Source organism: Centroberyx gerrardi, chromosome 11, assembly GCF_048128805.1.
Source record: "Centroberyx gerrardi isolate f3 chromosome 11, fCenGer3.hap1.cur.20231027, whole genome shotgun sequence".
Classification (NCBI taxonomy): Eukaryota; Metazoa; Chordata; class Actinopteri; order Beryciformes; family Berycidae; genus Centroberyx; species Centroberyx gerrardi.
Window position 1 is genome coordinate 27,147,773 of NC_136007.1, and position 123,852 is coordinate 27,271,624.

At 41.3% G+C, this 123,852-nt stretch overlaps 7 protein-coding genes across 9 annotated transcripts; 5 read left to right on the plus strand and 2 right to left on the minus strand.

Annotated features, from left to right (window-relative positions):
* Positions 1 to 1,049: 1,049 nt before the first annotated feature.
* Positions 1,050 to 54,614, minus strand: cblb (Cbl proto-oncogene B, E3 ubiquitin protein ligase). 3 transcript variants are annotated; one of them, XM_071924852.2, is made up of 19 exons: positions 54,408 to 54,614; positions 52,492 to 52,669; positions 51,776 to 52,026; positions 34,774 to 34,920; positions 29,331 to 29,487; positions 25,234 to 25,355; positions 21,198 to 21,335; positions 19,738 to 19,825; positions 19,068 to 19,199; positions 14,852 to 15,052; positions 12,439 to 12,633; positions 11,853 to 12,242; positions 7,582 to 7,673; positions 5,285 to 5,419; positions 5,087 to 5,151; positions 4,501 to 4,602; positions 3,493 to 3,672; positions 2,236 to 2,358; positions 1,050 to 1,309 (listed from the first exon to the last, which is right to left on the minus strand). In XM_071924852.2, the coding sequence occupies exons 2-19, from the start codon at positions 52,657 to 52,659 to the stop codon at positions 1,050 to 1,052; spliced, it is 2,946 nt and encodes a 981-aa protein (XP_071780953.2). In that variant the 5' UTR covers positions 52,660 to 52,669; positions 54,408 to 54,614. The 3 variants fall into 3 exon arrangements, with proteins under 3 accessions (XP_071780953.2, XP_071780954.2, XP_078142703.1); XM_071924853.2 differs by lacking the exon at positions 54,408 to 54,614 and adding an exon at positions 53,613 to 53,708; XM_078286577.1 differs by lacking the exon at positions 2,236 to 2,358.
* A 5,316-nt stretch (positions 54,615 to 59,930) lies between these two features.
* Positions 59,931 to 70,268, plus strand: LOC144541719 (uncharacterized). Its single transcript, XM_078286421.1, has 5 exons — positions 59,931 to 60,006; positions 61,900 to 62,148; positions 62,991 to 65,050; positions 66,040 to 70,114; positions 70,261 to 70,268. Exons 1-5 carry the CDS (start codon positions 59,985 to 59,987, stop codon positions 70,266 to 70,268), a joined length of 6,414 nt encoding a protein of 2,137 aa, XP_078142547.1. The 5' UTR covers positions 59,931 to 59,984.
* An 11,620-nt stretch (positions 70,269 to 81,888) lies between these two features.
* LOC144541720 (uncharacterized) lies at positions 81,889 to 83,393 on the plus strand. Its single transcript, XM_078286422.1, has 2 exons — positions 81,889 to 83,248; positions 83,386 to 83,393. Exons 1-2 carry the CDS (start codon positions 81,889 to 81,891, stop codon positions 83,391 to 83,393), a joined length of 1,368 nt encoding a protein of 455 aa, XP_078142548.1.
* A 271-nt stretch (positions 83,394 to 83,664) lies between these two features.
* Positions 83,665 to 86,120, plus strand: LOC144541721 (uncharacterized). The gene is made up of 4 exons (XM_078286423.1): positions 83,665 to 84,378; positions 84,664 to 84,858; positions 84,931 to 85,975; positions 86,113 to 86,120. Exons 1-4 carry the CDS (start codon positions 83,665 to 83,667, stop codon positions 86,118 to 86,120), a joined length of 1,962 nt encoding a protein of 653 aa, XP_078142549.1.
* Positions 86,121 to 88,638: 2,518 nt separating this feature from the next.
* LOC144541722 (uncharacterized) lies at positions 88,639 to 95,291 on the plus strand. Its single transcript, XM_078286424.1, has 6 exons — positions 88,639 to 89,310; positions 93,490 to 93,840; positions 93,883 to 93,975; positions 94,315 to 94,836; positions 95,083 to 95,158; positions 95,272 to 95,291. The coding sequence occupies exons 1-6, from the start codon at positions 88,639 to 88,641 to the stop codon at positions 95,289 to 95,291; spliced, it is 1,734 nt and encodes a 577-aa protein (XP_078142550.1).
* A 97-nt stretch (positions 95,292 to 95,388) lies between these two features.
* On the plus strand, positions 95,389 to 99,295 carry LOC139931356 (uncharacterized). Its single transcript, XM_071924836.2, has one exon. The coding sequence runs from the start codon at positions 95,389 to 95,391 to the stop codon at positions 98,278 to 98,280; it is 2,892 nt and encodes a 963-aa protein (XP_071780937.2). The 3' UTR covers positions 98,281 to 99,295.
* Positions 99,296 to 112,176: 12,881 nt separating this feature from the next.
* On the minus strand, positions 112,177 to 120,684 carry LOC139931381 (CLOCK-interacting pacemaker-like). Its single transcript, XM_071924871.2, has 5 exons — positions 120,621 to 120,684; positions 120,365 to 120,537; positions 116,953 to 117,160; positions 116,353 to 116,519; positions 112,177 to 115,410 (listed from the first exon to the last, which is right to left on the minus strand). The coding sequence occupies exons 3-5, from the start codon at positions 117,149 to 117,151 to the stop codon at positions 114,022 to 114,024; spliced, it is 1,755 nt and encodes a 584-aa protein (XP_071780972.2). The 5' UTR covers positions 117,152 to 117,160; positions 120,365 to 120,537; positions 120,621 to 120,684; the 3' UTR covers positions 112,177 to 114,021.
* Between the last annotated feature and the right edge of the window lie 3,168 nt (positions 120,685 to 123,852).

Here is a 123,852-nt window from a genome sequence, read left to right on the forward strand (position 1 = left end):
TCATAGGCTTGCTGTCCTCAGATGAAGAAAGTAATTAAACCTACAAAAAAAAAAGGCCCCAACCGCTTAATCCTCTGGTCTAGGAGCAGAAACAAAGACTGAGCCTGCAATACCCGCCCAGCACACACACACTCACACACGCACGCACGCACACGCCTCTCTCTCTCGCTCTTCCTCCGTCGCTCTTCTTGTCCAAATAAGATACCTAGTGTAACGAGAGTGCTCCTCTGGAGTGGTGGTATAGTTTCCTCCTGGTCTGGGGGAGACCAGTGAATCAATAAGGCTTCCTCTGGCTCCGTCTCCACGCTCCCAGCTCACCAGACCTTGTTAAGACCAACAAGTCAACCAGACTCTGGGCAAACAGTCGGGTATTCTCTAATGGGGGGGATATATACGAGGCTCAGAGGAGGAGGACGGGGGATGAAACAACAGACAGTAAATAGGACAGGAGGAAGGAGAGAGAGAGGAAAGAGAGAGGAAAGCAGGAGGACCGAGTTGAGGAAGGGAAACGGCGGAGTCTGGCTCCCCCCGCTGGCTGTAAATGAATATTACCGCGCATGTTTGCATCACTGGACATTGCTGTCGAGTCGTTTTTTTAAGAGCTGCAAATGTCTTGTTCCTGTTGAAAGAGGCTTCAAACCAAAGTGTACAGGAGGGCGGCGGGACGTGAGAGGGAACAGTAGCAGCAGTAGCAGGGTCGGGACTTCAAACACACACACACACACCGGGCACAGGAGCGTTTTGGAAACCAGGGGCCAGCACCGGCAAAGCTCACTGTAAACAACAAGCTAGTTTTCACAGGTTTCGCCATCGTTCACAGAAAGCCGTCTCTCCCTTGTTGTGTTTCTCTGTGTTCTGCCGCGGTTTGGTTTGGTTTTAGTCACATTGTTGTGCGTCGTCATCTCTGCTCAGTGACGAAAGGCAAGTCCTCCCTTCCGTCATTGTTCTCTCAGCAGTCCAAGGCCAAGCAGATTGAAGAAGCCCTTTTGTGTTTTTTTTTTTTCAGTTCGTTCAGAGGCACAGCTTCGTCGTTCGCCGCCTCGATGGGACTAGAGGTGGAGCCTCGGGGCCACCAAGGCGAACTCGCGCAGGATGTTCCGGGCCACGTCCACTTTGTTCTGGGCGATCATCAGCGCCCGCTTGACGTCCTCGAAGGAGTAGCCCTCGCCCATCAGCTTGGCGATCTTGGCGTCCACGCTCTCGCTGGCCGCGTCCGGGCCGTGGGGCTTCCCCGCCTGGATGTCCGGCGGGATCTTCCTGGGCAGCGGCTTGGGCGGCCTGGCGGGGGCCTGCAGGCAGTCCATCGACACTGGAAAAGAGTATCAAAATACCTTAGGACAGTTTAGCCTGTATTATCAACAGTGTCCCCATCAATGTCTGGGGGGTCAGTTTTCATTATTTTGCTTTCGAATCTACTATGGCTCAGGATAAGAATAATGTTCTTCATGATGTTCTGCAAATAAATGCAGTTTAGTTAAAAGGGTATTTATTGAATGAGTATGAAGATTTCACAATACTGGACTCTGATTGGCCCGACAGCAGCAGCTCCTCTAATTCAAATGAGCTTTCCAGTTCAAATGCTGCGAACTGGCCTGATTGGAAGAATTTTAGTGATTCTTTAGTGAGGGAGCCAATCAGGATCAAGTCCAGTCGTGATGCGTTTACTGGAGTTCATAACAGCCTGTTAAAAAGGACGGATTTTTGAAAATGCAATAACTTAGAACTATAATATGGGATCTTTAAGCCTTTGATGTACTGCTGCATAGAGAATGGATTGCAAGTCCTTACTGATAGAGCAGCTCAAGACTTCATGTTCATGTTCACACACACTGATGAGACCGTCTGAGACCATGAGAGCACACATGAGTTCTCTCTGAGTGGTATTTTCCTTTGAGGGTATCTTTTAGCCAAAAACCCCTTTTGCCCTGGCCTGGATGCAGGGTTCCTGCACAGTCTCAGTTACAAAATTCCACACTTTTTCCAGACCTCAAGTCTTGGATTTGATGATTTTGGTGTTCAGTATGACAAACTCTGCCCTACAACAACACATTACATTACAACAATATTTTCCCATACTTGAACGTTTTTTTTTGTGCAATTTCGAAACGTGTCAAGACCTGGAAATGATCAAATTCTCTTCCATACAGTTCCAGACCTTCCAGACCAGTGTAGGAACCCTGTGCCTGTCTGTGTGTTTGCTCAGTCAGGCATGTGGTGCGCAGGGTGCTGCTCTACCTTGGCTGGCTGGTAAGTGGTCGTACTCCAGGCAGCCTCTGGACAGGCCTTTAACGTTTTCTCCTGCCTGTCTTCTGACCGGAGGCAGCGGAGCAGCGCTGTTCAGCATGTCAAACACCGTGTCTGCAGCGCACACACACACACACACACACACACACACACCAAGTGAGTCAGGAAAAACAAATCGCTGCAGGCTGACAGCTAGTCCGCAACCTCACCCGACAAATGATATGCAGTGCATCACAGTTTCCACAATTATCTGATCATAATAGTATAATATAAGTACAGCAATCTACCGAGAGGAAAAATATTAGATTAGCATAAAACCCCGTAGGAGAAATAGGGGATTTTTTGTCATGTATGATGTGTAACTGACCTGTTATTACAATTACAATACAACACACGTATAAATGCGATACATTCACATATTTGTTTTCCTTGTATTCTTCTCACTTGCATATACTGTATCTTGATATTTTTTATTTTTTTGTCACTAATTTCCCGCTGCATACATATCACATTTTTGTTTTATTATTATTGTTGGATTAGTGTTGTGTTAGTGTTGGATTTATTATTATTATTTATATCGTATTAGTACACTCTACCACTGTTATTTTGCACACCCTGCATACATGCTGTAATCAATATTTTTAAAATAATTTTCAGTCATATGTAATTTACATAATTTGTTTGACTGTGGCAATTGTTGGCTATGTTATCTTATAATACCTCTCATTATTGATATTTGTAGTCTAATTTTCTGGATCCAGGGTTATTATAGTTTTTATTTGTATTTAGTTTTCAAGTTTTATTTCAATTTCAGTTTAGTTTGTTTTCAGTGTGGTTTTGATAATTTTAGTTTAGTTTTTACTGATTTACTGATTTATTTTAGAAATTTTAGTATTTTTGGTGGGAGTGGTATTTTTTAAAAGGTATAATGACAGAAGTTCAAAACAGGTTGTTAATGTTTGCAATGGATATTATAGCATTCAGTAAAACTAACATTATTAATATCATTATCATTATTTTTTTTTTTTTTTACCATAAACAAATAAACAAAAAGGCGAAAACTAAAAACATTTCACCTATATTTTTTATTTTATTTTAGCTAGTTTCACAAATAGACAAGATAGGTCAGTTCAGTTTTAGGTTACGATAATAACCATGGCTGTATCCTATCACTATTTGCTGCTACCACAACCTAATATCCATTAAACTTGATCTAATCTGAACGTGATGTCCTGAGTTGCAGCTCACCGGGGGTTAACAGCAGGTGCTCGTGTCCGGAGGAGGGCCTGTGGGGTCGGGAAATGACGGAGGAAGTGGAGGAGTTGGAGGACGAGGAGGAGGAGAGGTCCGTGAAGCTGTGGCGCACCGGCGGAGGAGGAGGAGGAGGAGGCTGGGACGGGGGGCGGCTGTTGAAGGGGTCTTCTACCGCTACAACACAACGAAAAACGCAGAAAACAAAGACTCAAGACAAAGACCGTGTGCTGGTTTACAGTGTGTGATTATTCCACGAGGAGGAGACAGACACTGGTAGAAAATGTGAGCCATCTGCAGTCTCTGCAGTGGGATTACATGACAGAGAGCAGTTGGCATGCCGGCCTACAGAGAAAAGGCAGGAGAGGACATCACTAACAAGGAGGACTGGAGGAGGAGACTGCAGTTTGTTGGAGGTAAAAATTATTGACCACTGAATTGAATTTATTCTTTTAAATACCCAAGTACATCACACACATTTGTGACTCTATTAGGGTGTGACCTACACACAAAATCAGTAATACTTTACCTCATAAGCACAATTATAAGCACATAATGAGTGATGATTATACTCAGCAGTGCAAAAAATTAAAGGAGGTTGGATGTGGCACCTGTATTATTAATGACATCTATTGTTCTAATGGGTTTATAATCTGCTTGCAATGCATCACAATGAATCATCTTCATGTAAAGTGTTACAAAAAAAGTCAAATATAGCTCGGTTGTGATGTGCAGGACAGAGGAGAAGAGCAGGACATCCTTCCTCACACCTGTCGACACATCGTGCCGTAACACCTCATCACATCTTCCCTTGCTTCCAATGACAACTGAAAGTAACTCCAGTTCCTCTTCGGACGCAGATACTTTGAGAACTGATAGACAGGTGGGGTCAGGACAGCAGAGAGAGAGAGAGAGGGAGGCTGAGAAAGACAAAGAAGGTGGGGTTGGGTGAGGTGGGGGTGGGGGCTGGTTGTTGGGAGAGGTGGGTGGAGGCGGGCGGGCTACCTTGAGGGGGCAGCAGAATGTCGTAGTCGGAGGGCGTCTTGTTGGTGCTGAAGGGGCAGAGGGCGGTATGCGCCAACGCCCTGACCGACTCAAAATGGCCACCTGAGGAACACAAGGAGAGTTCAATGTAAAGTAGCCTGTGGTTTAAAGCACGGTAAAAACCCACTCTAAAAAAAACACCCATCTTAAGGAGTCATTTAGTCTCATATTCATCTTAAAATCTAGTTTTTTTCAATAAACAAGGGTCAACATCTTGAAATGAGGCAGAATAAGGCAGATCACTCCACTAGTATCAAGAAAATGGCACTTGATTCAAGAAAATTCATGTGAAATTATGTGAAATTATCTCATTTTACAACTCAGTACTAGAAAAACAAGATTTTTAGCCTCAATACCAGATAAAATGACATGTTCAGATAGATATTTTTTTACAGTGCAGTCACAGAAATATTTAGGCCATCATATCCCCTCCACACTCCCTCATGGATCAGATGAAGATGTCAGTGAACTCATGCCAGTAGGGCTGTGCTTGAGATATTTATATGTTATGATTTGCATTTTCATCTGTACTGGTTTGGTGACTCACCGTGCTCAAGAGGCTTGGGCTTCCTCTCCTCCAAGGAAGGCTCTGGAGAGCCGTTCTCCAGATGCCTAAAGGAGAAGAAGAAGAAGGAAATCTCAGTGGTTAACAGGCGTCTAATGAAACTGAAATCCACATTATCACCAAAGTGTTTTACAAGCAGAAGGTACAGTTCATGGAGACTCAGGTGCATGACTGCAGTACCTGCTGGGAACAGAGATGCAGATGGGAGCTTGACTCAGGCAGAGGTTGGATGAGGGGATCTGATACTCGTCCTCCACCCTCTCCATCATTCCCCTCTGTCTTTCTACCACGGGGCTGCTGAAAGGGTTCAGGGATCTGGGAGGACAAACATACAAGACTGTCAACCTATAAGAATGTCACTCATACAGTTATCAGGTACATTGAAAGACCAATCACTGATATTTTCACTTTTACACTGGTGGCAAGAACTAGTGGATTCAGTTGGGTGGCGGTAGCCTAAAGGTTACAGAAGCAGGCTTGTGGATGTGTTTATCTACGTGTTACAATGTTATTCTGCTGCAAAGGGTCAAAGTACGCTCAAACCCTCGGCCAGGAGGCCAGCTGAATCACAAGACAAACACCACACTGTAATTCTCATGCCTCTCCTAGTTAATGATAAGACAAGGTAACAGTAAACATGTCGTCCCCTGCGGATGATGCAGGCGCCCCGTGGGCCAATCAGTAACTAAATGCATCTTCCCTCCAAGTTTTATCAAAATTGGACCGGTGGCGTAGCAGTTATGGCGTTTCAAAGTTTGAAATTTTGACCTTTGAGTATAGTGCCCCCATCAGGCCAATTGGTGTAAGTGTTTTTAAAATCCATCACCTCAGATATTAGGTTTGAGTTAAAAATGTTGACATTTAAAGTGATAATTCGACATCTTTGGTGATAAGCGGTCGTTGCTTCGGTGTTTTGCGTTGAATCTAGGCACTGGCCCAACATCCTGGAATAATAAAGACACTCATTGTAGACTGAGGCTTCTTATATTTCTTCCACTTTCTTCTATTTATTCCACACAAACTGCTGTTGTTGCTTCTGTAAACATGAAACGCATCACTTCCTGTGCAGCAGAGGGAAAGAGGAACCTCTTCATAAGTGTTTAGAACAGCAAATGTAAAGGCTTTCATGAACCTGGTATGAATTGAATCAGTATTGTATGGTATCAGTTGGCAATAGAGAGTAGTAAAACTGACATTTATTTTATATTATGTTGGGGATTATTACTTTAATTATAACACCCCCATTAGGTCGATAATTTATTAGGTTAGAAGGATTTGTGTAGCAAGTTTCGTGTCAATCGGACTTATGGTGTAAGAGTTAGGACCTAATAGAAATGTGAGTGTGTGTGTGTGTGTGTGAGAATGTGTGTGTGCACATTACCTACAGTATGTGTGCAGAACGTATGCCTGCGAGTCAGCTGGCTTGCGCAGGGGAAGTGTATCTACATCGCTCTAACACAAGCCGACCATATTTTACAAGACCGAATAGTTTCCTGTAAAAGCAGAGCTTCCCCCTGGCGGCTCAGGCTTCATCAGAAGTGACAGCTCTATCCCCACCCTGCACTACGGCCCGATACAGACAAATACCTAATCTAATTTTGGCTGCAGCTAAAAGGCTATTAGACGTGCAGCCGTCATTTTTCAAAGCCGTTTCCAACCAGGACTTTCCCCTAAGGCCACTAGATCTTGCCGGTGGAAGGCCCATGTGTCCAAAAAACGGCGAGGAAAGAAAGGAGGAGATTGAGGAGGGGAAACTTGAGACCGGACTGGGAGGAAGTATCGAATAGTGGAACAAGACTGTGGCAAAATACTACAGCTGATTCCTTCTAGAACTGAGCAGTGTTGGATTCAATGTCACCGTTCCAATCTCACATCTAAGCATTAGGTTAATGCATGTGTAAGGAAAACATTCTTAACATGCAATGAAATACATTTTAGCTGCAAATAAGATGAAATACTAGATAGTGCGGTCAATTTTGTTCTGTTTCCATTTTGGTCGATGCAGTTCTGCAAGCAAGTAACTTCTCAAAATCTAATGCTGGAAATGAGATATGACCGAGTCTTAAAAAGATTTTTTGCATCCATGTTTCATTGATTAAACAGGCTTCAACAGTCCAGAATTTCAGCATCTTATAATGAGTTACACATACTTTAATATTGATACGTGAGACTCAGAGCTGGCGTGTTTTTGCGTGAAGCCTAGTCAGACGAACCATAAAGTAATTCATTGGAAATTTGCTGGAAAGTGTTAATGGACTACTGCATGGGTGCAGAGGACAGAAACGAAAATTTTCAATCTGAGATCTGATTTCTGAATATTGATAAATGGCAAAAAGATTGTCCGAACTGTTTTCCAGGTGATTTCTGAACACATTCGCTCATGTTTTGCTGGATAAATGAGTGTCATTGTGTGTTTGAGAGTATCGTCTTGTACTTCTGTGTGTGTGTGTGTGTGTGTGTGTGTGTGCGGTACTCACTTGTGGCTACCGGTGAGGGTGGATTGAGGTGGCGAGTGCCGCGAAGGAAGGATGTCATAGTCATCGCTGACTTGCAGGCCATTAGAGAAGGGCTGCACACACACACACACACACACACACACATACAGGGGAGAGAGAGACAGAGAGAGACAGAGAGAGAGAGATAGAAGACGAGAGAAATAGGTGAGAAGGTCAAAGTCAGTTTCACTTCCAATTGCATTCGACAAATTGAAAAAAACAACAACACTAATGCATCCAATATCTGTGTTGTGTTCCCTGATGATTCCCATCTATCAGGAAGGCAGCGAAGCCCGTGTGAGTGAGCATGCATTCCTAAAGAGGCTCGGATCACTTTACAGGGTATCAAACGCAGCCGGGACAGCGAACCACAGGCAGACAACTCTCCGTTTGACTGTATCACTGCTGCGTCGAGCATATTTATTTCTCTTTCCTTTCATTCGGTTCTATTCTGAGCACTCTAGAAGTCGCATTAACATGTTGTACCTTTACATCTACAGCACAGTAGAGTATTTACATCATATTTTAGTCATTTAGCTGATGCTCTTATCCGGTGGAACTTACAAGGAGGCAGCTTAGGGGTTCAAAGATGCACAAACTGCACAGAATTAGCTGTAAACTGCGACCTTTCAATTATGGGACGGTCTCTCTAACCACTAGGCCACCCTGCAGCCCGGAAGATACTGACTTATCAGTAATAACAAAGACTCCCTGATAATGTGCTACCAAAAACAAGCGCACGCATGCAGCATTATTTTTGGCAGGTAAAAGCGGCCCCGAGAGGGATTGCCGCAGAGTGTGATAGGCAGACATTTTCTGTGACTGAGATTAGCATTAATCCCATGCCAAAAATAATCCCTATTCACAGGGCAGACACAGGCGCTGGATCTGCTGCCAGATTAGCCAGCATGCAGCAAATCTGGGTGAGGTCAAATTTCAGCTGCCTGTGTGGAGTTGCTCTCCAGATCTGGGTAGAGAGAGACATTTCTGCTTTCCCAACTGTGTTTCAGGTGACACAGTTACTGTAGGAGGCACATTTTAGCTCAAAACACGGGCTCTGCAGACATCATGGAAAACGACACTGCATAATATATAGTAATAGTAAAAATGAATTCACTTGTTGAAGCAAAATCGTTGGGAAATGTATCCCATATGTAAAGCATCCCTTAGTAAGGATGGGACGATATATCAAAATTCAATATATTGCGATACAAAAATGTGAGAATGCGTATCGTGGGGCAGAAAAATGAATCATGATATTAGTTACATTTTATTCTGCTGTAGTAATCACAAATGAGATGATTTGACCATCACAATTTCACAAGCACTCCATCCAAATTATATTAATTGTGCTTTGTAATGACATTTTAAAATTGTTGTTTACATTCTAGCGAGCGAATGCCATCGCTAGAAAGATCTGTGGCTTAGAAAGAAACATAATTCTGCACAGTCAGACTTTGTTGTCATTCAACTTTTATTTACTACATCGTATCATGAAGCCCATATCGCGTATCGAATCGTATCGTGAGATAAGCACATCGTCCCATCCCTATCTTTTAGGTATCCTTTTTGGTAAGAGCGGCTCCACCTTGTCTTTGAAGTGAATGCTGCTCCATAAGGAAGACAATGGCGAATATGCAAATGCGCACCATAGCTTAATGGATATTAGCAAAAGTGACAACGCTCTCCACTGGCAACTCGAGGCTTTTCCTTATCTGAATATATAATCAAAGAGATTCCCTGGAGAGAAACAGTGTGTTTGGCTGTGTATGTGTGTGTGTGAGTGTGTGTGAGTGTGCACGCTAGGCTTTTAAATGATAAAGTAGAGCGAGTGCACAAAATATGCAGACACTCAGCGTTATCCTCCGTTCAGCACATGTAAAATTGGGGCCGTCCCTGAAGGGTTTGTTTGGCTGAATTTGAATGGTGCGGTCAAACCAAACATCGAGTTGTAAGTCACATCAGTTATGGGGGATTTCTTTATGCAGCAAAGATTATCATTCTAATATGCTGTGCGATAGACTTCAACAAAATAATGAGCATTTAAGTATCTATTTACTCATTAGGAGGATGGCGGAGCAGCATATTCGATTAGGCCTGAGCCTGCAGCATGCTTGATCGACAACACGACTGTCAGACGAGGCTTTTATTCTTCCTTTTTATTTCATCTCTCTGACAGTCTGACTTGTAAACCATATGCACGAGTGATTAAATCAGCCTTCACTTGGGGAATAAAAATCGCCCCATTGAATGTCTATGAGCGAGAAAGAATAAAAACATGCATATATCTGCCATACTGTCTCTGCTCTCGCATAAATAGAGCATATCTCACTCTGTTTTAGGACTATGGCCAGAAGATTATAATACCCATGACCAGAAGCTCATAAAGAATTTGACAAAGCATAAATAAGCATGATGAAGCATCAGTGATTGCATCCAAGGCACACTGGCCTATAGGGCCTTGCACTGCAGTGGGGAGTGCAGTTTTGTTTAACCTTTATTTATCCAGGAAAAGTTGGCAGTTTTTTAACCTTTATTTATCCAGGGAAGGTTTGCTGAGCGTGCATGCCCTTTTTCAGCAACACCCTCATACAGCTACACTTCCTCATACCTGGGAGCTGCCTAGTACAACTATTGTCTGCAACTACTGGCCACTGAGACGCTATAATGGTGCAATTGGGGCTTCAGTGCCTTGAGTTTATTTACTGTATTTTCTGCACTATTTTATTAGCCTTTTTTGTAAAGTTGCACTTGAGGTTCATAGTCGTTTATAAAACATTTATAAATGGCCTTTCTTGTAGCCATGCTTTGTGAAACCTTGCATTAAGATTCTTATCGTGACCTTTCAAGTGTTAAAACACTTTTGACCGTCGTCAGAAGTTTCAAAAGCGGCGGCCGGAACTTGAGATTCCTTGGAGGGATAGAAAAGGCTTCAGGTCACTGGTACACTAGAATTAAATGTCTCCAATTCAATTCATAGCACATTACAGACACTCTCTGCATCTATGAAGAGGAAAGTTCCAAGAGGAAATATGGGCAACAAGCTGAATCCCACATGATGGGAAAAACAAGAATATCCGAGTGGAAAATCTGTGGAAGTTGAGAGAAATGCTGCATTCCTCACACCACTGTCCAATGCTGAAAAACACATTCAAGCTGAAACCACAGACTAATCTATTTTTCCATTGGCTATAAGGCATCTAAATCTGTCTAAAAGACCATTCCAAAATAAACATAGGTAGGAAACTTGAAGCCTCTCTGAAAAGACTGATAAGAGATGTGAACTACAGTACTGGACTTGCTTTGTGTTGTTTGTATGCAATTACCGTTGCTTGCCAAAAGGAGTAATTCAAGATTGTTTCCAATCCTGTCGTCTGTGTTTGCTCTGTTCACGTCCAGAGAGATTGCTACAATGTGTAAAAAAAATGCATTGCCTTACATATGGAAATGTGCTACTATTAAAAAGTGAAACTTCTGCAAAATGGGCTCGTACACCTTGACTTGGCCTGCTTCTGATGGTAGATGCGACCATCAGGGCAATGGTTTCTGTTGAGTAGGGTGGAAAATGTATCAATTCGCCTATATTTAAGTAAAGTGGCCATACACTGAACAATGTTAACACGAGTTCCACTTTGAAAGAAATTGGATTTCTGAAGAAAGTATATAGCTGTAGCATATAAAAGAGAAATATTTTTTTCTCTCATTTAAATAAGATAGATTATACTGTGCAATGCAAAATTATTAGTTCAGTGGGAATGGAGCAAAATTGCCCATACAAATCCCTCCATCTTTTGTGTTATGCATTCATTGCTCTGGTGTTTCTGCACTGCACTTCCCACAGATCACCTGTCAATCAAACAGTGTGTCCAGTACTGTGACTTTGTCTTTTTCCTTGGATTTTCTGTTGATGAGGTTTGAGTTTCTGTAGGTGGCGCTCTTTTCTTTGTCTGTTCAGCCATGGTGGCTATCACTGTTCATGCTAACTACCCAGTTCTTCTTCTATTTATTCCCAAAAAAAACAAAAAAAAAAACATAAAGCACATCACTTCCTGTGCGCCACAGGCTTTTTCCCAGGAAAGAGCTACCAGACACCGGGTGTTTAGAACAGAAAATGTAAAAGCTTTCATGAACTGGATATAGATTGAATCACTATTGTGTTATATCACTCAGCGATGGAGAGTAGCAAAACGGACATTTACTTATATGAAAATGTTGTGAATTATTACTTTAAATGTGTAAAATCTGAATCATACCTTGGAGCTGTCCGAGTTGCCTGTGCCCTCCAGTCTGTGATGCAACCTCCCAAAACCCCCAGACGGACAACTGAGGGGTCTCCCGTTCAGGTGAGAAGGGCCGGTGGGTCCCAGCTGGGACGGGTGCTCGGCCCCAGTCCTGTGGGCGTCAAGTGCCAAGTGGCTGTCTTTGGGACACCGTGTTTCGGGGGGCATCTGGGAGTCCGACGGCACGCTGGTAGAGGACGAGATGGAGGAGGACGAGGAAGAGGAGTTGGGGAGCCAGGAGTGGCGTGTCTCTGGGGGAATCGGGGGAGGACGTTCGGGGGGAGGCGGTGGGGGCGGGTCCCTCTGGGGGGGTGGAGGGGCTGGGAGGGGCTTGTCCTGCTTCCTGGACATGCCCGGTGAAGACTGGGGGTGGAAGGGAAAAGGACAAATAAGAAATCTAGATTATGATTACAGGAATCCGTAACACTGCCTGAGGAAACTTAACCTAAATAATTCTGTATCATCATTTAACACATTTTTATAGACTTATGACTCATTCAGTAAAATGCAAACACTCCTCACTACAGTCCATGTGCTGAGGGAGTCTGCTACGACTGACCTTCGGGGAGCCGGTGGGGCTGGCGGACGGGGAGCGGATGGCGCCCTTCTGGATGAGGTCGAGTCGCGGCGGGACGGGGGGAAGGCTGAGGTGCTGGACGCAGAGGCCGGGGTCTCCTCCGTGGGCTTTCCTGCGCTGGCTGACTGGGGACGAGCTGGGAGACACCATGGGCGAGTTCTGGCGCTCGGCACAGTGCTGAGGGAAGGGAAAAGCACGATGTCTCTTAAAGGGGCATTAAAGTAATCTATGACCTCAATCAACCCTCCCCTCCCCTTGAGCTACGGTGGCCTGAAATTGACACAAACAATAAAGTCACATTTTCAATACAGAGACCAGTAAGCCAGCTAATTAGAGCAGAGCTCCAACAGAAACGTCTAGTATAGAGGTAATATATCATGCACAATACTGGAATAATATTACCACTTTGTCATTTCCCTTTCTGGCTTGTTATTCATTATTGATCAACAACCCTATCCACACCCTGCAGATATATTATGGTCATTTTGTACTATTTGACAGAAATAATTGTACTTATTCCCTTTATGATAGAAACAAGTACAGATTCCACACACTCCCATGGTGCGTTCATGGCAATGACGTACAGACCTGATTATCAGTTTATTTGAATGTGATCTCAGCTGTCTGGCTCCCTAGTTAATCAGCTGTATATGCTGTCTTGTGATCATCAAAACATTTAGCTACACATATTGCCATAACAACTGTATGGCAGCAGTCCATGCAAACTAACAGATGAAGAACCCAGAAGTATGTTCTCCTGTCCTGTGATGTCACGTGAATTCATTTGCATATGAGAAGAAGATTATGAGATTTGTGTGAAAAATCACAGCTAAGATATGAAGATTATAGTTATAGTTGCACTTCAATTTTCACAATACGTCCTTTACTTCTTTTTGTTAATTAGATACTGATCAATAAAGACATGATCTCTAGAAAATGACGAAATTTGATAGCGCACAGGTATAGAGGAGAAATGCCTCTTCTTGACGTGACTTTGTTTCTTGAGGAACACAACCCCATGGTAAATAAGATATAGGATATAGGTATAGGTATCATCTTGTCCTGCATGCCTATAGATCTCTCCTCTCCAACCCTTTGAAGTGACACAAAGAGAGAAATGTTTTGACATTTTGGGTGAGGAAATTTTCAAAGAGTCAAAAAGCACAGCATTATTGATTTAAACTATGTAGTCTGCATAAAAAGACTACATCTGTGAAAAAGAAGTGGAAGGCGTTTTCAGTCCACATCTCCTGCAGCTAAACCGTCATCTTGTAATGCTTTGAAATGACATTTTCAATAAATACTTCTTAAATCAAGAAGTTGAATGACAATAGGGCTGAAAGGTTTAGAGCAACAGCCTGTAACAGCTTGCCATTTCCTCTGATAAGAACGGCTTCCTGAGAGCTCCTCATAAGCTGGAAGTGGCTAAGAAGAAGTTCTTTAAAGTCATTTTTAATGAAACTGGATCATGCAGGGACCATTGCTGGAAAATAACAACGTAAGAAGGACAGAATAACTGATTTACGATTTTGGGTGAAGGATATGGGTGGTATACATGGTGGCAAAATAAATAATAGTTATTGGGGCATTTAACAGTGCTGGTCCATGTAGCATGAGCTCTAGTCTACAAATATGGCAAATTGCAAAGCAGTGCTGATGGAAATTAGTCTTTTCTTTAATTTTATTAAAGTTATTAAAGTGCACTGTGCAGCATGATGATGTTTCAGATCTCAAAGGTGGCCTAGTGGTAACCTCATACCCCATCAATGGTCTATCTACCATCAATAATCCTAACTCCAACTCCAAACATAAGCATCCAAAGCAAATTGGATTTCAAAGGCGCCTTTTACACAATAAAAAATACCCATTATAGGTCCCATATTCTCCACTTTCCAGTGTTTTATTTTCTGTCTTGAGGTCCATTCAAAGCTGTGTGTGTGGTGTCATGTACCAAAAACACTCTCAATCCATTTTTACACGTTCATTTTCCAGCATCTCTCTGAGCCTTACCAAGAACAGGCTGTTTCTGTTGCTGTCTTTAAGGCTCATTAATATTAACGACCCCTCTGTTCTGATTGGCTAACCATTTCAAGAATGAAACGTGAGACACCGCGGCCCGGCAGCTACAGGTAGGGAAAACTCTCCAGTAAATAAACAATGACAACCGCTCAACCGCTTTGAAAAAAATACTTTGTTAGTCTATTATTTCTTACAAAAATGATAATGAGCAAACCTTTGTGACGCCACAAAGTTACAGAAGTGCGTTTTGAAACTTTCACGATATTTAGATAGCACATCCAACTCCTTTATAATCAAAGAGGCAAGGGAAATCCTGTTTTACACCATATAGGACCTTTAATGCATCTAACTACCAGCCGCCGCTATAGGGAGTTACCTTCCTGATGTTAGCCAGGCCATTCATGACCAGGCAGTCCTCTCTGTCTTCGTCCTCGTCCAGCTCCAGCATGGGGCAGCTGAGCTGGTCCAGGAAGAAGCACTTGGCGCCCTCATTTCGTGGGTCAAAGGGGTCCACGATGATGGGCTCCGTGCCTTTGATCTCGCAACGACAGAACGGACAACCCTGGCCGTCCGACTCCTGGAACAGATGAGGAAAAGAGCTTGCATGAAATCTCCTATTTCATGCACATACACACACACACATGCACAGACACAGATGGGGCGCCAGTGACATTTATAACCCATAGACATTTCTAAACGTAATGATCTGGTGAACATGGTTTCGTTGCTGCAACGTTTTAGGAGCATGAGGAATCACTTTGACCGTAGAGTTTGAACTGGAGCAGGATGGCCTGTTGCTGCAGACAGCTGGGATACACATGGTTTCATTCAGGCCAACTCAACTCTATGCACTTCTCTACTACCTTATACCCCCCCCCCCCCCCCCCCCCCGTCCCATTCATGAAAGGACTCTGGCAAAGTCAATTGGACACATGCATGCATAGATACTCTCCAGGGGAAGCTGTTTTGTAACTTTACAACGTTCAATGGGCCCGTGTACATATTCCACATGGCAGCCCCTGTCAAGTGGGGGTCATAAATAAGAGAATAAAAGGGGTTTTGGTTTTCAGTCCATCTCCCTCCGTTGACTTGGGGGCTACAATCAAAGGCAGACAATATTTACAGAGAACAAAGCTGCAATTGTGGCCGCCATATGGTTGGGGACTTGGCGCGGGCCGCACCAAAGGCATGTTTGAAACCTAATCCTAATTGGAGTGGGTGGAGAAGGGAAGGAGTAGGAGGTTAAAAGGAAGGAGGTGGAGAAGGGTTGGTTGGAGGGGGGTGAGGAGATGGTGCGGCGGTCATGGACGCTGCGGAAACCCTAACGTTCAGCGGAAGGCGTGACTGAGCTGACGAACTAACACTAAAGACTCCCGAACTTTTGTCATGTCAAAGGAGAGAAAACCTTTGCTTCACTTCCACTTCGGAAACTCTCGGGATGGGCAGCTGGCACTTGAGTTCACTGACCGACAGTTAATATAATCAATGTTGCCAAGCTTTGTAAGAACATACAAACATTGGGAGGTTCACAGCTGAGCATTTTTTCCCCTCAGAAATACTGTTTTCTGTCTGCCTCACCCTTCACCCTGGACGGTGTTGACTTTCTAGAATGACGGTAGCTTATGGAAAGAGCTAGATACTAAGTGCCAACACTGTTGATACAGTCATCAACATGCTGCGTGAACCTCAGGTATACTTCCATCTTACTGTACTTATCGCTACGATCTTAGAAAAACAAGACGCAGAGAAGCCACCGTGAACCTTTACGAGACCTACCTGATTTGACTCAGAGTAAAACCCCTATGTAGAACAAGGGAACCCTCTCATGTGCCCCCATACTCTCTGCTGAGATCAAATACGGCCATTACAGAGAACAGGATGTGGAATTACACAGATCACAAGCCAGCTGTTTTCCTTTCTGTGAGCGAGGAGTGCATGTCTGATCTACCCCATGGCTGACTAATATACAGAGAGAGAGAGAGGAAAATAAGGGAACCACCGCTGATTCAAGTGAACTTGAACAAACCAGCGCCGGGTTAGTCACTGTCACAGGGTAGGAGGGTTCCCTCTCTCTCTGACTCACACATTAACGAGTACAGAGGAAAATACTTTGTTGCTGAAACACACACACACACACACACACACACACACACACACACCCCGCATACGTCACTGACTCACTAACTCCACTAGGTTGTGGAGGAGGTGGGGTCACGTCGTCTTGTCATAACAGGAAGTATGACAAACAAACACTGCTAATGTGGCTGCTGCCTCCGACTCCTGCACTCATACACTGTTTACAAAGTGGGGGACCAGGGCCTGGAAAGAGTGCACTCATTAGCTAAACCTACAGCTCTGTTCAGAGTAAAGCCACCCAAGAAAACGGATTCCAAGTTTGTAGCCATGAAATTGAGCCTCTTGAGAACCAAGCGGATTTGTGTGCTCCTCAAAGCTGCTCAAATGCTTTAAATCAGGGGTTCTCGAGTCTTTTCATGTCAAGGACCCCCAAATGTATATGCTTCAGACCCCCATTTGATAAAGGTTTTGCAGTCCCTCTATGATTTCTGAGCATTTCTGTGCCCAAAAAAAAAGTTTGATGTGGTTTTTTTTTCAGTAAAATTGCAGAAAGTGGTAAAATTGGAGACATGCTTGTGATAAAGGGCTACATAAACTTGACTTGATTTATGTTTAAGGTAGACTTTGTGTTCTTCTGACTAATAATAGGCAAACCAAAGGCTCATGATAAATGGAAACTGTTATAGTGCAGGTTAAATGAAAAAACAATTTCTTAAACTCGCACATGAAACTACAACTCATTGTTGTCTGAATCATCTTCCATCTCCTCCCTCTCAAAAGCTCCACTGCAGAGTCGGTTGTAGTGCAATAGTTTTTGATGTATGGTTTGCTTGGACCATTTTATATGAAAAAGTCAAAATTATACAAATACACTGTGCATTTGACGATTTCATGCAGAAAAACTGTCGGCCTCTACTGAGATAATAGGAGAGAGAGTGAAACCTCTGATCTGAAAAGTCATCATCTTTATACAAGTGTTAACTGAATGAATGCAACAGTATCAGTGAAATTATCTAGCTAAGTTATACCTCATTTTGCTCAGGACCATCTGGAACCCCTTCAAGGACGCCTGGGGGTCCCCGGACACCAGTTACAGAACCGCTGCTTTAAGTTCCAATGAAGATTGAACTCAGTGTCATTTGGTTTCCCGTCTCTATCCACTCTTACTCATCTTGCAGCATATTTCATCTTATCACGACTGTTTGTTCACGCGACACACAACATTTTATTTTACTAGTTTCATTTCTTTCATGGCTAGTCTTAGCTTTAGCTAGTTTTAGTCAGTGGTTCTCAAAGTGGGGTCCAGGATCCCCAGGGGTCCCTGATGGGTTGCCAGGGGGTCCTCAGCAAAATGAGGAATAGTTTAATTTCAGTATAATTTAATTCACTAGAAATTAACCCAATTAGAAAATGTATACGAATGACTATTGTAGCCATAGGTTTCACTTGCACCACTATTATCTCCCCACATACAGTGTAGCCAGTTAGACGATTCAATACTAAACCAGCAACAATCTTCCCATATGGTGGTTCCTGGGGACAAAATCTCATCAAATGGGGATTGTGTGTCTATCTGGGAGTCTGTGACATGACAATGTTTGAGAGTTAGTAACAAATTTTGTTTGGGCTAACTCAAAATAACCTTGATACAGACCTATGATTGCGAGACATGTTTCTGGGCCGGCTTCCAGGCCTGCAGACTGAATGTGCGTGTCCCTGCCAGAGATCAATACGCTGTCAGTGGGGTCAGTGCAGAACGCCTCTATCTCTAGAGAGCCATCGCTGTGTGATTGCAACACAGATGTCCCACCCAGAGGAGGAAAGGAGAGCAGGGAGGGATGAAAGGAAGAGATGGAGAGGGAGGAGAGAGGAGGGAGTCTCTGGACCTGATGCTAATGATTCATTAGGGAGGGTAATTACAAACATACTTCGCTGGCGCAGCTTCTGACACACAAACACAATATGAACACACAAGCGCAGGTTGATGTACTGTATACACACATAAGGACACACGCACACAGCAGGATGCAGAAACACACACACACACACACACAGAAACACTGAAATACATGCACACACTCTCAGTTTTCACTTCCGCTACTGACTGATATGTGGAAATTTGATTAGGACAGATGCAAGGACACGGGGAGGAAGAGGAGGAGGGAGGTTTTCAACCAGCGTCTATCGCACTGGAGGCTGAAAGCTGCTTCTATTATTCAATAGTCCTTTCCCGCTTATATGCAGATGCTTGTTAATCTTCAAACCGCACTCGTTCTCACACGAAAATCTAAAAATAATGTTACTAGCGGTGCAGGAAAAAGTCGACTTTGAAAATGTTAAGTTTTTCCATGTGAGGTTTTGGGGTTTTTTCTGCTCGACCGGACAGAATATTGCAAGAAAGATGGGAGGAAAGGGATTGTAGAACATATATAGATCACGATTCTGGCTTAAACCCACAACGCATGGCTTACGGCCCGAGTCCGACAAAGTATATTCCGTGTTGTTCATCACAGTACCTGCCAGGCCGTGAGACAGGAAGTGCACATGAGGTGACCGCAGGGCTCGATCTTCACGTCTTTGTCGTTCTCGGCGCAGATCTTACAGAGCTGGAAGGTGGAGCCCATCTCGCAGTACAGCTCATACTGCTCCTGCTCAGGCACAGAAAGCTTGTGTTAGTCATCAGGTGATGCACATATGCAAATATTCATAAACACACACACACACACACAGACACACACATCTATACAGGGCCCCTGATGTAAGACTCCATGACTTTTTCTGGAATTTCCGTACCTAAGTCAGATCTTTTTCATGACCTAAAAATGTTCTTCCTGCCTAGTTTGTTAATGTTGTGAAAACGGGTAAACAGTCTGGTTTCCACTACAGTTGGGCTTGCTGTGGAGAAATACAGCTGAAAACCATCATCTAATGCAATAAATGTGTAAAATACATTCTGCTATATTCCTGTTAAGTGACCCATTTGTAAAATTCCCTAAAATGTCCTGACTACCCCAGAGAACTCATCAAATTCCCTGACTTTCCCAGTCTGGTGTACACCTCTCAAACTTCCACGATACTCCAGAAATTCCATTACCGGCAGGAACCCTGTTCACGCAGATGGAGCATGACCTCATACACAAACACACACACACACACTGGCATACGTACAAGTCAACACAAACCCACCTGTGTGACTTTGATGTGATCGTGAGGCGTCGGTTCACACAAGCCGGTGAGGTCGGGGTTGTAGCTGCGGCCATCGGGAAACAAGTAGCTGCAGATGAGAAAAAGTAAACTTTTAACCGTGTACCCATAGTTGCAAACAGGGCACTTTATGAGATTTTGTCAAAATTTCTGTATAAGGACTTTCTGCTCTACATTATTATGTGCTATCAATTCTTCTTTCTTCATTTCCTACACTCAGAGCCTCTTGATTAGATCAAGTGTGATTTGATTTTTTAATTTTTTTAATCTTACAACATTCTACACCTGCAGTACTGCAAGTACACAATAGATTATTATGATTAAGATTATGATTATTATTATTAATTGTAGTAGCAGTAGTAGTAATAGTAGTACAGGTAGTAGTAGTGGTAGTAGTATCGACTATAGTACTTTTTACTTATACACTTGTACTTTATAGAAACACTTATCTTGTTTTCATGTAAACATACTTAAGTATGCATTGTCTTTTTGAGCGTTCATGCCTGACAGCACAACAATTTTCTCTCTGTGAGGTAATTAAGATTATACTGGGTTTCAATGGAGAGTTTTAATGTCCCATGGTCTAAGGTGGCTTTTCCACTCACAGAGAAACACAGAACACTTCTAATTTTTGAGAATTTTTTGGCATGAAAAAGACCAAATTCAGAGATATTGAATATCAGCACAAAATGTTACTTTTCAATCCAAAATCCAATCCAAAATCCAATCCAAACTCTAGTGGCAATATCTTATAGGCGAGTAGAGTATAAAACTTGAAATTTGGCCAATAATCATCATCACAAAACTGAAAAGTGTCGCTTTTCTGCTTTCAGTCCCACTTTAAAAGTAACTCAGGATTTGCAAGCTTGGGTATAATTGGAAAGATTGATATTTGAAAGAGGGGCTGGATGGGGAATGGACCTTCCCCAGAGGTGCTGGGGCCTCCCTGCTTGATGAAAAACAGAGGTGCTTCAAACAGCGCGGCGGTGGACTTGTAAGGCGACGCACCGGTCCTTGAACAACCTCAGCCAGGCAGAGATTGACGGCTGAGGGAAGCGTGATGCTGTGCACTAAATGGAAGGAAGCATGTTTGATCTGTCTGGGAGCCTGTCAAATTGTCAGGTATGATAGAAACAGATGGCCCCGCAAAGGAGCTAAGGCTCAAAGACACCCTCTTGTCGGGCCGAGACAGAAACATGACGTTTCATCTAGGAACTGTGCACAACATAGGGCTACATGTTCAACAAGCGCAGCGCTTTGGACTGCCAAAAAACATTTAAAGACTCTAGGCAAATCAGATGTGACTGATCCCACCACGGTTGATCGTTTCTCATTTGTCTACAGCTTGCACACAGTAGAGAGTTTAGCACAACTGATCAATACGCAAAGAGAGAAAGAGTGTGTGTGTGTGTGTGTGTGTGTGTGTGTGGTAGTTTACGTACAAGCCCTCCCTGCAGCCATCGATGAGGGCCTGGAACAGGGGCTTGTTGTGGGGGATGGTCTGCAATATGTTGCCGTCATTGGTCACATAGCCGATGGCCCACTGGCCCAGCCGTGTGCAGCTCAGTCGGAAGATGTAGCTTTTGGTGGGGAGGAAGAAACAGAAACACACGGGTCACACATACAAGTCGCAAAATAAAACATGTTTAACAAAATCAAAATCAGCAATGTCAAAGGAATACGCCAATTTTTGGGGGGGATTGTCCCGTTGGCATTCATGTGTCCCTATTCACTGCATGCTAACACTTTAACATACACTATGTTGAGTGATAGTAGGCCACTAGCATTATCCAAAACAAGAAGACTAACGTTTTAGTAATTCAAAGTTGTTAGTGGTTTTTATAATATATTTTTAAAATTAAATATTAATTAAATATAGCTGATGTAGCCAGGTTTATTTTTGGAACAATTTCAGGTGAGCAACCATGTATTCATCCACTGCGCAGTGATTTTTTAGCTGTAAACAGACTCTCATCGCACCACCTTCACTTCCTATGGAAACAGGGAAAGTAGTCCCTGCTAGTTCAAAACAGAAAATTATTTTTGTGCCAATTTTACCACTCTCCTACACAAAACTGCCAGACTTAGCCACATATAATTTAAGACTACTTACCATTTAGCTTTAGAGCTGCTACAACTTCTCATTTTCTGACTTTTGAGATGATGCTAGTGACCTACTATCACTCAACATAGAGTATGCTAAAGTGTTAGCATGTTAGCAATGGGACAATATCCCTGAAACTTTGTATATTCCTTTAAGTTTTTCAACATTCCAGTTTTAGCGCGCTGTGCTCTCTTCTCAAAGATCTCAAAAATAAGTACAAATGGAGCCTTCATCAACTCATCATGACACTCAAGAGAGTTAATAATCATAAGCAGTGGCGCCAGTGAACTGCCCCCTCTGTTTGACTGAAGACATCTAGGCGGCAATCAGCAGGCCTCACGATGACTGCATCGACACCCACGTGTTCAATTCCCTCGCACACACTGGACAGACCTCAGTAACTACTGCTGTGTGTGTGTGTGTGTGTGTGTGTGTTGTGCGCGTGTCCGTTTGTTGTGGGCTTTGGAGACATTACATCAAAAGACGCCAGATGCAAACAATACACCCTTGATTAAAAAGAGGATTTTTGTGGTTTGAGAAGAAAAAGATGCATCGAGCGATTTGTAGGGAACACTGATCAGTAGATGAGTCCATGTAAGGACGTGAGGTGACTGTATTTCTGAACCTCAAAGTTGTCTACTAGTCTTTGAGCAAAACAAAGAGTAAAATGTCCTTCATATTTGCCTTATGACAGGAGAGGCATTTTATTTTGTCTTATCTGGCTCTTTTTTGGGGTCATTTTCATGAACAGCAGCGCCTGTGCCATGCCTGGAATTAGTGCTAATAGATTTTTCAAATAGCCTCATGATTCAATTGCACAGACCTGCTGTGATCAATAACACCTGAATGAGCACTGGAGGGGCAGAATGGATGAGATAATCACAGCTCATCTCACTTCGGGCATTAAGAAACGAGCCAATACCATGAGCAGCATTGTTTTCTCTACGGCGAACTGTGAACTTTCTACCTTGACCTTTGATATAAAACTATACGGCAACAAACGATGGTCGCTTCTGCGGCTTCTTTCAAGCCTTCCTCTTTATCGCAGAGGGATTTCCTAGTTCGAATCGCAGCTGAATACAAAGGAAGCGGCTCAGCGCAAGGTGGAACAATTTGAATGTGAAAAAGATGTGGAGAAAAACAGAGAGAAAGAGAAATGCATTATAAATGCAGTCCAGCGCGAGTATTGGGCTTAGAGAGAGACTTGACCACGGTATGATCCCACCTCCACCAGCAACAAAGGCACCAGGCTAAATCCACCGGGGGCTTTGACTGCGGAGAGACGTGGGAAGACAGAAACAGAGAGTTCCAGACGATAAGCAGTGTTTTGCCTCTGACTGGGAGAGTTTTCCCGAAGACAGAAAGCCTCCCTGTGTACATAACAATGAAAAGCTTCAGCGGTCGCATGTGCAGCCCATATGCTATTGATTTACTGATCACTGTCGCGGCCTATTCACTGCATCCACAATGCATGTCGTTCTTTAATACAGTGACATGAGTACAACATCCTCTCTGGTTCCCTTTTCATCATTCTATAGGATCAATCTTTCTATTCTGAGCAGATTCATGTGGATGCCTGGTAGTTGCTGGTGTGTGTGTATGTGTGTGTTTGTCTGTGTATGTGATGAAATGGGAACACGTAGCGGCTCATCCCAAATGATTGCCCTGTCCCACACACAGCTGTGTATGTGTATGTGTGTGCTTGTGTGTGTGTTTGCTGGTTCATGACTATGGTATTTGCATGATTCACTAGGGGATCAGCACCCTATGTATTTGCATACCCAGACACACTCTCCCCCCTCCCCTCTCTCTCTCGCTCTCTCTCTCTCACACACACACACACACACACACACACACGTTTCAGAGTCCTGTCATTATCCTTTCTGCTCTACCATACTGCTATGCTAGGCCCCGACTAATCACAGGGCACGGCTCTCCTCAAGGCTACACTAGTCGCTCTCAATAAATTAGCACTGTTGTTAAAGGTATTTTCAATTCAATTTTGTTTTTTTTTTTCCACCGGGAGCTTGCCACGAAGAGGGGGAAAACCCTCTTAGTGGATTGGCACTCCACCAAACACGGCTTGTCAGCGTTCGTTTTCTGAAACCAGTGTGTACTGCTCGATATACTATACTAGCTGGTTCTTTTGCAGCCAACGGTACCCACTGCTTTCAGTGAAGACACAGAAACGCTGATTTCGACCCACTTCTGATGTGTATCCATTATGCATTACACTACTTATTTCAACAATATTAATTCTAACAACCACCAATAAAATAAAAACAATAAAAACAATTATATCTTCAGAAAAGCATACATTTATGCTTTTTTTGTGAAAACAACCTATGATCATGTAACTTACATTAGTTTGATGCTACTTAGTATGATGTGTACTATGAATTTACATCATAGAGATTTCTGTTGGCCTAAAAAAAGTGGGTAAAAAGTGGTCTATTTTGCAAATAAATGGCACACTGTTTCCCCTCTTTGCACATGGGGGTTTGTTTCCCTTCTTTGCACATGGGGGTTTGTTTCCCTTCTTTGCACATGGGGGTTTGTTTCCCTTCTTTGCACATGGGGGTTTGTTTCCCTTCTTTGCACATGGGGGTTTGTTTCCCTTCTTTGCACATGGGGGTTTATTTCCCTTCTTTGCACATGGGGGTCGTTTAAAGACTAGTTTCACTTCAGTTTTTTGCTACTGAACTGGTTGTTTCAACTGCTCCAGGCCTTTGGACTTTGTTCAAGGTTCCCCTTAAGCTGCAGCAATTGAAAACTGAAACTGATTCTTTCTCCGTGATGAGGGATCATTTACTCCCAACTGCTATCATGAGGCTTGAGAGAGGAGAGAGGACATGCTTTATGAATATATACGACAGCAATTAGGGAGCAATTGGGTGTGTTTGTTGTTCAGGCTGCAGCTCAGAGGTCCAAGAGCAGATCATGCCACATTTACGACGTGTAATACCGAATGAAGATGCCTTGACAATCTACATTTCTGATTGATATTCATTGTGTTTGAGCGTGTGCTATTAGGCTGTTTGCTACGTCGACGTTGAGGTTTGCCAACAAGTCATAAATATTCATGAGGATGTGTGCAGACCAAGGAGACCCATTATAATATCCAGAAGACTTAGATCACAACCACCTTGGTGGCTTTTAGATCAAGATCTGGCTGCGCTTAAGATAACAACAAGGAAGCAGCAGTTGACCAATGGGAGGGGTTCGTACAAGGCAAGGGTAAACAAACCCTGAATTATGGCCTTAGCATAGAGGCAACAGAAGCATAGAAGTAGGTTATGACAGTCCAACACTCATGTGAAGTCAAATATACACAACCACCCACCCACACACACACACACACACAGATACCGTACCTGCCAGGCTTGTTGATGTACTTGTGCAGCCGAGCCTTGACTTCGTCGTAGGTGAGGAAGGCCATGTAGCCGGGGTGAGTTACCGCCAGGAAATTCCAGTTCCTCAGAATCGATCCCCACGGCTGGAGGACAGAGACCGGGGGATGGGGTTTAGGATACAGACACACATGGACAGACACACACTCTAAGGCAGGGGGTCTCAAACATTTTGATGTCACCCACTCCCTGATTTTTGTTGTTGTTCATTTAGTATTGAAATGAAGAACGTGGGGAGATACTAGTGGTGAGAGTGAAACCTATGATTAGAACAGTCACTCTGTAACACATAATACATTCTGTAATTGGGATAGATGAATAAAATAGGTCATCAGTGAGGTTGACAATGTCAAGTACTTAGGAATCATCTTAGACTCACATCTAAGATTTGATAAACAAGTGAATAATATTTGCAAAAAAGTTAAATCAAATCTCAACTGCTTCAGACTCATCAGAAAGTATCTGCCATTCAGCACAGCCCAGCTCTACATGCATGCCATGATATTCTCACACTTATCATACTGCATCACTACCTGGTCACAAGCCTCACAAACAACTATAAAACCCATCATGTCACTATATAACCAGACAATAAAAATCATGGACAAAAAACCAATGAGGTGGCACCATTGTCACATCTTGGAGAAACACAATATGTTCAGCTTCGAAAGCTTCATAAGCTATTCCACCTTAAAGCTTACTTTTAAATGCCTACATGGTCATGCTCCTTCCTTGCTTAATGAATTCGTTACAAGACACCAGCACACCAGTAGAGTCAGCACACGGGCCTCAATAAACGGTAACTGTCGCATTGCAATACGCAAAACCTCATTTGGACAATCAGTCTTCTCTGTTAAAGGAGCAAAACTATGGAACTGTCTGCCCACTGAGCTGAAAATGCAACACAATCTTAATGTTTTTAACAGAGGTATTAAAACATGGCTAAAAGAGAAACAACATTGTTCTCACACCTAATACTCCTGTAGACACACCTGTATTTTGTATTTTGTGTATTTGTGGATGTATTTTTGTGTATGTATTTGTGGGTGTATTTTATGCCCTTTTTTTTTTTTTCTTCTGTTTCTTATCTTTTTTTTCCTCTTTTCTTTCTTTTCTTTTCTTTTTTCTATTTTAACTTTTTTTTAAAAAAAAAAAGCCTCCTGTGGACAGGTGTTGTAAATTAGCGTTTCGCTACAAACACTAAACACAGTGCATCTGGTCCTTGTGCATAAATGTATGTTACAATTCTAATGCTACTGTGATGTCCATGCCAAAATAAATAAATAAATAAATAAATAAAAATAAAAAATAAAAAAATAAATAATAATAATGATTCTTGATTTTGCTTGGGGACGGGAAGACCCCAAGCAAAGGGAAGACTTAATGAATGTATATATGAAAGCAGCAAAGTTATATTTGTAACATCAGATGTAAACACAGAATAATTTGACACCTGACTACAAAGCACAAACTCGAAGAGAGAAGAGAGAACGTAGCAATTTTGGCAACATCTGCATCTTTTCTTGCCATAGCCAGCTCAGTGTGAGTGGGTGCGATTCTGTACAACAACCCCGCTTAATATCCTCCCACATTCTGAATAAAGCAGAAAAAACATAAATCTGGTATATGATCAAATACAACAGGCACTAAAGCAACCATCCAGAAATTCTGCACAAATCCTCCCACAACACCATCATGGGCATTGACAGAGACGCTGTTTTCATCAGATCCCTACATTAAGAGCATAAAACTGTTGTTATGGGCTGAGGGGCATTGTGCTGGAGGGCTGCAGTGATTCTGCCAGTTGGCTCCGTGCGATGCCAACTGCCACTACATTCACCTCCATCCTGCCTGTTAGCCAGAGCTCACCGGGGACAATGATCCACTGCCCTTGCTGCGTAGCCGGCTTTGGCAGGAGAGAAAGCCTCATGGATACTGGAATTACTGGCTTTTGGACTGAATTGGCGCTCGAGCAAGCCGCTCTCTGTGAGTTTGTTGATTTGACCAGTAAACTGGATTGCGGCCCGGCCCAAAGAGGCAGGAGGCGGCCAAATGGAAAAAAAAATACTGATTATTGAGTAGGACACAGAATGGGAAGCAAGGAAAGCAACCATTCTTATTTGTTTCCTTCAAGGTCAGATCAGACATATCTGTTAAATGGGTTTTATTATTTTATATTATTATTTTTTATGGGAATAACGCTGGTCAGATTTCCTACGTCAGACTCTATATCTACATGCACAAATCCAAGTCAGACTCATAACAATTCTTAAACTCGGGGTTAAAGCAAACCATAGGGTTGAATGAAAAGTGATTTATGTCTTCTTCTGACTTCTTGACTTGTATATTAGCACAGTAAACTAGAGCTGAGAGAATTTGAGCCTCTGCAAAAAGAATGAACGCACCCTACAAGATTTTGCCCTAAGAGAATAATACCTCCACCATGCTTCGTCACTGGGTTTGGCACACTTCCTCCTTTGTTCACCCAGTCGTGTTCACCTTCATGTGGGCCCTCTGATCCCCCCAGCCCGCCTCCCACCAGGATTCCCAACCAGTGAATCAGCCAAGCCAGGGGCATGAGGTTGACCACAGGGGGCCGTCTTGACCGACACACAGGCTAGACTGCTCCGGGAATGACTTCCTAGGAATCAGTCGATCCATGGCAACTCCTATCGGCGAGGATCGTTTGAGCAATATTTCGCTTTGGTAGAATATTTGCACTTTTTAACATTCTTGAATAGTCAACAGTGAAAATAGCTGCTCTGAAAATCAAAATTGAGGTTTGTTTTTTTTCAGAATTTCTATTCACTTATATATATGTTTTGAGAACCGAGTCTGAAAAATACACTGATCCTCACCAAATTATTTTTTTGTGTTCACAGTCACATTTTTCATTTTGGAAGTGAGCATGCTTAGTGCAAAAGTTCTGCCAAAGTAAAACATCGCTGTAAGGCCTCTCCGCCCACACACCATCTTGAAGCCACATGGGCCAGTAATCTGTCAACAGGAGAGAGCTGGAGCCACACACACCCAACAACCTCAAACGAGCGCAAAAATAGAACAAAAAAACTTGAACATTAAAAAAACTCCTCTCTACGCACTTGATTGCTCCTGTGTTGTTAACTTATCAAACCCACAAGTAACGTTTTCATCGTGTGCGTCTCGCTATGACACACTATTCCAGTCATTGTGCAAGTCGGTGTGACGTCACTGGTGAGCACAGGCAGGGGAGAAACGAAAGAAGACCTCCGGAGTGAGTCAGTCTGCATACATTCAAACAGGACTTCTGCTGCATAAACCAAACAAGGACGATATGGCCAAGAACCATCTCAGGCCAAATAAGGAGAAGAGCGGGCTCAGTATCTTTTCTTTTATGCAAGCATCTGATAGATACTAAGAGATACTGTGTCATGAAATTTAGATTGACTGCTACTTCTGACACTACCTCTCTCCTTAAAACTGCCTCTTTGGCACTTATTTCAAATGGCAAATTTGCCAAACAAAATTTCATATGTATCTTTTGTTTATGACAAACTAGTTCTATGTCCTACACCCATTTAAAAGCATGTTATGATAAATCTTCAATGGCCCTACATTTGTTGCTCTGATTGAGTTAAAGCATGTTAAAGCAGTTAAAGCATTATAATGAATAACACCGTAACTTGAAAGCATCCTCCTGTTCTGAAAACGTTTGATGGTGTGCCCTTTGAGTTCTCAGCAAAGGTCATTATGATGAGCTACTGTACATGTTTTGCTGTTTTCTTGACATATTACAATTACAATGTCATGGCAATTATTTTTTATGTTGGGGGATGACATTTCTGACAGGAACTTTAACAGTATACAGTATGTCTGGCTTGCAGGAGACTGAAAAATACAATCCACAGTGGAATGGATCCTGATAAAATGACTTTTCTCTGAAGAAGAATTCAACATAAATGAGCTGGAAACATCGTATGCATGTTTTAAAACCTATCGAAACCTATATACGTATGTCAAAAGCACTTGGTGTGGCAGCTCCAACTTGGTTTGATTTTGATTGCTGAGCGCTATTGACCAACCTGGAAGAGCCGCGTGAAGATGTCAAACTCGAAAACAGAAATGTAGTCGTTGCAGGTGAGGTCAATGGTGGACTTGAGGGCCATGGCCTCCAGGCCCGAGCTGATGAGATGCACTTCGTGAAGGCACTGTCGGAAGACTTTCCACGGCACTATTGTCCTGCAGGAGAGAAAAAAATCTATCGTAAGACTTTTACATGCTTTTTTTGATTAGATACTGCTCACTAAATCCTGCAGAAAATGATTTTCTCAAGGGCTGTAAACCGTGATGATGAAGTTTGACAGCATGCAACGAGAGGAGTAAAGTGTCTCACCCAATTTGCCTGTTGATTTGATAGCAACATGGGAAACTGACTGAAACTGAACTTTTGGTTATATCTGATTCTTTCAAAGGTCATGTTACTTAATTTATGCGAAGAGTATGATCAGCATGATTGCAGTTTCAGAACCCATTACACTTTGCTCATGTTGTCAAACATGACAAGTCAGGCTAACATTATGTCACTTCCTCACATACTTCAAAGCTTTTATTGTAACAACACTGCTAAACTGAAATACATTATTGCTGTCACCAAAATAAGGCTAGGCAGGAATGTGGGACATCAGAAAAAGGCAAGTGCATAGGGATTGTGTTATGGCACCAACACATGAAGCCTTATTGGAATGAGCAAAACACACACTTTTCTTTAAGACGGCAACATAGGCAAGAAACAAGATAGTCAGAGGACTGCAACATCTTGTGCCCACCAACTGCTAAGCCTTCTTGGTCAGGGTTATTTCATTTTTTTCCTACTGAGGATTTTTTTTGAGAGGTTGCTTCACATCATGGTGGAGGCAACTCTGAAGGAGGATAAAATGCTCTTATACCAAAGATATTTTAATTCACTGCACCCAGATTGAAAGGTCTCACACTACCTGTCAGTGGAAGAGACACACATTGTCGTTTTTTAAATTACAGCACTTTGAACCATGAGAACTCTTTGTAAATAAGGTAGGCTTGCATATATCGTCAATAAAATAAATGAAATACTAAAAATAGATTTTGTTGACGATGCTTAACAACGCTGGTATGGGCCACATAGCTGTGTTTATTGCACTGCCATGGTGACAAATGTCGCTCTGCAGCAAAAGTAGAAAATTTGCAATGTTGGCGCAACACCGAAACTCTGCAATGAGCAACAAAATGAGGAGTGGCAGCTCCGTTATGAGGACATTTTCAGAGGGTCAAGAGAGACAGCTGTCACTGCACATTTCCTGCTTGTCCCAACAACCATGATCACTGGAGTGTGCAGTTTTGTAAGGATATTCCCATTCCCAATCACTATTAATACAGAACCAGCCCTCCTGAAAGCTACCAACCACTTCATTTGGCTGCCTCAATATTCTTCAAATTGATTATAATATCAATGTTGTTATGTTTTCCCTCGCAACACACCATGAGCGTTCGAGTTATCTCTGGGAAAAACAAAGTACTGTATGAACTGTATGTACCAGACTGAGAAATGGAAAAAAAAGAATAACTTGTGTAAGTAGTTAATTCTTTACTCTGGCGCGATGATAGCAGTACGGGAGAATCAAACTGTGAAAACAAGAAGTCAACACAAGCTGGCGAGGTCACGCCAGATCCCGAGCTACCAACTGGAGCACTGTGACAGCACATCGTCACGTGGCTTACTACAAGCACAGGGTGAGTTTCAGGGGAAGGGAAAACGAGCGAGGATGGCAGGCGGAGAGAACGAGGCCGGAGAGAGAGGCGAGAAAGAAAGAGCGGAAACACACTTTAATGCCTCATGACTGCATGAGTTGAGCAGAATCCCTTTATTTTGTTGCTTCATCTCATTGGGTGATACTAATCAAGGCTGTAAAAAAACAACAAAAAAACAACCCACTGCTGACGGGAACATCACTCTCTGGTCCAACGCATGGCTGACCACAACTTTAATATGCACTTGCCTATATACATTAGCCTCACATGCCCACTGTATCTGGCCACCACCTTACTGGAAGCCACACGCAGAATCACAGTTATTATGGCGCTGTGTTTGGCATATCACAGACACAAATAATCCAAATAGTACTTTAAACACAGCAAATCAAGAGATGCTGTAGCTGAGTTTATGTGTAACACCATTCTGAAGAGCACAATATGCCACATCATGATATTTAACACAAACATAGAGTTCATTGATTTGAAAAGAGATCATGTAACAGCTCATTTTCCGAAGCGGACTGCGCCAAATCTGGGACAATTGTGATTGAACGATTCAATATGACCTTGACTGGGCTTTCACTTACGGGGAGAGAAAGTGTTTTATGGAGATCTAACATGCGACACCGGCGAGTTCACGAGGGTGCGGGTCTCTCTCGACAGTCCTCTCTCAGGATTGATGACATGCACACATCCTCCTCCCGCCCCCCACCCCCCGACCGCGGGAAGCTGAGGTTTGTATCAATCTATAATAGATTAGTCTTTGGAGTGGTTGTGAACAAAGTGGAGCGCGAGCAGAGGGAAGGAGCGGCACTTAAACCCGGAGCGAGGAGCGCGCCGCCTGAGGTCGGAGTGTCTGAGGTTGGAGCGTTTGCTTTAATTCGCTCTGGTGCAACTCTGTACCAGTGCAGAACCAGTGGCCACGTTTACATGCACACAGTATTCTGGATACTGGCTCGTACCCAAGTTGAGGCCTTGTTCAAGATGGGCTCTATATATGCACTTTTAATAACCCGCTCTCCAATATCCAGGCTTTCCCCTACCATTGTCCAACCCAGAACAGAATTCTAAAAAACTATGTCTACTCTCTCGTCACATCGGTCTCTAAGCATGACAACTGGAGTCAAAATCATTTGCACTTAGTATCCTCTAGGGAGCTCTGTTTTGAAATTTCATTCAACCAAGCGGCCTAATTTTGCGCCACTGCTTCCCACAATTTGTTCATGATTTTTCAGCAGTAGTGCCGAAAGATGTCCACAACTCCCTGGCACTTGAATTTCATCCATTTTGATGTAATACTTTCTATTTCATGTTTTAAAAGTCTTAATGTGTAATTGTGCCATCCTCTCATGTCAGTGCTGTTTTTATGCAACATGGTTTTGTGCAGTAAATCTAGCTACAAATCCAGAATATCAAGTCTTCTCTTGGAGATCACTTTGTTTGAAGCCTTGTTCTTGAATCTCTGCCTATGTGTTCTCCCGCCAATGATTTGTCTAGCAACGTAATCTAGTTACAACTAAACAGAAAGATGCATGCAACCAATTGTGCGACTGTGACTCTCGGCTGTGTCATATGATCTTTTCAGAACTTTCCACTGCGACCTGACTTCATGAAAGCTTTTACATTTGCTGTTCTAAACAACCGCCGTCTGGTATGGCTTTCCCTGGAAAAATGACTGGGCTTTCATTTCTTTTCAAATCTGGCGCACAGGAAGTGATGCGTTTTACATTTCTAGCAGCAGCAACAGAGATTTGTTTGGAAGAAAACAGAAGAACTTGGTAGAGTTAGCATGAGCAGCGACAGCCACCATGACTGAACAGAGAAAAGGCCAACACTTACAGAAACTCAAACTTTATCAACAGAAAATCCAAGGAAAAAGAAAGAAGCTGCTAAAGAAGGAAAGCGACCGTCTCTGATCTTTCATGATAGACACAATTCAGTTTTATCTTCGCCCCAGAAGTGAGAGGAACCTGGAGTTACCAGCGCTTGCTGCCATGTTTGGTGCCAACATTCTCCATGACAAAATAATGTGAGCTTGCGCAGACCATGAAAACCAACAGTAAACAGGATAACATGTTTACCTGCGTCAGTATCCTAGATAATACAGGAATATCCCAGCTACCTTATCCAGCTTTTTCATAGCCAGGATAAGAGTTTATCCAAGTTATTGTAAACAGGATACGGCATTTACATGCACCAGTTCATAAACAGAATACTTGAGTATCCTAATATTAAGGGAATATTAATGTGCATGTAAGCATAGCCAGTGTTCATCACAGCTGGGCTACTTTCCCTACACCTCTACTTGAAACTACATGACATACATTATTGTATTTAAGTTACTGGAAAGCTCTCACTGTTGTTTTTGCACATTTCATTCATTGCATTTGGGCTTATTGGCCTTATTTGGTTTCTTTTAGATAACAGAGACACACAAGTTCAAAGAAAAGTGAATCATTTATCAGTTATCTAAGTTTAAAATGTTTTCTGTGTATCCTATTATCTCAAATCCATTTAGACAATGTGGAAAGTGTTTCCCTACTTCGGGGACTCAGCAAATTAATATGGGACTTCTCCTTCACAAAATCGGCTCAGGCCGCTCTCTTACACACTATAAAAAATATGGTTCTTTAGAGGTTCTCGGTGGGCTAAATACTGTTTTACAGAGCCACTCAAACCTTTAAATGGCTCTTTACTTCTATTTAAAGAACGATTAGTGGCTCCTTACAGCATCTAGGGGTTCCATACAGAACAAAGTGGTTCTTCAGTGTTTTGACTTTGAGAGTAAAATGCAACAGAGTGTATAACCTATCACGGTTTGCTGGTGATGCAGTCCAAACATGCTAGGCTGCCTAAACTCACACCAGTTAGTGTCCACTATACAGTCTACATAGAAAATAAAAACAGACAAATCTGAATAAAGAGCCTTGGGCACGGCTTAAAGCTGTATTAGGCAAGATTTGTATAGAGTTGCAACAGAGAAGAGCGTAACATCCCCCCTAATTGAGAACTTGCACATTCACATTTGGGTCTGAGGAGTGTGCAGAGTACTGACATCATGTTACACGATTTCTGGGTAATGAAGTCCTTCAAACTTGCAAAAATTCAAGCCCTTTTGTCTCCCTGCCACTTGGGGCCGCCAAAGTGCAAAGTTGCCTAGTGCAGCTTTAAAAAGGTTCTTTTAATAAAACCAATTTTTAAATATTCTTCTAGGACCCACATGGGTTTGTAACATCGGAAGGGGTTCTATTGTTGTACGAGCCAAAAGACTCAATACACTCTGATACACACATATAGACAATATAGCTAGCGCAGGCATGTAGGCACATGTGCACACACAACCAGACTGATGTCACGACCTTGTCTCAGCTGTGCATGTTGGTGAGACAAAGAAAGGCCAAGCCCAGCATCTGCTCTCAGCTGGGTGTGGCCTGTGTGTGTGTGTGTGTGTGGGTGTGTGGGTGTGTGTGTAAGTAGTGCTCAGCGTGACAGTCTGTCACACTGACTTGGAGCCGCACCAACATCCGAGCTTCTCTCCCTCAGGTCATTATATTGAGAAACAGCGTGAGCACATGTGAACCGTCGGAGATTGATAGTATCCTAGAGATACAAAAAACCCCGAAACATCCGCACACCCTGACATCAAAAGATCCCGACGCCAGCCTCGCGTTTACAGAGAATGAAATCACGATCCGCCAGAAACGCGAGCGTCTATTTGACACTCTGTCTGAACCGTACTTTTCTCCAAAGAATCTCCTCCAGAAGTCGGCGGCGTCAGCTTTGGTGATCCTGAAGGTGTCTCCCTGGAACTGTCCTCCGGGGAAGATGGCTTTGATTTCGGCCAGCATGTGGCTGAAGATCAGAGACAGCTTGGTCAGGTTCCTCCTGCGGACACACACAGAGGAGGGAAAAGAGAAGTGAGCAAACAGTTGGTACGCCGCTGTTGCTTCAAATGCTTCACAGAGACAATATGGAATTTATTATTTGGAATTTATATTCTGGACATGGCTTTAGTTTGACTCTTACTCTACATGGAAAATAAGCTTTTTGGCACTTTGTTAACCCAAAATACAGGACTGAATTACTCCAGTATTTACAAAAATAAATCTAAACAGAATGTGTATAGCCTACAAATAGCCTAACTTACAGTTGCTTCTTTCATCAAAAGGTCAGAAAACAAATCTTAAAGAGCAAAAGTGTTAAATATAAAAAAAACACTATGTAAAAAAGCCAGTAGTGGGCTGCCAGTGATATATCACACATGATATATCATATGTGTCACATGATAATAAAGGAATTTAACATGAAATATGATCACTGTAGGGTTACGTCTTTAAAAATGTGTATTAACACCAACAGAATGTGAGGATGTTCACACTTATCGAATTCAGAGATAATTAAGTGTTGAATTCAAATCCAAAGCCAATTTCCAGCTCTGCACAGAACATTTCCAGAAACAGTTTTTTTTTTTTTTTTTTTAAATCTACTGCCACTTCAAACAGTATGTGTTCAACTCTAAGCAGTTTGTTTCAAACCATCTCTCAATATCATTACTGAACATTATTTACACCTTGTTAACTTTCTAGACTAAGCCAGAAAGTTAGATAATGTCAATATCAAGTTAAAACCGAGATCATTTTTTCATAGATTTTTTTTAAATGACTGCTAATAACATGTTGCGAGAGCGGGATCATCTCAAAAGGAAATACAGCTAATAAGTAAGCATGAAGATTCACATTAACCCAGCAATAGTACAGTATATTAGATATTAATGCTGTTCAATGTTTCGCTGAGTCAAAAGTTTTCTCAAATTCAATCACTGAAAGTTTGAATTTGTAGCACTTATTTAGTCATAGGCTATTTATCCCCTATACAATTATAAAGTTGCATTTAATCTGTATGAACAAAACAGAAACTTAAACACTGCTATATAAAGAGATATTGTGAAATAATAGTTTAATAGAGTTAGAGAATAGAAAAGTTTAATTTTAGAAAGTCGGACTTTGATGAGGTATTAGGAATCGACTTGTGAAATGGCTGAGATACGGACAGCAGAGTTTTTAGCTTACAGCCCAGCTATATTGTCATCGTATAATTTAGCAAAAATTCTTAAATCTTGAAGGAACTGGGGAAGGACATGCCGGGATGTTTTTTTTTCTCAGTGAAGTGTCGGTGTTTCTGCTATCCCTCTCCTCTGGGACGGGGATTTGTCTCCGGCTCCCTGTGAGATTAGACCGTGGGCTGGTAAACACTCCGGGGAAACACACATGCACACACTCGACGGGGTGACTTTGCCCAAGGTGTGTGTGTGGGGGACAAAGAGAGCGCGCAGGCTGTGGGGTGCTGATAACAAGCTTTGTGAGGGCAGTGTACGTGTGTGTGTGTGTGTGTGTGTGTGTGTGTGTGCGTGTTTTGTACCCTGAGCACATCATCCCAACTTTTAATTCTTCTTTCAAACCCGCACAAAACAGGCTAAGCTTGTTTATCACACCTTGGTGATTCACCAGCATGCACAGAACTTTTATGCAGCTGTATTTTTTTAATTATATGTACATCCGGGTTTGTTTGGGGCATCACGGGTGCACAAGATGTCACTTTTTTCAATATAATTTCTCCCAAAATATTAGTATGTCCAGTTACTCTATATTCACCACTGTAGGGAGCAGCAAAGTTAAACTTGATTTGCAGGTTGCATTGTGGTTTGAGCGCAGCAAACCATAAGGCAGCTTTAAAAAGCTTCTTTCCATACAACTCATTTTCAAATTTTCCACACTTATTGCAGCACACTCAGCACTGATGAATCAAGCTAATAATCACACCGTTTCAACACAGGGAGAGCGTTTTTCACACAAATATTACATTACACATCAGATTCGAGAAGGCCAGAGAAGGTCATAAATCTTATGACGAACATGAACAGGCAAGTTCATTTGCTCATATAGACACTCCATCCAAATCCAAATAAACGGACTAAGATCATAATAATGTTGATAACACTGATACAGTTGTATTTGACTGGGATCTACTCATAAGGCCTTGTTGCAGAAATATTGGATTTTTCAGGCACACTAAGTGATGAGCCAGCTGCAGCGGACCACAACAGTTGAATACACACATATCGAGTTCCATGCAGTGGTACAGAGCTGAAAAGTTGTATGTCTATTTGTCCAAAAATCAGCATTTAAGACAAAAACTTAGCTCAGAAAAGGTTACAGGATGCAATCTAGAATTTATTTGACCATCTTAAATTGGGGTATATTCACACGTGTTCTTGAAGAGTTTGATTTGTAAATGGGAAAATTCACATACTGTCACTTCCTGTAACAAAAATTAAGTTAAAATAAATATCTTCAATCTAATAATCACTATACAGTCAGTAGTGCAGAAACTGTTTCAACAGTGTTAACCATATTGTATGTGATGGTTGGGCCTTTAACAAAGTGCTGCTGTAGCTTCATCTCCCTGGGAACGCTTGCTTTAAATTCAACTATTTCAACACCATGACAGCTAGCAGGCAAAACTCATTGCCAACTGATTTTAGCGCATGAAAAATTTGCAACTGATGATGGCTGATGTATAATCTCTAAGCCTGTGTGTCTGAGTGTGTGACAGTTGTTTGATGTTGTTTTGTTTTGTTTTTTTTAATACTGAAGTGCCAATTGATGCAGTGCAATCATGTAAAATGTCCCTGACAACCACAATCACTGTAGCTGAGCTCTTGTCCTTCTGGATTGAGAACATTTCCACTGTGATAATTTATTAAAATGATAGTTAATTATCAATGCGTTCTGGGAGAAGTCCAAAGTTTCAGTGGGATTGCTGTGACTCCCTGTGTTTCACATAGGGAGCCCAATTGTAAGATATTGCAGTGTCCCACAGAACATGCACAGAAGGCAGACATTAAAACAGAAAGTAATCGCAGGTTAAGTGTTAGATCAAACCGTAGTCTAATCATACCTTGTCACAACTTCGTCTAAGTTTAGTAACCAAGTTACAGGCAAAAATGCTGCACTGATGATTCAATAGTCAAAGTAAAAAGAAGAAGAGGCAGAGAGACCAATTTCTCCACTGACAGTAGCCTCAAACAAGTAAAATCACATTTATGCATATATTTGTGATTACTGGAAGTAGAAGTAGATGAGGTAGGCTGAGGTTCGGAAAGTGGGTGCAACAAAAGTGAAATTACAACACTCCGGGAATGCATTGAACATCACAGATCGATTGATACATAACCGTGTAAGAATATACCAAGGGTGGAATTTTCCTTTAAGACAGTTACCGCTGACAACCCCACTTCTGAAACCGGATCAAGGATTGTAAAACCGGAGTTCAAGGGTTTCGGAGCTCAGTCAGACTCAAAGTCTCAGACGACAATCAATTCTGACTCGGGAACAGCAGAGTTCAGACGCGGCGGAGCGGCGGAGGCAGACAGCGGGTCAATATTGGAGTTTATTCAGCAAAATGTGCAACATGGGGTACATCAGAATGCACTAATTCTACAAGACAAACCTGGGTCTTTACATGGGGGACTGCTGAGTCATGCTGAAGGTCTTGAATGACAATAATGGATAGTTCTCAGTTTTATATATTTACAGTTACACAGTGAAGCAGGTATGATTTCTGTAAGATTACAATGTGTGCTTCTACTGACAGCTGACCACAGTCAAAGGATAATTTATGACATAGCAGATGCTGCATTCTTCATGTCCTTGATCATACCAGCACAGCTTTTGCATGTGGTGTGCAACACATAGCTGACAGTGGTTTGATTCAAATCACTGACGTAGAGTGTGTTTGTGTAGATTGTATCTTTCGAGTGGGGTAAAAGAGAATGACTGTTCTGTGCCTTGGTGGTAGCAGGCACTCCAGTCTGTCTGTGTGTGTGTGTGCCTGCACTCACAAAGCGCAGCCCGTCTCAGTAATTTCATGCTCTTCCAGTCACCATTAGGCCTTTAATCAACCGAGGGCCAGCCTAAAACTCTCCATTGGGATGCAGGGGGAGCGGGTGCAGATGCTTACATAATGGCTGCGATGTGAACTCAATTTCAAGCCTCGTCGTGGAAGAGCGCTCGGCTTTTTCGGGACGCCCGCAAAACAAAAACAAAAGCGGGATGTATTCGGGATGTTTTGAGCGCTTTCCTTCGCTCGACGCGCTGCGAGACGCATGACAGGGAGACGGATCAATTTGCCGCCATGTTATCGGACGCCGAGCGAGACAAGTGGCAAGTTTGTGAGTTCAGGGCCTCCTCAAAAACATCGTATGCGGTTTGGTAGGCTAGTCTTCCTCGTCTGTCCTTCGTCCTTCCCATGCCCTACGCCGTTAGACTGGTTGTGTAATATGCCTAGTGTGACAGCGCCCCAGGAAAGCCAGCACATTCATTAGGGATAATGTACTGTAGAGGAGGGTGGGCACAAACTGTTCGGCTCACTATTGGCTAGCTGTTTTCAAAGCAATAGATGTCCCTCGATGGCTCTGTTATGACCTCATCAATGTGTAGCTGTCATTGAATCCAGTGACAGCCACAAATGACTTCAACACATCCAAACACCACATGGAGCTAAATTAGGTTTCCAGCTTTAAGACATTACAAAAGTCAAGTTTCAGCCTTCAATAGATAAATAAAAATGAAATTAATTAGAAAAAACAGTCTAATGCTGTTACAACAAAGACACAACTTGCAGCGAGTGACACTGGCCTACATGGTGTCACACCGTTGTTGTGGTGACACCTGCACTGGTGCAGCTCAACTGCCTACTGTATGTATACTCCTCCTGGCTTCCTGTCACCTGAAAGACATCACTGTCCTCAGTCACTGTTGTTGCTCTTTGACACCATGCATTTGCCTCCAAAACTCCCAAAAAAGACTGCTTAAAAAAAAAAAAAAAAATCAGCCTTATGTAATGTGGCAAGGGTTTCAAGACGGTTAATTAACAGTAATACACCGTGAAATGAAACAGAAGATCGTTAATGATTTGCACCACAGCGTCAAAAGCCACATGCAGACTAGAGCGGCGGTACTCAAACTGGGGTCTGGGGCCCTTGGGGGGTCATTGAGGCGGGGGTGTTCCAGGTGGTCCCCAGCAAAATGAGTAATAGTTCAATTTCGCTGCAATTTATTTCGCCAAAATTAGAGAATGCATAAGAATGACTACTGGAATCAGAGGTTTTACTCTCACCACCATTATCTCATACAAATAACTTATCTCATATCTTATACAATTCAATACTAAATCAACAACAACAAAAATTCTCCTATATGGGGGTCCTTGGGACAATGTGTGTCAATTTGGACACTGGGCCTAAAGAGGGGGAGGGGAGGGCGGTGAATCAACACCATACACCTGCCTGAGATTTGGGGGTTAGCTGGGACTGGAGATAGCTGTGATCCTCAGGCCTGGAGGTTAGAGGTTAAGGCTGGAGGATGGGAGGTGGGGCTTAAGTGTGACTCTATGCCAGGGGGGGGTCTGGACCTTCGGCATAAAGCTACATGCTTTGATCCAGGAGGCCGGGAGCAGAGAATGCAAACTGGAGGCTATAAGGAGCTTAGAAACCGTAGGTATAACTGGATGCTTTGCGCTGGAGGGGCTGGAGCCTGCATGTGGTGCTTGTGTTTGTATGTGTGTGTGGGTGTGTGTGTGTTTGTGCAGCTGACGGCAAAGATAGGGCGAGAGCAGAGTGGCCATGGGGGATAGTAATGGCTTCACGTTGGGACTATCGTGCAGATGAGATACCTATCAGATCGCCTACAAGCTGCTACTGCCACCACACTCAATAACCCACCGCCTATGATGGAGGGATGGGGTGGACGGAGTGTGGGAGGTGTGTGTGTGTGTGAGGGGGCAACAGCTGGGAGGGGGTGGAAGAGGAGAATAGAGGGTGAAGAGAGATGCTGGAAGGGAAAGGTGGGGGGAAAACACACCGGGGGGCAAAGTGGACAGAGATGGATGGCGGATGAAAAAAGGGAGGAGGACGGCACTCAGTCAACGGAGTCGCTTGATTTAATTGTGTCTATGGATTGTTATTAGCATCAATTATTCAGTCGATTGCGAATCATTTGCCGCGGAAAAGAGCTACGGCACATCGTCCATTAAGACAGAGAGAGGGAGAAAAGGGAAAATAGCTCTTAAAAGCTATTCATTTGAAACAAAGAGAAAAAACAGCTGAGGCCATCAATCAACAGTAATAAAAAGCAAGAAAGGCGGAGACAATGGGGAATGGGGGGGGAAAAACGTATGACCAGAAGAGGAGGTCATGTTCACGATTGTCATTCTTACCCCATCCATCTTTTCTCAGGAACACTGACTGTATAATGGATGGGTGGATTGCTGGGAAACAGAGACATTGGAAACAGACAGTGGTAGTCGAAAATGCTGGCTAATGCTGAGAGAGTCTGATAGAAAACCCTCCCAGAGAGGCTTAGCTCCGATAAAATTCTCATGTCGTTTTGGTCTTAAAACTGAATATAGTAGCCTTTTTGTGCTACTAAAACATATTTTAATGCCCGTGGTCACACATGGGAATTTTTCATCATGTTATTCACACAGGAAGACAGTATTTGCTTTGATTCAAGGTTGAGCGCTGTTGCAGAACCTATTTTGATTACAGAGAATCTAACGACCAACTGGCAACTGTTCTATAAAAATGTGTTAGAAATTAAACTCCCAACTACACTGAGTATCACTGGACTTTAAACACATCAGATGCAGTGTGTGTGTTTTAGGTTTAGACCAATATGGGGTTTTTTGAAACTGCGTAGCAACATTTTTCAAGGTGCCGAAAGCTGATATTCAGTAATTTTTTATTTTGAACATTTTCATGCCAAGAAAGAAATCAAATTCCCCCTGAATTTGATTCTTGCCAGGGTGGAAAAGCCTCTGAAAAAGCATTTAGACCACAATAGGACTAATTAAATTCTTTTAGGAGGGTTAGCCTACTGCCTGTGTGTGTGTGTGTGTGTGTGTGTGTGTGTGTGTGTGTGTGTGTGTGTGCCAGGATTCAGGTTGTGGTTCTAATCCTTGGCTTGATCATGACAGTTCATGTCAGCGGTGTGAGTGGGTTTGGGGGAACATTCGGTTTTAAGTTCCCCCAAGTCATGGTGGGAATCCTCCTCCGTGCCCATTCCATCGGCCGTGTGTCAGTAGATCGGGAGAAAACCTTAGTCAGAGAGCGGTGAGTAAGCCTAGCAACGACCCTCACCACGCACGCCCACACACACACGCACACACACACTCATACACCCCCCCCCTCCACCCCCACGTGTTCTGAGCCTCCTGGTTCCTGACTGAAGCTCTTTGGCTTCCTTCTCTGGTGCTCCACTTCCTCCCCAGATGGCTCCACTTTCTGGAAGCTTACTCATCTCGGCTGGGCTCAGGTCGTTAGGGCTTTTCATGGGAACGTGTGACATCACCACTTCAAAGCATGCTTGGTTGCTGTGACGTACAGTATGCCGACGTGTAAGGGCGAGTAGGAGATCGCGTGCTACAGAACTGATGAAATTGTACACCCTTTGTTAAAAAAATTTGCACCTTTGCCTCTTTATATCAGGGAAAGTCAGAACATTGGGTCTATACAGTATTGAAATGTGTGCCTACTAGAATCAGATCCATTTAAAGAAGCTAGGGAGTCAGCATGTTTATGTGATGCTTTCAGGATTACAACTACAAGCGAATGAGAACGATGCATCACGGAAGAGCAGCAGACAAACTCGCTTTCCACTATCAGTGATAGTGCAACGTTATCCTGGTTTGAGATGTTGAGTAACTTGGCATAACGTCGAGACACTTCCTGTGGTGTTACCTCACTTATCCTCAGTAATTTCAACCGCATCGCTTCCAAATCCACCCGCCTACAGCCGGCATTGTTAACTGGAATCGGGCCATCAAAAAAATAAACATTTATCTGGAAGACGGTGGTTTCATTAACACTTGAAAGGCCAATGGATTTGGGGAGTCTAAGAGCAGGCCAAAAAGCTGTCAGCGGAAGAGGGTAAATAGAATTATAACTTTGTCCTTGCGTGACTTTGGAAATCCAGCAACGCAAGTACAGAAAGTGGAGGGGCATTCTAAAAGCTGAAACATTTCAATCCTCAAATTCAACTGATGCCGCTTGACTCGTGGTAGAATGAGTGGTTTGAATATAAATCTATCCAAGAGCCGACTGAGTGGGATAAAAATTCGCAAATGTCCTCTGTCCAGCAAAACTCTTCCTTTTGTTGATACTGAGACTCGGCACCAATTAGGAATAAAAGAATATGCCGCTACATCCACACACTTAAATTATGAAGCACAACGGAGTCTGGCACTTCCATCACAGAAATGAAAAGCAAAGCAAAAACACTTCTGTCCATTTGAAAATGAGAAAACAATGCGCAGATGTGTACCTTTTCTCGCTGGGGCTGCACCATTCTGACAAAAAGGTACAGCCCCGGTGGCAAAAAGGTACAACCTCGTTTCCTCACAGCGTGGCTGAACAGAAGAAGCAAATGATATAGTATAGGCGTTACTGACTGTAGGCAACATAGAGTATAATGTGGCAGTGTGAATTAACTGCCAGGGGGGTCTGCCTGAATATGCTGCACCACAGGTTGTCTGCCATGCAACAAGGCGTCACTCAAACCTCAACTCGCTGAAAAATTAATCATCATTTAGCAGCATGAGGTAAATGACTTGAATGCCACCACGGTTACAGACAGTGAGATGCGACTGATTTTCCTTTGCGATGACACGCCACACCAAAAATGAAACTGAACAAAAAGTTCTTTTTTTCCCTGTATGAACTGGAGGCTTTGGTCAGCTCTTCCTGCCAGCATTAAGTGCAGCACGTCTGACTTCACAGTGTGGTTTCAGCACGTAGCGCAGAGCCAGAGAGGAAATCAACCTTGAAAAAGAGAATTACGGTAAGTGCTGCTAACCAGAGACCACAACAGAGGAAAACCCGACACCCACAATAGAGCAGGTAACGACTTCTGCAGTTTTCATGGAACATCTATTCATTTTGGGAATGCAAGGCGCTAACTTACTCAGCTGCACAGGTGTCTCACCCTATACCAGATATAGCTGAAGCCATGAACAGCAATCTTGCTTTACAACTTGCAGTTTTAAAATCAGCCCTTCGCTCCTATCAAAATATGTGGTTCTCCCTGAACTGTACAGCAAACCTTCCAGACTTCCATTTGGCTCAAACGCGTTTGGCTATTGATTTCTACGTTTTCTGATGAGTAATTCCACATGATGATTGAGATGAGGTGTACAGTACCTCCACATTGCTGTCAAGCCGGCAGTAGCTCAGAAGCAACTTCGCGTCAGGAAGATTTAAAAGAAAATAATTTGCCTCTAAATTAAAAAATGATAAATTGGCAATTAGACTAAGCACTGGGCTGTATCCGACCTTGGCCTTCCCAGAGTCAGCAAATCACAAATTACTTATTTGTTAGAAGAAATACAATATTCACTCTGGTTCTGTATATAGCTCATTTTCCTATACAACTTAATTCCTTTGGGGACGGAGCAATAGCCCGGTCATCTAGCAAGCCTGCAGTGCAAAGGTGCTACTCTGTGAATTGATTCCACTGTAGGGAAATGAATAATGGGCTCATTAGTTGACAGACAAGAGGAGATCCAAAAGATGCTTCATGCATTAATTCTTTCACCTTTAAAAGCAAAATACTGCCATAGAGGTTACCTATCGGAAACGCTGGCAACACAACGGACAGTCAGAAAATACCAAGTGGGCTCCTCAAACACGACTCCGTGCCGTGACCAAGGGGTAATTCATAATCACACCAGGCGAGTTGATAGATTTGGGTGTGGGGTGTGTGGGGTGGGGGGGGGTTGGGTGAAGGGGGTGTCAGACTGTCTTTTATCCGCAACACTCTGCTTCCTGGCAAAAGCAGTGCACTTTTAATCCAGCTGATTTAGAGACAATCACTTTAGGAAGCGGCTAAAGCTGTGCTTGTCAGGCCGGCTATAAAACGCTCTACTGTGCAAATCACTTCAGATGTGCTCTGTGGCTACATATTGGAAGAGCAGGAGACAGTTTGCACATGCTAAAAATGTATACACTTATGATACTGCAATGTGCTTTGGATGAAAGTGTCCACCGAATTGGATATGTTATATATACACGACAGGATTCATAATCATCTTCACAGCCAGTAACAGGCATGAAACACAATATCCGATCACAAAATGAAAACAAAAAAAAAGTCAAAATATGCACCGTTTAGAGCTGGATCTACACTAAAGATACAGTTTGTGGCAGTGCAGCACCATTTTGCTTAGTTTCAACTAGTAGCAGGCACATAGCAACAAGCTTGATTTCAAACAGGAGAATGAGCAATTCAGTAACAGTCTGCAATTATATATTTACCAAACACTAACCAATATACACTGAATGTGAACACGAAGTACACTGATGAGGTGAATCCAGGTAAAAGCCATAATCCCCTATTGATTTTCCCATTAAATCTATACCAATCACAAAGGAGGAGATGCAAGAGCAGCAGAAAGAAGAGAAGCAGTTAGAGGATTTTTAAGCTTCTTTGAGACAACCGAGATGTGGATTGTGCAAAAGGGGCTGCAACTCAATATCAGGAAGATGCCAGTAATATTTTGTACATTCAGTGTACTTGAAGCGAACTGATTCATTCTAATAGTGTTTCTTTTCATGAGACCACTCTGGAAAAAAAAAAAAGGCATGCTAATCCAACCTTCAGTGAAGTCATGGAGACTTCTGGTGCCGACCTATTCAGGAGAGCTCATTTAAAGAGCAACTGTATGTTTTACAGCTCGGTCTAGGCAAATGACGTCGCATGCAGCGAATTGATCCCTTGCAGCTCAGTGAGTTATGAAAGCCACAGCTCTCATGTTTGTCAATGTCATTTTATGCTGTGGCTGCAGCTCTCTCCCCGGAGAAGAGTTTTCATCTCACAAAGACAAACCTGGCTAAGTAAAGAATTATACTGCCAACGTGTATGACAGATTGAACAGACTGCATTTGATCCGAAGTAGGGAAGTGAAGAGTTTTTCCTAGGCTCAGCAAAAAACTCTTCTTCGAGTGAGGGACCAGCCTTATGCTGAGCCCTCTTTGCTAGTGCAGAGAGTGAGAGCGAAGTCACTGCCAAGGTGCTCCGGTGCCAAAGGTTTGTTCTAGAAAATAAAGGCTCTTAATTAAAAAAGGCTCTCGAAAAAAAAAAAGTCAAAGAAACTGATTTGCCTAATTAAATAAAACCTCTTGAAGACATCGCATGAGGGAATCTCAAGCATTCCGATTCAAAGGAGGCTACAAAGGCAAATTGTTCTTTGGTCTTAAGTGGCAAATATAACCCCAGGGTCAAAGACAATTAACTCAAAGACAGACCGGCATTTGGAGAGGGAGCAGCAAGTTCCTGTGCAATCTCAAACTCTTTTTACAGGAACATCTGTTTCCTATTTTCTTCCATCCTTTAATTTCCTCATTAATATTCCTATCACATCAATTTCTTGCCCAGCATGTGGACAAGAAAGATGCAGCAGGAGAGGGGATCAGGTGGTCAGATGTGGGGACTGGGACAATGAAGATAGGGTACAGGGATGGGGGATGGGATGCGTGGACATCAGATGGCTTAATATGGGGTGCGGGCCTCTGGTAGGGATTGGGGGGGTGACCACGCAGCAGTTAATCAAGCGTGTAAGACAGGCTTGTGCTAGACAGGCTGCCACAAAGACACAGCAGGCCACATATGGGTAGCTGTGTCCCTGGAGGCAGACGTGATACCAGATGTGAGATCACTCAGCTGGCTCTTCAAAGGCAGAATTTGTTCCTTTTAGTACGTCTTTGTCAAAGGATACTGTGTGTTGTGTAATACAGTATTATTACATTTACAGAGTCCCTGGTGAAAAGGCGGGGAGAGCTTTTCTCCCACTTCCTTGAGAACAAGACTTCCCTGGACCAAGCATCGATGAGTATTGATGTTGACTTCGACGCGGGACTTTTCATCCCCCAAATGCCTGACTATGAGTCCACCTTGGCTCAAAAGAGCCGTTAAATCAAGCACCTTGCAACTCATGCCATGCGGATCAAATCCTGCATCTGCTATGATTTCCTGTTTTGGCGTCCCCCTGCATTTGACTGATTACACATTAACAAGGAATAATACAGTGGTAAAATATTCAGTATTTGAGCAAATGATGAAAAATGAAGAAAGGATGAAAAAATGAACAAACAGCAACACGTAACGGGAGTGGGAGTGTCTGTGGGGGAAACTGTCTTAAACTGGAAACTGTACGTGCGCACAAGTGCATGCCTGGGCCTGTTCATTTGACACTTCACTTTTAAAGTGAAGGCTCCTTTTGATGTCTGAAAGGTTTTGGCCTAGGTCTACATTAAAAAAAGGCAAAATTCAAGCCTTCTACTTACCTCGTACTTCTGACAAATTTTTTAGCCTGCCCTTATTTGGTTTGGCTAGATGCGCAATGTGTTTTACGTGGGCTTTGCTTGCCTAGAGAATAAGATTAAAGGATTGATTTGTATGGAGGGTGGGGGAGAGACACGACATTCATTGTGATTACTGTGTCATTTGTTGACATGTCAGTAGGTTGCATAATTGTGAGGGAGCGAATACAGCATTCATATTACATTATTTGTAGCTTTTATTGTAGTGTTCTGTTGTGTTGTTTACTGTATGTCACATTTGTTGCAGCTATGACACTTGAATTAACCTCCAGGACGAATATGAATGTCTACCTATTTAAAGAGTGATTTCACTAAAATGAATTTCAAGCACTATAAGCAACAGGATCACTGCTAATAATTCCCACTAAGTATGATTAATATCAAAGTATCAAATAAAATACGTGTGATTTTTAAATATAAACATGCTGTATGCAAATTGGAAGCATAAAGCAAAGACACTGTGATAACAGAGATTATTTCAGTATAAAAACAGTATTAAAACCTATAAAGCTTAACTGTGAAAAAAAAATGGAACTGAGAAATCCAGCAGTGAAAAAAGAACAGAAGTTGAGGAAAATTTAAAAAAGGGTTAGGGTTAGGGTTAGATACTAAAGATACTTATATTATTGTGGAACTTTAAAGGTCAGAGGTCAGGTTCAGCTACAGAACAGCAGCCAGTAAGCTGGATGGGATTCAGTGTCTTGCTCAAGGACACTTCAGCAAGGCAGATGCTTGCTGACAAAAGGGCTTGAACCTGGGTCGTCTGGTTGAAGGACGTTTTTTTTGAACCACTGGGCCACCCTGCTGCCTCCAACATCAGCCACACCATAGGCTTCGTTAGGAAAAGCAACAATATCTGTAACTGCAACGCCTACTGTCAAAGTAGTGGAGGAGATGAGAGAAGCTGCTAAAAACATTTCAGTCTCCTTTAGCAGAGGATGCGTGTAGCATCCAATAACACCTGCCCATAATGTAATAACTCACCCTAATGTAATGAAACTAAATGTAATCAAGTCAATAACACAAGTCAATAATGAAATAAAATCCTGAAACAGTAATGTCATATCATTTCTGCCAATAATGTCATAACGTGTTAATGTAATGCAGCATTGACTGGTTATTACATTATTGATTTTGTAACAATTTTTGGCTGAATAATGGGATCTCTCATCTTGTTTTATACTTCATTTCGGGAGGGGGGCTCGACAGGGATATACCTTAAGCCATTTTCCTTTTGTCAACTGAATGTTTCTCTCACAGCTCATCAAAGACAATTTAATCCATCTTTTGGGAGGACTGCAGCATCCTGTATGCCCATCAACACCAATGAGCTCTCTCTTAATGCATGCATGAATTTTGGTATGTTAAAAGTAGAGGCCCTAACATGTATACCTAGTTTTAGTAATGACTGAGCAAACCTGCCTAAAGCTGTAAACCAGTATGTAACAGGCAGTGGGCTGTAATGCGTTACTCAGTAGGGAGGGAAGGAAATGAGTAGTAGTTTTGGGAATGAATCCTGAGGTAGCATGTGACTAGGAAAATCAAAAATTGCAAAATTAGAATGTACTGGAAATCTGATCACCATTGCTAGACTTTGACATTCAATTAAAAATATCTAAAAACTATTTGGTTTTTTCCCCCCTCGTTTTAAGGCAGCGATGTGTTTTGTTCAAATGCTGTTGGGTGTTTCCTGGGGCAATTCCTCATTTCCTGCATTCCCTTACTGTTTTACGTCACTGTAGATTGTTTTCCAGTGCTGTTATCACATTATGAGATATTTGCTTAAGTAATTATTTCGAAATAAACACTGTCTAAATATTGCAAGGTACTCCTAGTACAGAAGAAGGTGCCAATTTGAAGCCGTAATTGTGTAAAATCAAGCTTTATTTTCTGTTTAATTTGACGGACTATAGCTGGCGGAAGCGTCTTGCTTTGATTTGTCTGTTGGCTTCAATGGGTTGTGATGACAGAAGGCAGGTCCTAATGTAACAACAGAGAACGTTAGCTATTGGTTGAAAGTTTTATTTTATCATTATATATTTATCGCATTATTTTATTTTATATTTCCTGTCTCGTCTGGTCTCTCGCAGTGTTTCCGAATGGTCACATTAATATGAAATGGTAAATGGAACTTCTTTCATGTAAACGTTTATAGCTTGATATTAGCGTTAAGATTGGCTGCTTTTCCTTCACAGTGATGGATTACCTTTATGGACTGAATTATAAGTCTCCAGTTGTTTTCTATGTCATTTGGAATTGAATGGGAGTGAAGGAACCCGAGATGTATGGCAAAACTGATTTAAAAATATATTTATTTGTGGCGCACGCATGTAAAAACTGTCACAATAACTGTCATGTTAAAGGGATGGAAATGAGCAAAAACTCAAATCACGCTGGAATTGTTCTTTAATTATGTTGTTTGATATGCTATGACAGAGTAAGCCATCAAAAGCATAGCCCTTTTGGAGGATTGTGGAGAGGCAGATAGTGGCTGAGAGAAAAAAGAGAGAACAAAAGTTTGAGAAAGAGAAAGAATCAGAGACAAACAGTTCAGACAGGGAGATCAAAAACTCAGCTAGGTGACAATTTCAGAGCTCAACCAGAGAGGAAATATATGAACAGGAAGTAAAGCGCATGGGGATTTTCCCTCTCTGCACATGGCAATCAGAGAAAGCTCCTAAAAATCACTGGAGCCTTTCACAATCTAAAGCAGTTCCTCTCTTGCAGGATCTGTTAAATAAATGACAAAGATGAGGGACAAAAATCACCCTCTTTCTTCTGCCTCCCTTCAGAAGACAGAATCAGGAAAGGATTCTTCCCGGCATCCAACACATGAGCGTAAAAAACAAAAGTTGAAAAAGTGTGTGTTTTGGTGGGTGTTGTTTCTGCAGAGTACTTTTCTATCTTCAAATGCAATATCACTACTTAGTAGCTCCTATTCATCCTGTCTCATTCTCCTTACATCCGCTGTTCCAGTCAATACTAAGTGATCGTAATGCATTTAGGTCATTGTTAAAGAGGAAATTGTGCAGGCTCAAAGCGAAATTTTGTTGTGGTAATCTAAAACAAAAGGATGAAAAAACGCTGTTTTTACTCAGCTTGTCTTAAGAAAGGCAAAGCTTCCTCTTTCACCCGTGTCAGCAACTTGGCAATCTTAGAATTGGATTCTTGTCACGATACGACTGCAATGTGACATTTGTGCATGAATGCAAATTTAAGTATAATGCACTCTAAGATAAATCAAACAGCAACAGCAAGGACAGCAGCACTAGCTGCTTTACATATGCCTTAAAATGACTGCACCCAACCTCTTCTTTCCACTGAATATGCCCATGCTTTCTCCTCTCCCTCCCCTCTCTTCTCTTTTTCCTCTCTCTACCTTCACTCCCCCCCTGCTTTTATAATCTGAGTCAGTCAGCCTTGTGTCCTCTAACACATCATGATCACAGTGGGCTGATTTAAGTAAAGATGACAAGCCAGACGGTTGCAGGCCACAAACTGAAAACCTCTGTTCGATATGTCACAGCCTGCAGATTGGGCCGTGGAGAGGACAGAGCTGCTGTGTGTCCTTTCTGTAACCCTGTCTTAGTGGGCAAGCCTCTCACTTACAATCATCATCATCATCACTGTCATCAGATTACCTCCGCTGTCACCCCATGTTGAGATATTCATATTTATCATAGTGGTTAAGTGGCTGAGATAAATCAAGACTATACATTCTTGATTCAATGTAATTTCACAATAAAAACATATGCTCAAAATGACAGAAGATGTGTAGTATTGATATTTTAGTATTAGGTAGTATTTTGACACTTGAACTAGGCTTTGTTTTTAGCTTTTTTGACATAATGCTTTAAAAATCTCCTTTCTGGTGATATTACCACATATTACTACATTAGAACAGCAATACAAGGTGACATATAAAGGTGAATTGTATCTATTTTGATGCTGTGGAAGGTCTGGATCTAAAACAGAAATGTAGTCTAATTTTAGTGATGGTGGAATGAAATATTTGCAATACCATTTCAATATCAAAAATGACTGAAACTGTTGAGTGAAACTCCAGATTTAAGTGTAAAAACTACGAAGCTCCAGTCATTCCCTGCCATGCCTCTGCGGCCATGTTTTGCAGTAAGTAACGAAATGAGTCCAGTGACGCCGGCAACAACTCACATCCTGTCTGTTACATTATTCTAAAAGGGCAGTGACTGCCAAATGGAGGGCACCCTGCAGCATCCATCCCACATAATCCTGCACACAGCCTTGCAAGTGGGTGACCTGGACAGGGCTTTCCCCTCATTCTCTCACCTGTCCTGTGACTGCTCCTCGTACATCCTCTCCTTCCCCTCTTTGAAGAGCCGGATGGCCCGTTTGGATTTCTTCATAAGGCTATCGATGTAGATTTTAAAGTATTCGTTCTCACTGAGCTGTGTGAGTCTCTGGTTCTCCTCATATTTGCCCAATATAAGCCGTAGGTGCTGGTAGGCGTCAGGTAAGATATCCAAGATGTATGGCGGGCTGTTTTTCAGCTGGAGTCGGGGGTTTTGGCAGAGGCGAACCTGTGGCAAAGGAAACCATGAATAGAAGTTTTGTTTTGTTACATGGCAGCAACTGACTGCAGCCGATCTGACATTTGACACAACATCAAGCAGGTACCAACCAACAGTATGCAAATTCCTTTTATTGCAGCGATACACAAGGGGCTTCCAGGGACTAGCGATGCTGCCGGTGTCTTTATATCTGGTAGAATTACATTTGATGAATACATCTGATGCTGTTGGACACATCATCAATGATGCAACCTGGAGTTTTACAGATATGTCAAAACCAACATGGCTAACATGAGAGGCTATCAAACACTGAGAACAGATGCTTGAATTAGGTTCACAGACCATCTGGAAATACGAGGGACCAATGTGCACCCCATTAGCATTAGCCCCACCTCTCCATGTGTATCTACAACAAAGACTGAGCCTATTACCGTGTGGCAGAAAGGCCTAATGGGTTTACCAATCCAAACTTACAACTTTATCCATGAGTTTCCATGTTTTCTCCACGGTCCGCCGGTCGGCAGCAGCTTGTTTCGGTGGCCCCACTGCATCCTGAATGGCATCAATGATGCCTAAAATCCGACCCTTGCTTCGGTTTGGTCCTCGTCCACCTGGGTTTCGGCCACTGAGAGCAGTTGCCATTTCCTATACACTGAGACAAAGGATAGGAGCCTAGTTATAGTCAGCGTTGAGCACATTAGCTGTCAGTAAAAAGTATCAGAAAAGTGTTACAATCAGTTACCCCATGTGGAAAAATAAATACATTTCACATATACCTGAAAATTTAGAGATATGTCTAAAAATGTACAAAAAAGGCCAAAAATGTATTCGCGCATATAGATGCCATTCATTCAAAATACATTTTGAGTGGTCAAAATATATTTTCCATATACTTGCAGATATATGCTGTCAACAGCTCATAGTAAAAATATTCCAAAATATATTTCAAATGAAAATACACTTTTGGACACATTCTGAAATATATTTCTTCATGTATTCTCAAGTTTATGTGAAAAGTATTTTAGCAGCATGGGACTTATTACTTAATTGTACAAGTTATCAGTTACCAGCTGCTTTCATTTCATTTATATGAGCAGAGTGGTTTTTGAAGAATGCTATCTACATGCTGAATGTTTATGCGTTGAAAATTTAGTTTGGTAGTGTTTACTGTCAATGGTTTGGCTTCTAACAGCAAAATCCTCAACCTACACCGGAAATACTTTCTGGTTTGTTAAAGAATGTAGGTTCCAAGGAATTATTATGGGGTCATAAATGCTGGTGTTAATAACGTTGTTCTTCCCTGTTCAATAGATGCCTGTGAGGCCTGTTTTGATGCCTAACAGGCCTGTATGTGAAAAGGATCGTAATAGGTAGTGCATTGCAGTGGCTCTCAAAGTGGGGTCCAGGGACCTCCAGGGGGTCCCCAGCCAAATGACAAATAGTTCACTGTTATTTCACTCCCTAGAGGTTAGCACAATGATAGAATGCATAAGGATGACTATTATGATCAGAAATGTAATTCTCCCCACTGCTTTCATCAGAACAGACAGTTATGCAAGTCTAGACTAAATCATAACTAACTCCAAAAATCTTACCAAATGGGGGTCCATGGTCAAATGCACATCTATTTATTTGGTCCTTGATGTGAAAAAGTTTGGAAACCCCTGCTCTACTGCATGCTGTTTTCAGTTATTCTCTTCCTTCAATAGTGCTGATGTCCATTTATAATCATGTAACTTCCAAAACGTGTATTAATAATTTATGACTCCATGAATTGCAAAATGTAACTGTAATCAGATAACACATTTTTAAAACTGTGCTGATTACAGTCAGCCAGTTTTTACTTTCGTAATTTGACTCAGTATTGCAGTTACTACCCAATACTGATTATGCTGTGGTAAGTCACTGTAATAGGCCTATTCCTATATGGACTAATAGTTTGTTAGTGTTACTCAACTGACCTTATTGTAGGCCTACTTTATGTCATTTTATCTCTTATGGTATCACTATAACATTCCTATAATATTCCTATTAAAGGGACTTATAGTGTGTCCATGGTACAAGTGAGTTTATAGTGACCTTATCTTACTTTATATATTTTTTAATCTCCTATGGCATCACTATGATAATCCTATCATAGGGATTTAGGACTTTTGTTTTGCTTTATTTGCATAGTATCCTTCTATAATTCATAATAGGATATAGTTATTTTTTTCCTATGGGTTGATTTGGTGTCAAGCGACTCTGATTGAGCTGCCAATTGACTCATCGGTGTAAACACGAGCAAATGAAGGCCAGAACAACACATCACTGTACAGTCAGAGTGGGTTTTTCAATACTAACTTACATGAACTGATAGTTGTAATTAAAAACAAAAAGTCCTAACTTACCAGACCACCAGGGAATGTCTACTGGGATCCCTGCTGAACTCGGTCCACATCCAGTGCAAAAAAAACAAAAAAACAAGGAGTGTCCAGAGGAAAACAGTCGTAGGAAAAGTATCCACTTTATGTATTCCTGTTGATTCAGTCTAAATCATCCATGTTTTAGAGCCGTCTTATAAATGCTGTTCCACAATAAGTGTCGGAGGAGTTGGATAAACGCGAAGCTCCGAGGTCTGTACAGTCTATGTATGTTTTGTACAGCGACACCAGTATCAAGCTAGCTAGTACAAAAGATAACATATCCGGTTATGACTTTCAAAATAAAAACATCGTTAACGAACATTATTTTTCATATAAAGTAAACGTTTTAGTATTTATTTTACAGCAACAATTTCACTCCTTATTCAATCTAATAATTCAACTGAGTGCTTTGAATAAATTTTGCTGTCCTCTACTACCCAGTGCTTAATTATTATTTTTTAGCAAAAGTGGTACATTGTATACTTTTATTTTGAATGCCATGTCGTCTTACTTCCTGTCTGAATCCCGGCCAGCTTGATGCAGCTGTTCCAGCGGTAGGAGGGACAATGGGAGTATGAAGCAATATTTTCCAGGAACCGACCAACGCATTGACAGAGTCGACCAGGCACCCATTGGTGCTCTGTGGGATGTGTCACCGTGTCAAGGTTGACAGAATCAATAACGCACAGGACTTCCGGTCACAACTTTCAAAATAAAAGGCTTCTTGATGAACATGCTGCCTTGATGTGATTTTGTTTATATGGCTTCCAAATAGATTTCTGTCAACTTTTTCTTGATGTTTGCTCTCCATTACAATGATGAAAACTACAAGATCAAATTTGGACTTTGACTAAGGTATGGCAAGTGCCACATCTTACGATACTGAGTTGAGGCCCATGGTTGCAATGCATTTGCATTGTGTTTACTTTTGTTATTTTATTTAACCTTTATTTAACCAGGAAAAAAGCCTCACTGAAATTAATGATCTCTTTGTCAAGAGTGTCCTGGCCAAGAAAAGGAGGAAGGAGGAATCTTAAGGAGGAATCTAAAAATGAAAATACAATTGCAATATAACAGCATATATATATATATGTATACAGTGTATATATATGGTATATAATACAGTGTATACAGAATAGGAGCTCCTAAATAAATGATGTGCCATAGGTTAAAATCAAATAGATTTTTAAAAATTAGTAGCTGTCCATAAGGCATGCTTTCATGAGGAAATACCATTCACCATGATATAACCTAATTTGTTGCATGTATTTTAATAAGTGCTATTTAATGTAACAATTCCATTGAGGATTTCATATGTTTTTTGTTGTTTTGTACACTCTGATAACCCTCAAATGTTAAGAAAACCACAAAATGTTATGCTTTTATTTTGAAGGTGAAATGGCCTCACTTCCAGCATTGTTCTGGTTTTATCTGGCTGGCTTGACTCAGCCTGAGAAGAGTGACAGGAGAAAGGGGCCGCTCCCAAATAAATCCATACAACTCCTCTCACTCTGAACAAACCAGCAATGGTCTGCCGGAAATGACACAAGAAGAAGAGTGGGTGTTAGAAATATGCACAGTGCCATAATTGGACATACAGTTTATGCAACAATTATTATCAATATTATTTACTAGTATTTGTCGAACACACACACACACACACACACACACACACACACACACACACACACACACACACACACAAAGCAAACCAATAATACATTTTAGAAGGATACAGTACAAATATAACAGCAAAATTATAAGGCCCTAGGAATATTATAGTGATACTAGGGGATGAAAAATAGCATGAAATACAATGAGGTCACTATCAGCTCACATACTGTACACACCATAAGTCCCATTGGAATATTACAGGAACAAAAAACTAATAAGTCAGTTTATTGTGATATAACATTAATGTATAGACATCATCTTTGGACTTTAATTACTTAAACTAAACAGAATGTTCCACAAATACGCACCACAATCCACGCAAAAGATTATGACAACAAAATATTTCATTACACACAAACCTGTATGAGTTTACTTATATCACCATTGTCCAAGTATTCAGTTAGATAAAGACACCAAGAAGAATAATTTCTGTTGAGTAAAGAACTAATGACTAACTAGTGACTAACTTGAGGTTTCTACTTTTCATTACTACTTTCACATGTATGAACTCAGTGACAAATTGTATCACACACCAAGCTCATATACTCTACATATACACCTATATATGCATGTACATGTCCAAATATGTGTGAATGATTGCGTGTCAATCAGTCAATCAGTAATGTCCCATGGGGCCCCATTTAGTATTGAGGTTGTTGAACAGCCAAAGGGGCCCTTCCCAAAGAAACTACTGAATTTAGACCAAGAGAAGATTGGTTGCTGCTGTATGCTTGTTTTTACACAACATTTGCAGCCAGGGAGCATCCTGATTGCAGATCAGCATGACATGTCTATGGTAACAAACAGCATGTATTAACAGTAATCTGAGAGGCTTCATTGATCTGTTGCTTGTAAAACAAATGCATGTATTTCTTAAAGTAATAATCTGCAACTATAAATACATGTCTTTTTTCTTACTCTGTATTGCTAATTGATACCACACAATAGTGATTCAATAGCCAGTTCATGAAAGCTTTTACATTTGCACGGCTGCACGGGAAGTGATGCATTTTATGTTTAGAGAAGCAGCAGCAGCGGTTTGTTTGGAATAAATTTAAGAAGGTAGAAGAAATGCTGCAGTCTAAATTGAGTGTCTTTATTATTACAGTATGTTGGGCCAGTGCGGGCCAGTGCCTACACTGAAGCAATGAACCCAAAGGTGTCGCCAAAATCAAGAAAACAAGAATCTTGCAGATTATCACTTTAAATATTTTAGCAGCTGTTGAGAAGAAAAGCAAATGCTGTTCAATCATTAATAGAAATGTTTTGTTCTTGATTAGATTTAGTTACTGTGAATTTGAAAGACTTCGCTACCATCATGAAGCACTCCCACGTTCAAGACAGCACCTGAAGGCAGCACAGCTGGAAACATTCTCAAGTACTTTATAACAACATGCAAATAGTTGAGGGGGAATATCTAAGACTGGACTCATACATTAAGAATTGGCATGTTGTGCTGATGACCCAGAAATTCCTGGAGGTCACACTTACAGTAGAGGTGTAAATAATGAAATAAGGGGAATAAGGGAAGTCTTACATAAGATTAGATGAAACTTTAATGATCCCCGGGAGAAAATTATGTTGTTGAAGCAGCAAATAGTGACTCAATAGGACACAATCAAGCAAAATAGTAATATAAATATGAATAAAGCAAATGGGGGGTTATTAAAAGTAGTGCAACAGTTACAAAATTAGAATGTATTACTGTAAGCAGAAGTATAAGAATGAAAAGTATGAAATATATGAATTACAGCATGTATGCAGCATGTGCAAAATTACAGCAGTAGAACATACTGAGAAAAAGAAATGAATGAAACGTATGTATGATATGAAAATATACAAAAACAAAATACATTCAGTACGAAAATAAATGAAATATTTAAAATTGAACCTTGACACTAAACAGTGCCACAACCATCAGCCTGTTGCTGCCCAGTAGAGGGCGCTGTACTCCCAGGGAAAGGGCAACTGTAAAAGTTACAGGTTTAATAGCTCTATTGTATTCAATATTTTTTGTACTATTGAAATTATTTATTGTGCACAAGAACTGACTATGTAAGTATTGTTAAGGAGTAAATTGATGATTTATGTTTGTATTGTTGAGCATTGGAGTAAAATGGACCTGGAGTGGGTCGTGGTTTTTGAGTTATGATGGGATGTTGATTGATTGATTGAATTCATTATGGGCAAAAATAATCAAACCTGTTAAAAGACTTACATTGAACCCAGAGGATGGCACATGAAAGTGTTACACAACACACTTATTTCCAAAGTGGTCCTGTTAAGGGTGCAAAGCGAACATTTCTAGTGCATCTCTTAAAAAAACAGTATGTGTATATGTACTAATTCACAAATAAAACTGGAATGGACTTTTTTTTGCTGTTCTTTGGATCAAGGTTCAAATTTAGCTCAGCTCTTTTGGCCTGTCTATATAAAGATACAGCAGAAGAAAAAAGATTTTTCTGTAATCTAAATGAGAGCCAGGCACAAACAGGATAAAATGATAAAACACAAACAAGTTAGAAATAGTATGAGAAAATTCTGTGCAATGCTAAAGGGGTTCATCTGTGGCCAATGGTAAAACTGTATCGTTTCAGTGACGAAGAAAACTACAGCAAAGACATGTGGCTATTTACCTCTTTATGTTCTCCATGTGATTAAAAATTCAGTAAACAAATTTTAAGTAGACGCTTTAACTGGCCAACAGTGGAAATTTGCTTTGTAAGTCCAGGGAATAGTAGACTTAGAGGTTATTAAAGGGGAAGAAATTAATAAAACAAGACCTGGACTTAGTGGTTACATATTAACTGTAGCTCAAGCATTGAAATGCAGAAAAATGAATAGACAGGAGTACAAGGACAACTGAAGACGTGGGAAGACTGTGACTGCACCACCCACAGTTGTATTTTATCAAAGGGAATTACGCAGTTAGGCAAGCATGCTTAGTGTCACTACAGAAAGGCAACCTGACAATATTTATTTGACTGTATCTGCTCAACTGAATGTGTAAATTTGATACACGAACACATTGAAAACCAAGAATGTCAATGATTCTTATTAGTACTCAGTCAAATTTATTACTTTTTTACTATAGTGTAATTTTCTATCAGGGTATTTATATTATACTCTGACTTAAGAAAATGATGTATGTACTTCTTATACCACAGGAAGTATAAAAAGACATTATGGAGTACAACTCTCTCTCTCTCTGTATGTGTGTGTGTGTGTGTGTGTGTGTGTGCGTGTGTGTGTAATGTAAGTATGGGTGCCACTGCCTGTTAATGCGTGATTAGTCTTATCAGAGGAGTCCATGCTCCCAGCAGAACAAGTGGCAAGATATTTTACCACCCAAATGTAAACTACCGTCCAATCATACTGGTGCTCACTGGGTGTCACATCTATCCGACAACCAAATAAGGTGGGCACCAAAAATGTGGAGGGAGGAGATATACAGCGTTTCTAGGATGATAGTGCCAACTTGCCCCATCTCAGCTGATCTGAGTGTTACACCTAAGCAGACCAGCAAAGCGCTCTCTGACACGACTTGCTAAAATTTACCTTGATTATTGGACTTTTCATCTAAAGTGCAGGAGGCTGAGGTGAGAGAACTCATACTTATGTTATAAATTTGAGATTTGCATACATTTTGTGAATTTTGCGTTAAGTTGATATGGAATTTTATGCACAGAAACAAACACACATATAAACACAAACACTAACATGAACAAAAAAATTGGGGATTTTTTTTTTACTGATATACCTGTATACATTTTGTGAAATGTAGTCAATGTACCTTGTACCAATTTTATGTTGTTTTCAATTTTATCATTCCTGCTCAGGTGTATGATCTCATGGGAAACAACAACTTTGAACTTATGATGCAGAAACATGGCCGAATCAAGAGACAACGGTAAATATTTTTTTCTCAACATTATCAAATAATGAATACATATTATAATTGCCTGTGAATGATCCATTTATGGCAAACTTTCTATCATCACAAATGTTGCCACAAATTGCGACTACACTCAAATTTACTGCACTCAAAGTTACCCAGAAGTTTCAAACAGAATTAATTTTCATCAGTGTGACTGCAAAACTTGTGTTAACAGGCTTGCTTGAATGTTTCCAGCAATGTTTGAAAGACGCTCATTTTTATATCTTAAGGTTAGGGTTAGGCTTTAATATCTGATAATAAAAAAAAAATTCTTATCAGAATCAGAATCAGAAATACTTTATTGATCCCCGAGGGGAAATTGGGTTTCGTTGCAGTTGCTCACAGAAATATATATAGGCATAGAGAAATTATAAGAAAAATAGAAATAAGAAAATAAATATAAAAATATGTAGAATATGTGCATTATACTACAATAAAATAAAAATATGTAAAGTACCGTATGTGCATTATAAAAATATGTGCAAATAAAAATATGTAAAGTATGTGCATTATACATTATTATTATACTACAATATATAACAACAATAATATAGAAATAAGAAAAATAAGAAATTTGTAGGTGGGTGTGGGGGAGGGGGAGGGGGAGGAGGAGTAGGAGGAAATCCCTGACCTGGGCCTTTCACTCCTGCTTTTTTCCTTCCCCTTTGTTTTAAATTATTGCACAAAATTATTACCGTAATCAGTATTGCACAGTTTAAAATATAAGTTATAAATTATGGGGTTATTAAGCTGCTGACAGGGGTGAAATAAGTCCAAGGTCCAGTCTATTGACTCAGAGTGTCTGACACTCTGAGGGAGGAGTTGAAAAGTTTGATGGCCACAGGCAGGAATGACTTCCTGTGGCGCTCTGTGGTGCATCTCGGTGGAATGAGTCTTGCACTGAATGTGCTCCTGTGCTTGACCAGCACGTCATGGAGTGGGTGGGAGACATTGTCCAAGATGACACGTAACTTGGACAGCATCCTCCTCTCTGACACTGCCGCCAGAGAGTCCAGCTCCACCCCCACAACGTCACTGGCCTTGCGGATCAGTTTGTTGAGTCTGTTGGCGTCCGCTACCCTCAACCTGCTGCCCCAGCACACAACAGCAAACAGGAGAGCACTGGCCACCACAGACTCATAAAACATCCTTAGCATTGTCCGGCAGATGTTGAAGGACCTCAGCCTCCTCAGAAAGTAGAGACGTCTCTGGCCCTTCTTGTAGAGGGCATCAGTGTTCTTAGCCCAGTCCAGTTTATTGTCAATGTACACTCCCAGGTACTTGTAGTCCTCCACAATGTCCACACTGACCCCCTGGATGGAAACAGGGTTCACCGGTGCCTTGGCCCTCCTCAGATCCACAACCAGCTCCTTTGTCTTTGCCACGTTGAGCTGCATATGGTTCTGCTCACACCATGTGACAAAGTTTCCCACCACAGCCCTATACTCAGCCTCCTCACCCTTGCTGATACATCCAACTATAGCATAGAGTCATCAGAGAACTTCTGAAGATGGCAAGACTCTGTGTGGTAGTTGTAATGTATGGTGAAAGTATTGTATGATTTTGAATGATGTATGATTTTGTTCATAGGCTTGTCTGACTCAAATGATGAACTCTTTGGCAATTTATCTGGTAATCATAACCACATTTAGTCATTTATATGCACGATTCATTGAAAACTAAGAGACTTTTGGAAGGTAAACTGCTACAGTGTTAAGTACCACAATTGTCAAAGTTAAAATTAGAAAACTATAATTATTAATATAATCATGAATCTCTGCCTGTTGCCTTCTGTAATAGGTAGTAAGTGTTAAGAGAATAATAAGAAATTCATTCATGAAAAATAATAACCGAATTCATTTCTAGTGGGAACCTTCCTGGAGGAGTTCCGGGAGCAAATCATTGCTGGGGTGAGATCGTCTGGAGCCGTCGCAGAGGCCTGGATCTCACAACAGCTGAGTCCACAAGATGAAATGGCCGCTATTACTGAAGCTCAGACACCACAGGATCAAATGAGGGCGCTGTTTCAAGCTGTGGAGAAAGGGACGACACAAACCAAAGTTGCCTTCTACCTGATACTAACACTGAAAGAACCTGAACTTATTGCTGATTTAGGTAAGACAAACGTCTCAAATGTGATACATGTAGCACTTCTAAATATCTATATATCATTGTCAAATCAATTGTCATTCCTTGATATAATTACTGTAAACAAATGATACCATGGTTAAGACGACCGGTAGCCTCCATCTCAAAACAGCGGTATTGTTAGTGCTAGCGTTTTTTCAAAATTAAGACCCCATTTCCAATAAATTTTGTTGCTTTGTCCCCTCTCCCCTTCACTGGCATCGCTCTGTGTGTTATTGTTTTCTCTTTGGTTTTACTAAAGTGGATAAACATGTTGGAAGTGATTTTTCCATTTTGCCCCCATTGCTTCCACCATCTGCCATTGCCAGAAACTCTGAACGTTTTGCTTCGGTTTGTGCTGGAACAACAGTGGCCCTCTTCTTGCTTTGTGCCAAAAACGCAATCTCCCTTTTTGCCGTAAAGCAATCCAGCAGACAAGACAGAGAGCAGTGGGCTATTACACTGCCAAATCCAACCCCGTGGCACACAATGTAAAATGCAGTGTGGAGGCTGCCAGTCTTCTCGGTGATGCTCTCATTTGTTTACAATAATTAGTCAATGTGTCCAAATGAATGTGTAATCATTTATTAATGTTAAAATGCTACATATAGCACCCTTCATTTAAGGGATATTTCATTATTGATATGATAATCATAGTATTATGAGAATAGTAGGCCTAATTCTAAAATGAAGTTTAACTAAAAGACAGTAATGACTGCCCACCTAAAAGAGTTATAAATTTGAAGCCCTACTCTAGAAATAAAATAAATGGTCAAAGTAAATGGTCAACTTGTGTCAACTGATATTTTGCCCATTTCTTCCACCAAAAGAGCAAAGACAACGAAACAGCAAGATGACACAAACAGAGCAGGATCAGGCATTGGGAGATACTGAACCATCAGAAGACAGAGGACCAAAAGTTGACATAAAAACCAAGAGAGAGAGTATTAAAAGACGAAGACAAGCAACAATGCAAGCAATAGAGGAGATTGAACGACTTTGGGAGGAGACACAAAGAGAGAGAAAGGAAACTGACCACATGAAGGCACAGATAGAACAACAAAAGGAAGACATTAAGAGATTGACCTCTGAAAAACATGAGCAGTGCTTACTGATAGAAGGACTGAGATCACAGATGAAGAATGTTACTAAAAAGCTTGAAAAGAATAAAGAAGAGATCAATCAAGAAAAAGACCAAATTCAACACATGTGGGCTGATATACAGAAAGAGAGAGACACTCTGGAACGGCAACGTAATGAGATCATCAATGAGCGACACAATTTAGAAGTAATCAAGTATGACAAGCTTAAAGCACAAGAAAATAAGGAACCCAACAAGCAGATAAAACAAGAGCAAGAGAGAATAGCAAAGATGAGAGCTGATATTGAAAGCCAAATTCAAGAATATAAGAAAAGAATGAGTGACACGAAGCAGGCAAAAGAACAAATGGAAAAAATTATGGCAGACATGAAGCGGGAGTTGGAGAGGGAAAGAGAGGAAATTACACAACAGAAAGAGCAAATTAAGCAGATTAAACACAATATAAATACAAATATCAAAATTATGGAGCAAAGGTGGACTGAAATTGACAGAGAAGATCAAATGCAGGAAGTCAGGGTCCAAGATGAGAGAGAAGAAGTTATCAGCTTGCAAGTTGAGATGCAAAGAACCAAAGACAGTGCTAACCTTAGCAGGCTGGAGCTAATACAAGAAAAGGAAGGAACAAAGGAAAAGATGGAAAGTAAAGCGAGAGAGCAACAAGAAAGAGAAAACCTTCATATGATGAAAGATAAAGATCCTTATGAAAAGGTGAAGAATGAACTAAGTAGAGTGAAGGAAGAGATGGAGAGACTTTGGGGTGTGTTGGAAGAGTGTGAACAAGAACAACAGATGAAGGCTGATGTGCAGAGACAAAAAGAAGACACTGAGGACAAGATGGCAAAGGCAAAATCTGAGAGACACAAGATAGAAAGAATGAAAGCTGAAATACAGACACAGAGAGAAGAAATAGAAAGAGACAGGCAACTAGCAAAAGTAGAGATGGATGAAATGAATTGTATGAAGGAGAGTATTGAAAGGCAAAAACAGGAGCTTGATGACAAGTTACATAAGACAAAGAGAGAGATAAGAGAGATGGAGGTGTTGAATGCTGAGATTGAAATCAAGAAAAAGGACCTGGAAAAGACAAAAAGAATGAGCATGAGAAAAAAGGAAGGGATCAACAAGATGAAGGAAGAGATAGAAGATGCTAAATTAGAGATGGAAGAAAGAGAAGAATCACAGCAAAAAGCTGATGCACAGATGGTGTTGGAGATTAACACAGAAGATAAGTTTGGTGAGGATGATGAGAGCGAAGATATAAGTTCTGAGATTCAGAGAAGACTTCAAGAGCTTGACAGATCCAGAGAAATGATGCAACATACAGAAGTAGGCATGGAAAATCAAATGGAAGATGGCAGCATGGAGATGAGCGACAGAAACAGAGTGAATGCTGAAATTCAGAGGTTGGTTCTTGAGGTGGAAGAAATCAGAAACGTGCTGCAGATGGTGAAAGAAGATACAGAGCAACGCAAGAGGGACTTTAAAGAGGAAAAGAGCCAAATCAAATGGATGAACTTTCAGGCAGAGAAAAAGAAAAGGGAGATTGACCAAAGGATGGAGAGGATCATGCAAGAGAGGGATAAATTAGAAATTATGAAGATAAAGATGCAGCGACAAAGGCAGGAGTTTGAACAAAAAATGGAAGAGACAAGGACTAAACTTCAGAATATGGAAGAGATGAAAGCTGACATAGAAAAAGTTGCCGCAGAGGTAGACAACACCAAAGAAGAGATGCAAAGGGCCCAAAGGAAGATAGAGGAGAACAAGGAGAAAGTAAGAAAAGACATGGTAAGTAAAGCATTTCTTCATTTTCAGCCCATAAATAGCCCAAATGGCCTCAGGATGTTGCTGCAGTTCATTTGCATTTACTTGCATCTTCAGTCTGAATATTACCCATTCAAAAGTTTGGAGGAAATCTTGACCACATACCGTGTGGCAAGAAGCGGCTGGCCGACGACAGGATCTGATGTGATAGCTTCCTCCTTGCGCATATAGAAAACAGATATACTGTATATGAAAAATAGACACTCAAAAGTTCTATTTTGTTAAAATCCACTTCAAATGAATGCCTCAGAAATGGAAAACTCCACCGTCCACTCTACTACACAAGCGCTGTTCTCTGCGTCCATATGGCAACCAGTACTGTCTCTAGCACATGCAGATCAAACTTCAAAACAAACTAGAGGTAGCACTGCCGGCCACATGGACATGGCAAACGAGTTTTCTGTTTCTGACATATTCAGAGATATACTGATTCTAACAACAAAATTGAAAAAATGTGAGTCCCTATTTTTGCACATATGTTTTGAATATACTCAAGGAGAAAGCCATCAGATTCTGTCATCTACCTGCTGCTTCTTGCCGCACATTATGTGGTCAAGATTTCCTCCAAGGTTTTGAATGGGCCGTGTTCGGACTCAATGAATTGGGGTGGCATCTTGAGGCCATCTGGGCTAGTCAATGAGGTGCCTACTATCGTATTAGACTGACCAGGAGAACTGACAAGGCAAGCAGACAATGGGTAGTTGAAATGTCACTGAAAGGACTGTATTATACAAATACTTAACGCATTGTTAGGAAAATTAAACTGTAATGCTAAATAAATGATGAAAACATTTACATAATTAATACTGTATAGCTGTGTGAGACACTCTTTTGGATGGTAACAAAAGGATACATGGTGGGTTTGATGATTTCAAACTCCTCAGAATCAAAAGCCTGATTAAATGCTATTGTTGTTCAATGTCTCATTGTTGTGCATTTTCTTATTTGAAAAGGATAAGCTGAATTCCATGAAAGCTGAGGTCAGCGGATGGATATTGGTTGAAAGTGCAACCAAAAAGGCTATTTCAGTGAATAAAGCCATACCTCAAGAACCACAGAATGAGACAGATAAACACTTCCTCAAAGATGAAACACCTGAAACTCTAGACAGACAAAAAACAGACAAAGAGCAAGCAGAAGATGAAATTACAAAAGACTCAATTTCTTTAATCGTCACATCAAAAATGAACATAGAGGAAAATACAACAAAAAATGCATTGGATGTCCAGCATCAAAGTGAAGAGATCAAAAAACAACAGGAGAGAGAGGAACAGAAAACTTTTACGGTGGACATAAAGGAAGAGCAAAATCTTTTGTTACAACTGCAGACAGAAATTTGTGAAGAAACATTAATGGATGATGATCAGAATGAAATGGAGATAAATGTAAGAGAAAAGAAAAAAATAGAAAATCAGATCTCCGTACTCAAGGAGAAAGGTGAGAGAATAAAGGAGCAAATAAGAATGGCTATGGAGAACATGGAACAAAAAAATCAAGAGATCAAAAGATTAAGAGATCAAGAGATCAAGCTGATTATGGAAATAAATGACCTACAGAGCCAGAGACAAGAGGTTGAAATTTGGTTAAAGATTACAAATATGGACATGGGAAATCTGGAAGAGAGAAAGATTAGGCTGTTGAAAGAAACTAAGCTAATTAAATATGAATTACAAGTGGAGAAAGAAGAGAATGACAACAACTTTCAACAAGCAGGAATAGATGAGATTAACTTTATGAGATTCGATATTGAGAAGCAAAAACAGGAGCCTGAGGTGAAACTGCTTATATCTGAGACTCCAAAGACAACAAAAGAAAATGAGCAGACAGGGAAAAGGAGGATGACAAGCACTGAAGAAACAAAGGCAATATGGGTGGAGACTGAAATTGCTATGGAGGAGATGGAACAAATAAGGAAGGAGCCAGAGAGGGAGAAGCATACAGAAAAGTTTGAAAGAGAAAAAACAAGGGAAGAAATACAGAAGGCAAGAGAAGATGTACAGATAAATATCGAGGAGACGCTTGGAGGTGCTGATCAAAGGGACATGAAAAATGAGATACAAAGACTTATTGAAGAGATTTATAGAACCCGAGGAATTGTAAGACTAATAAAATTAGAACATGAAAACCAAACTGAAGAAAGTAATATCGACAAAGATCATAAAGATGCAGTGAGTACTGAAATTCAAAGACTGTTGCTAGAGGTGGAACAAATCAGAGAGGATTTAAAGAGGGTAAAAATTGAAATGAAGCAAAGTGAAATGCATGTGAAAGAAGAAATAAGCAACATAAAATGGATGAAAACTATGATGAAAAAACAGAAAAGAGAACTGGACCAGAGGTTAGAAAAAACTTTGAGAGAGAGAGATGAATTAGACATTTTAAAAATGAAAATTCAGAGACAAAGGGAAGTGATAAGGCAGAAGTTGGAGGACATAGCAAAAGTGAAAAGCAACATAGAGAAAATGGCTGCTAACACTCAAAAGAAAAGTGAAGAAATAGAGATTGTAATAAAAGAAAGCAAACTAAATCAGACACACCTAGACGACCTCAATAACAAGATTGAGGCAGAAAAACAAAACATAAAAAACAGCCATGATTTAATATCTCAGGAAAGAGCTGAACTTGAAAAATTAAAGGGTGAAATCAAGCAACAAACGAGGGACATGGAATCTGCCTTAGAAAATATCAAGAGAGAAAAGGAGCATCTGCTACTATTGAAGATAGACATAGAGAAAAACAAAATAGCTGAAAAGGATAGAATAGAAAGGGATAGTGGTGGTCAGAAAATGGTCAGAGAAAAAGAGGAAATGGAAAATGAAATCTTCAAACTCAAATCAGAAAATGAGAAAATCAAGGGGGATATAAAGATGCTAATGAACAATTTGGATCAGAAACACAATGAAATTAGAAAACTGGGTAAGGAAATAAGTGACCAACAGAAACAAAAGCAAGAGATTGAGGCAGAGCTGGAAAAGACAAGGGACATGAGACACCTACAACAAACTCAGGCTGATCTGCAAAGACAAAGAGAGGACATTGAAACATTGAGGACACACAACAAGACTGAGAGAGAAGAGATTGAGAAATTGAACCATCAGATTCAGGTGGATAAGGAGAATATGAGATTAGCAGGACGACAAGCAGAGGAAAAAATAAATGAGATGAACCATATAAGGGAAAGTATCAGGACACAAAAACAGGAGCTTGATGACAAAATGCAAAAGACCAAAAGAGAAATAAGGGAGATGGGGCTATGGAAGTCAGAGTTGGAAATAGAAAGGAAAGAAAACAAACAGACATTTAGAAAAGGCATGAGAAAAAAGGAAGAAATTGAAATGATGCGGGCTGAAATACAAAGAGAAAAGCAATTACTGAGGACAGAGACAAAAAAGAGAAGAAGGGAATTGGACCAAAGATTGGAGAAGACCATGAGAGAGAGGGATGAGTTAGAGGTTATGAAGATAAAAATGCAACGGCAAAAGGAAGAGCTGGTAGAGGAGATGGAGGTGATAAAGAGAGAGAGGAAAAGTATAGAGGACCAGACTGCTCTTGTACAAAAACAGGAGGAATTTAAAACAATTGTGAAAGAAAAAGAAGATTTTCAACAAGAAGAGAGAGAGAGTTTTAAAAGCGAAACACGATATTGGGATCAATGGAAAATAGATATGGACAAAGAGAAGGCAATGATGAATGATGGAGGATGTAGGGATCTTGGTGAGCAAAAACTTAGAGAAAGAGAGGTGGACATTGTCAGAGAGAAAGTGGAAATGGAAAACCAAATCTCAAAATTCACTGTAGAACAGAATATAATCAAAACGGAAACCCGAGAGATTGAAAGCCTCAATAATGTCATTAGTGACCTTCAAAAGATGACACAAAAAATTCATGATGGCTTGGAAAAAACTAAGACGGACATGGGAAATATGGAAAATCTAAAGGCTGATCTAGAGAAGCAAAGAGAAGGGATTGAAGCACTGACAGCTGAGAACAAGACCGACAGATATAACATGGACAGAGTAAAATCCCAGTTAGAGATAAAAAAGATGGAATTAGAAAAATGTATGAAACAAATGAAAGAAAAAATGGATGAGATGAACAATGTGAGGGACAATATCCAAAGACAAAAACAAGAGCTTGATGACAGATTGGAGAAGACTAAAAGAGAAATAAGAGAAATGGAAATTTTGAAGTCTGAATTGGCTGTGAAGAAAAAAGAAAATGAACAGACATTGCGGAAGGCCATTCGAAAAGAGCAAGAGGTTAAAAGGATGTGGGCTGAGATACAAGGAGAAAAGGATGCCCTCAAGAGGGAGACAACAAGGAGGAAGAGAGAGATGGATCAAAGGCTAGAGAGGATCATCAGAGAGAGGGATGGATTAGAAATAATGAAGCTGAAACTGCAAAGAGAAAACGATGAAAGTAAAATGAGTGATATGAAAAGCAAGGCCATGGCGATGCAGAAAGAAGAAATGGAAAGTGAATGGAAACAAGAGCTTTTGGTTGAAAAACAAGGTCTTGAAAAACTCAAGACAGAGATGGAGAGAGAGAGGGAGGATCTTGGTAGAGCGAATGAGATGATGAATAAAGAGAAACAGGACTTGGACTTGATGAAGTCTGACACCCAGAAAGAAATTGACATGTTACAACGAGAGAAACAAGACCTGAAGGAAGAAAAAGAGAGGCTGGAGATCACAAAAACTGAGCTACAAAACAACAAAGAAAACTTTGACAGTGTCCTGGATGACATAAACAGAGAGAAAAGCAGCATGTCAGATTTGGCTGTTCAGCTTCAAAAAGAAAGGGAAGAACTTGAGAATGTCATGAACATTATTGCCTTGAAACAAAAAGAACAAGAACTCAAGGATGACGACATCAAAAGACAAACACAAGACCTTCAAAACAGTCGTGGCATTGCACTAGCAGAAAGAGAAGAACTGGAAATTTTGAGGAAGGATCTAATCCAGAGGAAAGATGAGGTTGAATCTGCCATGGACAGTATCATTGGAGAGAAAGAACAGCTCAAACAAAGTAAGACTGTTATTGACAGGGAGAGAGACATGCTTGTGGATGAAAGGGACAAAATGGAAGGAGATTTGTCTGAACTGAAAATGAAAGAGGATCAGCTCATGAGAAAAATGACAACCATTGAAAATCTGAGTGCAAAACTCAAACAGCTGAATGACAGGACACGTGAAGACATCAGAAAGAAAATGGACATGTTAGAGCAGAAAAATGATGACATACAAAGACTAAACATTGTACTGGAGCAAAAGCATGATGAACTTGACAAAGAGAAAGAAAAGATGGATGGTTGTATTGAAATGATACAGAGAGAAAAGGACAGTCTGATGAGAATGAAGTCGGCCATGGCGATGCAGAAAGAAGAAATGGAAAGTGAATGGAAACAAGAGCTATTGGTGGAAAAACAACATCTTGAAAAATCCAAGAAACAAATGGAAAGAGAGAGGGATGATCTGCTGACAATGAAGTCAGCCATGGCGATGCAGAAAGAAGAAATGGAAAGTGAATGGAAACAAGAGCTTTTGCTGGAAAAACAAGATCTTGAAAAACTCAAGACAGAGATGGAGAGAGAGAGGGAGGATTTTGGTAGAGCGAATGAGATGATGAATAAAGAGAAACAGGACTTGGACTTGATGAAGTCTGACACCCAGAAAGAAATTGACATGTTACAACGAGAGAAACAAGACCTGAAGGAAGAAAAAGAGAGGCTGGAGATCACAAAAACTGAGCTACAGAACAACAAAGAAAACTTTGACAGTGTCCTGGATGACATAAACAGAGAGAAAAGCAACATGTCAGATTTGGCTGTTCAGCTTCAAAAAGAAAGGGAAGAACTTGAGAACGTCATGAACATTATTGCCTTGAAACAAAAAGAACAAGAACTCAAGGATGACGACATCAAAAGACAAACACAAGACCTTGAAAACAGTCGTGGCATTGCACTAGCAGAAAGAGAAGAACTGGAACTTTTGAGGAAGGATCTAATCCAGAGGAAAGATGAGGTTGAATCTGCCATGGACAGTATCATTGGAGAGAAAGAACAGCTCAAACAAAGTAAGACTGTTATTGACAGGGAGAGAGACATGCTTGTGGATGAAAGGGACAAAATGGAAGGAGATTTGAAAATGAAAGAGGATCAGCTCATGAGAAAAATGACAACCATTGAAAATCTGAGTGCAAAACTCAAACAGCTGAATGACAGGACACGTGAAGACATCAGAAAGAAAATGGACATGTTAGAGCAGAAAAATGATGACATACAAAGACTAAACATTGTACTGGAGCAAAAGCATGATGAACTTGACAAAGAGAAAGAAAAGATGGATGGTTGTATTGAAATGATACAGAGAGAAAAGGACAGTCTGATGAGAATGAAGTCGGCCATGGCGATGCAGAAAGAAGAAATGGAAAGTGAATGGAAACAAGAGCTATTGGTGGAAAAACAACATCTTGAAAAATCCAAGAAACAAATGGAAAGAGAGAGGGATGATCTGCTGACAATGAAGTCAGCCATGGCGATGCAGAAAGAAGAAATGGAAAGTGAATGGAAACAAGAGCTTTTGCTGGAAAAACAAGATCTTGAAAAACTCAAGACAGAGATGGAGAGAGAGAGGGAGGATTTTGGTAGAGCGAATGAGATGATGAATAAAGAGAAACAGGACTTGGACTTGATGAAGTCTGACACCCAGAAAGAAATTGACATGTTACAACGAGAGAAACAAGACCTGAAGGAAGAAAAAGAGAGGCTGGAGATCACAAAAACTGAGCTACAGAACAACAAAGAAAACTTTGACAGTGTCCTGGATGACATAAACAGAGAGAAAAGCAACATGTCAGATTTGGCTGTTCAGCTTCAAAAAGAAAGGGAAGAACTTGAGAATGTCATGAACATTATTGCCTTGAAACAAAAAGAACAAGAACTCAAGGATGACGACATCAAAAGACAAACACAAGACCTTGAAAACAGTCGTGGCATTGCACTAGCAGAAAGAGAAGAACTGGAACTTTTGAGGAAGGATCTAATCCAGAGGAAAGATGAGGTTGAAGCTGCCATGGACAGTATCATTGGAGAGAAAGAACAGCTCAAACAAAGTAAGACTGTTATTGACAGGGAGAGAGACATGCTTGTGGATGAAAGGGACAAAATGGAAGGAGATTTGTCTGAACTGAAAATGAAAGAGGATCAGCTCATGAGAAAAATGACAACCATTGAAAATCTGAGTGCAAAACTCAAACAGCTGAATGACAGGACACGTGAAGACATCAGAAAGAAAATGGACATGTTAGAGCAGAAAAATGATGACATACAAAGACTAAACATTGTACTGGAGCAAAAGCATGATGAACTTGACAAAGAGAAAGAAAAGATGGATGGTTGTATTGAAATGATACAGAGAGAAAAGGACAGTCTGATGAGAATGAAGTCGGCCATGGCGATGCAGAAAGAAGAAATGGAAAGTGAATGGAAACAAGAGCTATTGGTGGAAAAACAACATCTTGAAAAATCCAAGAAACAAATGGAAAGAGAGAGGGATGATCTGCTGACAATGAAGTCAGCCATGGCGATGCAGAAAGAAGAAATGGAAAGTGAATGGAAACAAGAGCTTTTGCTGGAAAAACAAGATCTTGAAAAACTCAAGACAGAGATGGAGAGAGAGAGGGAGGATTTTGGTAGAGCGAATGAGATGATGAATAAAGAGAAACAGGACTTGGACTTGATGAAGTCTGACACCCAGAAAGAAATTGACATGTTACAACGAGAGAAACAAGACCTGAAGGAAGAAAAAGAGAGGCTGGAGATCACAAAAACTGAGCTACAGAACAACAAAGAAAACTTTGACAGTGTCCTGGATGACATAAACAGAGAGAAAAGCAACATGTCAGATTTGGCTGTTCAGCTTCAAAAAGAAAGGGAAGAACTTGAGAACGTCATGAACATTATTGCCTTGAAACAAAAAGAACAAGAACTCAAGGATGACGACATCAAAAGACAAACACAAGACCTTGAAAACAGTCGTGGCATTGCACTAGCAGAAAGAGAAGAACTGGAACTTTTGAGGAAGGATCTAATCCAGAGGAAAGATGAGGTTGAATCTGCCATGGACAGTATCATTGGAGAGAAAGAACAGCTCAAACAAAGTAAGACTGTTATTGACAGGGAGAGAGACATGCTTGTGGATGAAAGGGACAAAATGGAAGGAGATTTGAAAATGAAAGAGGATCAGCTCATGAGAAAAATGACAACCATTGAAAATCTGAGTGCAAAACTCAAACAGCTGAATGACAGGACACGTGAAGACATCAGAAAGAAAATGGACATGTTAGAGCAGAAAAATGATGACATACAAAGACTAAACATTGTACTGGAGCAAAAGCATGATGAACTTGACAAAGAGAAAGAAAAGATGGATGGTTGTATTGAAATGATACAGAGAGAAAAGGACAGTCTGATGAGAATGAAGTCGGCCATGGCGATGCAGAAAGAAGAAATGGAAAGTGAATGGAAACAAGAGCTATTGGTGGAAAAACAACATCTTGAAAAATCCAAGAAACAAATGGAAAGAGAGAGGGATGATCTGCTGACAATGAAGTCAGCCATGGCGATGCAGAAAGAAGAAATGGAAAGTGAATGGAAACAAGAGCTTTTGCTGGAAAAACAAGATCTTGAAAAACTCAAGACAGAGATGGAGAGAGAGAGGGAGGATTTTGGTAGAGCGAATGAGATGATGAATAAAGAGAAACAGGACTTGGACTTGATGAAGTCTGACACCCAGAAAGAAATTGACATGTTACAACGAGAGAAACAAGACCTGAAGGAAGAAAAAGAGAGGCTGGAGATCACAAAAACTGAGCTACAGAACAACAAAGAAAACTTTGACAGTGTCCTGGATGACATAAACAGAGAGAAAAGCAACATGTCAGATTTGGCTGTTCAGCTTCAAAAAGAAAGGGAAGAACTTGAGAATGTCATGAACATTATTGCCTTGAAACAAAAAGAACAAGAACTCAAGGATGACGACATCAAAAGACAAACACAAGACCTTGAAAACAGTCGTGGCATTGCACTAGCAGAAAGAGAAGAACTGGAACTTTTGAGGAAGGATCTAATCCAGAGGAAAGATGAGGTTGAAGCTGCCATGGACAGTATCATTGGAGAGAAAGAACAGCTCAAACAAAGTAAGACTGTTATTGACAGGGAGAGAGACATGCTTGTGGATGAAAGGGACAAAATGGAAGGAGATTTGTCTGAACTGAAAATGAAAGAGGATCAGCTCATGAGAAAAATGACAACCATTGAAAATCTGAGTGCAAAACTCAAACAGCTGAATGACAGGACACGTGAAGACATCAGAAAGAAAATGGACATGTTAGAGCAGAAAAATGATGACATACAAAGACTAAACATTGTACTGGAGCAAAAGCATGATGAACTTGACAAAGAGAAAGAAAAGATGGATGGTTGTATTGAAATGATACAGAGAGAAAAGGACAGTCTGATGAGAATGAAGTCGGCCATGGCGATGCAGAAAGAAGAAATGGAAAGTGAATGGAAACAAGAGCTATTGGTGGAAAAACAACATCTTGAAAAATCCAAGAAACAAATGGAAAGAGAGAGGGATGATCTGCTGACAATGAAGTCAGCCATGGCGATGCAGAAAGAAGAAATGGAAAGTGAATGGAAACAAGAGCTTTTGGTGGAAAAACAAGATCTTGAAAAAGTCAAGGCAGATATGGAGAGAGAGAGGGAGGATCTTGGTAGAGCGAATGAGATGATGAATAAAGAGAAACAGGACTTGGACTTGATGAAGTCTGACACCCAGAAAGAAATTGACATGTTACAACGAGAGAAACAAGACCTGAAGGAAGAAAAAGAGAGGCTGGAGATCACAAAAACTGAGCTACAGAACAACAAAGAAAACCTTGACAGTGTCCTGGATGACATAAACAGAGAGAAAAGCAACATGTCAGATTTGGCTGTTCAGCTTCAAAAAGAAAGGGAAGAACTTGAGAATGTCATGAACATTATTGCCTTGAAACAAAAAGAACAAGAACTCAAGGATGACGACATCAAAAGACAAACACAAGACCTTGAAAACAGTCGTGGCATTGCACTAGCAGAAAGAGAAGAACTGGAACTTTTGAGGAAGGATCTAATCCAGAGGAAAGATGAAGTTGAAGCTGCCATGGACAGTATCATTGGAGAGAAAGAACAGCTCAAACAAAGTAAGACTGTTATTGACAGGGACAGAGACATGCTTGTGGATGAAAGGGACAAAATGGAAGGAGATTTGAAAATGAAAGAGGATCAGCTCATGAGAAAAATGACAACCATTGAAAATCTGAGTGCAAAACTCAAACAGCTGAATGACAGGACACGTGAAGACATCAGAAAGAAAATGGACAGATTAGAGCAGAAAAATGATGACATACAAAGACTCAGCATTGTATTGGAGCAAAAGCATGATGAACTTGACAAAGAGAAAGAAAAGATGGATGGTTGTATTGAAATGATACAGAGAGAAAAGGACAGTCTGATGAGAATGAAGTCGGCCATGGCGATGCAGAAAGAAGAAATGGAAAGTGAATGGAAACAAGAGCTTTTGCTGGAAAAACAACATCTTGAAAAAGTCAAGGCAGATATGGAGAGAGAGAGGGATGATCTGCTGACAATGAAGTCAGCCATGGCGATGCAGAAAGAAGAAATGGAAAGTGAATGGAAACAAGAGCTTTTGGTGGAAAAACAAGATCTTGAAAAAGTCAAGGCAGATATGGAGAGAGAGAGGGAGGATCTTGGTAGAGCGAATGAGATGATGAATAAAGAGAAACAGGACTTGGACTTGATGAAGTCTGACACCCAGAAAGAAATTGACATGTTACAACGAGAGAAACAAGACCTGAAGGAAGAAAAAGAGAGGCTGGAGATCACAAAAACTGAGCTACAGAACAACAAAGAAAACTTTGACAGTGTCCTGGATGACATAAACAGAGAGAAAAGCAACATGTCAGATTTGGCTGTTCAGCTTCAAAAAGAAAGGGAAGAACTTGAGAATGTCATGAACATTATTGCCTTGAAACAAAAAGAACAAGAACTCAAGGATGACGACATCAAAAGACAAACACAAGACCTTGAAAACAGTCGTGGCATTGCACTAGCAGAAAGAGAAGAACTGGAACTTTTGAGGAAGGATCTAATCCAGAGGAAAGATGAGGTTGAAGCTGCCATGGACAGTATCATTGGAGAGAACGAACAGCTCAAACAAAGTAAGACTGTTATTGACAGGGACAGAGACATGCTTGTGGATGAAAGGGACAAAATGGAAGGAGATTTGAAAATGAAAGAGGATCAGCTCATGAGAAAAATGACAACCATTGAAAATCTGAGTGCAAAACTCAAACAGCTGAATGACAGGACACGTGAAGACATCAGAAAGAAAATGGACAGATTAGAGCAGAAAAATGATGACATACAAAGACTCAGCATTGTATTGGAGCAAAAGCATGATGAACTTGACAAAGAGAAAGAAAAGATGGATGGTTGTATTGAAATGATACAGAGAGAAAAGGACAGTCTGATGAGAATGAAGTCGGCCATGGCGATGCAGAAAGAAGAAATGGAAAGTGAATGGAAACAAGAGCTTTTGGTGGAAAAACAACATCTTGAAAAAGTCAAGGCAGATATGGAGAGAGAGAGGGATGATCTGCTGACAATGAAGTCAGCCATGGCGATGCAGAAAGAAGAAATGGAAAGTGAATGGAAACAAGAGCTTTTGCTGGAAAAACAAGATCTTGAAAAAGTCAAGGCAGATATGGAGAGAGAGAGGGAGGATCTTGGTAGAGCGAATGAGATGATGAATAAAGAGAAACAGGACTTGGACTTGATGAAGTCTGACACCCAGAAAGAAATTGACATGTTACAACGAGAGAAACAAGACCTGAAGGAAGAAAAAGAGAGGCTGGAGATCACAAAAACTGAGCTACAGAACAACAAAGAAAACTTTGACAGTGTCCTGGATGACATAAACAGAGAGAAAAGCAACATGTCAGATTTGGCTGTTCAGCTTCAAAAAGAAAGGGAAGAACTTGAGAATGTCATGAACATTATTGCCTTGAAACAAAAAGAACAAGAACTCAAGGATGACGACATCAAAAGACAAACACAAGACCTTGAAAACAGTCGTGGCATTGCACTAGCAGAAAGAGAAGAACTGGAACTTTTGAGGAAGGATCTAATCCAGAGGAAAGATGAGGTTGAAGCTGCCATGGACAGTATCATTGGAGAGAACGAACAGCTCAAACAAAGTAAGACTGTTATTGACAGGGACAGAGACATGCTTGTGGATGAAAGGGACAAAATGGAAGGAGATTTGAAAATGAAAGAGGATCAGCTCATGAGAAAAATGACAACCATTGAAAATCTGAGTGCAAAACTCAAACAGCTGAATGACAGGACACGTGAAGACATCAGAAAGAAAATGGACAGATTAGAGCAGAAAAATGATGACATACAAAGACTCAGCATTGTATTGGAGCAAAAGCATGATGAACTTGACAAAGAGAAAGAAAAGATGGATGGTTGTATTGAAATGATACAGAGAGAAAAGGACAGTCTGATGAGAATGAAGTCGGCCATGGCGATGCAGAAAGAAGAAATGGAAAGTGAATGGAAACAAGAGCTTTTGGTGGAAAAACAACATCTTGAAAAAGTCAAGGCAGATATGGAGAGAGAGAGGGATGATCTTGGTAGAGCGAATGAGATGATGAATAAAGAGAAACAGGACTTGGACTTGATGAAGTCTGACACCCAGAAAGAAATTGACATGTTACAACGAGAGAAACAAGACCTGAAGGAAGAAAAAGAGAGGCTGGAGATCACAAAAACTGAGCTACAGAACAACAAAGAAAACCTTGACAGTGTCCTGGATGACATAAACAGAGAGAAAAGCAACATGTCAGATTTGGCTGTTCAGCTTCAAAAAGAAAGGGAAGAACTTGAGAATGTCATGAACATTATTGCCTTGAAACAAAAAGAACAAGAACTCAAGGATGACGACATCAAAAGACAAACACAAGACCTTGAAAACAGTCGTGGCATTGCACTAGCAGAAAGAGAAGAACTGGAACTTTTGAGGAAGGATCTAATCCAGAGGAAAGATGAGGTTGAAGCTGCCATGGACAGTATCATTGGAGAGAAAGAACAGCTCAAACAAAGTAAGACTGTTATTGACAGGGAGAGAGACATGCTTGTGGATGAAAGGGACAAAATGGAAGGAGATTTGAAAATGAAAGAGGATCAGCTCATGAGAAAAATGACAACCATTGAAAATCTGAGTGCAAAACTCAAACAGCTGAATGACAGGACACGTGAAGACATCAGAAAGAAAATGGACAGATTAGAGCAGAAAAATGATGACATACAAAGACTCAGCATTGTATTGGAGCAAAAGCATGATGAACTTGACAAAGAGAAAGAAAAGATGGATGGTTGTATTGAAATGATACAGAGAGAAAAGGACAGTCTGATGAGAATGAAGTCGGCCATGGCGATGCAGAAAGAAGAAATGGAAAGTGAATGGAAACAAGAGCTTTTGCTGGAAAAACAACATCTTGAAAAAGTCAAGGCAGATATGGAGAGAGAGAGGGATGATCTGCTGACAATGAAGTCAGCCATGGCGATGCAGAAAGAAGAAATGGAAAGTGAATGGAAACAAGAGCTTTTGGTGGAAAAACAAGATCTTGAAAAAGTCAAGGCAGATATGGAGAGAGAGAGGGAGGATCTTGGTAGAGCGAATGAGATGATGAATAAAGAGAAACAGGACTTGGACTTGATGAAGTCTGACACCCAGAAAGAAATTGACATGTTACAACGAGAGAAACAAGACCTGAAGGAAGAAAAAGAGAGGCTGGAGATCACAAAAACTGAGCTACAGAACAACAAAGAAAACTTTGACAGTGTCCTGGATGACATAAACAGAGAGAAAAGCAACATGTCAGATTTGGCTGTTCAGCTTCAAAAAGAAAGGGAAGAACTTGAGAATGTCATGAACATTATTGCCTTGAAACAAAAAGAACAAGAACTCAAGGATGACGACATCAAAAGACAAACACAAGACCTTGAAAACAGTCGTGGCATTGCACTAGCAGAAAGAGAAGAACTGGAACTTTTGAGGAAGGATCTAATCCAGAGGAAAGATGAGGTTGAAGCTGCCATGGACAGTATCATTGGAGAGAAAGAACAGCTCAAACAAAGTAAGACTGTTATTGACAGGGACAGAGACATGCTTGTGGATGAAAGGGACAAAATGGAAGGAGATTTGAAAATGAAAGAGGATCAGCTCATGAGAAAAATGACAACCATTGAAAATCTGAGTGCAAAACTCAAACAGCTGAATGACAGGACACGTGAAGACATCAGAAAGAAAATGGACAGATTAGAGCAGAAAAATGATGACATACAAAGACTCAGCATTGTATTGGAGCAAAAGCATGATGAACTTGACAAAGAGAAAGAAAAGATGGATGGTTGTATTGAAATGATACAGAGAGAAAAGGACAGTCTGATGAGAATGAAGTCGGCCATGGCGATGCAGAAAGAAGAAATGGAAAGTGAATGGAAACAAGAGCTTTTGGTGGAAAAACAACATCTTGAAAAAGTCAAGGCAGATATGGAGAGAGAGAGGGATGATCTGCTGACAATGAAGTCAGCCATGGCGATGCAGAAAGAAGAAATGGAAAGTGAATGGAAACAAGAGCTTTTGCTGGAAAAACAACATCTTGAAAAAGTCAAGGCAGATATGGAGAGAGAGAGGGAGGATCTTGGTAGAGCGAATGAGATGATGAATAAAGAGAAACAGGACTTGGACTTGATGAAGTCTGACACCCAGAAAGAAATTGACATGTTACAACGAGAGAAACAAGACCTGAAGGAAGAAAAAGAGAGGCTGGAGATCACAAAAACTGAGCTACAGAACAACAAAGAAAACTTTGACAGTGTCCTGGATGACATAAACAGAGAGAAAAGCAACATGTCAGATTTGGCTGTTCAGCTTCAAAAAGAAAGGGAAGAACTTGAGAATGTCATGAACATTATTGCCTTGAAACAAAAAGAACAAGAACTCAAGGATGACGACATCAAAAGACAAACACAAGACCTTGAAAACAGTCGTGGCATTGCACTAGCAGAAGGAGAAGAACTGGAACTTTTGAGGAAGGATCTAATCCAGAGGAAAGATGAGGTTGAAGCTGCCATGGACAGTATCATTGGAGAGAACGAACAGCTCAAACAAAGTAAGACTGTTATTGACAGGGACAGAGACATGCTTGTGGATGAAAGGGACAAAATGGAAGGAGATTTGAAAATGAAAGAGGATCAGCTCATGAGAAAAATGACAACCATTGAAAATCTGAGTGCAAAACTCAAACAGCTGAATGACAGGACACGTGAAGACATCAGAAAGAAAATGGACAGATTAGAGCAGAAAAATGATGACATACAAAGACTCAGCATTGTATTGGAGCAAAAGCATGATGAACTTGACAAAGAGAAAGAAAAGATGGATGGTTGTATTGAAATGATACAGAGAGAAAAGGACAGTCTGATGAGAATGAAGTCGGCCATGGCGATGCAGAAAGAAGAAATGGAAAGTGAATGGAAACAAGAGCTTTTGCTGGAAAAACAACATCTTGAAAAAGTCAAGGCAGATATGGAGAGAGAGAGGGATGATCTGCTGACAATGAAGTCAGCCATGGCGATGCAGAAAGAAGAAATGGAAAGTGAATGGAAACAAGAGCTTTTGCTGGAAAAACAACATCTTGAAAAAGTCAAGGCAGATATGGAGAGAGAGAGGGAGGATCTTGGTAGAGCGAATGAGATGATGAATAAAGAGAAACAGGACTTGGACTTGATGAAGTCTGACACCCAGAAAGAAATTGACATGTTACAACGAGAGAAACAAGACCTGAAGGAAGAAAAAGAGAGGCTGGAGATCACAAAAACTGAGCTACAGAACAACAAAGAAAACTTTGACAGTGTCCTGGATGACATAAACAGAGAGAAAAGCAACATGTCAGATTTGGCTGTTCAGCTTCAAAAAGAAAGGGAAGAACTTGAGAATGTCATGAACATTATTGCCTTGAAACAAAAAGAACAAGAACTCAAGGATGACGACATCAAAAGACAAACACAAGACCTTGAAAACAGTCGTGGCATTGCACTAGCAGAAAGAGAAGAACTGGAACTTTTGAGGAAGGATCTAATCCAGAGGAAAGATGAGGTTGAAGCTGCCATGGACAGTATCATTGGAGAGAACGAACAGCTCAAACAAAGTAAGACTGTTATTGACAGGGACAGAGACATGCTTGTGGATGAAAGGGACAAAATGGAAGGAGATTTGAAAATGAAAGAGGATCAGCTCATGAGAAAAATGACAACCATTGAAAATCTGAGTGCAAAACTCAAACAGCTGAATGACAGGACACGTGAAGACATCAGAAAGAAAATGGACAGATTAGAGCAGAAAAATGATGACATACAAAGACTCAGCATTGTATTGGAGCAAAAGCATGATGAACTTGACAAAGAGAAAGAAAAGATGGATGGTTGTATTGAAATGATACAGAGAGAAAAGGACAGTCTGATGAGAATGAAGTCGGCCATGGCGATGCAGAAAGAAGAAATGGAAAGTGAATGGAAACAAGAGCTTTTGGTGGAAAAACAACATCTTGAAAAAGTCAAGGCAGATATGGAGAGAGAGAGGGATGATCTTGGTAGAGCGAATGAGATGATGAATAAAGAGAAACAGGACTTGGACTTGATGAAGTCTGACACCCAGAAAGAAATTGACATGTTACAACGAGAGAAACAAGACCTGAAGGAAGAAAAAGAGAGGCTGGAGATCACAAAAACTGAGCTACAGAACAACAAAGAAAACCTTGACAGTGTCCTGGATGACATAAACAGAGAGAAAAGCAACATGTCAGATTTGGCTGTTCAGCTTCAAAAAGAAAGGGAAGAACTTGAGAATGTCATGAACATTATTGCCTTGAAACAAAAAGAACAAGAACTCAAGGATGACAACATCAAAAGACAAACACAAGACCTTGAAAACAGTCGTGGCATTGCACTAGCAGAAAGAGAAGAACTGGAACTTTTGAGGAAGGATCTAATCCAGAGGAAAGATGAAGTTGAAGCTGCCATGGACAGTATCATTGGAGAGAAAGAACAGCTCAAACAAAGTAAGACTGTTATTGACAGGGACAGAGACATGCTTGTGGATGAAAGGGACAAAATGGAAGGAGATTTGAAAATGAAAGAGGATCAGCTCATGAGAAAAATGACAACCATTGAAAATCTGAGTGCAAAACTCAAACAGCTGAATGACAGGACACGTGAAGACATCAGAAAGAAAATGGACAGATTAGAGCAGAAAAATGATGACATACAAAGACTCAGCATTGTATTGGAGCAAAAGCATGATGAACTTGACAAAGAGAAAGAAAAGATGGATGGTTGTATTGAAATGATACAGAGAGAAAAGGACAGTCTGATGAGAATGAAGTCGGCCATGGCGATGCAGAAAGAAGAAATGGAAAGTGAATGGAAACAAGAGCTTTTGGTGGAAAAACAACATCTTGAAAAAGTCAAGGCAGATATGGAGAGAGAGAGGGATGATCTTGGAAGAGCGAATGAGATGATGAATAAAGAGAAACAGGACTTGGACTTGATGAAGTCTGACACCCAGAAAGAAATTGACATGTTACAACGAGAGAAACAAGACCTGAAGGAAGAAAAAGAGAGGCTGGAGATCACAAAAACTGAGCTACAGAACAACAAAGAAAACCTTGACAGTGTCCTGGATGACATAAACAGAGAGAAAAGCAACATGTCAGATTTGGCTGTTCAGCTTCAAAAAGAAAGGGAAGAACTTGAGAATGTCATGAACATTATTGCCTTGAAACAAAAAGAACAAGAACTCAAGGATGACGACATCAAAAGACAAACACAAGACCTTGAAAACAGTCGTGGCATTGCACTAGCAGAAAGAGAAGAACTGGAACTTTTGAGGAAGGATCTAATCCAGAGGAAAGATGAAGTTGAAGCTGCCATGGACAGTATCATTGGAGAGAAAGAACAGCTCAAACAAAGTAAGACTGTTATTGACAGGGACAGAGACATGCTTGTGGATGAAAGGGACAAAATGGAAGGAGATTTGAAAATGAAAGAGGATCAGCTCATGAGAAAAATGACAACCATTGAAAATCTGAGTGCAAAACTCAAACAGCTGAATGACAGGACACGTGAAGACATCAGAAAGAAAATGGACAGATTAGAGCAGAAAAATGATGACATACAAAGACTCAGCATTGTATTGGAGCAAAAGCATGATGAACTTGACAAAGAGAAAGAAAAGATGGATGGTTGTATTGAAATGATACAGAGAGAAAAGGACAGTCTGATGAGAATGAAGTCGGCCATGGCGATGCAGAAAGAAGAAATGGAAAGTGAATGGAAACAAGAGCTTTTGGTGGAAAAACAACATCTTGAAAAAGTCAAGGCAGATATGGAGAGAGAGAGGGATGATCTTGGTAGAGCGAATGAGATGATGAATAAAGAGAAACAGGACTTGGACTTGATGAAGTCTGACACCCAGAAAGAAATTGACATGTTACAACGAGAGAAACAAGACCTGAAGGAAGAAAAAGAGAGGCTGGAGATCACAAAAACTGAGCTACAGAACAACAAAGAAAACCTTGACAGTGTCCTGGATGACATAAACAGAGAGAAAAGCAACATGTCAGATTTGGCTGTTCAGCTTCAAAAAGAAAGGGAAGAACTTGAGAATGTCATGAACATTATTGCCTTGAAACAAAAAGAACAAGAACTCAAGGATGACGACATCAAAAGACAAACACAAGACCTTGAAAACAGTCGTGGCATTGCACTAGCAGAAAGAGAAGAACTGGAACTTTTGAGGAAGGATCTAATCCAGAGGAAAGATGAAGTTGAAGCTGCCATGGACAGTATCATTGGAGAGAAAGAACAGCTCAAACAAAGTAAGACTGTTATTGACAGGGACAGAGACATGCTTGTGGATGAAAGGGACAAAATGGAAGGAGATTTGAAAATGAAAGAGGATCAGCTCATGAGAAAAATGACAACCATTGAAAATCTGAGTGCAAAACTCAAACAGCTGAATGACAGGACACGTGAAGACATCAGAAAGAAAATGGACAGATTAGAGCAGAAAAATGATGACATACAAAGACTCAGCATTGTATTGGAGCAAAAGCATGATGAACTTGACAAAGAGAAAGAAAAGATGGATGGTTGTATTGAAATGATACAGAGAGAAAAGGACAGTCTGATGAGAATGAAGTCGGCCATGGCGATGCAGAAAGAAGAAATGGAAAGTGAATGGAAACAAGAGCTTTTGGTGGAAAAACAACATCTTGAAAAAGTCAAGGCAGATATGGAGAGAGAGAGGGATGATCTTGGTAGAGCGAATGAGATGATGAATAAAGAGAAACAGGACTTGGACTTGATGAAGTCTGACACCCAGAAAGAAATTGACATGTTACAACGAGAGAAACAAGACCTGAAGGAAGAAAAAGAGAGGCTGGAGATCACAAAAACTGAGCTACAGAACAACAAAGAAAACCTTGACAGTGTCCTGGATGACATAAACAGAGAGAAAAGCAACATGTCAGATTTGGCTGTTCAGCTTCAAAAAGAAAGGGAAGAACTTGAGAATGTCATGAACATTATTGCCTTGAAACAAAAAGAACAAGAACTCAAGGATGACGACATCAAAAGACAAACACAAGACCTTGAAAACAGTCGTGGCATTGCACTAGCAGAAAGAGAAGAACTGGAACTTTTGAGGAAGGATCTAATCCAGAGGAAAGATGAAGTTGAAGCTGCCATGGACAGTATCATTGGAGAGAAAGAACAGCTCAAACAAAGTAAGACTGTTATTGACAGGGACAGAGACATGCTTGTGGATGAAAGGGACAAAATGGAAGGAGATTTGAAAATGAAAGAGGATCAGCTCATGAGAAAAATGACAACCATTGAAAATCTGAGTGCAAAACTCAAACAGCTGAATGACAGGACACGTGAAGACATCAGAAAGAAAATGGACAGATTAGAGCAGAAAAATGATGACATACAAAGACTCAGCATTGTATTGGAGCAAAAGCATGATGAACTTGACAAAGAGAAAGAAAAGATGGATGGTTGTATTGAAATGATACAGAGAGAAAAGGACAGTCTGATGAGAATGAAGTCGGCCATGGCGATGCAGAAAGAAGAAATGGAAAGTGAATGGAAACAAGAGCTTTTGGTGGAAAAACAACATCTTGAAAAAGTCAAGGCAGATATGGAGAGAGAGAGGGATGATCTTGGTAGAGCGAATGAGATGATGAATAAAGAGAAACAGGACTTGGACTTGATGAAGTCTGACACCCAGAAAGAAATTGACATGTTACAACGAGAGAAACAAGACCTGAAGGAAGAAAAAGAGAGGCTGGAGATCACAAAAACTGAGCTACAGAACAACAAAGAAAACCTTGACAGTGTCCTGGATGACATAAACAGAGAGAAAAGCAACATGTCAGATTTGGCTGTTCAGCTTCAAAAAGAAAGGGAAGAACTTGAGAATGTCATGAACATTATTACCTTGAAACAAAAAGAACAAGAACTCAAGGATGACGACATCAAAAGACAAACACAAGACCTTCAAAACAGTCGTGGCATTGCACTAGCAGAAAGAGAAGAACTGGAACTTTTGAGGAAGGATCTAATCCAGAGGAAAGATGAAGTTGAAGCTGCCATGGACAGTATCATTGGAGAGAAAGAACAGCTCAAACAAAGTAAGACTGTTATTGACAGGGACAGAGACATGCTTGTGGATGAAAGGGACAAAATGGAAGGAGATTTGAAAATGAAAGAGGATCAGCTCATGAGAAAAATGACAACCATTGAAAATCTGAGTGCAAAACTCAAACAGCTGAATGACAGGACACGTGAAGACATCAGAAAGAAAATGGACAGATTACAACAGAAAAATGACGAGATACAAAGACTCAGCATGGTATTGGAGCAAAAGCATGATGAACTAGACAAAGAGAAAGAAAAGATCGATGGTTGTATTGAAATGATACATAGAGAAAAGGACAGTCTGATGAGAATGAAGTCGGCCATGGCGATGCAGAAAGAAGAAATGGAAAGTGAATGGAAACAAGAGCTTTTGCTGGAAAAACAAGATCTTGAAAAAGTCAAGGCAGATATGGAGAGAGAGAGGGATGATCTGCTGACAATGAAGTCAGCCATGGCGATGCAGAAAGAAGAAATGGAAAGTGAATGGAAACAAGAGCTTTTTGTGGAAAAACAAGATCTTGAAAAACTCAAGACAGAGATGGAGAGAGAGAGGGAGGATCTTGGTAGAGCGAATGAGATGATGAATAAAGAGAAACAGGACTTGGACTTGATGAAGTCTGACACCCAGAAAGAAATTGACATGTTACAACGAGAGAAACAAGACCTGAAGGAAGAAAAAGAGAGGCTGGAGATCACAAAAACTGAGCTACAAAACAACAAAGAAAACTTTGACAGTGTCCTGGATGACATAAACAGAGAGAAACTCAGCATGTCAGATTTGGCTGTTCAGCTTCAAAAAGAAAGGGAAGAACTTGAGAATGTCATGAACATTATTGCCTTGAAACAAAAAGAACAAGAACTCAAGGATGACGACATCAAAAGACAAACACAAGACCTTGAAAACAGTCGTGGTATTGCACTAGCAGAAAGAGAAGAACTGGAACTTTTGAGGAAGGATCTAATCCAGAGGAGAGATGAGGTTGAAGCTGCCATGGACAGTATCATTGGAGAGAAAGAACAGCTCAAACAAAGTAAGACTGTTATTGACAGGGAGAGAGACATGCTTGTGGATGAAAGGGACAAAATGGAAGGAGATTTGAAAATGAAAGAGGATCAGCTCATGAGAAAAATGACAACCATTGAAAATCTGAGTGCAAAACTCAAACAGCTGAATGACAGGACACGTGAAGACATCAGAAAGAAAATGGACAGATTAGAGCAGAAAAATGATGACATACAAAGACTCAGCATTGTATTGGAGCAAAAGCATGATGAACTTGACAAAGAGAAAGAAAAGATGGATGGTTGTATTGAAATGATACAGAGAGAAAAGGACAGTCTGATGAGAATGAAGTCGGCCATGGCGATGCAGAAAGAAGAAATGGAAAGTGAATGGAAACAAGAGCTTTTGCTGGAAAAACAACATCTTGAAAAAGTCAAGGCAGATATGGAGAGAGAGAGGGATGATCTGCTGACAATGAAGTCAGCCATGGCGATGCAGAAAGAAGAAATGGAAAGTGAATGGAAACAAGAGCTTTTGCTGGAAAAACAAGATCTTGAAAAAGTCAAGGCAGATATGGAGAGAGAGAGGGAGGATCTTGGTAGAGCGAATGAGATGATGAATAAAGAGAAACAGGACTTGGACTTGATGAAGTCTGACACCCAGAAAGAAATTGACATGTTACAACGAGAGAAACAAGACCTGAAGGAAGAAAAAGAGAGGCTGGAGATCACAAAAACTGAGCTACAGAACAACAAAGAAAACTTTGACAGTGTCCTGGATGACATAAACAGAGAGAAAAGCAACATGTCAGATTTGGCTGTTCAGCTTCAAAAAGAAAGGGAAGAACTTGAGAATGTCATGAACATTATTGCCTTGAAACAAAAAGAACAAGAACTCAAGGATGACGACATCAAAAGACAAACACAAGACCTTCAAAACAGTCGTGGCATTGCACTAGCAGAAAGAGAAGAACTGGAACTTTTGAGGAAGGATCTAATCCAGAGGAGAGATGAGGTTGAAGCTGCCATGGACAGTATCATTGGAGAGAAAGAACAGCTCAAACAAAGTAAGACTGTTATTGACAGGGAGAGAGACATGCTTGTGGATGAAAGGGACAAAATGGAAGGAGATTTGAAAATGAAAGAGGATCAGCTCATGAGAAAAATGACAACCATTGAAAATCTGAGTGCAAAACTCAAACAGCTGAATGACAGGACACGTGAAGACATCAGAAAGAAAATGGACAGATTAGAGCAGAAAAATGATGACATACAAAGACTCAGCATTGAATTGGAGCAAAAGCATGATGAACTTGACAAAGAGAAAGAAAAGATGGATGGTTGTATTGAAATGATACAGAGAGAAAAGGACAGTCTGATGAGAATGAAGTCGGCCATGGCGATGCAGAAAGAAGAAATGGAAAGTGAATGGAAACAAGAGCTTTTGCTGGAAAAACAACATCTTGAAAAAGTCAAGGCAGATATGGAGAGAGAGAGGGATGATCTGCTGACAATGAAGTCAGCCATGGCGATGCAGAAAGAAGAAATGGAAAGTGAATGGAAACAAGAGCTTTTGCTGGAAAAACAACATCTTGAAAAAGTCAAGGCAGATATGGAGAGAGAGAGGGAGGATCTTGGTAGAGCGAATGAGATGATGAATAAAGAGAAACAGGACTTGGACTTGATGAAGTCTGACACCCAGAAAGAAATTGACATGTTACAACGAGAGAAACAAGACCTGAAGGAAGAAAAAGAGAGGCTGGAGATCACAAAAACTGAGCTACAGAACAACAAAGAAAACCTTGACAGTGTCCTGGATGACATAAACAGAGAGAAAAGCAACATGTCAGATTTGGCTGTTCAGCTTCAAAAAGAAAGGGAAGAACTTGAGAATGTCATGAACATTATTGCCTTGAAACAAAAAGAACAAGAACTCAAGGATGACAACATCAAAAGACAAACACAAGACCTTGAAAACAGTCGTGGCATTGCACTAGCAGAAAGAGAAGAACTGGAACTTTTGAGGAAGGATCTAATCCAGTGGAAAGATGAAGTTGAAGCTGCCATGGACAGTATCATTGGAGAGAAAGAACAGCTCAAACAAAGTAAGACTGTTATTGACAGGGACAGAGACATGCTTGTGGATGAAAGGGACAAAATGGAAGGAGATTTGAAAATGAAAGAGGATCAGCTCATGAGAAAAATGACAACCATTGAAAATCTGAGTGCAAAACTCAAACAGCTGAATGACAGGACACGTGAAGACATCAGAAAGAAAATGGACAGATTAGAGCAGAAAAATGATGACATACAAAGACTCAGCATTGTATTGGAGCAAAAGCATGATGAACTTGACAAAGAGAAAGAAAAGATGGATGGTTGTATTGAAATGATACAGAGAGAAAAGGACAGTCTGATGAGAATGAAGTCGGCCATGGCGATGCAGAAAGAAGAAATGGAAAGTGAATGGAAACAAGAGCTTTTGGTGGAAAAACAACATCTTGAAAAAGTCAAGGCAGATATGGAGAGAGAGAGGGATGATCTTGGTAGAGCGAATGAGATGATGAATAAAGAGAAACAGGACTTGGACTTGATGAAGTCTGACACCCAGAAAGAAATTGACATGTTACAACGAGAGAAACAAGACCTGAAGGAAGAAAAAGAGAGGCTGGAGATCACAAAAACTGAGCTACAGAACAACAAAGAAAACCTTGACAGTGTCCTGGATGACATAAACAGAGAGAAAAGCAACATGTCAGATTTGGCTGTTCAGCTTCAAAAAGAAAGGGAAGAACTTGAGAATGTCATGAACATTATTGCCTTGAAACAAAAAGAACAAGAACTCAAGGATGACGACATCAAAAGACAAACACAAGACCTTCAAAACAGTCGTGGCATTGCACTAGCAGAAAGAGAAGAACTGGAACTTTTGAGGAAGGATCTAATCCAGAGGAGAGATGAGGTTGAAGCTGCCATGGACAGTATCATTGGAGAGAAAGAACAGCTCAAACAAAGTAAGACTGTTATTGACAGGGAGAGAGACATGCTTGTGGATGAAAGGGACAAAATGAAAGGAGATTTGAAAATGAAAGAGGATCAGCTCATGAGAAAAATGACAACCATTGAAAATCTGAGTGCAAAACTCAAACAGCTGAATGACAGGACACGTGAAGACATCAGAAAGAAAATGGACAGATTAGAGCAGAAAAATGATGACATACAAAGACTCAGCATTGAATTGGAGCAAAAGCATGATGAACTTGACAAAGAGAAAGAAAAGATGGATGGTTGTATTGAAATGATACAGAGAGAAAAGGACAGTCTGATGAGAATGAAGTCGGCCATGGCGATGCAGAAAGAAGAAATGGAAAGTGAATGGAAACAAGAGCTTTTGCTGGAAAAACAACATCTTGAAAAAGTCAAGGCAGATATGGAGAGAGAGAGGGATGATCTGCTGACAATGAAGTCAGCCATGGTGATGCAGAAAGAAGAAATGGAAAGTGAATGGAAACAAGAGCTTTTGGTGGAAAAACAACATCTTGAAAAAGTCAAGGCAGATATGGAGAGAGAGAGGGAGGATCTTGGTAGAGCGAATGAGATGATGAATAAAGAGAAACAGGACTTGGACTTGATGAAGTCTGACACCCAGAAAGAAATTGACATGTTACAACGAGAGAAACAAGACCTGAAGGAAGAAAAAGAGAGGCTGGAGATCACAAAAACTGAGCTACAGAACAACAAAGAAAACTTTGACAGTGTCCTGGATGACATAAACAGAGAGAAAAGCAACATGTCAGATTTGGCTGTTCAGCTTCAAAAAGAAAGGGAAGAACTTGAGAATGTCATGAACATTATTGCCTTGAAACAAAAAGAACAAGAACTCAAGGATGACGACATCAAAAGACAAACACAAGACCTTCAAAACAGTTGTGGCATTGCACTAGCAGAAAGAGAAGAATTGGAACTTTTGAGGAAGGACCTAATCCAGAGGAAAGATGAGGTTGAAGCTGCCATGGACAGTATCATTGGAGAGAAAGAACAGCTCAAACAAAGTAAGACTGTTATTGACAGGGAGAGAGACATGCTTGTGGATGAAAGGGACAAAATGGAAGGAGATTTGAAAATGAAAGAGGATCAGCTCATGAGAAAAATGACAACCATTGAAAATCTGAGTGCAAAACTCAAACAGCTGAATGACAGGACACGTGAAGACATCAGAAAGAAAATGGACAGATTAGAGCAGAAAAATGACGAGATACAAAGACTCAGCATTGTATTGGAGCAAAAGCATGATGAACTTGACAAAGAGAAAGAAAAGATGGATGGTTGTATTGAAATGATACAGAGAGAAAAGGACAGTCTGATGAGAATGAAGTCGGCCATGGCGATGCAGAAAGAAGAAATGGAAAGTGAATGGAAACAAGAGCTTTTGCTGGAAAAACAACATCTTGAAAAAGTCAAGGCAGATATGGAGAGAGAGAGGGAGGATCTTGGTAGAGCGAATGAGATGATGAATAAAGAGAAACAGGACTTGGACTTGATGAAGTCTGACACCCAGAAAGAAATTGACATGTTACAACGAGAGAAACAAGACCTGAAGGAAGAAAAAGAGAGGCTGGAGATCACAAAAACTGAGCTACAGAACAACAAAGAAAACTTTGACAGTGTCCTGGATGACATAAACAAAGAGAAAAGCAACATGTCAGATTTGGCTGTTCAGCTTCAAAAAGAAAGGGAAGAACTTGAGAATGTCATGAACATTATTGCCTTGAAACAAAAAGAACAAGAACTCAAGGATGACGACATCAAAAGACAAACACAAGACCTTCAAAACAGTCGTGGCATTGCACTAGCAGAAAGAGAAGAACTGGAACTTTTGAGGAAGGATCTAATCCAGAGGAAAGATGAGGTTGAAGCTGCCATGGACAGTATCATTGGAGAGAAAGAACAGCTCAAACAAAGTAAGACTGTTATTGACAGGGAGAGAGACATGCTTGTGGATGAAAGGGACAAAATGGAAGGAGATTTGAAAATGAAAGAGGATCAGCTCATGAGAAAAATGACAACCATTGAAAATCTGAGTGCAAAACTCAAACAGCTGAATGACAGGACACGTGAAGACATCAGAAAGAAAATGGACAGATTAGAGCAGAAAAATGATGACATACAAAGACTCAGCATTGTATTGGAGCAAAAGCATGATGAACTTGACAAAGAGAAAGAAAAGATGGATGGTTGTATTGAAATGATACAGAGAGAAAAGGACAGTCTGATGAGAATGAAGTCGGCCATGGCGATGCAGAAAGAAGAAATGGAAAGTGAATGGAAACAAGAGCTTTTGCTGGAAAAACAACATCTTGAAAAAGTCAAGGCAGATATGGAGAGAGAGAGGGAGGATCTTGGTAGAGCGAATGAGATGATGAATAAAGAGAAACAGGACTTGGACTTGATGAAGTCTGACACCCAGAAAGAAATTGACATGTTACAACGAGAGAAACAAGACCTGAAGGAAGAAAAAGAGAGGCTGGAGATCACAAAAACTGAGCTACAGAACAACAAAGAAAACTTTGACAGTGTCCTGGATGACATAAATAGAGAGAAAAGCAACATGTCAGATTTGGCTGTTCAGCTTCAAAAAGAAAGGGAAGAACTTGAGAATGTCATGAACATTATTGCCTTGAAACAAAAAGAACAAGAACTCAAGGATGACGACATCAAAAGACAAACACAAGACCTTGAAAACAGTCGTGGCATTGCACTAGCAGAAAGAGAAGAACTGGAACTTTTGAGGAAGGATCTAATCCAGAGGAAAGATGAGGTTGAAGCTGCCATGGACAGTATCATTGGACAGAAAGAACAGCTCAAACAAAGTAAGACTGTTATTGACAGGGAGAGAGACATGCTTGTGGATGAAAGGGACAAAATGGAAGGAGATTTGAAAATGAAAGAGGATCAGCTCATGAGAAAAATGACAACCATTGAAAATCTGAGTGCAAAACTCAAACAGCTGAATGACAGGACACGTGAAGACATCAGAAAGAAAATGGACAGATTAGAGCAGAAAAATGATGACATACAAAGACTCAGCATTGTATTGGAGCAAAAGCATGATGAACTTGACAAAGAGAAAGAAAAGATGGATGGTTGTATTGAAATGATACAGAGAGAAAAGGACAGTCTGATGAGAATGAAGTCGGCCATGGCGATGCAGAAAGAAGAAATGGAAAGTGAATGGAAACAAGAGCTTTTGCTGGAAAAACAACATCTTGAAAAAGTCAAGGCAGATATGGAGAGAGAGAGGGATGATCTGCTGACAATGAAGTCAGCCATGGCGATGCAGAAAGAAGAAATGGAAAGTGAATGGAAACAAGAGCTTTTGGTGGAAAAACAAGATCTTGAAAAAGTCAAGGCAGATATGGAGAGAGAGAGGGAGGATCTTGGTAGAGCGAATGAGATGATGAATAAAGAGAAACAGGACTTGGACTTGATGAAGTCTGACACCCAGAAAGAAATTGACATGTTACAACGAGAGAAACAAGACCTGAAGGAAGAAAAAGAGAGGCTGGAGATCACAAAAACTGAGCTACAGAACAACAAAGAAAACTTTGACAGTGTCCTGGATGACATAAACAGAGAGAAAAGCAACATGTCAGATTTGGCTGTTCAGCTTCAAAAAGAAAGGGAAGAACTTGAGAATGTCATGAACATTATTGCCTTGAAACAAAAAGAACAAGAACTCAAGGATGACGACATCAAAAGACAAACACAAGACCTTCAAAACAGTCGTGGCATTGCACTAGCAGAAAGAGAAGAACTGGAACTTTTGAGGAAGGATCTAATCCAGAGGAAAGATGAGGTTGAAGCTGCCATGGACAGTATCATTGGACAGAAAGAACAGCTCAAACAAAGTAAGACTGTTATTGACAGGGACAGAGACATGCTTGTGGATGAAAGGGACAAAATGGAAGGAGATTTGAAAATGAAAGAGGATCAGCTCATGAGAAAAATGACAACCATTGAAAATCTGAGTGCAAAACTCAAACAGCTGAATGACAGGACACGTGAAGACATCAGAAAGAAAATGGACAGATTACAACAGAAAAATGACGAGATACAAAGACTCAGCATTGTATTGGAGCAAAAGCATGATGAACTTGACAAAGAGAAAGAAAAGATGGATGGTTGTATTGAAATGATACAGAGAGAAAAGGACAGTCTGATGAGAATGAAGTCGGCCATGGCGATGCAGAAAGAAGAAATGGAAAGTGAATGGAAACAAGAGCTTTTGCTGGAAAAACAACATCTTGAAAAAGTCAAGGCAGATATGGAGAGAGAGAGGGAGGATCTTGGTAGAGCGAATGAGATGATGAATAAAGAGAAACAGGACTTGGACTTGATGAAGTCTGACACCCAGAAAGAAATTGACATGTTACAACGAGAGAAACAAGACCTGAAGGAAGAAAAAGAGAGGCTGGAGATCACAAAAACTGAGCTACAGAACAACAAAGAAAACCTTGACAGTGTCCTGGATGACATAAACAGAGAGAAAAGCAACATGTCAGATTTGGCTGTTCAGCTTCAAAAAGAAAGGGAAGAACTTGAGAATGTCATGAACATTATTGCCTTGAAACAAAAAGAACAAGAACTCAAGGATGACAACATCAAAAGACAAACACAAGACCTTGAAAACAGTCGTGGCATTGCACTAGCAGAAAGAGAAGAACTGGAACTTTTGAGGAAGGATCTAATCCAGTGGAAAGATGAAGTTGAAGCTGCCATGGACAGTATCATTGGAGAGAAAGAACAGCTCAAACAAAGTAAGACTGTTATTGACAGGGACAGAGACATGCTTGTGGATGAAAGGGACAAAATGGAAGGAGATTTGAAAATGAAAGAGGATCAGCTCATGAGAAAAATGACAACCATTGAAAATCTGAGTGCAAAACTCAAACAGCTGAATGACAGGACACGTGAAGACATCAGAAAGAAAATGGACAGATTAGAGCAGAAAAATGATGACATACAAAGACTCAGCATTGTATTGGAGCAAAAGCATGATGAACTTGACAAAGAGAAAGAAAAGATGGATGGTTGTATTGAAATGATACAGAGAGAAAAGGACAGTCTGATGAGAATGAAGTCGGCCATGGCGATGCAGAAAGAAGAAATGGAAAGTGAATGGAAACAAGAGCTTTTGCTGGAAAAACAACATCTTGAAAAAGTCAAGGCAGATATGGAGAGAGAGAGGGATGATCTGCTGACAATGAAGTCAGCCATGGCGATGCAGAAAGAAGAAATGGAAAGTGAATGGAAACAAGAGCTTTTGGTGGAAAAACAAGATCTTGAAAAAGTCAAGGTAGATATGGAGAGAGAGAGGGAGGATCTTGATAGAGCGAATGAGATGATGAATAAAGAGAAACAGGACTTGGACTTGATGAAGTCTGACACCCAGAAAGAAATTGACATGTTACAACGAGAGAAACAAGACCTGAAGGAAGAAAAAGAGAGGCTGGAGATCACAAAAACTGAGCTACAGAACAACAAAGAAAACTTTGACAGTGTCCTGGATGACATAAACAGAGAGAAAAGCAACATGTCAGATTTGGCTGTTCAGCTTCAAAAAGAAAGGGAAGAACTTGAGAATGTCATGAACATTATTGCCTTGAAACAAAAAGAACAAGAACTCAAGGATGACGACATCAAAAGACAAACACAAGACCTTCAAAACAGTCGTGGCATTGCACTAGCAGAAAGAGAAGAACTGGAACTTTTGAGGAAGGATCTAATCCAGAGGAAAGATGAGGTTGAAGCTGCCATGGACAGTATCATTGGAGAGAAAGAACAGCTCAAACAAAGTAAGACTGTTATTGACAGGGACAGAGACATGCTTGTGGATGAAAGGGACAAAATGGAAGGAGATTTGAAAATGAAAGAGGATCAGCTCATGAGAAAAATGACAACCATTGAAAATCTGAGTGCAAAACTCAAACAGCTGAATGACAGGACACGTGAAGACATCAGAAAGAAAATGGACAGATTAGAGCAGAAAAATGATGACATACAAAGACTCAGCATTGTATTGGAGCAAAAGCATGATGAACTTGACAAAGAGAAAGAAAAGATGGATGGTTGTATTGAAATGATACAGAGAGAAAAGGACAGTCTGATGAGAATGAAGTCGGCCATGGCGATGCAGAAAGAAGAAATGGAAAGTGAATGGAAACAAGAGCTTTTGGTGGAAAAACAAGATCTTGAAAAAGTCAAGGCAGATATGGAGAGAGAGAGGGATGATCTGCTGACAATGAAGTCAGCCATGGCGATGCAGAAAGAGGAAATGATAATAGAATGGAAGCACGAACTTGTGGGGGGAAATCAAGATTCTGAAAAACTCAAACAGTTGGAAACTGAGAGGGGAGTTCTGCCGAGAACCAGGTCAGACATGGCAACACAGACAGAAGATTTTGGAAATCAAAGGAAGCAAGAGCTAGTGGTGGAAAAACAAGATCTTGACAAACTCAAGAAACACATGGAAACTGAGATGGATGATCTGCTGACAATGAAGTCAGACATGGTAATACAGACTGATGAAATGGAAAATGAACTGAAGCAGAAGCTTGAGGTGGAAAAGCAAGAACTTGAAAAGCTCATGAAAGAGATAGAGAGAGAGAGGGACTATCTTGATAAACAGAATCAACTGATAAACAAAGAGAAACGTGGCTTGGAGTTGATGAAGTCTGACATTCAGAAACAAGCTAACATATTAGAACGAGACAAACAAAATGTAAAAGAGGACATAGAAAGGCTTAAAATTACAAAGAACGAGCTCCAAAACAAGAAAGAAAATATTGAAAGTGTCCTTAATGAAATAAACAGAGAAAGGAAGAATATAACAGAATTTGCATTCCAGGTTCAAAATAAAAAGGAAGAACTTGAGAATGTCATGAATATTATTGCCTTGAAACAGAAAGAACAAGAACTCAAAGATAATGAGATCAAAAGACAAACACATGACTTGCAAAAGAGCCATGACGCTATCTTAGCAGACAGAAAAGAACTGGACATTTTAAGGAAGGATCTGATCCAGAAGAATGAAGAGACTGAGGCTGCCATGGAGAGTATCAGTGGAGATAAAGAACATGTTAGACAAATGAAGACAGATATTGACAGGGAAAGAAGATCACTGTTGGATGAAAGGGACAGAATGGAAAGAGATATGTCTGAGTTGAGAATGAGGGAGAATGAGGTCATGAGAAAAATGAAAGACACTGAACGTAAGCATGATGAACTTGTTATGGAAAGAGAGAAGATAGATGCTCACCTTGGACTCACACAGACAGAGAGGGAAGATCTCACACATATAAGGTCTGATGTAGCAATACAGACAGAAGAAATGGAGAATGTGGAGGAAATGGCTCTCCAGATTAAGAAAGAGAGGGAAGAATTAGAGATAGAAGACGTCGACCAGAAGACTCTTCAAATCCAAACACAAATGGCCACAGAAAAGATCAAGCAAAAAGACAGTGTGACACACCTCGAAATCTTGAGGCGTACTGAGCTGGAAATAGAGGAGACTGATATACAGAGACTGGATAAAGATTCTACACAATACACTAACATTGAAGACCTTGAACCTATAGCGACACAGGTTGATTTCACAGAGGAGGAGATTTCAAAAAAAGATAAATTGCGAAAGATCTGGAAAGAGACTAAAATGGAACGGAAGGAGATTGATCAAATGAAGCGAAGAGGTCATGAGATGAGAAAGAACCTGGAGAAAAGACTAAAGGTGATCAACGAGTTTGTTAAGAGAACTTGGATACAGAGAGAAAAAGAGCCATTAGAGAAGATGAAGGCGGAGCTGGAACAAGGACACCTAACTCCTCAAAGTGAACGGGAAAGAGACCAAAAGATACTCCATGACAAATACAGAGAGCTTGAACTACTTAAAGTGCAGATGCACAGAGAGATTGAAAAACTCAATTACAAAGACAAAGAGTCTAGGACACTCAAAACTAGTGACAAAGCCATGCAAACATTCCAGGTGGATATATCCACACAGGATGCGATACTGCAGGTGACAGAAGAACAAGCTGAGAGGACAACGACAAGAGAGCACGGAGAACCAGTTGAAGAGCAGAAGATCCAAGAACTGGCTCAGATTAGGGTGCAAGAAAGTGAAGCAGCTCCAGACAGATCCAGTGGCCTGCTAAGTCAACTTCGACATTACTGTTATCGCTGCTGCTGCCCCTGCTGCAACTGCTGTGCACAAGTGTGCCAAGAGGAGACATTTTTGTGAGCAATTTCAGTATGTGCCTCGCAAAAATTTGAAGGACACACTGAAACTACAGTATTTTTGCTTTATTTTTGCTTGTACAGGTTATTCACGTTATCTACTTGTAATATTTTCATAAAAACAAAGAGGATATCTGGACATTTGGAAATTGTTTTTTACTTTTATGAATCAGGTTCACATTGTCAGGAAAGGGTTTTTGTTTTGGCTGTCCAGTTAACCGAAAAATGGAATGTTACAGTAACAATGTTAACTTTCCTTATTATAATGGATACCGCTGCCAGCAAGTTAGCTTGTTGCAAAACAAGAATTGCTAAGAATTATATTATTAAACTATTGCTGAGCTTGCTTAAAATGTCAAGGTATTTCTTTAAAGATCAGAGTGAAAAGTGTGTGAGGCTAGTGTGCTTAGGGTGAGTTTTGACAAGATATTTTTTGGCTACAGCGTTATGTATTATTTGTTTGCATATCAATTATATGTAAAATACAAATCAATTATTTTAGAGTTCTGAATTTTCCATCTGTCCTAGCGTGAGTTTGTAATAAAATTCACAAAGCACTATATAGAAATGCAGAAATCAATGTTCTTATTTTTGGATAGGCTTCTCAGTTTTACTTCCAAACTCATTAACATATTTAGATTGCAATAGTTATTGTTTAACCAGTGGTTCAGTGATAACTCTGAATATTGGCATTCTCTGGCATGTAATTTGCATGTTTAAATATATTTTCGCAAGTCCTGCTAAAAACATGCAGTGCTTCATATAAACACATGGCAGCCAAATGGTACGAAACAGGCTGAAGTTTGCTTTAAATAAAGTAAGAAGTAGTAGCAAATAAGTGCTTGCATATTTTCTCACTAATATAGACATCTGACAAAGAGTTAATTCTGCTGTGGAAGTAGAGCGCTGTGTACTTGTATGCTGAGAATTTAAATACACTTATACAAATACATGTGTTTGAAAGCATTTAACTCTGAGTAAAGCATGCTTTGTAAAATAAAAATGGTTATATCATCACATTTATGGTGCTGTCTTAATTTACCTGTTTTGGTAAGCTACTTACCAGTGGGAGGGGAACTTTTTGCTCATGTCAGATACCATTATACTTGCTTAGTTTAGTATCCAGTTGCTACGCTTTACTAAATTATTACTCAATTGCTATTGTAGCGATACCAGGGAGACATTTGCAGAAAGCCCACAACCTTTCTGTTGCCTTCTTGAATCAACACCAAATGGCCTATCACAACAAGTGGCCATAAAGGTGTCGAATGGACACAGTCCATGGCTCAAGGAGTTGAGTCTATGCCAGCCAGAGATGTCTCCACAGGACAGCTCAGGAAATTAACGACAGGATACCAACCCGGCGAAGAGCTTTGAAACTCACACATTCCACAATTAACGACCTTTATCTTTCAGCCATCAGGAGGAGAAGGACTCAAGAACTCAGGAATACTAATGAACTATACAATCACACATCCATACTTCTCACACATCTGAATATAGGGAATCACCCTCCTTTCTTTATTTGGAGTACCAGACTGTTCTGGTTAATCAGAAGGGACAGTCACCATTGGGTGAGAACGGGAATACACACCGTGTCAATACGAAGGAACCAATGACTGCTGTTGACACTATCCAGAGTCTCATCACTACCCCCTCTCTAAATCAGGACAGTCATAAATCTCTTCCCTTTTCACATTCCTTTAAAACCTACTTTCAACTATATTTTCCCAATGTCTTTAATGGATCTATTTTGTAGTTTGAAGTATACTAGATGTGTTGACTATAGGCCCATATATATGTTGAAGATGTTCAATAGCTAAAGTTACATGCACAAACCATGATGCGTTAAATGATTGAAGTGTATCAGATATTCATCCAGAGACACTCTCCTATTTTCATGGTCCTACACTGCCACCTTGTGGTCATTTATAGCGACGACAGGTCCGTATAAAATGTCAGTGCGTCCAAATGTCTTAAATGTTTAAATTGTCTTTCTCATATTGATCACGAAGTTAGAGACCCAAGTCACATATACGAGTTAACTTGATGAAGACTTTATAGCCACAGATTGTACCAGGAAGGTATTTGATGTCCTTATATTGATGTGCTAGCTATATAAGTTTGAATGTAAGTTGACAGGTTTTTATTATTTCGATCAATTGACAGTAATTGGTGGAGATGTAAAATACCGACATATTATTTTAAAAGGAATCTTTATTAAGATCACTTAGTAATAGATCCCAAAATAAAATAGACTAGAGGAATGATTCCTCTTGCATTCCTTTCCCCCCTCCCTCTCAGTTCGGGGTGAAATCTTCTCAAACAAAGAAATTAATTAGTAAACAGAAAAAGAGCGCGAAGTGTGATTTGCATGGCAAACCACGCCTGAGAATTCAAAGAGCTATAAAATGTTCTTATCTGGGTTTTCAGACAGTTCAACATTCCGCCCTCGCCAAGAAACTTGCTGAAGCCAAGACCAACAATTTAGCTACAATTCGACCTTAGCTGAAACTTAGAGTTTGAACCTGGAGTTAGAGACGTCTTCTCCAGATGAACTTAAGAATCTCTTACAAGAAGTTTGAACCTCGCGTCTAGTAGTTAAGAAGTTATCAACGCTCGGCCAAGTGAAGATCATTTTCGAAGCTATTTAGGAACGAGATAATTTAGTTTTATAACAGTTAGAAGAGCTAGAAACGTCAACTCTTCCAAGACCAGCAGTCAAACACTGATGCAACATCGCCCCAGTGTTCCACATCCAGAGAGGCCTGTTGTCTACAGCTGTGAAAAGCCGGTAGCGCTGCTTGCCTCGACGTGACGATAACACATCAGAGACCAGCTGTTCCAGAGTCTGCCGTTGCCAGGTAACCGGCCAAGCCGAGCCCGTCTCTCCGAGCTCAGCTGGACCAGATAACCCGACCGGCAGGACTTCTCAACTGAACAAAGTAGGCTCTGATTATCCACGTCTTTACTGCTGAGAGTTGATGCAACAGCTTAGATTCAAATTACTTAAATAGATCAGGAAAAGTTAGGCTTTTATAGTTTATTTGCCCCGTAGCTTTCCGCCTCGTTTCTCTGGTTGATTGATCCATACATACCTCCATTTACTGCTGCCAATTCTTATTCCCATATTTCATTATCATTTCCCTTTCACTCTTATTTTGTTTCATTGCATTTCATGTCTATTTTTAGTCTATAGTTTCCGTGCTTCATTCTGGTGATCAATATACGTGCCTTATATTGCTTATTGTCATGATCTGGCTCTTTGTGTTTTGCCCGCCCACCTAATCCTTTTCCTTTCTCCCTCTCCCTCAGCAGGTACATGCAGAGGGGCGGGGCCGATCTCCACGGGAGTGAGGCTCACAAGGCACACCTGTCTCTCATCCCGCAATCAGCCCGGCTTCTTAAGCCTGCTCCAAATTCTCCCCAGTGCCAGATGATTCCCGCACATGCTTGTGTCTCATGCCTCCTCGCTCTCGTGAAGATCTCCTGTCGTAGTGTTTCCTCAGCGTATCACTTGTAGATACTCTAGTCCCAGTTTTCTAGTGAGTTTTTGTTAACTTTCGGAAATAAACTGTTTTTTGTTCGATTCTGCATCTGGGTCCTGGCTCTCCTTGAACACACCCCTAACAGAATCATCTGGCCAGAATGGACCCAGCAGAATCTGAGAGTTTTAAGCGGGCGCTCTCTAGCCAGGCAGCAGTGGTTAATCAGCACGAGTCCTCCCTGCTCCAGGTGATGGAACACCTGCAGCAGCTCACCGCCAGCGTGTCTCAACTGGGCGGCCAACTGGAGGCCATCAAAGACCAAGTGATTCCACCTTCCGGCTCTTCCCCTCGACTCCAAGCAGCTGACCAGACCGCCAGTCCAGCGCAGCAAACCAGAGAGCCCTACATCCCTATACCTGCCAGGTATTCCGGTGATTTAGGGACATGTGCTCAGTTTCTCCATCAGTGTTCACTAGTGTTTAGCCAACAGCCTAATACATATGCTTCTCAGTCAGCTAAAATTTCATTTGTCATGAGTTTACTCACAGGACAGGCAGCCGCCTGGTCCTTAGCCATCTCAGGGCAGCAATCAGACCTCCTCACTGACTACAAACTATTCTCAGATGAGATGAAGCGGGTTTTCGACCACCCAGTCAAGGGTAGACAGGCAGTGGGTCAATTGCTGGATCTTCAGCAGGGAAACCAGCCAGTGTCAGTTTGCTGTAAGTTTCCGCATTCTAGCCGCGGAGAGCGGGTGGGGGGACGCAGCCCTTCAGGCAGTTTTTTGTAAAGGGCTCTCCAGTGAAATTAAAGATGAGCTGGCAGTGCGTGAAGAATGCTCCTCACTTAACCAACTCATAGATTTAGCCATCAGACTAGATAACAGACTGAGGGAGAGGAATAGGGAAAGACTGGAAACCAGGAGAAGACCTGCAGCCGGTTCCTCGCCTCCCGTCCAGGACCCCGCACCACCCACTCAAGGCTCCACCCTCCTCGCCCACGAGTCCCGCCAACCCCCAGCGGAGGAACCCATGCAGCTCGGACGGGCGCGCCTGACCCCAGTGGAACGACAGAGGCGGATGACAGGGAGACTCTGCCTCTACTGCGGCCAAGAGGGACATTACGCCAGCCGCTGCCCGGAGGCGCCAAAAGGCCAGGCTCACCAGGGAACAGGAGGTTCCTGGTGAGCCGAATCTCGTCATCCTCCGCTTCACGCCTCCGGGTGGCAGGTACGATTCACGCCACAACACTCCCTCTCGGTCGAGGTCTTGGTCGACTCGGGGGCAGATGACAATTTCATTGACATTAGTTTCATTAAAGCCCATGGCCTACCTGTGTATAAGCTAACCTCACCCAAGGAGATCCACTCCATAGATGGTAAATTGTTGGAAATTGTTACTCACAAGACCGAGCCCCTTAAGCTACTTCTCTCCAGCAATCATCACGAGCATGTTGAATTGTTTGTCATCACCTCCCCCCTTAACAACGTCATCTTGGGCATTCCCTGGCTCAAGCGGCATAACCCCCACATTGACTGGGTCACGGGCACCATCCGCAAGTGGAGCCTGTACTGCCATGCTCACTGCCTGCAATCTGCAGTCCCGGCCCGGATCTCCAGCTCCTGCCAGCAACCCGAGGAAATTGACCTGACTAATGTCCCCTCCGAGTACCATGACTTAAAGGAGGTGTTCAGTAAGACTTCTGCCAGCACCCTTCCCCCGCATAGACCTTACGACTGTGCAATCGAGTTGCTCCCCGGGTCACCCCTCCCTACCAAGCGGTTGTATAACCTCTCCAAGCCTGAAAGGGAGGCTATGGAGAGTTATATCACCGACTCGGTAGCGGCGGGGCTGATCCGGCCCTCTTCCTCACCTGTAGGGGCGGGCTTTTTCTTCGTTGAGAAAAAGGACAAAACGCTCCGCCCCTGTATTGACTACACAGGACTTAACGACATCACAGTCAAGAACAAGTACCCTCTTCCCCTCATAGACTCTGCGTTCAGCCCCCTACACGACACCTGCGTTTTCTCAAAATTAGATTTGAGAAACGCCTACCATCTCGTCAGGATCTGTGAGGGGGATGAATGGAAGACTGCGTTTAACACGCACCTGGGACACTTTGAGTATCGGGTGATGCCTTTTGGACTGACTAATGCTCCTGCTGTTTTTCAATGTTTGGTAAATGATGTGTTACGAGACTTACTAAACAAGGTTGTGTTCGTTTACCTCGATGACATTTTGATTTTCTCACGGTCCCAAGATGAACATGTTAGTCACGTCCAGGATGTCTTACAAAGACTCCTAGAAAACAAGCTCTATGTCAAGGCTGAGAAATGCGAGTTTCATGTGTCTTCTGTCAGTTTCTTAGGATACGTGGTGGAGAAGGGGCAGCTGCGGGCCGACCCCCTCAAAGGTGGAGGCAGTCAGGGAGTGGCCTGTTCCCACCACTCGCAAGCAACTACAACGCTTCCTAGGGTTTGCTAATTTTTACAGACGGTTCATAAGAAACTATAGCCGGATAGCGGCCCCTCTCTTCTCTCACCTCGAGTAAAGTAAACTTTGCCTGGTCACCTACTGCTGATGCTGCTTTTGGCACACTGAAAGACATGTTTATTAAAGCGCCTGTCCTTGCTCACCCAGATCCTGAGCAGCAGTTTGTGGTCGAGGTTGATGCCTCGGATTCAGGGGTCGGGGCCGTCCTCTCCCAGCGCCAGCCTGCGGACGGCAAGCTCCACCCCTGCGCTTTCTTCTTTCGTCGCCTCAGTCCTGCGGAGCGCAACTACGACGTGGGAAACCGAGAGCTATTGGCGGTGGTTCTGGCTCTTCAGGAGTGGCGGCACTGGTTGGAGGGGTCTGCGCAGCCATTCATCGTGTGGACAGACCACAAGAACCTGTCATACCTGCGCACGGCGCGGTGCCTCAACTCCCGTCAGGCCCGGTGGGCTCTCTTCCTGGGCCGGTTCTCCTACACCCTCACCTATCGCCCCGGTTCGAGGAACGTCAAGCCAGATGCACTCTCCCGACAGTTTTCCGAGGAAGAGAGGGAGCCCAGCAGTGAGACCATCCTTCCTCCCGCCTGTGTGGTGGGGGCGCTCCGGTGGCGGGTCGAGAAGGAGGTCCAGGAAGCCCTCCAGGGACAAACGGTGCCGGACGGGTGCCCTCCCGGACGGCTTTTCGTTCCCGTGGTCACGAGATCTTCAGTGCTCTCTTGGGGACACGCCTCCCGGATAGCCTGCCACCCGGGAGTCCATCGCACCCTCACATTGGTTCAGCAGCGTTTTTGGTGGCCGTCCATGGCTGCTGATGTTCGAGCCTTCATTGCCGCCTGCATGGTGTGTGCTCGCAACAAGGCCTCACACCGTCCCCCGGCGGGTCTCCTCCAGCCCCTACCCATTCCTCCACGCCCTTGGTCTCACATAGCAGTGGATTTTGTTACGGGCCTGCCTCCCTCAGAAGGAAACGACACCATTTTGACTATTGTGGATCGGTTCTCCAAGGCGGTTCATTTTGTTCCCCTTCCCAAGCTCCCCTCCGCCTTGGAGACCGCTAATCTGTTAGTTCGGCATGTGTTCAGGCTCCATGGTATCCCCCAGGACATCGTATCGGACCGAGGTCCACAATTCACCTCCCAGGTATGGAAGGCTTTCTGTCGGGCTCTGGGGGCCGCCACCAGTCTCACCTCCGGCTACCATCCCCAATCTAACGGGCAAACGGAACGGGCCAATCAGGACCTCGAGACTGCTCTCCGCTGCGTCGCCTCCCGGCTCCCCTCCTCCTGGGCGACACACCTTCCCTGGGTGGAGTATGCGCACAACTCCTTGATCAGCTCGGCCACGGGTATGTCCCCGTTCATGATCAACACAGGATTCCAACCCCCTCTATTCCCCAGTCAGGAGTCCGACGCGGCGGTGCCCTCGGTTCGGGCCCAGTTCCGCCGGGTCAGACGGGTGTGGCGTGAGACCAGGGCAGCGTTGGGTAGGACCGCTGAACGGAATCGGCGGTTGGCAGACCGTCACCGGATCCCTGCTCCCAACTACAAGGTGGGTCAAGAGGTATGGCTGTCATCACGAGATCTTCCCCTCCAGACCGAGTCCAGAAAAATGGCCCCCAGGTACGTCGGTCCCTACACGGTGGAGAAAGTGATCAACCCCAGTGCCGTCCGGCTCCGCCTCCCTGCCTCACTGAACGTCCACCCGGTGTTCCACGTCTCCCTCCTGAAACCTGTCTCGGTCAGCCCTCTCCAACCACCAGTGCCACCGCCTCCTCCCCCCGTCTCATCGAGGGTCACCCAGCATACACAGTCACCCGCATTCTGGACGTCCGCAGGCGGGGCCGAGGATATCAGTACCTGGTGGATTGGGAGGGGTACGGTCCCGAGGAGCGCTCCTGGATCTCGCGCTCCCTCATCCTCGACCCACAACTGCTGCGAGAGTTCTACAGTAGGTACCCGGGTAAGCCAGGTAGGACGCCTGGAGGCGTCCATTAGGGGGGGGGTACTGTCATGATCTGGCTCTTTGTGTTTTGCCACGCCCACCTAATCCTTTTCCTTTCTCCCTCTCCCTCAGCAGGTACATGCAGAGGGGCGGGGCCGATCTCCACGGGAGTGAGGCTCACAAGGCACACCTGTCTCTCATCCCGCAATCAGCCCGGCTTCTTAAGCCTGCTCCAAATTCTCCCCAGTGCCAGATGATTCCCGCACATGCTCGTGTCTCATGCCTCCTCGCTCTCGTGAAGATCTCCTGTCATAGTGTTTCCTCAGCGTATCACTTGTAGATACTCTAGTCCCAGTTTTCTAGTGAGTTTTTGTTAACTTTCGGAAATAAACTGTTTTTTGTTCGATTCTGCATCTGGGTCCTGGCTCTCCTTGAACACACCCCTAACACTTATCTCATTGAATTTGTTATGCTTGTATAGTTAAATAAATATTCCCATTTATTACAGAGAAGTTGTTATGTGTTTCCTTACTTGCAGAGTAAAGTAATCCCTGTATTGAAAAGATTTCACGATCTTTAGACTGATGACTGATTAGTATAAGTAAAAGTCCTTCATCTACGAAGGTGGTGCCCCTTACGAGTGTAAATTGATATCTTTATCAAAGTTTCATATTTTCATACCTTTACTAAATTCTAGATTTGATAATTGCGACTCTACACGCTACACTATCTTTAAAAAGGTCAACGGACAAAGGCAAATAGAACCATTCAAGTAAATCTAATTATAGGCAACTGGTAAACTGATAATATTAAATTTCGCAAATCCATTGTTAAATGGGTAGGTGTTTTGACAAATCAGAGTAAGGCACAAATGAGGAATAGTTAAATTTCACTATTACCTTCACTATAAGTAAGCTCTGTGAAAAATGCAGAGGAATTACTATTTTAATCATGGGTTTCATGCTCGCAATTGTTTCATTTCTACAACTACAGTATAGAATCTGTACTAAATCATATTTAACAACAGTTTTGTTGGTGGGGTCCCTGGGCCTATTGCGGAATTTGGATTTCTTTGGCATGAGAAAAATTGGGAACTCTTACTAACCTGCACTAGCTGGATGTCAGTAATGGTGTTACTTTTCAGGTCCATCACAGAATAGCTGCCAAACTTGGCACAGTGGCCTGAGGATATGATATACTGTATATGTATTGTTTTTAATTATTTTTTTTAAAGATCAGTCGTATTTTCTAAAAGAGAGAGCAAGTCACATATGCAGAAAAACTAAATGTATAGGCATAAAATACAAATACAACTAATAAAGAGGATCAAAAAAATATTTATTTTCATCACCTGGTGAGTCCTGGGCTCAGATGCTGCAAAGATTTTTCTATTCCATCTGTGGATGCTGCTGGCTCCAGGTACATCTCAGCATGCCTCTGAAAGGTGTCATACTGGAAGACATTGACCCCAGTGTTGCCAGCTCTCTTCCAGGGACAGTATTGGCTATTGGCTGCTCAAAGAGTTAGAAGCTAGAAGTTGACAGATTATGTCATATGCTAATTTGCATATGAATGATGATATTGTGTTTACTTACATGCAAAGTGGGAATTTGAGAGGGAGACCACCTAACTGGACTAACTGGGATCTGCTCTCCCCCTGCTCTTGGCGGAGGGAGGGACTTCGGTGTGTATGGGTGATCAAATCAGACATATGTGGATTAGACAAGAAAGTAACAGCAAGTCATTGTGCATCGGCATCAGCTGTGCTACTTGTAGTCAAATGCTTTGGTAGTCAACACAGCTCAGCACGTAGTCAACGCCTAGCTAACCAGAGCAGTTAGCTAGGTTTGTGACTAGTCACTTTTGAGGAATAAATTAACACACACACACACACACACACACACACACACCACTGCTGGTGCCAAAAACCAGGTAACTAGGTCTGCTACACAAGTGTAACGTTAACGTTAACATTACTGATTTACTGATAAGCTAGCGTTAGCTACTATATTACAGCAATCATAGTTATTTAGTGCATAACTTTACTATTCACATAGAGATGTATTAAAACTATTTGAAAACTACTGACAAAGTCTACTACAAAGTCTTGCATTGTAGACCTACTGTGTTGAGTGGGCAGTCGGGGAGAAGTGAGCTGAGCTGACCTCAGCCGGAACAGGTTGAAAATAATTTTCAGCCACTCATTATGGCTCTCTTCCTCTTTAGGAAGGCATATGATTTTTTTTTTTTCTTTTTTTTTTTCCGACAGCCAGAAACAACACATTTAACATGGCCAAACGTACTTGTCATTTTTAATTTAATAAATTAATCATTTTAATTTATTTTGTAGGAAAAGTACTGTAGCAACATGAGGACTGTAATATTATGGCTACTTGTTGCTATTTGTGTGTTTCATAAATATGTCAGTTATCACTCATCAAAGCCTATCAGTTATTAAACTGCCAGTCACTGGTGTAGGCTACCCTGTATGTTTGGGCCAGGGTGCCCATGTGGTTGGTGGTCTTGTGTTTGGGGGGCTGGGCTTGTTACCCTGTTATACATGTTTGCACCCTTAGGTGCTGCCTCTTCACCTACTATGTTGAGTAGAGAGTTCAGTGAAGTTATTAGTAGCAGGGTAGTAGGGGCATGTTTCTTGTTTTGGTGTGGCCTATGCCCATACAGTAGCCTGTGAAAGGTTCTCTTAAAGGAGAATACCGGTTACATTTAGAGTAGCCCCTTTATTACTCTACATTTGGTTTACATTTCTACCAATAATAAAGCAATGTATGTCATACGTAATTTGATTTTTTAACACATTGTTTGTCACTTCTGAAATTCAAACTTTACAGTGTCAAACCTAGGTTGAAATTAACTGCTGTCCCGACTAACTAAAGTCTTAAATAAAAAGACATGGATGTGACAATAAAGTTTGCAAGGTGACAGGTGTGTGTCAGGTGATTGACAGTAAGCAGTAGCACAACATAATCACAAAGGATGTCAGCAATAGGTGAAAAGTTTTGTCCACTTCCTATGTTTATACGATACGATAGGACTTTATTGTCAGATTTCTCTGAAATTTGTCATGCATCATAGCAGCTCTGTTCAGAATAAACACAATGACATGACATTGCACATAAAACACATAACCACACCACATTCAATGACACATAAACATCCGAATAGCACATAAATAGCAAATAAATAGTACAGGGACCCTCAGTTTATAGGCTATTGTAACATGCATGCCCTCCAGCCTCGCTCATACAATCAAAGAGCCTGAAATATTCTCTGTTCCAATGAGTGGTCTGTGAATGCACACACTGATATGAAAACACTGGTATTATCCTTTAATAAATTGAGCTAATCCTTAGGTTGATGTAATGTCTGCATGGTAGGGGCTGTCCAGGGGTGGGCTTATGCAAATAGTAGATCAAAGATGATTGGTTGTTTTCACTGGAGCCCAGCAATTACATCAGTATTGGGGCCAATTCTGACTGGCTTGTTTAGTCTGGTGATTTCTTGTGATACAAACCCTGGTGAAATGGACAGTTTTACCCATTTTAGGGTTTGTTTATTTTTGAAATCATTAATAACACTTCTAATCCATACCAAGATTAGGCAACACCTGTTTCACACAATATGGGACCTTTGAATCCACCTCATGGAATTAAGCAAATTGCTACATCATCACTAGATGGAGCTATCTGACTATAAGAGACTGAACAGCTAAAAAGTCTTCAGGACTTCATTGGCAGCCTGATGATGTCAGCAATTCTTGCCCATGAGATTAATACCACCACAACACATTTTTACACATTTTTACATAAATGAGTCTTCCAAATCCAGAAACCAGAGAAATTAGTCTGGATTACCTGTAATTTCAAGTTTTTTTTTTTTTTTCTTCTTGACAGATCTCTTCGCTTTTTCCTGAACCACACATTCAGGCCAAATCAGTTTTGCACAATGTGGGAAAGCACCACACATGCAGTAAAGCAACATCTGTATCATACATTATGTAGCATGTATAATATAATGAATTTATAAATGGCCCAGGTCATTGAGCAGAATTGCAGAATGGCTCTGTGTTGTATCAATGCCTGTGATGCCTTTCTCAAACTCAGGCCTACAACTTAATTAAATATGTTTCATCAAAGGAAACCAACTAGCTACAGTCTTAAATGTAATTTCCAGTTTTGCATATATACCTGACATATATACCTTTGTGAAGCTTACAGCTGTAAGCCTGGCCGGGTGTAGGGAGGGGCTGGTGTGGCCAATGCTGGTCTAGATTTATTGTTTGCTGTGTTTGCACATATGTTGTATTGCATTTTGTTAATTAGCAATGAAGGTGTAAATCTTTTCAACTCAAACAATCTCGCAGAGTGAATGCTATATTTTACACTTTATAGTTAAATGAGGTTCAGACGTAAATCCTTGATTAGTCAAGATTAGTTGAAGAATTCCTCCAGCCCTGGAATTTGTATTTGTATTTCTTTATTTGAGCTAGTTTACATCATAAAGTCAAAAGGCCATGCAATATCAATTGATGCGAGGCAATTTCTCTATTTACCTCTGTCTCTCTTTGGCAGCGTGCATAAATGATATATATATGTAGCATGATGCAAGTTTTTGAAATTTCCGCCCCTCTAAAAAGCAGTCTTTCTAGTGATATACATACAGTCTGTTTGCTGTGGTGGGTTGCATGTTTCTATGCCTGCAAGAGCCTGTGATTGGTCAGTTCACCCAGGACGACATCGCCATCTGCTGTAAGATGTGTCAGCTGGCAGTAGGGGAAATGTCATATCAATCAGACTTTGAATACTGTCAGTATAAACTTATGTAAGCTTTGATGTATCTCTTTTTGCATTTTACAGGGATTGCTATGGTCAGCTTTGGATCAATTTCTATCAATGTGTCAGTTACTGCTGTTATACTTGCTTGAGCTTTATTTTACCTGGTCTTTCATTTAGGATCCAGCTTTCCTGGGCTAGCTGTGACAATGAGTGCTGTACTATGAAATGCATCCAGTTTGTCTGCAATACAGGAAGCTAGTTGTTCATCTTAAATGAAGTTAGGCCAGAGCAGATGTCATAGTGAAGTGTGGCTCTTAGTTTTCATTGTTGAAAACTTATTGGCTAAGTTTTTGGCATAACCTAAAACATGATGTTGCATCAAAGGCCACTTACTGGACTAATTTACAAGGTAAAAATATGGATCCAACTTCATATCTCCCTAGCATCATGAAATCATCACTGACCTCATGAGGACAGATTTGTGTAGTAAAGGCAGTGATAGATTGTATTGATCCAGCATCCTAGAATCATTTGTTCTCTGCCCTCTCAATAGACTTACTTTGCCTTGTGAAGCAGTAATCTCACCCATGTTCTTTGTTTCCCCCATTTTCTTATTTTGCTCTGCTCTGTGGAAAATCATTGGTATATGTATGACTTGCAGATGGAGAATAATTCTACAATCCCCCCATCATAACTCAAAATACTTACACTTCAGAGTTCACAAATAATACACACGTGAACAAACTTTTACAGCTTCACAATAAATTGTAAGCCCATATTTAGCTGACATACACTGTCAGTGTTTGTATCAGGAGTTGTCCTATTGGTACATTAATTTGAAATGAATAAATATCTTCGATCTCATGAAAAAAATGTCAGTATTAGGGCATCTGTAGCATTATACTCTGATTCTGCATTGGACCTGTAAGAGGCGGAAAGACAAACTGCATTTAAAATATGGCTAATACATCATTTAGCAGCCTAATACTATCTATTATTTGTGTCAGAAATATTCAGCAATGGTTTGCCTTATGTAGTTTCTTTAAAAACCCATTTCATTATACATACCCTTAAATATTCTCGTACGAAAATTGAAGGAGAATGCCTGGAGGTATTTTTGCTTTTGCTGCCAGGCATTCAACAGCTCACATGTTATTAAAATGAGCAACACATGTCAATAAACGATCTTTTGGTAAGTCATAGTGGTTTTATTGTTTAAGAGTGTGTTTTGAAAGCATGTGAAAAAAGTCAGACAGTAATCATGATCAATGTCCCCTATCTACAACCAATCTATATCAATTTCCCTGCTCTATAATAAAACCTATATAATTTTTTAATCAAGAAAATTCATGTTCTACAAGCTAATGCATTACAGATCTGTACACACTCACTAACACAAACGTGCGCATACACACACAAACATGCACACACCAGACATTCAAACATGACAGGGAGAAAATCAAAAATGAATCCAAGTAATCCACAATATTGCACTGCCAAGCAAGACTGTACAACTATTGGAGTTTTTCAGTAGAAATTCACTGAGTAAAACAATTTAATTCAGTAATCCATTGAGTATCCACATCCTGTGTCAGACAATGTCCACAACGAAAGAATAGTTTCCTCCTGGTCATGTGCTGATGATCTCATTTAGAGACATACCCCTGTACCAGAGGATCATGAGCCCCATCCACAATGTGTTAGATCTACCAGTCCCCAAGGTGTGAAATAAACCTTGCTTGCTGCCAGGAGAGGCTTTGCAGTTGCACAAATCTAGCAACCACAGCTGCATGGCATCATCATGCAGGTCCAGTGGAGAAATGGCTGTGCACAAATGTCTAAATACATTACAATCAGGCTAGAAAAGAGAGATACTTGAAAACATTGTCGTGGTGTGGTGTAGGTCCATTCAGTGACATTATGTCTTAGTCTGAAGGTAAATTTGTTTCCAAATTGAGTGTTTTGCGTAGTAAAATGTCTTTTTAGCCCTCAACTCTACTCCAAAATACTGAGTTGTAGCTTGAGAAGAGTGAGCTCAGTTAAACTGAACAAACTGTTGGTTTTTGGCTTTGTTAGCTAGCTAACTAGCCCGCAGGCTAATTTAGCAAAGCAACCAATGTAGATGCAACTACTACTGTTGCTTCTACTAGTTAGCTAGTGTGCAAATTATATATGTTCCCAACAACAGTAGTTAGCTGACCAGATAGGCTTACTGTGATTTGCTAGCTAACATGCTCATCTGAGTGATCAGATGTATCAGTGACAAAATGATCAGTTCCCAGTCAAAAACAGCACAGAGATTAACCATGTCTATTCACTTATATTGAGACAGCCTAAGCCAAATTGTACATTTAGAAACGTAATCAGCTGTTCTCAGCCTTTGTTGCCCAAGAGCTGAGGACCTCCAATATGGCCGCTAGAGGGTGTGTTGCGTCATCTGAAAGCCCAAAACCTCCTTGGAAATGTCCCACAGTTTGAAGGCTTGTCAACCCCTATGTGAAGTGACCTCTTTTGTCAAAGGTTCGAAACTCTAACAAGCAGCATATTTTGAGCAAAACATAGAAGTAACCTATAAATTGTGAGAATCTATACAGAAAATGAACTTGATTGGTGATAACTACAGTAGATGCGCATGTTTTCCATCTCAAGTGGCAGACTGTTTCTGTCGCCCACACCAATTGAAGCATTTAAAGTAATGATACAATTCTCGTTACATACTGGACATCCATCACTGACTATGTGTGCAGCCACTTAAATGTTACCCACAGAAGGCAAAGATGGAGAAATTGACTTGTTTGCAATTGTGAAATCCCTGACCAAAAAGTTTAGGAAAACGTATCAATCATATTGAACTTTAAATCACCACATGAAAAGGAAACAATCATCGTTTTACCCTTTCAGCCAATCATGTTCAATGTTATATTGACATTTTGGATGATTCAAAAACAAACAAAATTCATGCCATCCAGTATTGCTAGGTCCACTTATTACCCTGCCAATCATTGCTAATCCATGCCCTTTCCCCCCAGAAGCTAGAGTAGATACTTATTGTGTGTAGAGCTCTCTGGGGACATAGTCAGATCAGTAAGGTCTTTATCCATGCTTGCTTGTCTATGTCCGTGTTGAGGAACAAGCCCGGGAAGAGATGCTGACAGGGAGGCGGAGAGGAAGTCCAACAGACTATCAGGATGCTCTGTTCCTGCTGCTTCTGGAGAGGGGGCAAACAGCGGAGAAGGTGGCGACGTTTCATCTTCTATGTTGCGTAAAGACATCGGGTTTCGCGGTGGGTTGTTATGCGTCTTAATGTTTCTCCCGTCGCGATCCTTCTCTTTGTCATCCTCACCTCTCCTCTTGCTCTGTTGGTGGCTGTTGCTGACGCCTTTGAGTTGATTGAAGTCTAGGCTGGGGTAGGAACCCGACTTGGTCATGGCCTGGAGGAGTTTCTCAAGGCTGTTGGAGCCTTCGTTGGAGACATGCTGACCGGCCTGGGCCACCTGGCATAGGAGATTGGTGTGCTGACGGAGCTGAGCGATTTCCCTCTCGGTGGCAGCGCTCTGCTTCAGCAGCTCCTTGGTGCGCAGCGTGATGGCCAGCAGGCCCGACTGGTTCAGGATCTCGGCGGTGTTGAGGAAACGCCGTTGGCGCATGGACGAACACGCTGGCTGGGAGTCGGAAAGGGAACTGCCCACCGCCGCCTCAGGGGCCGGGCGGTAGGGGCTGTGTGCCACGGAGGAGGAGGAAGAGGAAGAGGAGGGACAGGAGGATGGGGGGGAGTCAGAGGAGAAATGTGGGTAGGGTGTCTGGGAGCTGGAGACAGAGGGCGAGCCCATGCTGTCAGAGCGGGAGCTTTGGTGGCTGTGGTGGAATTTGGGCTGGGTGGTGGAGGAGGCGCGGCCCGGCAGTGGGCAGTGTGATGGGTTGGGGAAGGAGCTGTGACCGCCTCTGGCTTTATACTGGGAATGGGAGTGGGAATGGACTCGACCCTCTTTCTGGTGGTGCTGCTGTTGGGGCTTTGGGAGGTGGCTGGTGGTAGATACGGCTTCCTTCTTCCCTTCTTCAGTGCACACCCTCTTGCTCTGGCTCTGACCCTCACTGCCGCTCTCCATCACCCCCCATGCCCCACTTGCACCCATGCCCTCATGGCTCTCTTTCCTGGGGTGGGGGGCAATGCGGGGGTAAGAATTGAGGATGGGCAGATATAAGGTCTTGCTGCTGTGGTTCTTGTTGCTGCGACTGCCTCCTTTCTTAATTTGGCCTTGTGGTTTAGCTAGAGTCGAGGATGGGGTAGAGGTGGAAGAGGACGGGGCAGGCATTGCTGGCTGTTGGATCAGTAAGAGCTGGGTGGGCGCCTTGGCACCAGTAAGGCTGTGCCAACCTCCCCCCCATGCCAGGGGGCTATGCAGAAGCTGCTCTGGTCTGGACTGTACCACCGGGAGGTTGTGATTGGGGATTTTTTGTGAGTAGCAATTGGGGATCAGAGAGAAAGAGCAAAAGATGTGGAGGAGGTTAAAATCACAAAGAGATAAACAGTAGGAGACACAAAAATGAAAAATAACTGAGACCATGAAATTTTGTTAACAGAGGGCAGCCTTAAAGCAGAGATTAATAGTCGTAAATATTGTATTCAGTAGTACAGTACTTACAATAGACGGTCTGCCAAAAGAGGATAAACTTAAACAACTTAAATTCAGTGAAAATTCAAGTAGATAATTTTGAATTGCCCCATAATTGCAATATATTAATTATAATATAGTCATTTAGTATTTAGACCAAAAAAAATGGGAAGTGGGTAAGAGATTCCTATTTGGATTCTACTATTTAAGCTTGAAACAGGTAAAAATTCCCTATCAATTCATGGTAATATTTTAGGGTATTCACACATCCACAAACAATGGTGTAGGCATGTTGGGAAATAAGTTACATCTCATGCTAATGAAGAAAATCTGGTGCTAAGTACCATTTTTTAGCAGCTTAAGCACACTATTTATTAGCTGTTTATTAGCTATTAGACTTAATTAGCCAGCGATTAGCTGCTTATTATTTAATGTAATATTCTCCACCGGCTCTGATGCTCTGAGTCTTACAAAGTAACACTTAAGTTAAAGGCTTTGAGTAGAAAATGGCAAGGCAGAGTAAGCTAGTAAAAGAGATCGAATAATTATTGATCTAATGATGACTAAAAAGAGATAATAAACTATGAACAAATAATTAATATTGAATGAGCGTACTTAAAAATAAAGTGTTACCCATTTCATTATCATAACCTTTACTTACAGTTGTACACATTGCTGAATCTCTGTTTACCGTGCAACAAAGTAAAATGCATGCAAAAGCACATTGTTATCTGTAACTGAATAGCTCACCGGTTTCACCACCAGGTTTTCGATGACATAGATGGGGGTGAGCTCCTCATAAGGAGCCATGTTGTGTGCGTTGTTGTTGTTACAGCCTTTGCTGCTTTCCCTGTGACGCGCGCTCACACTGCTGCGCTGGTCATCCACATCGGTCTGCACTGAGTCTGAGCCGGCCTCTGAGGGAGAGGAAGAGGAAGAGGAAGAGGAAGAGGGGGTATAGAGGGTGGCGGAGAGAGTTGTGGAGAGAGCGAGGTATGGAGAGAAACAGAGGGATATAAAATGTAGAAGATAGAGCAAAGTGTATACAGGAAAAGGAAGATATGAATTAAAGGCAAAGACGGAAAAGAAGGAGAAAAGTAGGCAGGGATATTGAGAGAAAACAGGAAGAAAAGAAGAAAAGAAAGGCCACTCATCCCGACACCATCACACGTATTTTCGGGTTAGACCAATATATCAGTTTGTCAATATATCAAGCCGATATTGGCCTTTGATTAAATATTGGATATCGGGCAGTCAGTGTTGTGTTCTCCTTGAACCTCTTTTAAGTGGATGAAATCTGCAAGGTATTCATGAACTCTCTGTCCGTATGTCAAGTGGACTCTTGCTCACCTGAGTACCCTGAGTCCTTTTCCGAGTCCTTCTCCGAGTCACAGCGCAACATCCTGTTGCTCATGTTACCCATTCTGGACTGGTCTCTGTGGGCGCCACCCTGAGACGCCCGCAGGGTGGCGCTGTTACTTTTATCCTTGGCATTCTTTGAGGTGTTCCGGGCGACCCGCTCCCCAAAATGCCCCTGTTCCTTTGGCATTCCAGACCTCTGAAAAAGAAAGCAACTGGTGAAAAGCTTTGGTAACACTGGAAATCACAGGTATGTAGGTTGTAAGATTGAAGTGTATATAACAGTGTCGTCCACCAATGATATGACCCTGATTTAAGGGGCTGCTAACCCTAAAAGAATTTCATTAGTATGGACTCCAATACAGAGTTTTAGCGTCACATGATGGTCTAAATACTGTTTCAGAGGCTTGTCCACCTTGACAACAGTAAAACTCTGGGGAAAACATGGAATACTGGTAGTATTTTGGGCATAAAAACAGTCAAACTTAAAGACCTTTTTGAATATTGGCACAGAATATCAACTATCGGCAGCTTCAATACAAAAAACATCAGTAATGGCCTTCAAAAACCCATATCAGTCGAACATGGACATAAACAATTTGGCTTACATTCCTCACAAACCCTAATTTTTGGTTTAAAGAATCTCAGATTTCAATCGATGTCAGGACATCATAGCTTCCAGTGAAATAGATTTTACAATCTACAGTCCAATTGGTGCTGGAATATCTCCATCGAACAGAGCTGATATCTGGACACCTTGTTCTCGTCCACACAGACAGCTTGTCAGTGATAACGCAAATAAGCAGACAGAGAGGCGGACACGCTCCCTCTGCCCTTGGAAGATTTCAGGATAGGCAGACATAGATGTGTTCACCTTGGAGGAAAACACACTACCCTCACTCCTCTCTGAGAGACAGAGATACTCCACTGACTACAAGCCTAGTGGATCCTCCCTGGACCAACGAACCTTGGTTCCCCGGAATAATGTTGCTGTTGGATGGAGCGCTGTGGGAAATACTGCTGTGCAGAGACTAGTGATACCAGTGAGAGGGGAAATTTGGCTCCCCAAGCCTGAGCTTGAGCTGACATGAACAACTTAATGGCAAAAGTCTTATGCCTTAACACCACTTCTCCTTTGGTATCAGTCTAGGGATATTACTTCTCTCCAAGCCTTGCAGCAACTGATAATGTAATAAATGCAGGATAATGTAATAACTTGTTAAAATGTAATACAAGAGACACTTGAGCTCCTAATATCCCACCATCACCATGATATATTAAACATAATCCGTTGTGCTAATGAGTTCATTAATTAAGCTAATGAATTCATTAATTAGCAAATATTTGTCAACATACTTCTTCATATAACACATGGGTGATATGAATATGAACTCTGCATCTTAAAGTATTTTAGGAGTTAGTTGGTTTGTTTGTTTCAAGTAAGTCAGTTTTTCTTCATTAATATGCAAATCATCTACTCTACAGGGGGGAACCTGTGGTGTAAGTAAGAAGTTTCTATCATGTATTGTTCTTGAGGTATTGTGTTCATAAGAATGTGTCTTCACACCATGACAACATAATGTCCTGCACCATGTACCATGGTGGAGGGACATAAAAAATGTCCCTCAAAATGGATTGAAAATGTGATCAAACCTGTTAATGTAATAAATTCTCACATAATGTAATAACAACACATCATTACATTAACATTATTACCTCATAAGGGGTGTATGACATTTTGTAACTGATTGTGTCATGATAATAATGACTAATAATGTAATAACTCAACTCATAGTTATTACATTATTAGTCAATATCATTATTAATAATATTATTATTACAATATGTTACACCCCCTATGAAATAATAAGTTCTGTAGCATTATGTTATTACATTATCATGAAGTAATAAGGTGATGTTTTTACATTATTCGGGAATTTGTTACATTAACAGGTTTGATCACATTTTCATCGTGTCATGTTATTACATTTTGAGAAATAATTACATTACCCGGCAGTTATTACATAATAAGTTGCTACAAGCCTCCATGTTGGATATTAAGGTCTGTCATATTCCAACATCTAGGTGTATCAAGCAGCTTATCTCAATGTGCCATGTAGCTATTGATGGTAAATCCCCACTGACGCACCCTAGTTATTAAATTCAGCAAAGGTGCAAGCCACCCAAGACCAGTTTATGAACCAGGTGTCTATTCATAGGACCTACCATTGGTGCTAGATGCACTATAGTATACAATGCTCCATTCTTGCAGTAACACAGAAAACTATTTTATCTAAAATAAGAATAAATCAGAATGGATGTTGGTGACAATTATACCAAATGTGACACATTAGTCCACTAACTTACAGTCCAAACAACTGGTGTAAAAGATACTTATTGATCTCTCAGTGGAACATGAGTTTGTATCCCAGAGGTGTACAAAGAACTGGATGTAGCCTACATGGAAAACTGGACATGCAAAAGACAATAGAAGTGCAACAGGCAATAGTTAAAGCCTTTAGTGCAAATAAACAAACTGATGAGTTTAGGAAAGGTAGCCCATTTCATATCCTTATGAAAAAGAACTATAGCAATCCTGTAACACATTTTACAAGGATACTATACAAATATCACAGCATATTCCAAGTCCCAATAAGAATATCATAGATAAAGCTACCATTAAGGACAATAGGGTCACTATACACTCACTACGGAGTACCACAGATACACTATAAGTCCCTATAAGAATATTAAAGAGTATTTTTCATTTCGTCTATGTAAGAACTACAGTATATATAAGAATGACCCTAAACATGAGACCACAATACGTTCCAGCATGAAGCTGATGTAAACGAATGAAACAGACAGCGGGCTGTAGTGCTCTGCTGCCCGTCCAGACTCCCATTCATCAGAGTGGTGTGGAGTAAAAGGCTTTGCCATGTGTTTTGCCTAAGCCTCCTGTGTAAACACCACAGCATGCACATGCGGATGAGGCAGCAGCAGCAGCAGGAACTTGATAAGATGGTCTGTGGCGGGGCTGTATGGTCCCACCCCCAACGCTATTATGTAATAGACTGCTGCTGCTGCTGCTCCGTGGAAATAATAAGCCTGGTGTAACTGTACAAAGCAACTCCCCATTCACTGTCTGTACGGCAAGCCAATATGTACCATTTTTTTGTTACAATCCCAATGCAGCTTTAACATTATAGCTAGGGCAAAGCTACTAACTCCCTCTGTATGACATGTTTAGGGTATGCATAATAAACTTTACATATTAGGCTAACCCTACAATAGAACAACTGACAGAATATTAGAGTACCTGCAGACAGGCTGGACAGAGAGTATAGACCACTGGACAAAAGTTTAGAGACATCCAAACTCAAAGTAAAACTGCTTCACTTACCTGTTGGTGTTTTAGCCACGTAATCTAGGAGGAGAGCTCACTTTTTGGCAGCAGGAAAACATTACATCTCCGGACCTTGGGAGGCAACAGCCTTCCTCCAGTACAGAGTTTTAAGGTATCATCCTGGAGAGAAAAAACTGCTATAATCCCCCTCCTGGCTTGAGGAATCTTCACTAAGAGAGAGATACAACAAGAAATTATCAGCTTCTGCTTGTCAGTGGTTGTTAAGTTGATACATGGTGAGGCTATTGTTCACCTGGGTGTCCTTGTCTTGGAAACACGTCCAGTCTGATGCACAGAAAGCATCCATGATGATCATCAGAATAGCCACGCCCCCCTAATGGGAATATTAATTAATGTCCCAGTGGCGTTCAACCGGTCAGCGGTGACGTAACAGCGGCAGCCCGGCCAATCCCGTGCGGAGACACGTGCGTAGGCGGTGACGTCGTACGGTCCACGTGAGTGATACACTCAGTACTATTATGGTGCTTTCAACTGCTGTTGGAAATATTGGAACTTCTAGTTGACTTGCACATGAATGAAGCAAACAGTGGTAAATACGACTAGGAAAGTTTTCATTTAGTTTGAGCTTTGCGTACGAAATGGTTTTCAAACATTTCAATACAAAACGAAATATGTAAGTCAAGTTATTTTTATATAGCACATTTAAAGTAACTTTTGTTGACTAAAATGGTGTGCCAAACATTATACATACATGTGCCAAACATGTATGTATAAAAGATAAAACAAAAAACAATGCAGACAAGGAACACGGAGCAGAAAAGCTAAAATAGGCTACTTGCACAAACACAAATAGGCTACCTATGTTGCTGTCATGTGATGTTTATGAGGCAGAGAGCATAATATTAATATTAAACAATGATGGTAGAACAGTTATGCATTTCATTATTATATTTTATAGCTTGGTATTAAGGGTAAATTCGTTTCTCCTCTTCATTCTACTGCTGCAGCACAAAGTCGTTCTGATTTTTTTTTTATTATGACCATATCAAAAGCCCTTGAATGCTCGTCGAGTCATATTTACGACTCGGGGAACTCGGAAGCTGGAGCTTCGGCAGAGCACATGAAGGCAGCATCGGAACTTCTTGTGGAGCGCGTGGGTGCGGGTGTGTGTTGAGGATGGTCCGCTGGTGACTGTAGACTAGTACAACATACAAGTGGCCTGTATAGTGTTAGAAAACAGACTGAGGTGAATTACATCCAGGAGACAGCACTCTTTTAGCTTTAAATTGTGTGTATCTTATCGAGCTGCTCGTGTAGCTGTGTGACAAATGTAGGCTATGGATTATATTTCATGAAAGGGATACTTCACCTCAGCTATCATTGGCCGAGTCACGTTCCCAGCCTCGCACCATAGAACAGCTAATTTTACTATTCACGCGCTACACTGGGTTTCTACTAATAATACCAAACTCCAGTCAGAAATCTGCCGTTTCAGTGTCTACTTGCATATCGGAAAACGTACCCGATATTGTTATACCTGGTACAACATGATTTAAAGCCTTACACAATGCTACATTCAAGTCCTATGGGAAAGACGGTAGATACCAGCGTCCTAATTGAAAGTAGCCTCCTGGTTACCTCAGTATTCGGTTGGTGCTGATGGGAAACACTACTAGACAATACTGCTCACTTGGGAACTCGGGGTTTAGTGATGGACCCCGATTTTTCCGACACCCTGAATTCTGACGTCACCAACTAGGGAATACTTCTAGGCAAATGTAGGGAATGATAAATAAAAATGAACAAAATAAATAATTTTCACCATATTAGAAGCCATTTTGGCCAGACACAACTACTATTTTTCATCTGTGCTTTTGTTGGCTGTAAAACATGAACTCAAATGCATCGCTCACTAAGTCGCACATGTGTGTGTGTTATGTGTGAAACAGCTGAGTCTGGAGAAAACTACAACCTACGTTATTCCCATAGGACGTGAACGCAGCATAAGACGGTATGAATGTGTGCGGTAACATGTGAGTAAAAGGCGGTGGAGGCGTGGTCGCTCCCCGGCAGCACATGTTCCCTGCTGGGGGAGTGCTGAAAAGCACCGTGAGGCTCCCGTGTGTCTGGGCCGGAGCATACAGCAGCTCCACAATCTGGCAAAACACAGTAGAGACCAAAAAAAACACTACCCATTATTTATTACCTGATTACATAATTCTGCACTTTCGCCTATCCTCTGAACACGACATTACTTGGAGATGATCACTCTCTCTTTCTCTCTCTCTGGTCATTTCTTCATTTATTTCCCCACTTCCCAATGTATTATTACATTTACTGGAGACACATTTCTGGAACCAATAAGCACCAGAGTAGCTTTTGAGAAATGTTCCAAGTTTGAGATACCTAGAAAAACTATGATCCGATTTTCACTCTTGCCTGGGGTGTAATCAGGTCAACCTCTATCTATCTATCCATTCATTCATAAATTCATGACCATGTGGACTAAAATTGAAGACTGTGGGGAATCAATGGCTGTATGGGAATGTTCAAGGATTAGGGTTTTAACATACAGCATGTCACGTACATCCAATGACATTACACAATGTATGACCTATGTGTGCATCTTTGCATTAAAGCTGCAATACACAACTTTTTCTTTTTTACATTAAAATAATAAGTAGGATGTATTCTACACAATCAACCTGTGTTCATGCCTACATCCAGCCTGAAGTTGGCTTTTCAGTGATGTTGTAATTTTGGGGTGTATACTATTTGTTGTGGGCGTGGCCAGTGATGAGCTGGTTGTGGCTATCAGAGCAGCATAGCAACAATAGAGGAAACATAAGAAACAAAAGGGAGTTCGTAACTAACAAGACAAGACTCCTATCTCTTTGAATGGGAAGTCATCTGTATCTAAAGTTCTGACATAGATACAATCATTTGCATTACATATTTACGGAAACCGCTGAATTGTTGACAACATGGAGTGGTAAAATTTGTTTCAAAGGACACAGAAAAACAGCTTTTTTCCACTGTTTTTTTTTCTGATGCTTGTACGCATGCGGCGTCCACTGCTTCACGAAACAGTGAGATTACGACATTCAAGACAAATCTGGTTTGCGGTAGTCCCATACATACATTAGTCACTATTTTCTTTATGATTTGCACACAAAGGTGCGTCGATTGGTCACTTTCGCTGACATGTTTTACGTTGTCGGAGCCGCCATCTTTATCGTTACAGATTTTCCCCATTCAAAACTGACAGAGTGCACTGTCTCTATATAGAACACTGTCTCCGCTTCAACCACAGAGGAGGAACTAATCAGTGAAATCACCTGGTGTGGTCTTTAGTTGGAATGAAAACCTGCAGACTCTCAGCCCTCCATGACACATGCTTGCCTATCTCTGCCTCAGCCTCGGGCTAGATGCTGTTTCAAGCTAGACAGCAGTATGAGTGACATGTGTTGGGGTGGGAACCTGACAAACTGAGGGGGAGGAGGGCGGGACTAACAATATACTTT

Coding starts and splice junctions, on each gene's coding strand:
- LOC139931381 (XM_071924871.2), bottom strand. CDS start 117,151: ATGCCAAAGGAACAGGGGCATTTTGGGGAGCGGGTCGCCCGGAACACC. Junction 116,520..116,952: donor AAAGGACTCAGGGTACTCAG/GTGAGCAAGAGT, acceptor CCTCTCCCTCAG/AGGCCGGCTCAGACTCAGTG. Junction 115,411..116,352: donor AAAACCTGGTGGTGAAACCG/GTGAGCTATTCA, acceptor CCGGTGGTACAG/TCCAGACCAGAGCAGCTTCT.
- LOC144541720 (XM_078286422.1), top strand. CDS start 81,889: ATGAATAAAGAGAAACAGGACTTGGACTTGATGAAGTCTGACACCCAG.
- LOC144541719 (XM_078286421.1), top strand. CDS start 59,985: ATGGCCGAATCAAGAGACAACG. Junction 62,149..62,990: donor TGAACTTATTGCTGATTTAG/GTAAGACAAACG, acceptor TTCCACCAAAAG/AGCAAAGACAACGAAACAGC. Junction 65,051..66,039: donor AGAAAGTAAGAAAAGACATG/GTAAGTAAAGCA, acceptor TTATTTGAAAAG/GATAAGCTGAATTCCATGAA.
- LOC144541722 (XM_078286424.1), top strand. CDS start 88,639: ATGAATAAAGAGAAACAGGACTTGGACTTGATGAAGTCTGACACCCAG. Junction 89,311..93,489: donor ACATACAAAGACTCAGCATT/GTATTGGAGCAA, acceptor TCTGACACCCAG/AAAGAAATTGACATGTTACA. Junction 93,976..94,314: donor ATTTGAAAATGAAAGAGGAT/CAGCTCATGAGA, acceptor GCAGATATGGAG/AGAGAGAGGGAGGATCTTGG.
- LOC144541721 (XM_078286423.1), top strand. CDS start 83,665: ATGGAGAGAGAGAGGGATGATCTTGGTAGAGCGAATGAGATGATGAAT. Junction 84,379..84,663: donor ACATACAAAGACTCAGCATT/GTATTGGAGCAA, acceptor TCTGACACCCAG/AAAGAAATTGACATGTTACA. Junction 84,859..84,930: donor GGGAAGAACTTGAGAATGTC/ATGAACATTATT, acceptor CAAACACAAGAC/CTTGAAAACAGTCGTGGCAT.
- cblb (XM_071924852.2), bottom strand. CDS start 52,659: ATGGCAACTGCTCTCAGTGGCCGAAACCCAGGTGGACGAGGACCAAAC. Junction 34,921..51,775: donor GAGGAGCAGTCACAGGACAG/GTGAGAGAATGA, acceptor GTGTGTCCGCAG/GAGGAACCTGACCAAGCTGT. Junction 4,603..5,086: donor GCCCAAGCCTCTTGAGCACG/GTGAGTCACCAA, acceptor TGTGTTCCTCAG/GTGGCCATTTTGAGTCGGTC.
- LOC139931356 (XM_071924836.2), top strand. CDS start 95,389: ATGAATAAAGAGAAACAGGACTTGGACTTGATGAAGTCTGACACCCAG.